Source organism: Sphaeramia orbicularis, chromosome 11 (genome assembly GCF_902148855.1).
Source record: "Sphaeramia orbicularis chromosome 11, fSphaOr1.1, whole genome shotgun sequence".
Taxonomy (NCBI): Eukaryota; Metazoa; Chordata; class Actinopteri; order Kurtiformes; family Apogonidae; genus Sphaeramia; species Sphaeramia orbicularis.
In genome coordinates this window covers 15,932,098-16,076,276 of record NC_043967.1, presented here as the reverse complement: position 1 = coordinate 16,076,276, position 144,179 = coordinate 15,932,098, and the positions used below count along the sequence as shown (strand labels likewise).

General features: G+C 37.6%; 6 protein-coding genes and 1 long non-coding RNA gene across 9 annotated transcripts; 5 read left to right on the top strand and 2 right to left on the bottom strand.

The window, feature by feature from the left end:
- The first annotated feature begins 54,576 nt into the window (after positions 1 to 54,576).
- LOC115428864 (acetylcholinesterase collagenic tail peptide-like) lies at positions 54,577 to 80,333 on the top strand. The gene is made up of 18 exons (XM_030148088.1): positions 54,577 to 54,589; positions 67,101 to 67,227; positions 67,368 to 67,477; positions 67,565 to 67,693; positions 67,947 to 67,991; positions 68,130 to 68,156; positions 69,103 to 69,174; positions 70,344 to 70,406; positions 70,514 to 70,540; positions 70,637 to 70,681; positions 70,969 to 71,004; positions 71,107 to 71,187; positions 71,554 to 71,650; positions 73,563 to 73,702; positions 73,802 to 73,921; positions 75,651 to 75,780; positions 77,445 to 77,547; positions 79,423 to 80,333. The coding sequence occupies exons 1-18, from the start codon at positions 54,587 to 54,589 to the stop codon at positions 79,490 to 79,492; spliced, it is 1,425 nt and encodes a 474-aa protein (XP_030003948.1). The 5' UTR covers positions 54,577 to 54,586; the 3' UTR covers positions 79,493 to 80,333.
- Positions 57,830 to 63,585, top strand: LOC115428865 (cytochrome c-like). Its single transcript, XM_030148089.1, has 3 exons — positions 57,830 to 58,147; positions 60,534 to 60,711; positions 62,782 to 63,585. Exons 2-3 carry the CDS (start codon positions 60,543 to 60,545, stop codon positions 62,925 to 62,927), a joined length of 315 nt encoding a protein of 104 aa, XP_030003949.1. The 5' UTR covers positions 57,830 to 58,147; positions 60,534 to 60,542; the 3' UTR covers positions 62,928 to 63,585.
- A 4,810-nt stretch (positions 80,334 to 85,143) lies between the features above and the next one.
- On the top strand, positions 85,144 to 90,653 carry LOC115428519 (peptidyl-prolyl cis-trans isomerase FKBP14-like). The gene is made up of 4 exons (XM_030147613.1): positions 85,144 to 85,471; positions 88,446 to 88,597; positions 89,855 to 89,982; positions 90,067 to 90,653. Exons 1-4 carry the CDS (start codon positions 85,278 to 85,280, stop codon positions 90,223 to 90,225), a joined length of 633 nt encoding a protein of 210 aa, XP_030003473.1. The 5' UTR covers positions 85,144 to 85,277; the 3' UTR covers positions 90,226 to 90,653.
- A 1,703-nt stretch (positions 90,654 to 92,356) lies between these two features.
- Positions 92,357 to 108,264, bottom strand: wipf3 (WAS/WASL interacting protein family member 3). Of its 2 annotated transcripts, none has more exons than XM_030146541.1 (8): positions 107,794 to 108,264; positions 106,058 to 106,155; positions 104,877 to 105,030; positions 100,366 to 100,527; positions 98,544 to 99,263; positions 96,266 to 96,403; positions 95,062 to 95,163; positions 92,357 to 93,293 (listed from the first exon to the last, which is right to left on the bottom strand). In XM_030146541.1, the coding sequence occupies exons 2-8, from the start codon at positions 106,136 to 106,138 to the stop codon at positions 93,253 to 93,255; spliced, it is 1,398 nt and encodes a 465-aa protein (XP_030002401.1). In that variant the 5' UTR covers positions 106,139 to 106,155; positions 107,794 to 108,264; the 3' UTR covers positions 92,357 to 93,252. The 2 variants fall into 2 exon arrangements, with proteins under 2 accessions (XP_030002401.1, XP_030002400.1); XM_030146540.1 differs by having other exon boundaries at positions 95,062 to 95,166; positions 107,794 to 108,262.
- Positions 108,265 to 110,957: 2,693 nt separating this feature from the next.
- Positions 110,958 to 113,189, bottom strand: LOC115427929 (proline-rich protein 15-like). Its single transcript, XM_030146664.1, has 2 exons — positions 112,847 to 113,189; positions 110,958 to 112,330 (listed from the first exon to the last, which is right to left on the bottom strand). The coding sequence occupies exon 2, from the start codon at positions 112,322 to 112,324 to the stop codon at positions 111,908 to 111,910; it is 417 nt and encodes a 138-aa protein (XP_030002524.1). The 5' UTR covers positions 112,325 to 112,330; positions 112,847 to 113,189; the 3' UTR covers positions 110,958 to 111,907.
- Positions 113,190 to 118,515: 5,326 nt separating this feature from the next.
- Positions 118,516 to 122,582, top strand: LOC115428039 (uncharacterized). The gene is made up of 3 exons (XR_003936579.1): positions 118,516 to 118,673; positions 120,830 to 120,936; positions 122,352 to 122,582. It is a non-coding gene; the product is annotated as an uncharacterized LOC115428039 (long non-coding RNA).
- Positions 122,583 to 125,622: 3,040 nt separating this feature from the next.
- oxnad1 (oxidoreductase NAD-binding domain containing 1) lies at positions 125,623 to 140,701 on the top strand. Of its 2 annotated transcripts, none has more exons than XM_030147781.1 (8): positions 125,623 to 125,778; positions 126,238 to 126,343; positions 127,320 to 127,383; positions 127,475 to 127,578; positions 133,416 to 133,557; positions 137,186 to 137,431; positions 139,104 to 139,209; positions 139,417 to 140,701. In XM_030147781.1, exons 2-8 carry the CDS (start codon positions 126,243 to 126,245, stop codon positions 139,572 to 139,574), a joined length of 921 nt encoding a protein of 306 aa, XP_030003641.1. In that variant the 5' UTR covers positions 125,623 to 125,778; positions 126,238 to 126,242; the 3' UTR covers positions 139,575 to 140,701. The 2 variants fall into 2 exon arrangements, with proteins under 2 accessions (XP_030003641.1, XP_030003640.1); XM_030147780.1 differs by having other exon boundaries at positions 126,230 to 126,343.
- Positions 140,702 to 144,179: the final 3,478 nt, after the last annotated feature.

The window sequence follows — 144,179 nt, the reverse complement described above, 5'->3', positions numbered from 1 at the left end:
GAGTTCCCTATACAGGCAGAACAATTTAACATCTGGCTAAGGTTCACTACTGCCTAAAGAAGGACAAGATCCAAGACAGTGACTTATTCAATCAATGTAAAACTAGAATCTCTAACGATTTGATCACTTTTGCACATCAGGCCATGTGCTGGAGGTTTTGGGCAATTTAACCTGACAGTGTTTTTGTTTTAAGCATACTGTGCTTTTGTGAAAGAATGACTCTATAACCAGAATGAAAGAAAACTCTACATCCAGTATGACTTCTGTATTAAATATTTAACCAAGCAAAAGTATCTTTGGTGTTAAAAGCAAAATAAAGAAAACCAAATGCTTGAGGGTGAACTCATATTAAATACTTTATGTACTGTTGGTAGTTTAATCCACAGCACTGCATCATATTCTATAAGACCATTCATTCATTATCTGAACCTGCTTTATCCTCACTAAGGTCATGGGGGTCGCTGGAGCCTATCCCAGCTACTTATGGGCGAAGGCGGGGCACACCCTGGACATGTCACCAGTTCATCACAGGGTTGGGTTCTATAAGATCATTGACAGGAAATGGACAAAAGTACCGGAACACACTGAATGGAAGTGTTTTATTGTTAACAGGCTGGGCTATAAAACGATAATGACAAACATAATAGGATTTTATATTGGAATAAATATTATTGTTGCTTCAGAGTTTACTGAATATTGATTTATGATTGTTGTTATTATTATTATTATTATTATTATTATTTTAAATGTTCTACCTCTACATTTCTGAAATACTTTTCATGTTCTGACCATAAACAATTTGACATGAATTTGACATTTATCATGATTTATTATTTACAACTGACATTGTGATATAAAATCATCAGAAAGGGGATATCCATATGAGTGATTTGTTTCAATATTTTGCCCATAGACTGTATGTTTCTAGTATTGCTTTCTTGTGAGAATCATGTTTCACCAAAAAGTCAACTTTTCTTTTCAAGAAATTTTCAACTTTGTGACTTTGAATCGAAAAGCATTTTACATTGCTTTGTAAGGATTGCAATATTCTCAACCTATAAATTTAAACCACTTCATCCTTAAATTTATTAAAACCAGTCAAAGACAACATATTTGGTGATTTTCAGCAAATAGGAAGGGCATGACACGTAATAACATAAAAAGTTACTATTGCAATCCAACATACAGTGGAGTGAAATGTACAGTCTTTGCCTCTGAGATGTAGTCGAGTAGAAGAATGAAGTTCCATAAAAATACTCATGTTAAATTCCTTAAATTTGTTCTAGTACATGAGTAAAAGTACTGAGTTACACTCCACCGCTGTCCTAATGACAGAAAAAAAAGGGCTCTTATTTTGTAGTAGAACAACTGTGGCATGTTTTTTTTTCTCAGGATGTATACACCAGTGGGTAGAAATGTTGCGGAACCAAATGTGTCACCAGTGACAATCATAAAAACCGACATTCGTGCTCTTTCCCTGCCCTGATCTGCTTTCTCTCCCAGACCCAAGGAGTCACTGCAGTCATCACAGTAAAACAACCATGATTTCACCCAATATTCCTGTCATGTTTCAACAGGCTGTTTATTAAAAACCCTCAGCCAGTCAGCAACCACACTGCACACTCTCATCCAAGGAACCCAGAAACACTCTCACACAACCGACACAACCGTCGCCTCCAATCTCTGTCTTTTCCACTCTTTTCATACTCTGGCTTATTTTCCTTCCCACTGTCCCAGTGGTGGTTTCCTAAGTATGACATCATCACTCAGCACCTGAGTGAAGGCTCGCTGACCCGTGGTGCTCTTCAGATGGAGCCCAAGTCTGACTGTTTTTTAAAAAGACATTCTTAGAAGATTTTACGCATGGGTGTTGAGTCAGGCACTGTAACTGGTGAGTATTTCTATCACATCTATCATCAACACGTCAATAACTGAACTCAAAACAAACATACAGAGAGCCACACCTCCTATTCAGGACAGGATTCCACAACTGGATTTGGGAATGGCTAAAGATGGGAATGGCAGTTTCCCTTTTCCTCAGATGAATGGATGTCCGATTGGCACTGAGGCACATTTCCTGGAACAGCATTTCCTTCCGGCCACGATGAGGGCCTCAACTCTGATTAAAGACCAGGAGGACGAGGGACACCTGAAAGAAAAGGCAGCTAATCAGACTGGAGACATGTGCACACACAACACACAAACGCACTGAAGCAAGCTCACACAGAGGAAAAGTTAACATGTCTATACATGCTGACAACACTGGGAAAGAAACATGTCATCAGCAAAAACATACATCACACAAGCATACAGCCTTTAATCAAGATGGGTACTTCTCTTGCCAAATGTGTGTGTTTGCTGCTCCGGATACCACAAAAACACCCTGCTGCTTCCATTGTCTGCCTCCCAAGGAATTCTCAACTTCTCCCAATGCTTGATTAGCAGCTCGCCCTCATCGTGTGATCAACACATGACTGTCAGAGTTTTCCCATGTCGACAAAAACACATGTTTCTAACAACACAACATCCAAATTACTACAGCACCTTGGAACAGCATGTACTCTGATTTTCTTTGTAGTTTATCACCAAAAGTTCACAAGAAAACTCTAGAATCAAAGAACATGTCGAAAATATATTCTGAATGTGTTTTCATTTACACATTTACAGAAACACATGAGGAGGCATGAACCCCTTAACAAATATACACATGCTCTAATTTAGGCGTAGACCACAGGTGTCAAACATGCGGCCCGGGGGCCAAAACCAGCCCGCCAAAGGTTCCAATCTGGCCCGCGGGATGAATTTTCAAAGTGCAAATTAGGATATCAAACTCAAAAATAATATTATAATAACCTATAAATACTGTCAACACCAATTTTTACTATTTGATTTAATGCAGAAAACATTAAATTACGAAAATGTTTACATTAACAAACTATCCTTTAACAATAAAATGTGAATAACCTGAACAAATATGAACAACCTGAGAAAATTAAGTGCAATTTTAACAATATTCTGCCTGTTACTAAATGTTTTGTGCCTTTGTAGATCTGAACTGTAATGCATATGTATGAATGAAAAGTCGAGGCCAAATATTGATAAGATTGTACTTATATTTTTTAACAAATTTTATTTTTTCAGGTTATTCACATCCTTTTTGTTTGGATAGTTTGTAAATCAAAATATTGGCATAATTGAATGTCATAGTTTTGCGCTAAAACAGTTTGGAGTTGTCATTATTTATTGGCTATCATGCTGTTATTTTACTGGTCCGGCTCACTTCAGATTAAATTGGGCTGAATGTGGCCCCCGGAAGAAAATGAGTTTGACACCCCTGGCGTAGACACTAGGGGTTTCTGTCTATTGATTACATGGCAACTGTCTATTTTGATATGAGCTGGCATGCCTCGGTGGCATATTACTGGATGGAATACCAGTCCAATCACTGGGAAGAAAAGTTCTTACAAACCAAGAATAAATAGAGCCTAAAAATCAGTGCACCACAAGCTTAATGTCAACATTTCTCTCAACTAAACAGTCCACTCCTATCTTAGTAATGTTTCAGTGTCTTGTTTGGTTTGTTTTTGTGTTATTAACTGATGTATGAACTCAGTATTGACTTTTCATTTATTGCTGGTTGTTGTCAGTAATGTTTTCATGTCCTGCTTATTGTATGGACACCAGGAAGAACAGTTGTTACTGCAGTAATAACTAATTGGGATCCTAAGTGAATTAATACATTCCGAAATGTATGTACACTTTGACTGTTTATGCCATGCTATCATTTAGCAATGTCACAATAAATGCCACACCATTTATTTCAATCCAGAGTTGCATACATTTTTCACCAAGATCTTGTATTGATTGTAGGAGTGTCAGACTCCTGCAGGGACACCGTTGCCAATTATGGGTCCCATAAAAGCATAATTGTTGTGGATCCGACAGAATTCATTATCTTCTTAATCTGTAGGACTGGGGGGTGTATGTACATGGGGGTGCGGTCCATAAACAACTCCACTTACAATACCGTGAAGACGAAACCGAAACTTAACATGCTTTCAACGTTCACCTCCCGACTTCTACACCTCTCTTATACAGCAGCTCTTACACAAAATTTTCACAACTTCTATATCCACTGGGCCCCCTCCACTGCCCTATGGGCCCCCCTGAAATACTGGGCCCCATGAATTTGTCATGTCCCCCCCCTTATCGGAGCCTCAGGACCCCTGTGTAAAGTCTTCTCTATCAAGTCCCAAAAATTCTCAATGGGGTTCAGGTCTGGACTCTGCGGTAGCCAATCCATATGTGAAAACGATGTCCACACTCCTTCACAATTTGACACTGACAAACCGATAGTCAGGGTGCGATTTGTTGGGGGGGATAGGGGAGATCACCCCCCCCCCCCTGGTTTTTACATCCCTAGTTCTGCTCAATGAATTTCATCCTTGGGGGGGACAACCAACCAATGTAAATAACAGGCAGTTTGTGACAGTTTTCTTCCACCTATATCCTACATTACTGACACTAACGTTTACCTGAATCCAACTGTCGGCAGTCTCAGAATTCGCGAATGTCCCCATGCACTGGGGCACCGTAAAGGGGGGTAAACGTGACAAATTCATGGGGCCCAGCATTTATGTGTCCAGGGGATACAGGTTAGAAGTTGTACAAATTTTGTGTAAGATCCATTGTATAATAGAGGAATAGAACCTGGGAGTTGGACGTTGAAACCGTTAGTTACGTTAGTTATGGACCCCCCCCGTTGACTATAGTCATATATACCTGTGACATTAGCAAAGAAAATAAATCCACTGATGTTCAGACCTGGTCATTCACTATATTCAGGCTGACCTCATTTTTTTTTAACACATAACGTTACTGAACCTAGACCTGACCAACTGAAGCAACCCCAGATCATACCACTGCCCCCACATGCTTGTACTGTAGGTACTAGGCATCATGTACCCTCAGCATTACCTGTTACATAGTTAAATCCAAGTAGCAATTTTTTTCTTGGCAAACTATTGCATTCAAACTGCTCCACTACCGTTTTGCCTTCTGTAATAAGCAGAAAGTCGATAGCATTGATCAGGGGTGGGCAATTAATTTTCTTATGGGGCCCCATGAGAAACTTTGACAGTTTTTAAGGGTCAGATCAATACACTTGCAACTCTGCTCAATATATATCTCTATAAAAACAGCATATGAAACAATACAATGAAAATGTGGAGCACAGAATACAACTATTTAATGAATATTCACAGAAGTATTTTCGAAAATGTGCAAAACCAGCTCCACATTAACTTTACATGAAAAACAATAGATCCATCCACCTTTGTTTGCATATCTCAGCTCCTTTTTTTTTCTTTTCCTCTGACTTCAGTGAAGAAATACTTAAAGTCTATGTCTTGCTAAAAACTCTGCATTCAGAATCAATCTTTCTTTTTTGCATAAGCCTTATGCTAAATATGGCAAGTATGTGCGAAAAAAATGTTAATTTATCAGATCCTTCAAAATAAAAGCCATGCCATTGTATTGGTTGCATGTATTACAATGATATATATTTGCGTTGACTTTTAAATTGCCAATGACCTCATGCGGGCCAGTCATGATTAGCTATTGATGCCCAGATATGGTATAGATGGTGGATACAGTCCTGCAGGCATTCAGGCCCAGGAAATGAAAACTGTTTTGGTTAAGGTTAGGAGGTGATTTCATTTAAATCTAACTGAATACATTCTGAGTATTTTTTTTCCAATTATGTCTGATCATAAAAATTGTTGAATGATTGCATATTAAACCAATATTTGAGACAACGTTAAAAAAAAACAAACAAAAAAAACATCACCATTAGTTAAGTCACCATAAATGTTAATATGCACAAACATGTTAATATGAAACATGCTTTTGGCTCCTTGGTAAACATACGTCACAGTTTTATTCTGCAGATTGGGTTGATGGAAAGGTTCAGTTTTGGTTAATGCCTGTGCTCCACTGTGATGTCTCTCCACCGATTCTAAAGATGTCTTTTCATGTTCTCTTGGTTGTGATGTACACCTCTCCCTTTCAACTCTCAGTGGTTGCATTTCACTGGCCATCTGGTGCACCTTCCCTACCGAGCTGGGTTTGCTAAGTAACAACCCACAGCTGGGCTCTCATACACAAACACACTTACACATACATCCATTTATCCTTAAGTTAGTAGAAATCACCAGCAGTAACTGATTGCCAATCCCTCTCTGAAATGCTTCATGTAGGAGACAGCATGGCCTGAGGCTTGGGGTGGCATTGGGCAATGTTGTCCAAATGTTACTTAGAGCTTGTCAGGGGTTGATCGCTGGCAGATGCTGTTTGTGTAATGGCAGAAGGTCACAGCGGGGTAAACCAGGGGCGACAGGAGTGCTGCAGATCTACAGAAAATAGAACAGACATTGTAGAGAAATCCAAGATGAATGGGAAACATATAGCAGGTCTCTTCGGCCGTGAGCTGAGATCCGAACCCTAGTTCCTTCTCCTGTCAGGACCTGAGGCCTGGACACTGTCAGCCACCGGAGGCAAACACACACACGCGCGCACACACACACACACACACACACACACACATAGATTTAGGGTATATTTTAGCTGACTGAGTCCTTGTTGAAGCCCTTTCACACCTCTTACACCCATTTCCCCAGATCCAAATCTAACATGTCATGGGGCCAGAGGATTAATTGTTAATCTTAACAGCCGTCATTATCTGGGATAATTCTAAATTCTTTCATTTTCACCTTGCCAGCACATGTGGCCTGTCCGTTTGACTGCTGAGGAGATCCAGAACACTTTTTTCCTCCCTAAACTTCACTCATTTTCTTTTCGCTCCCATTTTTTTTCTTTCTTTTTTGTCTCTCTTTAGGACTCTGTCTCCCTCCTCTCACTTCCTGGAGCTAATTTTCAGAATGATTTCATGGCCGCAGAATGTCCTAATTGCGGAGAGCTGGTCTCCTTCGCTGCGGGGCTACTTTTTAGGCCTGGTATTTCATTGTATGTGTATGTGTGTGCATGAGAGTGTGTCTGCAAAAAAGGAGGGAAACTAGGTTTTGGGGTGGGTCAGGGAGTTTTAAGGCTGGGGTACCTGTCATTTTGATGGACGTCTGAGGGACCTGACTGCCCTCGTGCCCCTGACCTCCTTCTCGAGCTCTCCACTGCGCCAACATCTCACTCTGTCAGACAGTTAAACCCAGGTGGGGGGGACAAGATGTGTGTTTCTGGATGTGTGTATGTGCCAAACAGCAACACAGAACAGGGGCTCCTTCATAGAGAGACCCCAAAAGGACAAAATAACACACTTAAACTCTGCTCAGAATGTTTCAGTCAGCGCTGCCGAACTCTGTTTGCATATTCTGTACAATAATCTGAATTTCGGTTTGGCTAAATTAAATAGTAAGAGGAAAAAGAAGAATTCTCGTCTTCAGTTTGTAATTGCGTTATTAAGAGTCGGTGCTTTTAGTTCACTTTTTCCCATCGCTCAGCTTGAATGTAATGAGTTTTGTCTCATGGCTTATGCAATAGCGTACGTGTGTTCATAACCATTTGTTCATGTGTGTGTTCTCTGTGTTACACGCCATTATTTACACACGCTCTTTCTAATTTCACACTTCACACGCTTTCTGTCATCAGCTGGAAATAGAAAAATGAAAAAACAGGCGGCAGCGGTTGATGAAAGTGAAATTGAAAAATGAAAAAGAAGTCGGGTTTCGGGGAAGGAGGGGAACACTGTCGATGGATCAGCCCTCGGACGCTTGATGGAAACCAATCACCGTGGAAACAGCACGAATCAGCAGACCGCATCGAGAACCCTGACAAACACACGCAGCCATTGAACATGCACACCCGCCAACACATACACATAAGCACAGTAACCTCAGTATTGCTTTTGCCTGAAATCTGTACTGTTAAATGAACATGATGGGTTTCCCCAGCTGCTCAGAGGTTCCATCAAACACACACAGTCAGTCTGACACACAAACATGAAACCAGCACACCACAATCCACTGTACACAGGCCCTCCATGTGTGTCCCAGTGCACTATTCTTTGGCTGTCTCTTCCATATTTTTCTCCCACTCTTTCTCAACGTCAAATCTTCTTGAATTAGTCTCTCATTTTTGCGTCTCCTCTGCCCCCCCCCCCCTCCTTCTTGCCCAACATTTCCTTGTCAGATGGTTGTGGCAGGGACTAGCGGCCTAGTGGTGGGGGTCCTGTGGTGAAATGAGAAGGGAGGGGGTGGCTGTCCATGTCTGTGCCTGACAGGAGCAAGACTGCCTTTACACTGTCCAAACGGGCCGAGCCGTCACTCCTGATTAGGCCTCGTGCTGCACAGAGCCATAGAGTCGGGGGTCTCTGGAAGCCATTACTCAGGCAGTGAGTGAGTACCCTGTCCCCTCCTCTCACCCTTCCATCCCTCTATCCCCCTCCCCCCTCCTCACCTCCACCACCAGCCCCTCAGGCTCAACTTAATCACTCACAGCTGAGGAGGACTGGAGGAGTTGTAGGAGGGAGAAGAAACAGAGGTGGGAGAGAAGGGGGCAGAGTCGTGGCTCAATCAGCAACAAGTGCGATTGATTCCTTTCCATGTACATGATTTTTCATTCCCATTATAAGTGAGTACACACTGACACATACTCTCAACAAGGGTGTGAAGTACAGGAGGACTCCCATGAAAACATGATTTGTAGAATTTTTTTTTTCATCTGAGGGGGGTATCTCAAAAAATCTACAAGTGTGTTATTTTTGTCATTTGTTTTTTTTCTGTATCTTCATCAACTCTTATTAATTTGTGATTAATGCTCATGGCTGCTTCATCAGTGGTCACTTTTCCATTGGACATCTGCACAAAACTTTACCGATCTTTACTAAATGTTGAAAAAACAGAAGTGCGTAATGTCGGTTTTTCCATTAAATCAGGAATGCAATGATTTGTTTATTTATAATCGCGCAATGACATGAGAAGTCATTCCATAAACATGGCAACGAAGGTAAATATGGTGTTGATTTACAGATATATTCAGTATTATTATATATTACCCCTCTGTCTCGAACTAAATTAAAAAATGATTGGGTTTCCTGGTGTGTCCACACATACCGCAACATGTTTCTTCTTCTTCTTCTTTGCTTGTTGTAACGTACATCAACATCCGATTTTTTAATTCACCTGACTCTAGTTGGGAAAAAAGGTCTTTCCATTGCAGTTTTGCATGATATACCATTTGCGCTGCGCCCAAAAAACCACCAGTTGCCAGCGCAAAAACTTTTAATGAAAAAATTACACTTTTGGCAAAATTGTCATTTTTCCATTAGGTAAATTTTTCTGCTCAAGTTATATTTGTGCAACTTGAGGGTCAATGGAAAAGCAATTACTAATTCACTCGGTTTATTAGTTTAGATTTAGCATGAAGTTTGTGATAAGGTTGTGTAAGCTAACAACTGTCTGATGCCTCTTTTCGACTGATGTTATCAGCTCAGCTGGCCTTAACCCTTTAAAGAGCACTCATAGAAATACTCTGAAATTTAAAAATTCTACCTTAGTGTGTTATTAGAGGGCATAACAAGACGTTATTACTTTTGTGAAATTTTTCAAAAATGTTTACTGCTATGTAGAAAATCAAGGTCAGTAAAGTTACCATATTTGGTTCTTTACCCATAAAAGGCTAAATAAATAAATAAATACATAAAATTTAAATCCAAGATGGAAATATAAAAAATACAAGAAAAACAAGGTGAAAGAAACATATTGTTTTAAGAACATTAGAAAATCACTTTTAAAACATTAGACCAACATAAGTGCTGATCCAGACACCTGTCCACATCCACATTCTCCCTTTGAACATCATTCCTTACATTAGTACCATTACTTCATGGTACCTAACAAAGCAGGTACACTGTTCATGCAGAGGTGGACCTTAAGGACCCTGTAGACCACACTGGACCTGAGATTTTTGCCTCACTGTACTCACTGTAACTGTTGCTGTCATTGTCTTGTAATGTATGCAGAAATGACCAAAAATAGTCACTTGCCCAATAAAGGGTTAATCTTACTCGACTTGGTTTTGGCACCAAAGCACTGCATTTCCATATAATAATCCTTCAGTGTCGCTGGTTGTCACTGACATTAAGTAAATGTATTGTGATGTTGTCTTCAACGTGACTGCAGCTGCAAGGAGGATGACTCTTAAATATCAAAGTCTTCATTTCAGAAGTGGAACATTTTCTTGACGATAGTTTTTTGTTGATGAATGTGACTGACCAATCAAAAAAAGGATTTTTCATCATGTTTATTATTGCTTAAACTCACTTGGAACCTCAGTGAAGGTGGTACTACAAATAGTATTCTATAGTACCTGTTGGTCCCTGTTCTCATGCAGTGGAAAAGGCAAAAAGCTGTGTCAAGCTGGTACCGTCTTTGGGTAGATGCCTCCATCCATGATAACATCCAGTACTTATTTCTATGTAGATGACTGTGTTTGGTTTTTCTATGATAACCCTTATCTGCCTCTAGTGGAAACTGTATGACGCTTCCAGAATCAGTCATTGTCAGATACACATCGAGCAGACTCCAACGGAAATTTCAAGTACATGTCAATCTTACAAATTGAACCTTTAACAAAGATTCTTGTTTATATTATTGCTAATAGGAATAATTATGAATAAGCAATAAATCAAGTGTTTTATGATTATGAGTGCATTTCTTTTCAGCTGTTTTTATTCCAATTTTCAATTTGTGCATCAAAAGACATTTATTGGAAAAAAAATCAAAATAACTTAAAAATTTGTTCATTCATTTTCTGAACCACTAAACTGATGAGGCTGAGCTGATGTTTTATGAAAAGATGTTGTACTGAGAAAGAGACAAATAAAAGATTTAATGCTTAACAAAAGTTTATTTCCGTGGACCAATAATGATATTGTAATGTTTACTGCAATGCTTACCAAAATAATGAATACAAGAAACAAAAATAAATTTTGCATTAGGAAATGGAAAAATAGGGGAAAATTTTGGAAAAAAAAAAAGTCATAAAACATTACTATGTATGAAGAGCTGTAGGAACAGCTGCTGAAGAAAGGCTTTGGCAATGGAAAAGTTGGAACTATGTCATGTAATTCAAAGCAGCAGTTTGGATCAGGTGACCAAAGCTAAAACCAACTTCATGTTTTCAATTCAGTACCCATGTGTAGCATCTCTTCAGTCTGATGATGATGATGATGATGATGATGTATCAGCTCTCATTAACCCATATGGACCCAGTGTGACTTTTGTGGCAGTTCCCAAATGATGTTTTCTCTCAATTTAACCTTTCCTAAGTGATTTATCACTATTTATTATACTATTATCCTCTGAATTTTGCATTTTTTCCCTGTGAAAATCCTCTGTTTTCCTTTGTTTAACAGATTGTTCATGTAGATGTTCATAAAAGCTCAGAGTAAATTCAAAGGTTATTTTATCAAAACAGAAAAAAACTGAAGAAAATGTGACTTTTTCAATGAAATATGTCATTAACTAAACATAAACTAAGTGTCTCCATCCACTGTCATTGATCCCACTCCATGGGTTTTACTGATGAATCAGTGTTGTAGAAGATGACGGCATTTCCACATTCACTATGGAGCCTCTGAACGTCCAAACGGGTCATATCTGATGACCATGAAAAGATGAAAAACTGTACTTTACACCAATTATTGACATGTATTGATAGGATTAGTTAATCAGTAGTTTAGATCAGTGGAAGGTTTTGGTCTTTATGGGTTATTCATTCATTCATTCATTATCTGAACCTGCTTTATCCTCACAAGGGTCACGGGGGTCGCTTGGAGCCTATCCCAGCTACATAGGGGCGAAGGCGGGGTACACCCTGGACAAGTTGCCAGTTCATCGCAGGGCTGAACATATAGAGACAAACAATCACTCTCACATTCACACCTATGGGCAATTTAGATTAACCAGTTAACCTATTAGTGCATGTCTTTGGATGGTGGGAGGAAGCCGGAGTACCTGGAGAGAACCCATGCAGACACGGGGAGAACATGCAAACTCCACACAGAAAGGTCCCACCCCCCCGTCGACTGGTGTTGGAATCGAACCCAGGACCTTCTTGCTGTGAGGCATGAGTGCTAACCACTGCACCACCGTGTCGCCCCCTTTATGGGCTAACGTGTTTTTTTTTTTTAATTATTAATTATTTTATAGGTAGCTGGGCAAGACTGCCACTGCTGTAACCCTCAAGAAGATTAAGCACTTTGGAACACGAATGAATAACTGAATTATTTTATAGATAGATAGAGTGTTCAATCATTGTGACTCAAGTACACAGCATTTCTCTCTCTCACTCCTCACACACTCTATTCCTCTGTGGTGCTGAAAGACTCACAGCTGTAGCTACTTTTCACCCATTTTTTTTATTCTCAGTATTCATATTTGTATTAAATGTGCAGTATGAAATTTCAGTTGGTGGTGATGGATTACTCTTGATAAAAAGAAACAGCTGGATGGAAGCAGACTCTACACAGACTACTGATTATATCTAGATTGAAGAGATTTAAAGATGCTGATGTGAATATTTAAACAGTATTATATATAATAAACTCAAATATGCAAATAAGTATCATTGTAAGTGTATTTAAAATGTTGTCTATTGGAGTTTATAAATGACAAACCATAGCTATGATATTATATGATATAACTTAAGCTCAAATACATGAATTGTACTATGGATGCTTCTATAAAACTGGGTGCATTTTGGTATCTGGCACTGTGCCAGCTTTTTGGACCCAATAATAAAAGAGAAATTTAGACATATTTCCCCCTAGGATGTACCTAATGATGACCTCAAATAAATACAACAAAATTATCCTCTTGCTCTGAGCCATCCAAAAATTAATGATTTTTTAAATATAATATTGATGCCAAAAATAGGACCAAAACTGGGACAGGTTGATCTGGAAAACATGGCTTGAAATGGTCTTATATAGCACTATAAATGAAGACAGTGTTAAATTTGTTGATCCTAGTGGTTTTTCTAATCCAGACATGGGTTCTTCATGAATCTCAGTCTCATTCCAGGTTTGTATGTAATCCATCGTGTCCACTTGTGTTACATGCAGAACCTGCCCAGTTAAACGCATATAAATTGCAAAATGATTTTGCAACATCGGTCATTTTTGTGAAACACTCTCTGCCTTGTATAATTAGTTCAATTCCCAAAATGTACCTGCGAGAGAATAAAAAGATATTAAAAAAAATAGTAGTCCATAATTTTTGTGTATCATTTTGACTGTGTTACATGCAGATTTTTGTATTAAATATAATGTAAAATACTATAAAAATGTGTTTTATCTGAAAAATAGTTTCTCTTTTATCTCAGTAAGTATTTATTTATAAAATAGACCCAAAGTGCTTCTAAACTTGGTTCATAACATTAATCTACATCTGGTTTGAATTTTTAGCCCGTGTCCTGTTTTTAGGGACCAGTTTCATAGAAGCACTCATATATAGATGACTTTAATCTTAATATAAAAGGATAAGAATGATAAAAGTGCATTGTACATGTTGTATCTGTCGTTCCTGAGCACCTCTGAAAGCCATGGCATAGTTCACACGCTGCTCACAACAGGCCCATTTGCCACCCAACGGTGAGCTGCCATGTTCTGTGAGAGGAAAGTCTGCCTCACAGGAACAGGAAATGAAGAAGCAGACACATACACAGGCTGCCTTGTGTCACTGTGGATACCAGCCTCGACACACATACACAGTGGCCTATGTCCACCCTCAGCTGGAGCTTGTTAAAATCGAGACTGCTGGGCCAGCTTGTCTTTGTCAGAACTCTGATGTCACATGCGAGTTGATGGCTGGGACATTTTCATAAGTGTGTGTGCGTGAGTGTGCATGTAGAATGGCATCAAGGCCAAAGGACACTGAGCGATGGTGACAATCCAACCCTAGGCCCCCGCTGTTTTCCCACAATCCCTACTTTCCGTTAGCAGCTTCCCAACATGCCTACTGGGTGGGCATTAGTCAGAAGCAGAAACCTTAGCCTTTTTGAAACACACACTAATCACACAAACAGATATAAGTACATTTATTGATATGGATCAACACAAAGAGAGAATGCTGTTGTCCAGGAAGATACAATTACAGAAGAAAATCAACTTAGGAGTTACTTTTTAGCCTTAAAGGTAGGTTAGGGGATCTTGGAAAAACAATTCAAGCAAGCTACATTTTGAAAATCCGCAATTCAAAAGTCCAAACCCCTTTCTTCAGATTTCCCCCCAAAGCCACGCCTCCATTGTATTGATTGTACTTGCGGGGGGGGGGCAAATGGCAGTTGAATTAGATAGACATATCACCGTTCAATCATTTCAATGGGCCAGTTAAAATGATTGGATGGTGTTTTTTCAGTTCTGTCCGTTCCACAGGTGACTACATTTTTTTTTACTTTTGTATAAGAGCACAGGTGTCAAACATGTGGCCTGGGGGCCAAATCTGGCCCGCCAAAGGTTCCATTCTGGCTCGTGGGATGAAAGTGCAAAAATTAACCTGAACAGTCAAGGTTGTCAAAATCATTTTGGTTCAGGTTCCACATACAGACCAATGTGATCTACAGTAAAAATAACAACACAATAACCCATAAATAATGACAATGACAAATTTTCTTTGTGAAAAATTATGAGGAAAAAATTTAAGTGAAAAAAACATTACACTGTGAAAATATTTACATTTACAAAACTATTCTTTCACAATAAAATGCAAATAAATACATAAATAAAAACAAAGATGAACAACCCGAAATGTGCAATTTTAACAATATTCTGCCTGTTACTAAATGTTTTGTGCATTTATGGATCCACTGTGATCTGTAGTTGTGTTAATAATAACAGATGGAATATTGTAGAAATTGTTCACATTTTAGTTCCAGACTCCAAAATTTTAACAATATTCTGCCTGTTACCAAATGTTTATGCAACATTGTGTGTAATGTACGTGTGTAAATAATAAGTCGAGGCATAGCATTATTAAAATTGCACAAATTTTTCAAATGAAATTTCTGATTTTTCAGGTTATTCACATCTTTGTTGTAAAATGTAAATATTTTTATAATTTAATTTGGGGTTTTTTGTACTGAAACAAAAAGAAAAACTTGGATTTGTCATTATTTATGGGTTATGAAGTCATTATTTTACTGGTCTGGTCCGGTTGAGATCAAATTGGGCTAAATATGGCCCCTGAAGCAAAATGACTTTGACACCCCTGTGTTAGAGCATTTAATTAGTTGGTTTCAATTGGAGTGTGAAGGGGATTTTAAGCAATAGAGTAAAAAATGCTCCAGGAAAACATCTCCTACCCTACTTTTAATCGTTTCATTTTGTGATTAAAGGTGATAGTGGTGTCAAAGGGGCCAGATGGAGGTGGATTAGATGAGAGGAACTAGTTCCATGGAAGAGTGTAACATAATGCTAGAATAAATAATAAATGTAATCTGTGTACTGTTCTTGCTCTGTGTTTTATACAACTAGTATGTTAACGTAATCAAACAGACAGCCAGACTTGGTTTTCATGAGCCAAGAAGCTCACGGAATAATTTCCAAGCAAGACAAGTGAAAATCCATGAGTGAAACTGGAAGAAAAGAGACAGAAAAGAGAGGGAAATCTGCAAGTTAGCAAGTTACTATTGATTTCAACACGATGAGGAGTAAATGCTTATGTTCACCTCCTTTCTTTCTGTCTTTCTTTCTTTCTTTCTTTCTTTCTTTCTTTCTTTTATTGAGCTGATGAAAAAAGTGAATTTCCCACTTAAATTCAACTGTATCTGTTCATTATCGACATACAAATATACAAATGTGTGCATAATTACACCAACTAATTTCAGCACAATGAGGAGTAAATGCTTACATTCATCTCCTTTCTTTCTTTCTTTCTTTCTTTCTTTCTTTCTTTCTTTCTTTCTTTCTTTTATTGAGCTGATGAAAAAAGTGAATTTCTCACTTAAAGTTCAACTGTATCTGTACATTATCGACACAAATAAATAAATGGGCACATAATTACACCAAATATTTCAAATGATCAATAAGCTAATATAGACATTAATTTATATAAACATATTCCTCCAATTATAAACACTGTCAATGTTAATGAATCACAATAAATATGTTCTGTGAACGACAAACAAAAACTATGCACAAAAACTAAACCAAAGTCAGTTTAACATGTCATCTTAAGCATTAACCAGCCAAAAACGTAAAGCCATTGCTTTTAAACGTGGAGGAAAGGTTTAAGACATGAAAGAAACTAAAGCCATGCACATCTGCACTTCATTCAGCATGTTTTTGTATCCCACAATGCAAAGCGTGCCTCACAAACATTTCAAAATAAAGTTCATGGTAATCTTTTAGCCTTAAACAAATCGCCCAATATCATTAACTATGATCACTTACTGCTAATTTATTAAATGAAATTAAATGAAAAACTTAACTCAAAGGTACAATTACCAAAAAAAAAAAAAAAAAGCAAAGGAGTTACAGGCTTATAGAATTTAGTGTTTAGTCTGCAGCTGGAAAAACATTTGAGACACATTATACAGCAACGTGATCAGAGTTAGGATGACTTACAAAGAGCAGCCTCCACATCAAGACAGGCCTCATTCATTTGGATCAAATTAGGAGGATTGTGTTTGTTTGAGTGTCTTTGTGTCTGAATCTGCATCCGCCATGTCTGACTGTGAACATTTGTTAGAAAAGTACCCAAAAACTAAACAGATGTAACAAATTTCATGACACTGAAGTGATTAAAGTAGATGCATTATTTATTAGATATTAACATAACTATTAAACCGTTACCTGCTACATTTCCAAAGTAACTTTCCTTACACTGGAAAAAAATCAAAATTTTACTAAGTGTATTGTTCTCATTTCTAGTCAAAATATCTCATTGCACTTAAGATAAGACATAATCACCTAAAGAGTAACTTTTCAGTGAGATAGAAGACCTTGTTTTTACCTCGGAGGTTATGTTTTCATCGGGGTTTGTCTGTTAGCAAGATAACTCAAAAACTTATGGAAGGATTTTGATGAAATTTTCAGGAAATGTTGATACTGGCACAAGGAACAAATTATTAAATTTTGGTGATAATCGGGGGGGACGGACTGATCTGCCTTGGTGGAGGTCTGCGCTCTCCAAGTGCTTTTCTAGTTAGACAATAGATCTTGAAAATCTTATTTCAAGAAATCTTACCAAGATAATTTTCACTTGTTCCATTGACAGATATTTACCTCCGCCAAGGAACGGCGGCGGTTATGTTTTCATCAGGGTTTGCCTGTTTGTCTGTTAGCAAGATAACTCAAAAAGTTCTGCATGGATTTTGATGAAATTTTCAGGAAATGTTGATACTGGCACAAGGAACAAATGATTACATTTTGGTGGTGATTGTAGGGGGACTGATCTGCCTTTGTGGAGGTCTCCGAGTGCTTTTCTAGTTTTTGTTTGAATTAAGCAAATAAATCTGCCAATGGAACAAGTGAAAATTATCTTGGTAAGAATATCTTGAAAATAAGATTTCCAAGATCTATTGTCTAAAAATAAGTGCTTATATCTCAGTGAAAAGTTACTCTTTAGGTGATTATGTCTTATTTTAAAAGTGATGAGATATTTTGAACAGAAATGAGAAAAATACTCTTGGTAAGATTTTGTTTTTTGCAGTGTACACTGATTCACAGATTCCCCACAGCATAGAGGAAGGATGAAGGCACAGAAGCTGAAAAAGACGAGTCGTCTGATGACAGATCACATTTCCACATCTCCTCCACCTCTCATCTTCTGTCCGCTGTCCATTTCCTTTTCATCTTTAAAGTGCTGAGCCCAGGTGCGGAGAAGATGCATTCAGCAGTGTGTGTGTGTGTGTGTGTAGGTGTGTGTGTGTGTATGCATGTGTGTGTGTGTGTTACAGAGTGAGACACCCACAGAGAGACAGAGAGGTGAATAAAAACATTCCTCACCTGTCGGCAGAGGAGCACGGTTCAGCTGACAGTTTATAAAGTGTGACCGTGGATCAGTTTGTTGCTCTTTGAGGTAACGGTTCAACAGTCAAAGAACCGCAAGCCATAACCCTCAGAAAGGGAGGCACCCAGGGGACAGGGGAAGAGGAGGAGGGGGACCGATGAGGGAGGGGTGCTTACAGAGATAAAAGGGCAGATAAGGGAAGATGGTTTATTTTTCAATTCCAGTTATTGAAAAACCACAGTTGCATCACCTACTTTTATGGTCTATACTTCATTTTCTTTAGTACCTGACCAATATGGAATCTATTCAGTTTCGAGATCCATCTGCAATATCCCTGAGAAGTCTGTACAAAACACACATCATCATTATTATGAACATGACAGGCCGGCAAATGTTCAGAGTCAGTGAGAGTTTTTTTTGTGTAGTAATGAACTTTTGCTGACTAGAAGCGTATGTTTCATGGAGATAGATTTTCAAATCAATGACTGCTTTTATACTTGGACCACGAAAATGAGAGGCTGATGTAGTTGCTACTTCCAAGGCTGCATTTCACATGATATATGCCTTTGAAGAAGCCAGGAAAATCAACATAACAGTTATATATTGTTACCAATTGGAAATAATAAAACTTCTCCTCGTCTTTCCCTCTGGGGTTACAGGGCAGACATGGGTCTCTGGTGGCCATGTGACTTGCTGGCCAATTAGTGCAGAATTTGAGCGTTACAACGAGCCTGGGAGGAATAGGGGGAATTTGATTACAACACCTAAACCTTCCTGTCGCCCCCAGCCAGCAGTCACTGACAGCCTAGTCACAGCTGGGGACACCGGCATAAAACACCAGAGCCCACACAGCCTCCTCTGTTCAGTTACAATTTGTGAATGAACAGTCAAACAGAAGTGATAAAAAACAGGGGGTTAAGTTTTTCTAAAATTTTAAGCGTTGTTTGCATTTAATACTGTACTACAGAGGAGACGGTGAATTTATCTTTCAGAACAAGAAGCTTATTGAGGCAACTACAGACAGAAAGTGGGAGAGAAAGAAATATACAGAACATAAGTGCCTGGTTTTTCCTACATGCCTGTTCGTGCTCAGGGCTTCATTTGGAATGCATGGCGTAAAAACCATAATAAACACTGAGATTGAATCATTCAACAGGACTGATTTGCTTGGCCAAACGTAGGCTTGGAGTTTATTTGTCTCTGTTGTAGTGAATCAGAGACTCGGAGAGGACTGGATTCAGTCATCTCTGTTAGAAACAGGATTCAGACTAACACAGGACTCCCACTATTTGGTGATCTTTGTAAACAACATTGTAAAATTTGAGTGGATTGGCACTTCATATGTGTGGGCTACGTGATTTTCTACCAACATGACATGTTATGTGAGGTCTGGATTTGATTCAGCTGCCTGACTGATCAGACCACAAAAATAAGTTGGTGCCTCAGTGGAAAAGAGTTAAATAGCACTTGTTTTCAAAGCGAGTTTCTGACAAGCAAGCTCAAAGTAGGGCGTCCCAGCTTTGTAAAGTTTGTGGTGTTAATAGCTCACACAGAGCAGCACCACGTGGACTTGTCCCCTGGATGCGGCCCAAACTTCTGCAAATCCAGAAAAAGATCCATCAGATCATTCGGGAAGGCAGTGCCCTCGAAAAGACTCGACCTGGCCACCTCAGATGTCATCATGTTCCACTGTAATCCCAATGCGAAAGCGGCACCAAAGGATTTTGTTGATGCCAATATTATCCTCAATGTCAGTTCAGATCTGCTGTCAGCCTTCTCGTAATGCACAGTGACAGGAGCCCCACTGTGAGGACCCCACTCTGTCTTCTGATCGGGCAGCCAGATGGACAGCTCAGCAGCAGGAGGGGACCTGATATCAGTGTCAGCAATCAGATCTCACCCTCTGAGAGCATGTGTGTGTGTGTGTGTGTGTGTGTGTGTGTGTGGGAGAGAGAGACTACACAGTGCCAAGTGATTGTTGAGAGCATATGTGCTGACGGCGGCCAGTGTGTGTTGAAATGAAGATTAATGAATAAGAGACCTGAATGCATGTGTGTGTACGAGATTGAAGGGTCAGCGGACGTGTGTCAAAGAGTGGACAAACTTGAGCTCGTTTTTTTTTTTTTTTTTTTTTTTTTTTTCTTTGGCGTCCATACACAGATTTGCGTGCATGTGTGTTGGTGCCAGGTTATACTGTATCTTTTTAGTTTTCATCACTTCTTGTCCCACAGCTGTGAGGTGCAGAGTGACATGAGAGAAACAGACAAAGCTTCACTGTAACCACATGATTCAACAGGTCTAAAGCCTCTCTCTCTTCTCTGGGCGTGGTGTGTGTGTTTGTATGTGTGTGTGTGTGTGCAAGAGAAAAGAAAAGAAGAAAAAGAAGGTGATTATTATTTGCATGTGCACATTTGTAACAATTTCGACATCAAACTTGCTGACTGACAAGTGAAAAAGTCTTGGCTGCTCTACATCTATCAACAACCAGAAAGGGAAAATATGTGTCAGTGTCTCTTTATTCAAAGGCATAGATGCAGCCAAAACAGTGATATATTCCTGACAATATTACCTTCATGAAGTGTCTTTGGCGAATGGAGCTCCAAACAACAAATAGTAAATCACAAATATGCCAAACAAACAACCCTTGATGAAAACAAAACTATACAACGCCAAAAACCATAAACTGTAACAGTGTTGTAAAATTTTATCTCTCCTACAAAAGTTTTGTTGGTACAAAAGAGAAAGTCATATTATTTAATGAAGCTCCATAACAAACAAAGTAATAATATTTCTGGACATGATACCAACAAGACTTATAGATGTTTCTTTACCTCTGACCTTTAAAATACAGCTGTTTGGATTTATCACACACATTGAATGGACTACATCCGCTGTATTGTAGCTGATGGATCCTCATACACCACATCACTGCTTCGTTGTGTAACAGCATGAACCACAACCAATGTAAGTTTTCACAAAGTTCTCAGGGCTCATTTCCTTTACAGAGGGCTTGGATTGATGTCACTTTTGCACCAGAATACACCCTCAATGTCAGAGGCAAAACTGTAGACTGTATTTAAAGATGAATGTCACATGGCTGCATAAATGAAGCCAAAATCTGGCTGTCGAAGGAGCTGCCATGTTGTCTGTGTGATGTAATTTATAGTCAGAGTGTGGGCAGTGGAGATGCTGGCTGCCCGTGTGATGTGTTCCCAGCCACATGTTGATGGATTTGAGACTGTGAATGGTCATTACAGCCCTCAGTCACCCGTCATACACTTCATAACACCAAATAACTAAGAAAGAAGATGATCATAATACAGGGGTGTCCAATCCCGGTCCTCGAGGGCCGGTGTCCTGCATGTTTTAGATGTTTCCAACACACCTGATTCAAATGATAAGTGTGTCATCAAGCTCTGCAGAAGCCTGATAATGACCATTAGATGTGCTGTAAGAGGGAAACATCAAAAACATGCAGGATACCGGTCCTCGAGGACCAGGAGTGGACACCCCTGCCATAATATAACCAAACAGAAATATACCTTCAACCTGTGTAATGTAGCAAGTCCATTACAGAATAAGAAGCCACACACATTATGTTTTAAAGTGTTTATTGTTTGTTGTGTCACTCTTGGTGCCGGTATGTTCTGTAAATGGACAAAAAAGAGTTGGTAAATTTGTAGATGGATGGGGTAATTGTGTAAATTGACTTATCTGTGTCTTTTGTGTCTGGTCCCAGGTGTTCCAGCCAAAAGAGTCCCCGGGGAGCTGGAGCACCTATAAGGTTCCAGGAGGGACCATGGGTTCTGGATTGACAGGAATGTTTAAATTGAAAGACTTCTTAAAATTATCTTACAGCTATTTTAAAATTGTTCATTGTTGATTTAATAAAGTATATATTTTTATATGTTGTTAGTGTTGTAAATGGGGGAACTGTTGGGGAATTTTTAATCCTTAAATAATTAATTGGGGGATGAGAAACCTACCTGTATTGTCGGGATAGGATAGGCTGGGGGATAGGGCAGCCTATAAAAGCTGCTCTTTTTCATTGTGTGAATAATACTGCCTGGACTGGACGTGGAAGACGTTGTACACTGACAGCATATTTTAACTTTTTACCAGTGTCTTTTTTTGTAAATATTTTTTCCCTGCACGTTAGGTAAAAAACAAATAAAAGAAACTTTAGTTTGCACCTGGATAAGTTGCCTCAGCTCTGCTCTGTCCCTCCATGCCACTAGCCAAAAGGCATACCTACGACAACCTGTAAAGCCTGAACCCTCAAATCATTGACAGAAAATTCCAGTTCTTTGAAACTGGAGCCTTTATCGGTCCTTCTGAACAACTAAAAAAAGATTTTTTCAAATATCAATTTCCATGTATGAGTTTCAATGATGTATCATATTTGATACATTGGGTCTCATTGCTAAAATATTATTTTTGAACAAACAAAAACATAATATAACACAAACAGGTCTAACAAATTGGTAATTCCTTTTCAAAATTGGCAAAGTTCTTCCTCCTTCCTCATTAATGACAATCTTGTAGTGTCACTGGAAAGGCCTCTGGTGAACGAATTTCTCCTCCCTGGTGGAATATTCATGTATTGCATGTATCCAATTGTTTACATCAGGTTGAAAAAAAAAAATCACACTGATCAAGAAGAGAGCTTCAAAACTCATGTATCAAATATGATATGTTTGGCATTATAGGGTTAAATACCTACATAAATATCATCTTTGGGAAACGTGATATGTGTTTATGTAGTTGTAAGTCCCATTTCATTAATAACATGTACATATCACCTATAGGCTACTGCAGCCAAACAGCAGGGGGAGATCAAGACATTTTGGTTTCAAATTTCAAACAACAGGGCATGGAGGCTGGTGCACACCTAAAAAGTCTTCAGGGGACAGGTGCATAGGAGCATGAGGTACAAGTGAAGAAGAAAAAAGGTATCCCGCACATTGTTTGTTCAACTTGCAAAAACTTTAATTAAAATTTCAAATGTCACCCATCATTATATACAGTCTATGGCAGAGGTCTCAAACATGCGGGCCAAAACTGGCCCGCCGAAAGATCCAATCTGGCCCACAGGAGGAATTTGCGAAGTGCAAAAATTACACTGAAGATATAAACAATCAATGGCGTCAAACTCATTTAAGTTCAGGTTCCACATTCAGACCAATATGATCTAAAGTAAAATAAAGCATAATAACCTATAAATAGTGACAACTCCATTTTTCTAGGTTCCAGGTTCAACTGGACTAGGATTGCTCTTTTGAAGCAAAACTAGCCCAGCTGAACCTCGAAGAACTACCAAGAAGAACAATGACCTGGGCAAATGAGAAACAGAATGAAAAACTGTTCTTATTTTAGTTCCAGACTCCAACTTTTTTAACAGTGTTATGCTTGTAGCCAAATAATATAATCATACAAAAGTAATTTAATGTTTTTTATTTCACTAAAACAAAGAGAAAAAGTTGTCATTATTTATAGGTTATGATGCTATTACTTTACTGGTCCAGCCCACTTGAGATCCAATAGGGTTGAATGCGGCCCCTGGAAGAAATGAGTCTGACACCCCTGGTCTATGGGCATGACCAAAGCCAGTGATGAAATATCTTAAGGTTGTAATACCCTGACTGCAAAAAGTCCTAGCATCCATATGTTTACTTTAAATGTCTCTCTAAAACTACTATCTCAGTAATTTCTTTCCAATACTCAGGCATGTCTCACCTGTTTTTTGTGGATCCTCTAATAAATAATGCGGTGGCCCATCTTTATTATGGCTCCATGAGCAAGATCTTTGAAGCTTTGATTTCTGCCATGTCAGGTTTTCAGAGTTTTTAGTTGTAGTTAATAGTTGTAGTTAATAGGCTCCAATATGAAGACTGTAAAATAACTTTGTTACACAGTGCTTGATGTAGTTTTACTGATTTGCCAAGTCAGTAATCTAGTATTTAGCATTAGCTCACCTTTGACCCCTTGCAGATGGTTCTGACACCTTGCTCCTGTAGTTGCGTCCTTTTTGTCCAAATATAGTCACTTCACACAGCAATGGCTAAATCACAAACAGCTGGCTTCAAAATAGCAATCTAAGGTTTCGACTAAAGGCTGTTGGATTCGATCAGTGGTTCATGTACACTAGCTGTGACCAGACTAGCTGATTTTTAAGCCGGGAAATACACTAAGCAAAATCTGACATCGTACAAGCCTTGGTACTTGGTCATCCAAGTGAGTGCCAGTTGATCTATGGGGGCACCGGTCTTTTTATTACTCTTATTCATGTAATTTTTCATTGTTTTTTACTTCGTACTGTCTTTTATGTACTTTTATGCTGAGCTCTTGCAACTCGTTTTCCAATGCACTTTTTCTGCAAATGGCAAATAAACTGATTCTGATTCTGATCCTTTTTACCACATCAACCAAAGTGACACATATTAAATATCTACAACATAACACCTAATTTTGAATTTTTTGATTTCTTTTTTAACAAACAGTGCTAAATTTAATCAGGGATAGTGTTGTTTTCTGCAAATATATGTGGCAAATACATGTTTGAAATTCTATATCATTAAAAACTAGTCTGTACTGGAAAAACAACAATGTAATAAAATGAAAACTAAAAGGGTCAGACTCATACTGTATGCGTTTGTCTGCTAGCTGTTAGCTTACCGGTACAAACCCAGTGTTATACTGAAATGAATATTTGCAAACTGATCTCATGAAATCACGTTGTATGCAATGCCAGTTCTTATGGCATTTGACATGCTATACGTACGCATTTTCATCCTTTCGCCGTTTGATCGCTTGTCAATTTACGCCAAGATCTCTGGTTTGCATATCTGTAAGCGCTAACCATTAACCCTAAACCTAACCCTAACCACTGATCACATGGTATTTGACGCAGCATGAACATACCCGTGGAAAGCTTATAATGCGTACAGATAACACACCAATTAAAAGTAGCGTGTATATTTATGCAATTTATGATGATCATGTTGATATTTGATGCTAAGTTTGGCTAAATGACAACCTGCACAACAAGGTGAGGAGGCATGTACAACCTCTACAGCTGAGCTTTTGGTTTTTCAACTTTTGTCTTTCTTTGCTACTAACTGTGTACATATTTATTTGGTGGTGATAATATCAGCTACATGACAGACCAACCAGGTGTTTGTCCATACAATCATATAGCAGTCTTCTTCGGGTTAAAATTGGACTTTGTGTTCTTATATCATTAACTTTGTTCAGACCTTGCAGTATCATCCATCCTGAGATATCAGATGTTTTCTGTTCAATTCAGTCCTGGTATTAGAAAGCATCACCAGAAATTTTGGAGTCTTTCAGACACTTTAATATGGTGTTGGCTACAGAGGGAATATCATCTGAGTAGGAAGTCCCTCAGGATGCATACCTGGGACACAGACTGATAAGGAAATGTAGAGATTTGTGTCCCAGACCATCTCGGAATATGTCCTGAGTGATGGGATGGGTGTGTGCTCTGATCCTTATCGGACCTTACATCAGTACTGTATATTTGTGATCGGATTTACAACGATGAATGTTAGTGTATGGTCTAAAGAAGCCCTCAGGGGATGGTCTTTCTGCCACAAAAGACTTTTGCCTTGTGACCTTTTATGGAATCAGCTGCACTGCAAATTATTTGGTTCTTACCAAGAAATAAAAAAAAATCAAAGTTAGATTTAGAAGTCTTAGATAAGTTATCTTGATTTAAGAGTTAATTTCTTATTTTAAGTGTTCATACATATGTAGACGTGCTTATTTCTAGATTTAACCATCTTAACCCATAAAGACCCAGTGCTACTTTTCTGGTAGTTTCCAAATATTTTTTTCTCTATATTTAACATTTCCTGGGAGATTTATTACCATTTATTATAAAATAATCCTCCATATTTTGCATTTTTCCAGTGAAAATCAGGTATTTTCCCATAAATTTTGTTCTACATTTTACATCTTCATTTCCATATATCGTGATTATTCTTTTATCTATTTGTTTATTTCTTTGTATTTTATGGATTGCCTGTTTTATCTTGTTGTACAGTGTCCTTGGGTGTCTTGAAAGGCACTTACAAATAAAATGTATTATTATCATTATTATTATTATTATTATCATTATTATTATTATTATTATTATTATTATTATTATTATTATTATTATTATTATATTTAATGTACTGATCATATAGATGTTCATAAAAGCTCAGGTTAAAGTTTAGGTTTTTATATCAGAAACAGAGAAAACTGAAGAAAAGTGACTTTTTCAGTTACATATGTCATTAACTGAAAATAAACCCAGTGTCTCCATCCGCTGTCATTTATCCAACTCCATGGGTTTTACTGGTGAATCAATGTTGTAGAAGATGATGGTGTTTCCATGGTAACTACGGAGCCTCTGAACATCCAAATGGGTCATATCTGATGACCATGAAAAGATGACAAACTGTATTTTATACCAGTTATTTACATAGATTGATAGGATTAATGGATCAACAGGTGTTAAACAGTTCAGATCAGTGGATGGTTTTGGTCGACGGTGGATGTTTTGGTTTTCATGGGTTAATTCAATGAATCTTGTCAAGTGAAATGATCTTGCTGCATGGACAGATTTTTCACTTGTTGTGAGTACCTTTTTCGTCAGATTTAGTGTTTTCATCTTGTTTTTAGACACCCCTGCAAATAGATCTGAATGAATGAATATACACAAATGTCAGACACTGTGTCATATTTTTAGAATGTCTGATCTCCAGTTTGTTACATATAAGCTGCTATAATACATCACATTCCTTGTTAAAAATAAACCTGACAACCAATTGTGAAACAAATCTGCAGTTATTATTACAATTGGTTGATAATTACATGCCTCAAGTGAAATGCTACTTGTTGTCTTTGTTTGGTGTGATCGTTGTGTGTGCTGTCTGCAATAAATATTCTCTACATCTGATAAATATTGCAGCCTTGACAAGACAGTTTGTCTCAAATGACAAAAGACAGTAAACCAAGACAACAGCAAAAACAAATGGGCAACACTGGGGACATAAATAGCAAGGCGTCAACACTCACAGCACGACACTGACAAAAGCCTTATGAGGGTTGGAGCCTCACTACATAATTATGAAGTACAGATGTATTAGTCAAACTTCCCCACCCCTTGTTTCCCCCGTGTGTGTGTGTTTGACATGAAGTGTGTGTTTCTACGTTTACTCTCGCGTCCTGCCTTTCAGCTGTAGCATTGATAGATGTGACAAGGCGAAGCCAGGAGAGAGAGGAATCTGCTCTTTTCAGCATCAGATGGCTCTATTCAGGGAAGGCAAGGGAATGCCAGCCCCCCCCCTCCAACCACCACCACCACCACCAACAACCCATCCCTCCTTTCTGCTGGTCAAGTCAAGCAGAAGAAATCGGAAGTCCACACTCAGAAAGCAGAGAGCTGGGGTTAGTTTAGATGCAGATTCTCATTTACTTTAAAAGCTGTCAACGCTCCAGCCTTCAGGTTGAGCCATGAAACATCATCGAGTCTGTAAAAATAAATCACTTTCAGCGCTATTAGTCAGATTTGGTGGCCACTGATTTCAACACTCATTGGCCAAATGCAACGTCTTCTTTCAGTCTCTTTTACTGTTGTCTGGGAAGTAATCTATCTGTGGCTTTCATTTTTCATTCATATCCTCCCTTTTTTGTCACTTTGTGTCTCTTTTCATCTGTCTGGCCTTCCATCTATCTGTCAATCTGTCCATTTATCCAGCAGCAACTGTCATTTCTCTTGTCTCTTAAATCATCAATCCATTAGACCATTCATCTTTCAAGCTATGCACTCGTCTTCTTTTCAGCACATGCCTTCTTCATTCATTGTGTCCATCCCATCTTTTGTGTTCTGTGATGTTGCTGTGATCTCAACTTCTTGCTTTTGACTTACGGTGACAGATGTGAAGTAGTAAATGGCTCAGCCGGCAGTACACTTGTGTGCCTTCTACGCAGATAAGGCCAAACACACCTGCGAGCAACTCAACACATAAATACACACAAAAGCATGCTGCTTCCCATGACCTTAGCTATCTGTTGTTTTCACCTCACATGCCAGGTGAGCTGCTGTTCTTGAACGTGCGTGGCTCTTTTTCATACAGACAAGAGTTTCGCTCTGATGTAAACAGGTTGTGTAACTGCTGTGAAGTGAATTGCTTGCTGGGTGAGCTAAATGAATAGGGAGGATGAATTTGCTATGTGTGTGTGAGAGAGTTTGTGTGTGTGTGTGTTGTGTGTATCCATGGGTTTGACAGGGGGTTAGAAGCCAGGGGCCTCTCTGGCTCTCTTTCTCTTTAGCGAGTGAGTGAAATACAGGCCCGGTTGTCAAGGTGACAGGCCCTGACAGCACACTCCGACCAAACCGTCAACAGGTTTTCACCAAGGAAATACACACATACAAAAACACACACAAGACCCCCTCGCCTTCTTATCCACTCTACATTTCTCCTTTTTACTTTCCTCAACTCACTTCCTCCTGCTTTCTTTTCCCCAACTGTGATTTCCTACTCTTGTCTTGAAACTCTTATGCCTCTACATAACCTCCTGTTGCTGCAAGTTCATACTTGGCAGCAGCTCTTTGTGCACATAAATCGACCTCTCTCATGCTCAGGCAAGTTCACAACACTCACAGCGCTTTGGGTGTATTTGGATTTGCCTGTGCGAAGCAACCGGGCGGTGCAATTTTGCCGTTCATCCAGGTGAGGACCAGGTGTTGAGAGATGAGAGAGCTAAGTGAAAAATCATACAGCAGAGGGAGCTTTAGACATGATGGTGAGATGAAACAGAGAGAGGAACTGCAAATCATTATTTGAATGCTTTGTCACTCAGTGGTTCGTATCCGTCGCTGTCTTCTCAGCTATCAGACAGCCCCTCTCCTTAGTGCAACAAGCTCTTTATCTCTGGTTTCTGTTTGTTTGACAGCTGGAAAGTCTGTCATCATGTTGTACCTGTCAAAGCCTGTCACACACCTCTTTCTGTCTGCTACACAAACAGTCACTCACATGCACACAAAATACAATAAGAAAGGATGAAGGTAGAGAAGCGACTTTTCAGATGTAGAAGACAACAGCTAACTGCTTATAGCCGTCTTTACCGTACTTAGAGCCTGGACCCAAAATGGATTGTGGAGGGGTTTTTACTAGGTTTCCAACTGACAAAGAAAAATGCACACCAATGTATGTGATATATGAATTCATTTTCCTAATTAACATAGTGAAAAAAATTATCTGGAAGACATTAAAAATGTTAACCTCACCAAAGTCATGTGGAATACAGAGGAGAGGCCTCAGTTAGGCTTCAAGACAAAACAAAGGAAAAGACAGAACAAAACCAAAATTTTGTACAAGCCACAACAAGAATAAAATGACATACAAAAAGCAATGAGACAAAAACAACATGAAAGACACAAATGATGAAAAAGTTAGGCTTTACTGACTTTAACCACCATTGGAGCTGCAGGGACTGTAATCAGGGGGAAAAGACAGTAGAATATGAAAATACACACTTTCCTTCGGCAGCTCTGGTCCAAAACAAAAAAACTAAATAACATATCATATCATATCATATCATATCATATCATATAGATGTTGTTTCATGTTGTCATGAAAAAGTGGATCCACATGTCCAAACATTTGTGTCACAACACCGAGTTGAGCAGATGAGTCACAGGCTGCATTTGATAGAATCTGATCAGCAGATGGTAATTACAGCTGTCATTCACTTATTGAACCCTCCCACCGGTCTGAAAACACCTGTGATTAGAGAAAAGCTGGACATCACAGGGGAGTATCTGTACAGCCTGAAAAAACAGGGACAGTAGATGTAAAGATTTAAGGTCCTCTCACACCGTCAAAATTTCGATATGCTCAAAGGTAATTATGAAAATTTACATTCTAACTCACTAAGGCTAGAAACACTGCAACTTTTAAATAAGAGAACGGGTTTATGAATACAAATATACCAAGTGAGTCTGTTCATATGTTAATAAAGGTCTGTACATATTTGCTCTGGAATTAAAATATGTATAGATATTTATGGCATGGCAGTAGAAATTTCAGACAGGGATCTAAAATTAGCATTGGCAGTAAATACATTCAAAGAAATCATGAAAGAAAGTGTGAAATCATCTTTTTCCTGCTGCACTCTACTTGAATAAAATCCATCTATCCATCCATCTCTTTGCTACTTGTGCCAAATGCGGGGTACACTAAAGATGTTTTATCAGTTCATCACAGGGCAAGCATTCACACCTATGGGCAGTTTAGATCGACCAGCTAACAAATTAGTTCAGTGTTTTTCAACCTTGGAGTCTCCTGGAATTCAAATGGGGTTGCCTGAAATTTCTAGTAATTGATAAAAAAAAAAAACCAAAAACATTGTAATAAAAAATATAAATGATGCGTCGAGCAAGATAATCCCAATACGTGTAAGACATGACAAATGCTGAAGCTGAAACTGAAGCACTGTGGTACTGTTTATCTTTCAAACATTTATTGTGGTCGGTTTCAGATGCTGCAGCTCTTTCATAATTCATAGTTTGAGTTAGTGTTTTTTTTTTTTCTTCCCAGTATTAATTTCCAGCCTTGTAAATACAGCTGGACTGACTGTACATATCCTGACCAAGGAAAATAAAATTCTCACTTTGTGCAGTAATCTCCACCTGGCTTTTCTGCCTTCGTCCATAATAATATACATTATATAGACTAAATGTCATCTATAATTAATGTTTATTTGCAGCATAGTATAGCAAACTATTACATGATCAAAAACAAATTAATTTTAGCAAAAAAAAAAAAAAAAAGTTGAATGTTTAGGGTTGCCAGAAATTTGTGATGTTAAAAAAGTGCTGTCACAAGCCCAAAAAGGTTGGGAACCACTGAGTTAGTGCATGTCTTTGGACGGTGGGAGGAGGCCAGAGTACCTGGAGAGAATTCACACAGACACAGGAAGAACATGCAAATTCCACACAGAAAAGCACACACCAACCAGTGCTGGAATCTAATCTTCTTGCTGTGAAGCTATAGTGCTCACCGCTGCACCACCGTGCCATGCACTTTAATTGAATCAAGAAATCAAATATAAACACGGGATCCTCTCAAGATGCTATAAACGTTCTGGAAATATACCAGCATGAGGGCTAATTCATAACATAACAAATATCATTGGCATAAAAACCAGTTAATATTATTTTTCAGTTCTGATATCAAACTATATCTGATCTGAGTTCATTTGAAACCTCTAACCACTTTAAGAGCTGCTCAACCCTGAGGCTGAACTATGGATCCTTAACAAATCAGCTAACAGAGAGAGTCCTCCATAAATCTGTTGCCTCTGACAATTGTCTGTCAGCAGCTGAAGGGGATTTCCAGATGCTCTGTTGCTGCCTATGTTTAAGAACAAAACTGTTAATTAGGATGAGGCATAAATTTTGACACTAGATCTCTCATCACTGACTTCTGACGTTGAGTATCTCCAAGCTAACTGTCTGCGTTTGTGTTTCAGACCTATAAATTAAAGGCAGACGTGTTTTGCAGTCATGCATTTATGCTCAGACACTTGAATATGCAGTACAACGTATATTTCGGCTATATGTGATTTAATTACATGTAACTTAGAATGTTTGCTAACCTGTCTGCAGAGTACAGTCAATCTAAGTGAAATGTGGATGCACAAAAGCATTGAGCAGATGTTAATGTCTAGAGTCTGCAAAGAGAAAATACTGACATGTTTACATTGTGTCATGCAGTTACAAAACAGCTGCTGACAGATAAGTAGTAGCTCATGGATTTGACTAGAACGTTGTGTCTTGTGAATTAAACAATATAAACCTTGAGGGACTATGACAGAAGATAAATATCCACTAGTCACAGGATGATATAAGAGGAACAAATAACTGTGAATATTAAAAAAAAAAAAAGTGGTTATAATGGAAGTTAATGAGGCATTTTTGTCCACAATGGTGACCAGAGGGAGTATCTGACACCACAGAAAAAATACTAATGCAATCAAATCAATTTTGTTGATAATCTTTGCCTTATCCAAGGCTCTAATAACCACCAATGTTTCATTCACCTACTATTTATTTTATTTATTCTTATATATATATATATATATATATATATATATATATATATATATATATATATATATATATATATATATATATATAGAGAGAGAGAGAGAGAGAGAGAGAGAGAGAGAGAGAGAGAGAGAGACAGAGAGAGAGAGAGAGAGAGAGAGAGAGATAGATAGATAGATAGATAGGTAGATAGATAGATAGATAGATAGATAGATAGATAGATAGATAGATAGATAGATAGAGATAGAGATAGAGATATAGAGATATAGATATATATATAGATATATATATATATAATATTTTTACTATTTATTTTTATGTGTTTTTTGTAATAAATCACTCATAATTGTAATTATTAAACTGGCACTAAAAGGGTTAAAATTCTGAAAAACTGTTGAATGTTTGGTAGTTTTGAGCAGGGGGGAAGTTGTTTAACAGATTTATTTAAAAAAAAAAAAAAAAAAAAAAGCAAGAAAAATATTGATGTATGATTATTTTAGAGCAGTTTTTTGTGCGTGTACATTTTTGTCCATGAGGGTGACCAGAGGGTGCAAAATGCATCATGGGAACATCATGGGAACACATCTAAGAGTAAAAGATGCTGGATTTCAAAAATATAACTAAAACTAAACATTTCTGCCAAATTCCATGACAAAAGCTGCAATATATGAAGGTAGATTTGTGTCTTTATTGCTTTGATAAAAAAAAAAAAAAAAAAAAAAAATTCAATCAAAAAAATATTTTCAATCAAAGTGAACTTTTCAGTCAAAGAAAAAAGTGTTCAAATACCATTTTTTGGGTCTCAAATATGTATTCTTTTGTGTTCAAACACTTTTTTTCTTTGATTGAAAATGTTTTTTTAGATTGAAGTGAAGTTTTTTTGATTGAACATTTTTTTTGGTTAAGACAACTTCCTTTTTGATTGAAGCAATAAAGACACAAATCTACCTTCATACAACACAGCCAAAATGATCAACAAATGAAAAAAAAGAGACTTTAAAACATATTTCAGAAAGTTGTCTCCAATCAGAGTGGTTCAGTGAGGGCATGGTAGGAGATAAGTCATGTGGAAATCCCCTGCTTTGATGTTCTAGAAAGGAGAGTGTGCATTCACAGATGCATAGATTACATGTTTGTAATGTGCATGTGTGGCATGTAACGTATATGTATCCATTTGCGTGTGCATCGTTGTGTGTGTGTGTGTGTGTTTCCATGTGGGTTCAGCTCTCTGGTTGCATATTCCAAACTTAGACTGTTGAGATGTTCTCTTTTTCTGGCTGCTTTACTGTGGCGTGACATGACTTCATTGCATGAATATTCATCATGCCATAGAATAGCCTGGTCATAACTCTAAGATCTTCATACATCTACTGCATTTTTGAAGTCGCACAAGATAAAACTTGCCAGATGATGACTTAGATAAAACAAAAGTGTCTCTTCACTATTTTCTGAACAGTTCCTTTCTTTCATCTTACATTGTGTGATAAATGGTTGCTGTTATGTTGTGTGACTCCATTCTGGTGTGAGAGCATCTGTGTTTGCGTGCCGTATGTATGGATGTTTGCATGCATCTACATTCCCTTTTTGCTGTCCTCTCCCCTGCTGTTGCAACAGTTGCTCGCTTTTCAACATAGCTGCTTAGAAAACACCACACGTGTTGTCATTCCCAACGCAAGAGCCTAATGCAAGCCTCTCACGCCTGCCTCAGTCACCACGTCTGTTGTTTTCGTCAACTAACTCATCTTCATTCATGTTTTCATAACCCTGCAGGACATATTTCTTGTATTATGCAGATTGCAAAAACAAGCTAAGCTCTTTTCTGGCTGTACTTTGGGATCTCTTGGGGTTCCTGGAGGTATGACGGTCCCCTCTCCCACTCACTTTCACCAAGAGCAGATGGCCCAGGCCGGGCTAGATGATGTGAATGAGCCCCTATTGTCTCTGGATGTAGCGTAGCCGCCTAGCCCAGATGGCTTTTGTACCTTTTGTGTCTACACTGACTTTCTGCAAAGTGAGACAACTGTGTGCTGTCTGCTCCAGTGGGTGGTAGCCCTCTGCTCGCTTTCATTAGCATCTCTCTCTGCTTCTTTGTCTGTCTCTCTGTTGTTTTTCTCAGTGTGTCAATTCAGTTCACTTCTAATGTGCTTCATTGTCACAACTGTTGAGAAACACTTTTGTCAAAGTTAAATAAACATATCTAAAAGTGGTTTATCACCCCCATGTAGCAATTAATTTATAGCTTCTCAAGGGAAAAAAAAAAATTTCTCTTTAACTCAACATATAATGTATTTCTTGTTCTACTGTTCCCAACCTAAAAAATATCAGGTCATGTAATTCATTACAAAATCCAAAGCTTTATTTCTTTTCAGTGTAAGCGTGTGCATGCATTTGTATTCATCACAGCCCAAACATGTTGTTTTGTTTAAGGGGCTTTGTGGGAAATTCAGTATTTGTGGTGGTGGTGTTTTGAAGCAGCACTTTTTTTCTCCATGCTCATGCTAAATACCTACAACCACACATGAACTCCCTCATGCACACATAGTCATAGACCTCTGTCTAGTTGGTTTGGCTGTACTTGAACCTGAACTGTGCAGGAGCGGGTGGTTTAAGGTGATGAAGACTCCGAATGATTATAATAATGATCTGACTGTGTAGGTATCTGTCAAGTGAGAGAGACAGAGCTGTCATTCAGATTGTGTTATGAGAGTGTGTATGTGTGTGTGTGTGTGTGTAGGTGTGTGCGTGTGTGTGTGTGTGTGTGTGTGTGTGTGTGTGTGTGTGTGTGTGTGTATGTGTGCTCCCTCGTGTCATCTTCACCGAACCGCAAAAAGTCACATCATGGCACCATCTCACCGTTCCGCTCATTTCCATGTAACAGCTAATTTACTGCTCAAATCAAGTCAGATGTCTAATGAATCTACACATCTCTGCTAACACAGACCTTGGGTGACCCCACTCTCACACACACACATACACCAATGTTAGCACGAGCTGATTTCATCATGGCAAGTCATCGTGTGTTCCTCCGTGCCCTCGAGGGGGGGTGAGGGGGTGGGTGGGCGCCGCTGCATGATACCAGGCTTTAGAGCACGGCTAAATCCCCGCCAGAGACAGTCAGCCTGTCTGCCAGGCAGGCTGGCACTTCAGCAGTCTGTATTTACAGCAACCTCTGGAAGAAAAGGATCTGATTACCTCGAGGAATATATACAGCACATCAATCAGCAGGGGAGGCAGAGGGGGGGGGTGGAGATGGAGAGAAAGAGGAGATTTTTGTCTTTTTGGTTCAATGTTGAGGTTTTTATTGGGGCTTTTAACACGCACTCATGCATGTTTGCAAGCACACACACGTACACACATTTTTTTTTTTTTTTTTTTCTGGCAGGATATGTGGGTCCATAGAGCAGTCTGGTGTTTCAGTTTCAATCTTCTCCTCTGCCCAGATCAAATGCACCAGCGGCAACTAAAGATGATGTCACTATCCCACAGCTGTCTGTACCACTCAGTGCTACACTACACTGTACGTCTATACAACACAGTATGTGTGTGTGTGTATGTGTGTGTAAAAAAGTGGTGCTGAGGTCAAATTGGACTCTCTCTGTCTCCCTCTGTTCAATTCTGTCTTCCTTCAAAACTCTAGGGATCGTACAGGCCCTGCTGAAAGCTATGGTACGGATCAGATTCCACCCTGTGTGTATATACCAAAGCACATACAAACACACACACGTGCACGAACACAGTCCAATTCTCACTGCCGGGAATGGCACCACACAGGAGGAGGGGAGGGGGGAGAGAGTGGGAAATGAGGGAAAAGTGGAGATGCTTTTACAGCAGGACCATCACAAACCATCAGAGGATAAAAGTGTTTTATTCACACATAACCCACCGCACACACAACCACATCCACAGCACAGCGCGTACAGTTACAATAGGAACCGAAAGAAACTCGATATAGACACTATCCTTCTTGAGTGCTGTTTTGAAGTACATGTGGCTCACTCATTCTGTTTTTGTCAAACTTAATACCTGTTCTCCTCTGTTTCAGACTGGTTTATCTGTCTTAGCTTTTTAAATAAAGCCAAGAGTTTAGTCCAAAATTAAAAAAAGGAGGAAAATAGGATAATGGTGCCAAACATGCAACATTTCAACATCCTAATTCTTACTTACAGTCATGCAACATCTGTGTGGATTAAATCATTCTGAGTAGATTTTGTAAAAAAAAATAAAATCAGATCACAAACAGATTCAGTTCTTGGTTTTTCTGGACATAGCTTCCGTGATTAAACTAATGAATAAAGCATGGTTGCTGGCGTGGTCTTTTTCAGTGGGCTGCTTTCCGGCAGCTAAAAAACACATGCAGCTCCCCTGGAAATGTAATATTATTTAAACTGAATCACAGGGTCTTGTGTGAGCTCTGAAAGGTTTTGGAATCAATCAGATTCACAAGAAATATGTTGAAAATAAGTCATTTTCTATCATCAGCTCAGATTATCCAAAATGGTGGAGTTCAATTAAAAAAATTTACTTTCTGCCAGTTAATATGTCAAGCCTGAGGTACAACATATTTAACCTGGAATTAAAATGACTTTGTGTAAATCCTGACCGTGAAACATTTTTACTGCATTAGTTCATTAGTTTAAAGCACAGAATAACAGCAATAATGATCAGAGCTGATAGCAATATTTATAAAAAATTAAACATATAAGGATCAATGGATAATGGGGAATTATATTATTATTATATTTGTAAGTGCAACATGTCAAGAGGTTATCCCTTTATCAGGCAAGTGACTGTTTTTGGTAATTTCCACATGCATTACAAGACAGTGGCAGCAACAGTTCCAGTGAGGACAGTGGGTCAAGTGCATGAGGTACCATGAAGTAATGGTACTAATGTAAGGAATGATGTTCAAAGGGAGAATGTGGATGTGGACAGGGGTCTGGATCAGCACTTACGTTGGTCTAATGTTTTAAAAAATAATGTTCTTTTCACCTTACATGTGTTTTTCTTGTATTTTTATATTTACTTCTTGTATTTTATTTTATTTTATTTATTTTTTACTTATTTATTTTTTGCCACTTACTGGTAAGGAACCACATATGGTAACTTCACTGACCTTGATTTTTTTTGTTCTTAATTTGCTTTTTATTGTTTTTTCTTTCCCTTCACCTATCAAACATCCCTCAGTGATACAACAGGATATGTTTACAAGAAAGTATTATAAAAATATGAAAATTAATTGTCACTAACCTTGATTTTTATACATAATAAAAAAAATATATAGAAAAATGTCAGAAAAAGGAATACATTCGTATTATGTCCTCCAATAACACACTAAGGTTGAAATTTAGAATTTCAGAATATTTCTATGAGTGCCCTATAAAGAGTTAAAGACAGTGAATTCTGTGTCTGCTTTGGTTGTTAAATATAGTTTAAATCACCTGTCATCACATTTCATCAAACTGTAATCCCTTTGGCATTGTATTTAAATAAAACAAACATTATGATAATTTTTTTCCTGAAAACTCTCAAACAAATAAGATCAAATAGATGGACATTTCATATAACTAGAAGCTAACATAACACTACACTTAATATAGTATAACTAGTGCATGCTCTTCATTTATGCAGGTTAACATTTGAGAGGTTGAAAGCTTCCTGGAAGTGAAACATAAGTGCTGATACTGTAAACGTAAGCAGTAAACGCAGCAAGCACTTCAATACTTACACTAAAGCCGATTTCTGAATGAAGGACTTTCAGAGGGCTATTGTATTATAGCTGCTTTAATTTCATCAACTGTTTTTTTTTTTCCTCACACATTTATTTCCTGCCACTGCAACAAACACACACACAGATAAAACACATGCACATAATGCAGACTACTTTTTCACATTTGGTATTACTTAACATGACAATGGTTTTATTGTGCCCTATTTTGCTGCAATACCAAGGGGATTTCTGGTAATTACAAAGTGCAAACGTGGTGTTTACTGTTTCGATGCTGAATGTTGGTTTTGTACAAATTTGGTAAAATATGCTGGAGGTTTTTCCTAATGGCACCCTGAGATAATCATGTAATACCAGAAATAAATGGTCTTATGATAAAGTGGCATATTTTTATAAAAGACTAATGTAAGGCAGTTGAAAAGTCTTACCCTGGGCTATGTGTCCTCATGTTAAGGTCATTTTTCTTCAACCAGCCTAGTCTGACCTCCACAAAAGGGTTTCTACTGACAGATTTCAAAGACACATTACGGAAAGAGCATAAACAGCTACTACTAAATGCAATGTTCTTGTGAAATAAACAGTCATTTTTTTATTCATGCTTTGGCTGAGTCTTCTATTCCGACATAAAGTGACTGGTAAATGGATCAAGGCAGCGCATGTTTCTGATTTGCAACTTCAAAGTCTCATGTATTTAATTATGTTGAACAGTCACAACTCCATCATTACAGCATCTGCAAAACTTCTTTTTTTTTTTTTTTTTTCTGGAAATGACAGCGATGAAACTATCAAGTGGCTTTGACATGACAAATAAATATGTTTTCTAATGGAACAAATGTGATGTTGTGTGATGCCCCTCCTTTCCCTCCTTTTTTTCCTCTTGGTTTCCTCTCTCTGTGCTTTGCTTTAGGCGCTGTGCATGGTTCAGCTACATAGTGGGAGGGGGGGCGAGGTCAGAGGTCACGGTGTAGCTCTCCGTGTGGGTGTCATGGCGGCCTCTGACCTGCTCTGACCCGCTGAACAGCAGCCAAACTAGCTGTCCAACTGGGAGCAGAGTGTGGGCCCAGAGGTCAGGAAAAAGCACTGAGGGAAGGGCGTTTTCTCAGCCTCTTTTCTCTTTTTCCCCTATTTCATCCATTTTTCCCCTTGTGCTCTTCCTCTTACTCCATCCTCCCAGCAGTGATCCTATTTATAAAAGCTTTATTCTGTAATGAAAATGATTGAAGGTACTTGTTTTCTTATTGACTTGAGTCTTCGGAATGTACGCAGCTAACTTTTAAGAGCCGTCCTGCACAGATCATGAAACTCACTCAGTTAAGAAACGACTACATAAACACTCAAACCACCTATAAGAGGAGAAAAAAGCAGAACGACATGGGCTCATTTACCCCAGCCTTCAAAGGTTTTTATTCTACGCTGTGTCCTGTTCTGCATTCATCTCTATCATCATACAAGTCATATCATACATTCTTTCATTGGTTTTCATTTATACAAGTCCCATCACAACAGATAAATATAGCTGATTCATAATGCCAACAAAACCAATTTTATTTTATTTTATTTTATTTTTCCTTTATTTAACCAGGAGGTCCCATTGAGATTAGGAATCTCTTTTGGATCACAACAGTACAGATCTCAGTGTATTATACTTACCATTTTTAATTTTAATATACTATTAATGGGTTCTAAGGCAGTGAATGGTTTAGGGCCAGTTTCTGATGCACTGGTTTGTTGTGAAATGTTGAAACAGCTCAGATTATGTGCCGTTCTACTCAGTGTCAGTAGAATGAAAGCTTTCAGACACAGCATTTAGATTTTAAGCTCAAGGTCTGCTTCATTTTCTGAGGTCCTTTATAGATTTAATACTGGTTTTTAAGAATTTCTTGTCATATCTTCCTCTGTAATTTGTGTTCAGATTTCCCCTAATTTTTTCAACGATATTTAATTCATTTTAAAAATGACTTTCCTTCACTCCAACTTTTTCTGTTCGGTATTTTAATGCATCATTTAAAGCACCTCCAAATGTGCTGCACAAATAAACTTGCCTCGCTTTATTTCTTTCACCACAGTCATTTTTTGATCTTTCTATACTTTATTGTTGGAACTTAATCGCTCATCTTCCCAAACCAACCGTAACTTACATTTTTTTCTTTGCTATTTATGTTTGGAAAAAGAAATATATCATGTTATAAAAACATTTGATAAAACACACGCTGTGGCAGATTTGGAGTGAACCCCACACTTCTTGCACATAGTCACCCCTCTTCCAGGGCCCCTCATCCTTCCCATCCTCCACCTCTTCTCTCTCATCAAGGGGTCATTTGCTCAGTTTCCTGCCTCCCTCTCTTGCCTTTTCCGTTCCAGCTCCTGATTGGCCAATTCCTACTGGTCTCTCATTGGCCAGTGATTCCAGCACCTCCTCCTTGGTTGACAGCTGAAGGGACAACCCCTTTTTTTGGGACACTCCTTCTTTCTTTAAGGACAGCCTCCTCCTCTGTTTCTCCTCCTCCTCTTAGATGCTCCTCCTCCACTAACAAGTAAAACAAATGTGTTGTGAGTGCCACCTGCTGGACAACATGGTTTGTGCCATGCACAATAGTGCTATGGGTGAAATCATATTCTATTCTGAATGTATAAATAGTATTTAAAAAAAACACTAAAAATCACTACAAAATATCTAAAGCTAATCTGAAAAAAGAATTCCTGTTTGCAAGTAAAAGAAGAAGACTAGACCCTGCTTCAGACCATTCTGTACAAATCAACTCTGGATTTGATCGACTGAACACTGAGTGCCATCTAGTGTTTCCACGATATTACCCTGCACTGGAGAAAGAAAATAAAGCAAAACACAGTATTTTTTAAATTTGCAAAAAGACAGCAAAACTTTAATTTTGTCATGTTGTTTCTACCTTTTGTAATTATATTAAAAACGAAGCTGTTTTAAACATGATTTTTCTCTGTCACATTAAGGGGCATTACACAGGTAAATTATTGTATCGTTAATTCGAGTATTTAAAAAACAACAACAAACAAACAAACTTTTGTTTACAGCTGCCAACAAATATTCTGTGACCATAAACTGTTCTAAAAGCTTTATTAAATGTGTTTATGTACTGGAAGAATATTTTCCAAAAGTACATTATGTTAAAAAAAATGTTTAGACAGGTGGTTTATTTGGGAAGGTTGAATGTAAGATATGAAATGTCTTTTTTTTTTTTTTTTTTTTTTTTTTTTTTTTTACTTCTGCTAAAGTAAAATTTACTATTTGAGTAAACCTGCCAATATATAATAAGTTGTAATTATATATATAGTTTATGTTTGTGATTTTGACTAGTTTTAGTGTGACTTTGTATTTATGTCTGTTTTGTGTTTGTATGTTGTATGTCCTATTTATGTTAATTTTCTTTAAGTTTATCTTCAAACAAGACTGGTAAGGTCCCAAAAGGTTATCACTAAAACAATATCCCAGTCAAATGGTTCAGTTAGAAGAGAAATCATAGTGTAGCACATGAATGGTTCAAATCATATATTTACCTCTATCTTTTACATTTTTGTCTCTATTGATCAAATATATATATATATATATATATATATATATATATATATATATATATATATATATATATATATATATATATATATATATATATATATATATATACATATATATATATACACATACACTAACTACCTACTAACCCTAACCCTACTACCCTACTACCTATAACCCCACCTACTACTACTATAACTAACAACTATAACTGTAACTATATAGTTTTAGTACAAATGTTGTTCTTACAGAAAGTCTGAGCAAATACATGCATCTGAAATGAACATTTGTGCAAACCAGCTCTAAGCTGGCGGCCTATCAAAGCATGAAAGGTCAATTAAATGAACATTCCTTAAATGATGATCAAGTATAAAGAAATCCGATAAAGTAACAATGACTCGATCATTAGTCCACAGTGAGGAACAGGAATTTAGATACATTCTGCATGAAGTCATCATAACCTGTGCATTAGTTGCACTTTTCATCCAAATGTTTCAAATGTTTCTTCAAAGCAAAGCAAAGTAAATAACAGCAATTGTCTCCTCAGTGGCTTCTGGAGATGACCACTGAAATTAGAACATTTTAAGAATTTGTGAAAGAAAAAGTCATAAATGACCTGGAAAACAAAAAAGACCCAAAATATGAGAATAAACACAACAAAAAAACTTAAAATCAACACCAAAGTCTTCAATCTTACCTCCTTCTAACCTACTCTTTTTTGCTATTACTAAAAACAGGGGAAAAAGTTGAAACACATAAATGTGATAAACATTTACACTGTCACTGGGTTATTATTAGATTGAAGTTGTCCACTGCAGATTATTTTGAATGATTCTCCCATAATACAACTGTGCTATGGCACTGTAAGTATTTACTAGTGAATCAAATCCGTTACTGAAAGTAGCTGCGGACAAATATAGTTCTGTCTGATGTTCTAAAAACTACAGTTCCAGTCATTTTGGGACAAAAATACCTTTCTTTACAAATTTAAGTATGTATTTGTGGTCCAAATTTAAAAAAAAAAAAAAAAAAAAAAAAGTATAGCATCTTCTTCAGGGTTGAAAGGTTTTAGAAAGACAGACTGTACTCTTCTGTTCTAATGTTCTCATGTGCTGATGCTTAAAGAATATGAACAATTTTTAATTCCAAGCAATTGTATACCTTATTCTGTTTTTACTTTATCCTGTGGTGCTTGTCCAATTCTGCACTGGCCTCCTCTGTCTTAAAAATAGATAAAATTATCTGTGGAAAGAAGTAAAGACACACCTTCCTGTCAGTCTTCCCCAGGATCAAAGTTTTTGACCTTTTTTTATTGGATGTGGTTGTGTGAGAGTCACAGTCATAACACCACAACACAGACGTATACTGCGGCCACACACTGTGTAGTATGAGCCTGCATGTCTGTCGGCCCGGTGTCGGTGCTGTTCCTCATACATCATAATGCAGTGATTCTGCAGAAATGGATTTGATCATTGATAAAACTATAACCTGTCACAACGCCTTGATGAATGTGTCTCTGTGCTGAATGTGTGGGCATGTAAAGCATTGTGATGATGACCTGGCTGATGTCTAAGTGAGGGGGAAGATAAAACTCTACATAAATCAGTTCAACATGAGGATAACAGCGCATTCCCACAAATCATCCTGGGAATCTGAAGCTGTCCCGGGCTTGGAAAGGAATTCTGGGAACAGTGCCAGAACCCCAGCAGAGAGGAAGACTCAAGCGGAGGTCAGTGGTCTCAATGTGTCCTATTACTATCCTTTTTTATCCTTTCTTTTAGGTCTACCTGTGTTTGTCTTTGCTTTTCTGCTGAGTCCACTGGGAATGAAATCACTCGTCAGACAGATTAACATTTGAGTAAGTTCTACATGTTTCGTATACAGTTACAACTAGAAAGAAAGATTTTATACATGGGAATAAAGTGCATTAAATCAAGCAGGGTTGTATTTCCATCAATTAGGTGCTGTCTGTTTTCAAACAAGTGGACAGCAGGGAGAGGCAGAAAGGAGGGGAGGGAGAGGAGGCCGAAAGCAGGAAAATGGAAAGATGAAAAGGCCGCCGGGGTGGCGAGGGATGTACATTAAAAACATTAAGAAGAGAGAATTACAGTGGCAGAGAACAAGGTCTCTGAGGGAGTGCTCGGGAAGCTTGATGAAAGAACAAAGGGAGAGCTCGGGGTATAGGGAAGCCCTGTGTGGATAAGACTCTGGATAAGTGTTGGAGACAGGATCGTAAATCCCAAGCCCCATAGTCTGCAAGCTGGGGCCGGGGTCAGACAGGGAAAGCACAAAGAGAAGGGCTGGGGAGAGGCGGGAGGTAAATGATAATACACAAAGATACCATAGCCATAAAAAACATCTTAAGGTTGATACTGAATCACTCAAACCAGATGTGATTCAGATACTTTTCCAGTGAGATACATCAAACTGCTGGTTAAAGGCTCCCTGTGCTTTAAAGGTGGGACGTAGCAACCTTTCAAAAGGCAACAATGTCAGGGTCATGACGCACGGACCAAATTAAAGTTCCCTGTAGGTTGTCATTACCACCCCGTGTCTCACAGCAAGCATTCCTCTCATTCTGTCTGTTGTACATGAAAAAACAGTCACAATGAGCCTAAATATACTATTAAGCATGTTCAGAAACGGGAACTGTGAGTGGCGTCATGCCCTCTACTGTACTGAAAATGCCCGTCATAGTTGGACTGTTTGATGGTTGCTACTCATTATTATGGAGAAGGATAAATATCTTCTCCTCCTCTTAAGCCTCTGAGCTGACACACATGAAGGGTCTAATTAAAATATTCTTTTAACGTTGAATTATGGAGGTGTGAATGTGGTGTTTTAGGAGATATTAAGGCAGTGTTTTTCAACCCCTCTTTAAAAAAAAAAAAAAAAAAAAAAGTTATTTTCATTTTTTTATGAAATGTGTACAGACAAAATATACCAATAATATAAAGACATAACAATAATAAGCGAGGCAAGAAGTATTACCTTCTTACAAGAAGGAAAAAAAAGGAGGGAAAAAACAGTTTGTGCACAGGGTCAATACAGAAAACTACATTAAGTACTTGGTGTAAGAGATGTACCAATATGGTCTAGATATGGCTGCCAAATTTTCAAAAAGGTGTTATATTGTTTTGCAACTGTTCATCTCAAAAGTCCACCTGTCAATAAGAAGAGGGCAGTCAGATTTCCATGGCACGGCAATGTACTTCAGGGCCACACAAAGAGCAATTTCCATAAATTTGAGTTGAGCATTCTTTTTTCAACCTTTTTTTTTTTTCAGCCTTTCAATTCAAATGGGATGGCCTGAAATTTCTAGTAACTGACAAAAAAACAAAACAAAAACATGCTAATAAAAATATATGGTGAGTTGAGAGACAATCCCAATACATAAAAGACATGACAAACTCTGAAGCTGAAATTGAAGCACTGTGGTACTGTTTATCTGCCAAATGTTCATTGTGGTCAGTTTCAGATGCTGCAGCTCTTTCATAATTCATAGTTTCAGTTCTTGTTTGTTCTGTATTAATTGTCAGCCTTGTAAATACAAGCTGGACTGACTGTACATATCCTGACCAAGGAAAATAAAATTCTCACTTTGTGCAGTAATCTACACCTGGCTTTTCTGCCTCTGTCCATAATTATATATTATATCATCTAAATGTTGTCTAAAATTAACGTTTATTTACAACATAGTATAGCAAACTATTACATGATCAAAAACAAATTAATTTTAGCAAAAAAAAAAAAAAGTCTCTGTTTTGAATGTCTGGGGTCGCCAGAAGTTTGTGATGATAAAATGGGGTCACAAGCCAAAAAAGGTTGGGAACCACTGTATTAAGAACTGAGAGTGAGCATCCCATTACTCTGATGCATTGGTTTTAATCATTATTTTATTCATCTATCTCTGGCACATCTATCGCAGCTTTATCAAAGTCAAATATTTATTACTGCATAAGTTGGTTGCAGGATTGAATCTGATCAAAGTACCTTTCTTGGAAACATGTCACTGCACCATTTAAGTAAATTAAAAAAGAAGTGCAAAATTTATTGTAGTTATAAAGAAAAAAGTGTTCACGTTCAGTGTATGTATATCTAGGTATAAATACAGTGGCTATTGCTCAATATTTTCTTGATAAAACCATGACATAAGCAGTGAATTATATTTATTTTCACCCAAGGTCTCATTCTCTACTCAAATATATTTGATCGTTTAAATGACTATGTTAGGACAGATTGTACGAGTACTGGACCCAGATGCAAGACCCTCAGACAGGAGTACAATTAAAATGGATTTATTAGAAATAATCAGAGTAACAGGTTCACACAGAATGGTAATGAATGAATCTTCAGCTGGACTGAGATGGGGAATCGTCTCGGCTTCGGATCTTAAGTGAACCTCGTTACGGCCCAGGTCGGGAGCACACGAGGGGAACCCGACTAGGAGAGAGCAAAGGAGAATCAGTGGACAGACCAGGTCATACACGGGCAGACTATCAGACAGGCAAACGTACATAGGGTCAGGCAGGCTCACGTACCAGTAGTCCAGGCAGGGGTCAAACCAGGAAAAGGCACCAGGGCGGAGGAACAGACAGGGGTCAGGCGTATACTCAGGTGTGATGACAAACCAGGTCGAAGACAGACGAGCAGGCAGACGAGGAACAGGCAGAGTCGGAGGTCGAGGGGCAAAACAGGTCACAACAGGCAGGCAGGATCAAAAAACGCTGGTAAGTTATCACACCAAGGGTTGAAAACGAACTGGCAACGAACAGGGGAAACACAGGGTTTAAATACACAAGAGGGCGGGAAGACAATTGGACACAGGTGGAGACAATCAGGGAGGAGGCAGGTAATCAGGGCAAAGGTGAACACAAAGAGGAAGTAAAGACACCAGACAAGACACATGAGGGAAACTAACAAAATAAAACAGGAAACACACAAAACAAGAAAAAGTCCAGGGACTGATATGACAGACTACGGCCAAATGTTCAGTCGTCGTCGGTATTCCTCAAACCATTCCACAACTAAATTTGCAAAAAGTTTTGAACAGAACAGAAATTCTGCTGGAACACATTTGAGCTGTTCAAGTCCAAGGGTTTGTTAGATGATTTAAGATAAAGAGGTGATTTCCCCAAACAGAAGACACAAAGAGGACTGAAGAGTAAACCATGAGGGATATGTGAGAAGGGTGGACCTACAAGGAAATTAATGCCTGAAAACTTATTATATTCTATTAACTATTATTATCTATTATCTATTTCAATTGCTGGTGCTGGAGTTTGTTTTTTTTGTGCAGAATTTTTCCATAGATTTATCATTGTCAGTGCATCAAATCAGTGCATAAACAACCGCAATGTCATTAAGTGTCATACTTCATGAATGTAACCCCAGACCCTGACTTAATCACCCATGCATTTATATGTACTGTACCTTTACACTAAAGGAAAACCTTATATAGAAGACGCTTAAGATTTGCTTTGGTGATTATGTTTTAAAATCCAAACATCACTAATATTAATTCAACTTATGTTGAGGGGTTTTAATACATGTAGTAATTTGATTGTGATTTACGCTGCCTAGTGGAAATGTTTATAAGACCTTGTAGCCTTACTGGACAGTTTATTTAAAAAAAAGTAATGAAATTATATTACAATTTACTTTTATTTTTTTATTACATTTGTAACAGGGTGATTAATAATCGGCCTGTATCAATTGTGTGCATTAGAAAAGAAACCTTCTGAAAAAATAAAATAAAATAAAATAAAATAAAATGAAAATTACAGAAAATGCTTATTTCATTGTTGTGGTCCAGAGCTTTAAAACCAAGTCTGCTGTGTTGTGTTGTTATATTTTGGAGTGTGACACAAAGATAAATATAAGAAATATTCATTCATTCTTTCATTCATGTTTTGCATCTTTGGAAAATGAATGACACAGATGCAGGCAGAACATACAAACCCTAATGTTCACAAGTTAATTCATCTAATGAAGCTTTTACACAATGTGTTTCAAATAAAACAGTTAAAAAGGAAATAAAAGGCTGGACATACAACCCCAATTCCAAAAAAGTTGTGACATTGTCTAAAATATAACTATAAAACCAGAATTCAAAGAATGTATCAAATGTTTAATCTGGGAAAATGTACCATTTTATGTAAAAATTAAAGTAGCAACACATTTCTAAAAAAAATTGTGACTGGACAATATTTATCACAGTGTGATGTTTCCTCTTCTTCTAACAACAGCCCATAAACACCTGGGAACAGAGCAGACCCGTTACTGGAGATTTGTGAGAAGAATGTTGTATCATTCTTGTCTGGATTCTGTTCATTTTGTGACATACCATCAGAGGTGTAGGTTTTTGAACTGAACAGACCAGAGGAAACAGAGGACATGGTTTACAAACTTTCTCTCAGCACATTGTAAATGAGCTTTGGTCCAGAGGAGATCCGTTTCTAGATCTTGTTGACATTAGGGGTTCTTCTTTGCATGATAGGGCTTTAACCTGCATTTGCAGACTTCACAGACAGTTTAGTTTAGTTTATTAGTTTATTTGGCAGGAACCATGAACAGAACACTTTAAACATTAAGAAGAGATGCTCTGTACCAGATTAGAGTGCTCTCACTAATTTTCATCTGTAGTCCCTGTAGCAGACAAGAAGAAAATTAAAGTGATTTCTGTGGAAGTAATTTTTCTGAAAGTGTTCCTGAAATGATACAGAGGTTACCATCACAGAACCAGGCCTGGTTTGAATGCAGTGCAGTCTGAGGGCTGAAGATCACTGGTATCCAATATTGACTTTCCCCCCTGTCCTTTACACACAGAGATTTCTGCAGATACTCTGAGGCTTCTGGTGATAGTGTTCTGTGTTCAGTAGAGGATGAGATATTCAAAGGTTTTGCAGTTTTATGTCGAAAAACACTTTTCCACAATTTGCATATGCAGTTTTTTTTTTTCATCTTTCTCTCTAAGAGGCTGTTTATACACCCAACCATAACATTAACATTAACATTAACATTAACATTAACATTAACATTAACCTCTGTAGTAGCAAAATGTCCCTTCAGATGTTTCTTCTTTTTTTTTTCTTGGTAAATTTCACTTTTTCAGCCTTTCTTTCTGCCATCAAATTCAAAAAAATATTTTTTTTCAGCTGGTAAATGTTCTCAGTTTGAACATTTCATGTGCTTTCCATGTTCTGTTGTGAATAAAATAGCTTTGAATTACAGTTTTATTTACATTTTACACAATGTCCCAATTTTCTAATATTCAGGATTGTATTAGAATTAAAGTCCCCAATAAACATACATTGAAAACACCAATTTTCTAATTTTTTTACCTTCAAATTGACATATTTATTGTGGATATACTTGGCAAAGGAAATCCAGTCTGTGTAGACTGGGATTACACTGGTTCAGATGTTGAATATAAATGATCCACCTTCTATGTAACACTGTTTTAGCGTCATTTTGTCTTGTGCCGACCTCCTCATAAGACTACTGTTCCTGTGTTAATAATAACTGGTCCATTCAGGAGCCTAATTAGGACAAATACACCTTTTTAACAGACCAAGATGGTCATTAAGGCAGGAATTTGTTAAGTCTTAATTAAGCTCAGGCTCAGTGTGTGTGTGTGTGTGTATGTGTGTATAGGTGTGAATGTGTGTAGGTGTGGATGTGACACTTGTTTCGATTACAAGCTACACATGGCATATATTAGTGGTTAGTCTTTAATAACAGGAGACCAGAAGGATTAGGGAAAATAAGGCATATGTAGCAGTGCTGTCCAAAGAGCAGCTGTTTACCGCTGGTAACATGTTGACCACAATGTTACTGTCAATGCTCCTGATGCTGGAGGGTCTTCAAGGGGGGGCAACAGCAGCATTTGATTTCCAGCATGATGGGAAATCAATTTATAGCAATAATATTTTGATGAGCAGTGATGGAGGCAGACAAACAGTGAGGAAACAGCCACACCACCAGGTAAGTGCAGATGATGACCCAGACCAGATCTGAATGTGATGGTGTTTGACCCTGTAGCAGCTAATACAACTACTGTTATACAACGGGGAAATTAAAGAAATGACAAACAACTGAGAGAGGAGAGGAGCTAAATGAAAATGTGACTGAGCAGTTGGACTATATCTGCTTTTACATGGTTTGAAGTCAACAAATGGTCTCTTAACCTTTAAATACCTTTTATTTGTCACAACTTCCAAATTACATTTTTCTCTACATTTAACATAACAGTTATTTATCACCATTTAATGTAAGGTTTTCCTCTGCATTTTAGTTTTTAGTGTTTTTGTTTATTTCATTTATTTATTTTATTTGTTTATTTATTTTGAACATGCAAAGAAACAAAAAAAAAAACAAAATAATATTTAAATGAACAGAATGCTTGGCTTGATTTTTGGGCATTGATGAGAAATTAATGTGAAAATTAAACAAATAAATAAGCAATATATCATTTTTTTCCTCATTGATATAGCCTCATTACATTTGCTATGTGGAACTATGGTGGTCGACCTTTATATCAGCTATAAAGTCAATAGTTTCAGGAGACATACGCATTATTAAAAGGGATAATTCCTATGATCATACTATTTCATTATTTGTATATTACCATTTCATAAAGTTCTAAATTACAGAATAATGTAAATAAAGGTTGGAGCTAAAACAATGTCACGCCCAGATTTTGTACAAGTGATTAAAAGGGGATATATTTGGTAAAACTGTGGAACTGTGGTCCTCTTTTATTTTTATTTTTTTTAGAATTATTTATGCATCTTGTGAAGTAGAAGTTATTAATTATTCTGTGGGATAGTTTATGCTTTTTTTTTTTTTTTTTTTAATAACAGCTTAAATTGAACTCAAGCACTCCTTCTTCTTCTTCTACTACTACTACAACTACTACTACAACTACAACTTTCTTGCATTTACAGTCATAATTAGAAGAAAAATAGTGAGAAAAATTATGTCTGGATTTTGTTTTTTGAAAATGACTAAAAAAAAATAGATTACCAAAATATATTAATTTTCTATCAAATGCTTTTTATGTACGAAAAGCAAATAAATACGTCCTTATTCCAATGGTTGAATGTGCATTTACTCCAGCACAGTACACATTTGTTATGTGCTTGTCCAAAATACTACTTCTTTCTTATCTATATTTTAGTCCATTACATTTCACGGAAATACTACACTTCTGACTCCACTACATTTAAATGATACCTGAAGTAACTTTTTTTTTCTTTTAACATAAAAATGTCATTCTGATATGATTCAATGCAGGACTGTGCTGCTGATCTACCCAGTATAAATACAAATGATGTATAATGTACCTCACATTGACATATCATTAAAATTCTCTCACATATATCTGTTAATAAGGAGCACAAGAATATTTTATTACGCATTAAAATAGTCCTTCTGTCTATGAGTGGGCCATACTGTTCAGTTGGACACTTAAAATTGTACTTTTACTGTATTTTAATTTAATTTCCTTGTAAGGAAGTATTTGTACTCTGATATTCCTGCTTTTAAAAGATCTAAATTCTCCACCTCAGCCTGATTCAAACAGAAGAAGGAGTTTAATTTTTGCTGTTGGTTTGTGCTAATTTTTTCAAGTGTTGATATGGCCGAGTAAGGGAGTGAGAAGGCACTGTGCAGCAATACTAATCATTCCATATCTGGTTTTAAAAATTAATTTAGCAGCAACCATAATAGCTCAAATTGTAGGTCAAAGCAAGTACTTTAACATGCCATTAAGGAATAATAATCAAATATTCAATGAAAACATGAATTTATCATCACCGACAAAGTAACAGAGTGAGGAAAAATATACAGAAGTTTTTCAAGGTTTGGAAAAAATACCAAAAGGGCTGTTCCTCAAGGAAAGTGCAAATATTTAACCAACCACAATTTTCTTAATATATGAGAGTAAATTATATCCAAAAATGAAACTGAAATCATTCTTATTTTAGCTTTAAAAAATATTAAGTCATGGTAATGGAGTGAGATTCCAAAAAAGTAATGGAGTGAGTTGTTAATAATCAAAGATTTTCATTAAGATACTGTTAAAATGATCAGTCTTTGGCCACATATGTTTCATTACTAAATTTAATACACATCTGTCTGCTGTTTTTTGTTTGTTTTTTTTTTATAATAAATAACATTCAAAATCATTATAGTATTTGATTATTATGAAATATAAGATTAGACACAGGCATTTATTTTGAACATATTTATTTACACATTGCTATTTACATTCTGAATTTATGCTGTATACATTCATTTACAGCCTTTGCTGTCCTTAATTTACACTGTATTCTCATATATTTTCTTATATATACAGTTGTAATTCAGGTACAAATTAACCCATAAAGACCCAGACAGCCACTGGTGACCAAAACCATCTACTGACCTAAACTGTTAAAAACCTGTCAATACATTTAAATAATTAATGTAAAATACAGTTTATCATCTTTTCATGATCATCAGATATGACACATTTGGACGTTCAGAGGCTCTGTAGTGAACACGGAAACATCGTCATCTTCTGCAACACTGATTCACCAGTAAAACCCATGGAGTTGGATCAATGACAGTGGATGGAGACACTGGGTTTATGTTCAGTTAATGATAGATTTTGTGGAAAAAGTCACTTTTTCTTCAGTTTTCTCTGTTCTTGATATGATAATCCTCAACTTTAATTTGAGCTTTTTACTGAAAAATCTATCTATCTATCTATCTATCTATCTATCTATCTATCTATCTATCTATCTATCTATCTATCTATCTATCTATCTATCTATCTATCTATCTATCTATCTATCTATCTATCTATGTAATATATATCTCATATATGTAGAATAAATGGTAATAAATTGCTTAAGAAAAGTTAAAATACAGAGAAAAATACATTCGGGAACTGACACAAAAGTAGCACTGGGTCTTTATGGGTTAAATCAGGGGTGTCAAACTCATTTTTGTTCAGGGGCCACACTCACCTAAATCATCTGAAGTGGGCCGAACCAGTAAAATAATAATAGAATAATATATAAATAATGTCAACTCCAAATTTTTCTCTATGTTTTAGAGCGAGAAAAGTAAATTTGCATTATGAAAAGGTTTACATTTACAAACTATCCTTTCAAAAGATGTGAATAACATGAACAAACTGAAAAAATAAGTGTAATTTTAATAATATTATGCCTCAGTTTATCATTCACAAATGTACATTATAACTTACAGCTCACAGTGCGTCTACAAATACACAAAACATTTAGTTATGGGTAGAATCTTGTTAATATTGTACTTATTTCTCTTTAGACATTTCAGGTTGTTCATATTTGTTCAGGTAATTCACTTTTTTTTTTTTTTTTGGCAAAATTATGCTTTGTTTAAGTGTAATTACGTGAAAATATTTACATTTACAAAGAGAAAAATTTGGGGTTGTCATTATTTATGTTATTATGATTGTATTTTACTGAATCCTGCCCACTTGAGATTGAATTGGTCTGAATATGGAACCTGAACTAAAAGAATTGTTAATATCTTAGTGTAATTTTTGCATTTCACAAATTCATCCCAAGGGCCAGACTGGACCCTTTAGCGGGCCGGATTTGGCCCCCGGGCCTCATGTTTGACACCTGTGGGTTAAATAAACACAGTTTTAGAAACTACAGATATACGTCTTTCATGCTGAGTAATCAAAGGTGTTGTTTTAGAGAAAAAAGGAATTGACCCTGATGTTCATTTTCACTTGGCAAGGCTCCTCAGTAAAAAAAAGATGCTGCAGTAGTTCAGGAAGGGTTTGAATAACTTAGGGTCTTAAGCCCCTGGACTAATCAATCACAATCTACTTATGTGTACTTGTTGTATACATGTTTTTGTTTCTAGATGAAAAGTGAAATCCACAGGAGTTTGGATCTGGAATCCCTCCTCAACATGCTTGTGACCCCAAGCCCCAGGAAAAGCAGCCTCCCGACCATCATGAGGCTCTTCCCGCCTACCGCCACACCTCTCCACCAGCACGCCAACATGCCCATGCGTTTTGGAAGGCAGAGCGATCAAGACAAGTCTCCAAAGTCCAGCCCCAACATGCCCATGCGTTTTGGAAGGCAGAGCGACCCATTCGAAGAAAAGTCTCCGAACTCCACCCCCAACATGCCCATGCGTTTTGGAAGGCAGAGCGACCCATTCGAAGAAAAGTCTCCGAACTCCACCCCCAACATGCCCATGCGTTTTGGAAGGCAGAGCGACCCATCCGAAGAAAAGTCTCCGAACTCCACCCCCAACATGCCCATGCGTTTTGGAAGGCAGAGCGACCCATCCGAAGAAAAGTCTCCGAACTCCACCCCCAACATGCCCATGCGTTTTGGAAGGCAGAGCGACCTTGCTGAAGACAAGGCTCCGAACGCCACCCCCAACATGCCCATGCGTTTTGGAAGGCAGAGCGACCTTGCTGAAGACAAAGCTCCGAACGCCACCCCCAACATGCCCATGCGTTTTGGAAGGCAGAGCGACCCTGCTGAAGACAAGGCTCCAAACGCCACCCCCAACATGCCCCAGAGGTTTGGAAGGTCTTGGAAGGTGATTCGAATGTGCGCCAGGTGCCTGAGTGTCAGAGAACCACCCCACCTGATGCCACCTCTCATATCTGAGAGTGACAGCCCCTTGTGGAGCATTTACAGGACTCTGGCCAGTTCACAGTTATTGAACGCTGGCTTACACTGGTAGGAAATGTTTTCACTGGTGACTGATGCATTTCCACAAATTATACCATTCAAGAAAACATTAAAGCAGATCCATTCATCAGTCTGTTGTTAATATGCACTTATACTGTATATACCTGTGTACAATCATGTGAGATCTTCCCATCATGCTTTAGGCCTGCACAGACTGCATGTCCATCATATCACATTTGCCTTAAATTCCCAGTTTCGGTTTGATTATGTATTTCACACGGTGTATTTGTCTCCTACAGGGATGACGTTTTCAACTTTAGAAAGAAGAAGTGAAGATGCACGAAAAACCCTTGAAACGATGTGAGATAATAATAATGTAAATATAAATATACAGCATTTATACTGTAAAGGTGTGTGCAGATACGATTAAATGTTTGGATCAATCAGTTCCTTAAAAATAAAGGTTTCAAGTGAATGGTTTATGTTCATGTTTTCTCACATCCCTCCTACTATATAACCAAATAGTCACTTTAACCCATTAAGACCCAGTGCTACTTTTGTGTCAGTTCCCAAATTAAATTTTCTCTATATTTAACCTTTCCTAAGTGATTTATCATCATTTATTCTAATATTATCCTCTTTAATTTTAGTTTGTTTTTTTTGTGTGTGTGTAAATCATGTATTTTCTTATATTTAAGTCACTGATCATGTAAATGTCTATAAAAGTTCAGAGTAAATTCAGTGGTTATTATATCAAATCAGAGAAAACTGAACAAAACGTGACTTACTCAGCAAAATATATCACTAATTGAACAGAAACCCAGTGTATTTATCCACTGTCACTGATCCAACTCCGTGGGTTTTACTGGTGAATCAATGTTGTAGAAGATGACGGTGTTTCCATGGTAACTACGGAGCCTCTGAACACCCAAATGGGTCATATCTGATGACCATGAAAAGATGACAAACTGCATTTTATACCAATTATTTGCATGTATTGATAGGATTAGCGGATCACCAGGTATTAAACATTTTACATCAGTTGATGTTTTTGGTCGGTGGTGGCTGTTTGGCTCTTTATGGGTTAATATGTACCGACCTTCCAATAAGACCTCTCAGTGGGTGGGATATATTAGGCCACAAGTGAACATTTAGCCTTCGAAGTTGATGTGATAGAAACAGCAAAACAGGCAAGAATAGGGATCTGAGCAACTTTGACAGTGCAGAATTCTTGAAGGACAAATCACTGGGTCAAAGCAACTCCAGATCTTCTAATTCACTTCCTGTGTAAAGTGGTTCGTATCTAACAAAAAAAAAAAAAAAAAAAACCTGAACTAATCAAGTATCTATGGAAGCAGAACATTAACCCTTTTAAGGGCACTCATTGAAATACTCTGAAATTCAAAATTTCAACCTTAGTGTGTTATTGGACATCGTCATCTACCTCCTCATCAGTTGGCATGACAACAGTCTCCCTCCTCTTGCCATAAAACACCCGAGCAGCACTTGCTAAAAAGTAAACACATGCAATAAAACAACCATTATATGGTCATAAACTCACAAAAAACACACATATTTACCATTTATAGCTTCAAAATGTCTATAAAATCTCTCTGAATGACTGTATGTTATAAAACCAACATGACCTCACTGAGGCATGGGATTGGCCCCACATTTAATGTTTTAATGAAAATACCAAAAAATAGTCACTTGCTCAATAAAGGGATATTACCACCTGTCTAAAATTGTGTAGGTCCACAGGTCTTTTCCCACAAAACCAGCTCTGACCCATGGCCTGGACTTTACCAGACCGCTGAAGGTGTACTATGGTGTCTGGACCAAGATGTTAGCAGCAGACCCCTGAAGAGTGGAGATTCCTGATGTTTCTCATTTTGCTGTTTCCAACACATCAACTTTTCAAGGACTGCGTGTTCACTTGCTGGTTAATATACCCAACACAGTGACAGGTCCCATTGTAATGACTTAATCAATATTATACCACTTTTCCTGTCAGTGGTCATAATGTTATGGCTGATCGATGTAATTATAGTTCTTTGTGTTTATGGACCACATACTGTATGATGGTTGAGATTCTTCTGAAAACACTAGAACCACATGACTGGGACATTGTGTTACGGATGACTTGATAAGGCTCAATTGCAGGGTAACAGACACGACAAACAAAAGGTAAAAAGGTACTTTTATTGTACAAGAACTATACAGGTTACAGACTACAACTGAAAACATAGGACCACAGCCGGAAGTGAGGTAGAAGTCACAAACTAAATACTCAATACAGGAACACAGGTTACAGGGGCCCAGTAGGGAGCAGGTGGAATCACTAACATTAGAATGTACCAAAATAACAAACCCACTATAGGGAAAATCTAGGCAAGAAAGCCGGGCAACTATAGCAGGAATAAGACTACTAAACTAAATGACTACACTGTTCAACGGTGCAGCATAGAGCGGTGTCCAGAGTCAGTCTTTAACTCTGTAAAGCCTGAACCATTAAATCACTGACAGAAAATTCCAATACCCTTCAAGATATATCACAAATAAGTCACCTAAAAAACCTAAGCTAAAATAATTAATAATTAAATAAAAGTAAATTAACTACTCTAGTTTCCTTTTAACACACATATGTATGAAATATGTACATAAATGATTTATAGTTTTGCTTCTTTCAAATAATACCAGTATACTTCCAACTAATAGAGTTAGTTTTAGCAGATGTTATGAAGTACACTGAAAAAATGGAGTCTGTGGTGAATTAGTAATTACAAAAGGTCAAGAAATTATTCCAATATTTACTTCATGTAGTTTTGACCAAATTCACAACAAAAACTAAACAGTAACGATTAGACTTTAAAGCAGAAAGAGTAAAAAAAAAAAAAAAAGTGTTTATTTTACTCACTTTAGAGTCACGATTTCAACCATTTAAAATTAATAACTGATAATTAAATGAAATTTAATGATATTTTGATGACTAAATTGTAGTTTCTGTTTTTAAAAAAAGTGTCCAAAATATAGTCTTTGTAAACAGTAATAGACATTGTATGGTAGCAAAATTATATTTTAATTTCTAATATTTATTTCTGTAGATCTGTAAATTCATTTTTGTGAAAAATTTTGTTAATCCAAACTTGTAAACTACATTTCTGACAACACAAGTGAAACATTTCTTGTGACAATAACATTATTACCTTAAATATTAAAGTGATAAATTTGATTACCTTAAAAATACCAATTAATATATTAATTCATTCATTAATATTTCAGTGCTTTAAACCTACTCTATAATTTGTTTTTTAGGCAGATGTTTACACTGTAGATCTGTAAACTGACCATTAGAGGGAGACAAACACCAAGTTAAAAAGACATTGTTTTGCTGGGGTTCCTAAACTAATGTACAGGATACAAACCAGTCAAACCAGTAGAGAACATAAACAGATTATTTTCTTAACTCAAAAGACAAGTTGGGAGATGTTCATTTATTTATTTTTTTTACACCAAAACCTAAACAGTGACAGGCAAAGTATCCAGGAAATAGAAAAAAAATGAAAGCTGACACAGAGCTCAGGTGTAATAGGGGGTGCATTCCATTCAGGTCAGTCACAGACAGGTTTTGGGTTCTGGGAGTCAGACATGGCCCCAGTGTCAGAGCCAGTATCAGATCTGCAGAAGAAACTTGTTGTGCAGTTGTGATCCCTGGTTCTTATTATTGGGATTGCGTAACCCAACCCACCGTGTGTCCTCAGATGCCTGCAGAATCCAGACCCACAGGCTGGGCTTCACTGCCGGGCTGGGGCTCTGGTTCTGGGTGGGTGTGGCTCACATAGCTGCGTCGTCATGGGGCGTTTTATCCGCCGTTCCCTCCTAAAAAACACGATCGGGACTCCTCAAACCACCAGGTTAAAGTTATTTAGACTAATAGACAGTGAAGGTTAACAAACATCAGCCTGGAACAGATCAGAAGTGTTGAAGACTTTAGTATTTTCCTCTGGAGGCAGATCTACAGACCCGTCAGGACAGGTAAGTTTACCTGGACAGTCTGTTTACTGAGTCCTGATGGATGAAAAAGAACACCTTCACACATCCACCAGGACCAGCACTTCCATTAACAGTGTTGTTTTGTGTTTTTCTAGTGGAGCAGTTTAAGTAGCTGATGGTTAATTATATAAATACTGTCTGTAAACACAGTTAGTTCATCCACATAAGTGAAGAAACAACAAACATCAGCTTCAGACAAGCTTCTAGACAGGGCTTCTTCTTATTCCTTCCTGCACCAGATAATTCAGGACAATTCAGGAGTTAATGCTGTGTGTTTACACAATCCGGAAGTTTCTGGGTGGATTATGTAAGTGTTAGGTCTGCAGCAAAAGAGTCAAAAATGCCCACACTGGGAAAAATCTAAATCTTACCAAGTGTATTTTTGTCATTTCTAGTCAAAATATCTCATCACACTTAATTAAAATGAGACATAATCACCTAAAGAGTAACTTTTCAGTGAGATACAATAATGTATTTTTAGACAATAGATCTTGAAAATCTTATTTCAAGAAATCTTACCAAGATAACTTTCACTTGTTCCATTGGCAGATTTTTTGGCTTGAATTAAGCAAAGATAAATCTTCAATTAACTGATTCTGGTAACACCTCTTTTCCCATCTTTTCCATCTTTCTTTCTTTTAAAGACCTTTATTTATTTCAAAACAAGTTTACATAGTATATAAAACACATTGTTAGCCTCATAGCATAACTGTCTAAGTCATATTTTTTTTCATGTCATAGCCAATGATGAAAAAGGAATTATCAGTGTTAGGAGAATAAAGTTACACAGATATCACAATTTGCCCAAAAATACGACTCCGGCAATTATGCAATGAGGCAAACGATATGTTACACAAATAGGCCCAACCCAGAATTAGCAGATTATAAAAACATACGTCACTATCTATCTGCATACTGACACACATGTACTTCCATGTACACACTTACCCAGAACACACACCCACACAAAATACATACATGTACATATATGTATCCATACACACTAATCCACATACGTACTTGTATGTATATACCGTATTTTTTCTTAACAATAGACAAATTTTAACCCATAAAGACCCAAACAGCCACTGCCGACCTAAAGCATATACTGATGTAAACTGTTGAATACCTGTTGATCCACTAATTCTATCAATATGTGAAAATAATAGGTGTAAAATGCAGTTGGTCATCTTTTCATGGTCATCAGATGTGACCTATTTGGACGTTGAGGGGCTTCATAGTTACCGTGGAAACACCGTCATCTTCTACAACATTGATTCACCAGTAAAATCCATGGAGTTGGATCAATGACAGTGGATGGAAATGCTTGGTTTATGTTCAGTTAATGATAGATTTTACTTCAAATGTCACTTTTTCTTCAATTTTCTCTATTTTTGATAATAATAACCCTCAACTTTAATCCAAGCTTTTATGAACTGTCTACATGATCAGTTAATTAAATATAGGAAAATACCCAATTTTTACTTGAAAATACAAAATACTGAATATAATATTAGAATAAATGGTGATAAATCACTTATGAAACGTAAAAATTATGGCTTTCAAAATTAACATGTTAATGCAGATTAATCCATCATCATGATTAATCTGATTTTAAAAATTTACGCAGTTAACCCAGCTGCAGCACAGAATGACTCTGAACGTCTCTGCCAACAGATTTCGGGCAGTTTGTCCAAGTAGCGTTAGCACCCCACTTGCGCAAATTGGCAGTTGATCCAGTAGTGCCAGGCAGCAGAACCAACCCATAAAGATGGAAGACACTAAACAGCACGTTGGCCCTTTGGATGGAAAATATGAGTACATTACAAAAAAGCCAAGATGGAGCAGTCGACTGACATAAAGTATTATACACACTCTGCAGGAAGGAGTTTTTTTTTTCACCGAAGCACTTCCAGTTTAAAATACCACATTAATGTGAAGCTTTGATTCTGCTAGCACTTCAGCTAATGCGTCGCCCAACTTGTGACAAACACATTAAGTGCATAGATATTCCCTTCATCTTGAGTCTGTTTGCTCATGTAAAATGAAACACGGTTAATGTAGATAAAAAAATGAATTGTATTTACTCATGATTAATCAAAATGAATCCACAGAAACCTTGTGATTAATCTGATTAAACATTTTAATCGTTTGACAGCACTAGTAAAAATAGAGAAAAAAATCATTTGGGAACTGAAACAAAAGTAGCACTGGGTCTTTATGGGTTAAACAATGAGAAAAAGTTCAGAAGTCTATTGTGTTCTGTGGGAGTGTCTGAAATCTGTCCAGTGTTTGACCACAGTGTCACTGTCCAGAAAAGTCTGATTAATAGTCATTACATTGTCCATGTTTCCATCTCTCCTCTTAGTTGCTGGTCATGGGGGACATCAAAAAAGGGAAAGCTACATTTGTAAAGAAATGTGCCCAGTGTCACACAGTGGAAGAAGGAGGGAGGCACAAGGTGGGACCCAACCTGTGGGGTCTGTTTGGGAGAAAGACCGGACAGGCCCCTGGATACTCCTACACAAAGGCTAACATCGAAAAGGGTAGGTATTAGAGGAAGTCCTGCATTTATATAAAAGTAACACAGAGGGGGGCTGTTACTGCACAGCACAAAGGTCCTGGGTTCGATCCCAGCTCTGGGCCTGTCTGTTTATGGGATGTGCATGTTTTTTCCATGTCTGTGTAGGTTCTCTCTAGGTGTTCCAAAGACACGCACCATAATAGGTTGACTGGTCAAGCTAAAGCATCTGTAGGTGTGAATGTGAGTGCATGGTTGTTCATTTCTATATGTAAATATAGGTGATGATACACCTGCTGGCAGCTGGGGTAAGCTCCAGCATCCCTGCAATCCTCTCAAGACTGAAGATTTTCAGAAATAGAATGAATGCATCAAGTGAAGGCAAGAAAAGCAGCAGCCACCTCTACTGCAGGGTGTCAAACTCATGTTAGTTCAGGGGCCAATTTCTACACAATATGATCTCAAGTGGGCCAGACCAGTAAAATAATAACATGTTAACTTTTAAATAATGACAACTCCAAAGTTTTCTCTATGTTTTCGTGAAAAAAATAAACTTATATTATGAAAATGTTTACATCCACATAGTATGAAAGAATCAGATAAGGTCTGCACAACCTGTGAGCTCCCAAAGAATTTTATTCACCATAAGTAGAGACGTTTGGGGCCACAGCCCTTCATCAGACATGGGACAGATCATGACACACAGCTGTTTATAAAGGGCACTAATTACAAAATCACGTGACAGGTGATACAAATCATTTCATGTTATCAGTAACTTTTAAATAATGATAAGTGTCTTTAAATACATAATAATTCACACAAGTACGATAATCAAATTTCTTTAAATTAATATAAATACAGTGAGTTAAAGAGGAATAAGTGCAATTTTAACCAAATTATGCCTCAGCTTCTCATTTAAGTATGTGCATTACAATTTACAGATCACAGTGGATCTATAAATACACATTTAGTAACAGGCAGAATATTGTTCAAATTAAGACATTTCAGGTTGCTCTTATTACCTCCGCCAAGGAAGTTATGTTTTTGCTGGCGTTGGTCTGTCTGTCTGTCTGTCCATGTGCATGATAACTCAAAAAGTTATGGACGGACTTGGATGAAAATTTCAGGAAATGTTGATACTGGCACAAGGAACAAATGATAAAATTTTGGTGGTGGTTGAGGGGGGGCACTGATCTGCCTTGGTGGAGGTCTGCGCTCTCAGAGTGCTTTTCTAGTTTATTCTTGTTATTACTATTTTTTTTTTTATGAAAAAATAGTTTGTAAATTTAAACATTTCCATGTAATTTGGTTCGACCCACTTGAGGTTGAATTGGGCTGTAGGTGGCCCCTGAACTAAAATGACGGTGACACTATTGATTGTTAATATCTTCAGTGTAGTTTTCATAAATTCATGCCAGGGGCCGGATTGGACTCTTTTGCGGTTCTGGACCATGGGCCGCATGTTTGACATCCTTGCTCTAATGGGTCTATCCCTCCAAAACAAAAAACCTAATGGGCTCTATGCACAGCCCCACTACTTCCTGAACTTCAGGTGGCTCCTTTATTTGAAATCCTGTCTTTCATTATTAGACACACTGATTAATCTAGGTGTGTCTAATTAATCAGCAGTCATAACAAGAAGTAGCAGACACACCTGGATTAATCAGTGTGTCCAATAATGAAAGATAGGAAATAAAGGAGCTGGTTTAACTTCAGGAAGTAGTGGGGCTTTGCATAGAGCCCATTCTACCTAAATTAAGACTTGTTTTATTGAAGTTTTTGTAGTGTACTTTGCATTATACTGTACTGCCTTGCTCCACCTAATAGCATAAAACACCTGACAAAATGTTTCACTCAGTCTCAGTGTTTTTAAAAAGGTAGAAGTACTCACAGTTTCAGAGCTGAGAATGAACCTGTATCTTTTGCATTCTTGTTTCCAACAAGTCAGTACAGCTCCAAGTCTGAGCTCTGCACCTAAAATATGACAATAAAACCTACAGAGGGGCTGCCATCTGAACATATTTTTGACAAATTAGTTAGGTCAATAAAATAACACGTTAAACCCTAAGACATCTCTTTGTTTTCATTTTTTTAGGTATTATATGGAACGAGGAGACCTTGATGGTCTACCTTACAAACCCCAAGAAATACATCCCTGGAACCAAGATGGTATTCTCTGGAATCAAAAAGAAAAAGGAAAAGCAGGATCTTATAGCCTATTTGAAGGACTCCACCTCCTAATGTACACACCACACATACTGTAGCCGTGGATAAAAAGGTGATACTGTCATAGAAAATCACCGGAATATGTTCTCTCTTGTTTTGAGCTCATATCAGATGTTATTTATATGAACGGGTGCATTTTGTTGCAGTACACCCCTGCTGCCACATGGTTTTTTTTATGTGTGGGAAACTGCTTTTAATTATCCTATGAGTCAACTTGTGGGCTTTCCAGGTATTTTTTATATTATTTCTAAGGCCTCTTAAAGTGGCCGAGTTTTGTGGGGATTTTCTAAAAAGTTCCAAACTTTGAGCTTTGCACATTATTTTGACTTATTGCGCACAAAGTTGCTGTTTCCTTTCAGCTAAATAATTGAACCTTATTTCAATGTGGGGATTGGGAACATTGTTCATTTTTCTGCTGTTTCTGATTCTATGTTATATATTTTATTATTTCTTACCGTGTTTAAGTTGTACCTTAAAATGATTGCTTTGAATCCATTCTTTTTTTATATTACCTTTTTTTTTAGACACAGAACAGTGTAACTTTCCACTCAGTTACACAGCCATTCTTGTGTAATGTACTTGAAATACTCACTAACCTGTTTGGATATGACATGTTTAAGTGAATTCCTTAAGTGAAACTATGCACAAATAAATATCTGTCCATTTCTTCTCACTGTGTGGTTTTATTGTTTCCTGTCAGTCTGAAAAGACTCATTCATTTAACGTATAAAAGCTGTTCCCCTGTTCTGCTTTGTTAGTTGGGTGTGGACTTTCTCTTTCCTCAACAGAAGACAGATACAAGAAAATATCCTCTCCCCAGTCATGGGGGGAAAACTACAAGAGGATAGTTTTTGTGGTGTTTTTATGTTTCAGATACATGGGCCAGATGTGGCCGGGGGGATCTGGCATCATGCAGTTCCTGGAGCACCTCCACTTTTTACATTCTTTTTCACTTTTATACTTAGAAACCCTATGAGTGTAAAAGATATTGGTACAGATTTCACTGGCAGAAGCAGACTGATTAAGGCAGCGTTTTTCAAGCTTGGGACCCCACGTGGGGTCACCTGGAATTCAAATGGGGTTGCCTGAAATTTTTAGTAATTGATAAAAATAAAAACAAAAACTTACTAATAAAAATACATGGTGAGTTGACAGAGACAATCACAATACATAAAAGACATGACAAACTGAAGCTGAAACTGAAGCACTGTGGTTCTGTTTATCTTTCAAATGTTCATTGTGGTCAGTTTCAGATGCTGCAGCTCTTTCATAATTCATAGTTTGAGTTCTTGTTTGTTCAGTATTAATTGTCAGCCTTGTAAATCCAAGCTGGACTGACTGTACATATCCTGACCAAGGAAAATCAAATTCTCACTTTGTGCAGTAATCTACACCTGGCTTTTCTGCCTCCGTCCATAATGATATCCATTATATAGATTAAATGTCATCAATAATGTTTATTTGCAACATATAGCAAACTATTACATGATCAAAAACTAATTAATTTTAGCAAAAAAAAAAAAGTCTCAATTTTGAATGTCTGGGGTTGCCAGAAATTTGTGATATTAAAATGGGGTCACAAGCCAAAAAAGGTAGGGAACCACTGGTTTAAGGAAAGCAGAATGTTTGTGTCTGATTCATAATTAAAGACAACATTAATATCATAACTATATTGAATTAATGCACCTTGCTGAGATGTCAGGGCTAAAACGACAATGTCAAAGACACGTGGGCCTGTCCTTGTTTACAATCATTTTGGAAAGCTGTATTTTCATCACTTAGGGAAGCTTGAATTGTCCATATAAAGCATTTGCTTTGTATAGTTTATTTGTGAAAATACAGTGATGCAACTGATTAATCCTTAAAGTTAAGTGCTCTTAATGAACACACGCAAACTCATATCAACTGAATGGAAGTAGCAAAGGTCTTGATAGCTAGTAGTGCTTAACCCTTTCATGCATGAATTATGAGAACCTTAATCATGATTTTTTTTCCTGAGTGTTTTTATCCCTCTTTAGGCATAAAAATAATAATTCTATTGATTTTTGTTTGCCTATTTTTATGGAATTACAAAAATGTCCACTCAGCTGGACACCATGCATTTAGTTTTAGAACCAAAGAAACATGTATTTACTGATATACTGTGTGAAAACTATGAAATAAAAACATTTTTAATGCTGCTAATCTGATGTTTTCTCACATTTTAACATACCTGCATGGAGATAATATGAAAAAAAAAAAAAAAAAAAAAAAACCTGTTAATTACAGTCTAATAACAATTAGCAGTTTTTTTTACTCTCAAACATCTTACTGCAGATCAGGTTTATCTAGAACAACAAAGTTACAGAAATGGTATGAATTGCAGTGTATGGGATGATGCATAAGCGTCCACTGTGTTTGCTGATATGGAACTAAAACAACAAAATCCATGAATATACAAGAGAACACTTTTGAACAACTGTCCACTGTAGTGACCAGTGTGCATGAAAGGGTTAAACACATAATAAGAATTAACTAGTGTCATTGTGGCATAAATCACCTAGTACACAGCTGGAGCTAAGAAAATCACAGTAAAAGTATCATAATGTATTTCTAATGCAGGAACACCAAATTAGCATAGTCCTTTTACAAAAGTACACGATTCGGTGTGTTAATAAATAAATAAATAAATAAATACATACATACATACATATATACATACATACATACATACATACATACATAGGCGGAGAGATAACCCCCACCCCCATGTTCAACCCAAAGTTACGCCCTTGGTCCTGACTCTAAATTTGGAAAAAGCAGGATTAATGTATTTCTTCTACTAGTAGGTATATTGGTTCCACTCACCATCATGTCATCTTTAAACTAGAAAAGCACTCGGAGAGCGCAGACCTCCGCCAAGGCAGATCTGCCCCCCCCCCCCCCCCATCACCACCAAAATTTATTCATTTGTTCCTTGTGCCAGTATCAACATTTTCTGAAATTTTCATCCAAATCCGTCCATAACTTTTTTGAGTTATCTTGCACACGGACACAAACAAACAGACAGACAGACAAACCAACACCGGCAACAACATAACCTCCTTGGCGGAGGTAATAATACATCAATAATGGAAGAGGAAGTTATGTAAGTTTATGCCATATTGATTAATCGCATTATTTCTGTCAGTGTCGGTGAAGTCTCCAGCAGATAGCGCCATTGCACAGTTGAGGAGTCAGTCCACACCAGTATGAAACGTGCCAAACCAGCGCATGCACCCTGCAGGTGTCAGAGCTGTGTGGTCATTCAGCAGACGGAACTGAAGTGGACTGAGCCATCAGTGGTGTGTGATCTGGACCCAGACCGGCCTGGACTGAGCCTCTTACCTCTGCCTCAGCTCCATTCAGCTGCCTCCATCCACCGGTAGAAGGGAAGCCCCCCCCCCCACATACACACACACACACACACACACACACACACACACACACACCACCACCTCTTACCACAATTGTGTTGTTATTGACCCGGACGGAGGGGGGGGTAAAAAAAAAGCAGCGGGTCGATAAGTGGATCAGATTTATTAGTGGTCCACATTGGCTGGAGTCCGACCAAATGTCAAAGGAGCCCCAGAGTGTGCGCACCGCGGATTAAAGAGGACGCACCGGAGCACACTGCGCGTCTACAAGTGAAAGGTAAGGAGATCTTCTGCGTCTAAACCCTAAATGACATTCCTAGTATCTAACGCATATCAGACAGACCCTGCAAACAGCCTGTATGTTGGATCAGACTCAACCGAGCAGCCTGTTTTTTGGGCAAAATTACACGTGGTGCCGTTTATTTTCGATTATTTTTACGCTTTCCAAGTCTGATTTTTACTACTACTACTACCAGTCACCTCCATTGCATGTGTGTTTGTTATTATTGTTATGAGTCCTGTCAACGAGTGGCCTCCCTCTGGTCTAATTCTGGCTCACTGAGGGGGTTTGGTGCACGGCTGGTCTGGAATTACAGCGGTGGTTGTGCATCTGCTGCAGTGTTGAGCTACTATAAGTTTATCATCCTATGAGGAGAGAGGACTGAAGTGAGGGGGTGATTGGATTGTGACACCCTCAAGAAAGGCAGAGTGACAGCTGGCAGTGGTGCATTTTAGTCCAGGCAGCAGCAGCAGCAGCAGCAGCAGTGATACAGTGTCTGTGTTTGTGTGTCAGTGTTGTGTGAGTAAAACCAGCAGGATGGGCCTCCTTCACATCGCAGTGTCCTTCCATATCCTCATGTGTCCTGCATGGGCTCTATCCCACCACTCTTACTTGGACAGCATCCTCACACCCCACTCAGGTAAGATGAAAAAACTGGGTTAGATGTTCCAAAATCTGTGCATACCCTCATTAGGGCTGTTACATAACTCTGGGGGTACATTCTGCACATATCCTGCACCTGTGTGGTTGTTGTATGCATTACTTCTGTCCTCCTTGCAGCTCTCAGGATGCTGAATGAGCCTTTGAGGTTTGACCCCTGCTGTCTCATGTCTCCACCTCCGCCGCCGCTCTTTCCTCCGCCGCCTCAGCTCTGGAAGCGGGGCAGTCCTGTAGGTGTTCATCATCATGTTTTAATGCACAAAAACACTCTCATTCGCAGAAAAACACACTTGGATTTTGTATGTCTGTGTTCGTAGGAGGACAGTGGATTGTTAGAGCCGAGTGTTTACCCTGCAGTAGAAGAGGAAGAGCAGGAAAAAGAAAAACCTGAGGTCCCAGGGTGTCCAGCTGGACCTCCAGGACCTCAAGGGCCACCCGGTCCAGAGGTAAGGCTCTCCTTTGTAACGAAATGAAATCACTGGCATAGAGATCTCACATTAGACAAAAGCAGCTTTAAATGACATCACAGAACATCCATCATTATTCTGCCATTTAGGACAGTGGATGGAAATATAGTTAAACAAGCATGAAATCTAAAAAAAAAAAAAAAAAAAAACCTTTTTAGTATTGATTTTCTCATTAATGTGTCATGTTCAATTGGGATGTGTAAGCTATATATAACTTTGGTGCCATTTCCAGGGCCACAGTGGGTTACCGGGCATAAGAGGACCAAAGGGGGAGAAGGTTTGTATTTTTCATGGTTTGTAGTTTTGAGATGCGTCTATAATATAGTTTTCTACAGATGTATTTGTCCATGTCCTTGTGTTCCTCTCTGCTCTAATGAACGCTCCATCTTCTCTCCCCTCATTTGTCCTCCTCCAGGGAGAAATTGGACGTCCTGGGTCAAAGGTGAGCCACTCCACCCATCCTGCATTCCCTCGCTCATCTCTCCCTCTCACTGGTCCATCTCACATGTCCTTGGAATAATGGGATCTGGATTTGTCCATCTCTCTCTGCCTCCGTTGTCGTCCCCTCTACGTGTCCTCAATCTCTGTGATGTGATTTGCCTATTGATGTGCTCAGAATATCCTCTGCAGTTGCTAAATGGGTCATGCCACATTAGGTTCGGTGGACATTCTAACCATGTAACAAAGCTTGATCACATCTCTGGACGTCTCCCGTTACCCTCCCACTCCTCAGCCCTCTATCGGTCCCTCGTCTTTCCTTCTCCTCTGTTTCTTCGTCTCTTCTCTCTTTCTCCCCACCTTTCCTTGGCTTGGCTCCATTAGCCTTCGCACTGGACTCCAGTCCTGCTGATCCAGGCTTTCCAGCATCCACTTCTGCACTTTAATCTCCCTAAGTGCTTTTGCTCTCTGTGATAAATTACTCTACATAGCAGCAGGTCCACGGTGTCTCTACAGGCTGCTGTTTTAATGACAGCCAGCTAAATGAGAGCACACCGCTAGCATGGCATCAGCTCTGGGATACTCGTCAAGGTGTCACAGACATGCTAAGCTGTTGTGTAATATATTTGGCTCTCCGGCTTCCGGGGAACTGGCACCAGACCAAGGCTTGTTAAGGCTTTACTTCTCTTCACTAACAAATCTCTGTGGCATTCTTAAAACTTTGCACACTAGCTTTTATCCTCTTTCTTTGTCTTGATTGTCTCTGGTTCTTATTGGGTTTGCACATTTAGTTGTTCTCCTTTTTAACTTCCTCTACAGTTATATGTTACATATACTGTATAATTAGAGCTTAAGATTTCTTTCAAAGTTTGTTCATGATGAAAAAGTAGCTAATGCATGAAAGAATTTCAGGTTCCATGAGGTTATACAAAAACATTGTGCTGCTGCAGGGTCGGACAGGAGCCCCAGGACTTCCAGGGAAACAAGGACTTCCAGGTTGGCCTGGTTCTGAGGGACCCAAGGTAAATGCCATGTTTTTTCACTATGTACGAACAGAAACAGAATAACTGCTAAATACTGTGGCATTCTATAAAACAGGAGTGGAAATTCCAAAGTACTAGAGGTAAACTTTTTTTTCAATATTGGCCATCAGCCTTCATTTTTTTTTCTTTTTTTTTTTTTTGAAAGCCAATATTTGATCAGTTGTAAAAATGTTATAAGATATTTGATCAGGCACCTGTGTGGGCAGTACTTGAAGTTCAATAAATGTTAAAAGAGTACTATGTGTATGTGTATTAATAATTTCATGTGTATTGCTGTATAAAAATCTTAATTTTCTGAGTGTTTCAACTGTATTTTACGGTTACAAAAAAAAACAAAAAAAAAAAATCAGCCTCAGATATCGGCCTCAAAAATTGCCTGTAGATATCGGCCATCGCCTGACCAAATTTTAAAAAATCGCCATAGGCATCAGCCTTAGACAAACCCATATCGGTCGACCTCTACAAAGTATCCCCCAATATGATACTATCATAATATGTTACCCATCATAAGAAACATAGACTCTCACATGTAATACATTACAGTTAGGGTCAGGGGATGCACGATAATGAATAAAAATAAATAATAATAAAAATCCTGATAAATGTGAAGTCATTATTTCTTTCACGTTTAAAGGCAGTTTTTTGGTCCTGTCTAAACAGTGAAGAAACCAGACAGTTATTCGTGGCTTTCAACTGTTCATTATGATCAGAACAAAAACAACAGAACATTTCCAAAATCTAGAGGCAGAATATTGAAGACAATTATAGTGATAGAATGATGTCTCATCGTCAAAATAGGCTTGAGTAAAACCACAAACCACTGAAGCCACAAAAAAATTCATGATGATATGCATGATCTTGCATACTGCAGTATAAACAAAAAGGAAAAATGTTAAACAGTAACAAAAATATTGCCATAAATGTAATTATCAGAATATTAAATTGTATTGTGATAGTTGTTTGTTACTTATTGTAATGTCTGTATACGTGAAGAAGAAAAAATATTGCAGAATTTGATCAAACAATGAACAAATAGTGCACAGTGTAGTGCATCTTTAACACAGCTTCATAATGAATGCAGCTCTCATGCCTGTGTGTGTCAGTAAATGTGTATGGCAACATCGTATAACAGCTTTGGTTCTTGTCAGGGTGACAAAGGTGATCCAGGATTAATGGGACTACCAGGACTCAGGGGACCACCTGGAACAAAAGTTAGTCCCACATTCACCAAACCATCAGAATGCAGAGTATTTGTAGTTCTTATTCCCACTACTTGGTTGTTTCCTGTCTAACCTGCTGGGACATTCTTTTCTGGTAGGGTTTGCCTGGCTATAAAGGAGAGAAGGTAAGTGCTAATCACATCCATAGTATCTGTTTACCTTTGTTAACCTTTAATATTTTTATCACTTCAATTTCTTCATTTTTTCATCTTTGTTGGCAGGGCTTTCATGGCGACCCGGGTACAGCAGGAACAAAAGGTGACAAGGTTGGTTGACAGATGTATTTTCTCATTGATAAGAGCTCTGTGGTGGAACAGAGCCCAAATATGCTTGGCTTTGAATATAAGTGCTTCAGCTTATACTGCGTTATAGAGGCTTAATCATTTAACTGGGCCGTGACAAGCACTTTCCTCAAGTAATGGTTGCAGTCCATTGTACTTAATGTGCCATTTCTTTTTAGGATTTAGTATTTAAAGCTCTCTATCTAAGGACCTAATTCTGGTCTTGTTTGCTATAAAACATGAACTACATGGGTGGTTTTGTCTCTCTTCAGGGCTCCATTGGTTTGCCTGGAATGCTTGGACAGAAGGTAAGAATTATTAGGAAAATTATTAAATGTAGGCGACTTTGAAAAAAGACTTTTGAAATAAAAATTTTCACTGATGACTCCACATCTGTCGTCCACTAACAGGGGGAGCAAGGACCAAAAGGGGGGCCCGGAGTCCCAGGGAAGAGAGGACCTACTGGACGGCCAGGAAAGAGAGGCAAACAGGTGTGGAAAAAAAGGAAGGCTATACATCCGATTTGAAGCCACATCCTGACATGGCTTCCACACACCTATATTAATTCCGGCGTAAAGTAGTGACACTTCTCTCCTCCTTCTGTGAAGTCTGAGCTATGTCCGTTCTCTGTCTAATTCAGTTACTCGAGTTTTACTTCCAGCTAAGTATAGATATCCACAAGGGCTGTGGCATCTTACACTAGATCTTCTCACTCTACACATTTATATGCAAACACACACACACACACACACACACACGGTAGATTATCACAGCTATGCACAAGTGGCAGTGGCGTATAGGTCACCTCTGGTGTGTCAGTGTATTTTCTAACACACAGTACTGCTTCATTTGTGCAGGGGATGAAAGGTCAGACTGGAGCTGCAGGAGTCATGGGTCCCCCAGGACCTCCGGGTCCAAATGGCCACCCTGGGCCACCTGGTCCTCCAGCCTCAGGTAGCTCACACAAGCATTAAGCCTGTAACATAATCATACACAATCAACATTGAGTTAAAATGTATTTACTATGTGAAAGTGTAATAGTTTTAGTAATATTCTGTTAATTTGTGCTTCTGAAAATATTCTATTTGAGAGAAATCTGTTATTATATTCAATGTAATCGTCTGTTTCATTACGTCGCTTGTCAATCATATCATGGGTAAAAAGTACAACAGAATTAGGGTTAATCTCACCCACACTATATTTTTCTGCTGTTGTTGTTTTTGCATGGTCATTTTGAGTAATCGAGTGGAGAAGAAATTTATTGGTATATTTCAATATTGATGTGTGACCACTGACTCAGTTAGTGAGCTAATGTGATCAGTTGCACTAATTGTAATTTGAAGATAAACTGAATTATCTAAAGACGTCATTGAATTATATCGACTAATGTTGGCTAACATGCTACATAGAATGAATACAGATCGTTGAATGTCGAGTTTAATAGATTACCTCTTCTGTAAATAGACAGAATAGAATTTGTGGACAGAGGAACCCTGACATCATGGACTGGTTTCTGAATTGCTATTTTTGAGTCAGAAGTGACCATATTTAGACTAAATGGGCAGACCTATGGGAGCCTGAGGAGTCATGTGTGAACTAATGGTAAATGCTAGCTTACTCTCTTGGTTAAATGGTAAATTTCATCAACCACTGCATAATAACCAGTCAGTTTATGGTCATAGAAGACCATAGAACCTATTAAGTGCAACAGCGGTGGAGCTGTCTGTGCGACCAAAATGTCAGTCAGTCATCTTCTGAACCACTTTATCCTCGAGAGGGTCATGGGGGTGCTGGAGCCTATCTCAGCTACCAATGGGCAAAGGTGGGGTACACCCTGGACGTGTCGCCACTTCATCGCAGAGCTGACATATAGAGACGAACAATCAGTCAATCTCATATTCACACCTTTGGGCAATCCAGATTAACCAACTAACCTATCAGTGCATGTTTTTGGATGGTGGGAGGAAGCACCTGGAGAGAACCCACACAAACATGGGGAGAACATGTAAATTCCACACAGAAAGGTCCCTGGAGTTGGAATCGAACCAAGGACCTTCTTGCTGAGACAAAAATGTGTTTATTTTAATTTGTTGGAAAAAATACCAACTGTGTAGTTTTAGCTGTCTGACCGACAGGCCGTAAGCTATTGTCGTCATGCGTCGTCGCCTGTTGTCATCCGTTACAAAAATTTCAATCGTCTTCTTCTCTGAAACTACAATTCCGATTGACTTCAAACTTGGTATACAGCTTCTTTATAATGATGTCAACAAAAGTTAGTAAAATTATTTCGATCCGGATCTGATTCTGGATTTGGTGCGACTTTGAAAAATGTTCTCATTATAACAGATAGGAAGTGGATTGATACAATAAATCAGAAAGTATCAATGATATCAAGTTGGAATTTGAATTTTTTACAAATCTGATTGGAATATGACCAAAACATGGGCTATTTCTGTAATATAATAAATACACACAACTGGGTGATAATAAATGGCATCTGGATACATTTCCCAAAGCTTTTAATTTGGCCGGTAAGCTACAGGGCCATTGGTCCTATTTTTTAAATAAAGTTCAATGTAATTGTATGGGAACCAACCCCAGTGGCCATCAGTGGTATTACAACTGTCACATGCTAATGCTCTGGCTTAATTTTAGAGCTGAGGTCTTTTTCTCGTGTAACAGATTCTCGTTGGTAATAGTAGTAAAAACAATAACTCCCATCATCCCACACTACTGCATGATGACATCAAACTACGTCGTTTTTGTTTTTTTGACTGTTAGACTCCCGGTGGTCTATCTGTAACTGTACACTTAAAGAGTATAGTATGTGTATATAGTGTTAATCAGGTGCTTGTCTTTGTTACAGGTCTCTATTTAGTGGGTGAAAAGGGGGAAAAAGGTCTTCCAGGTCCACCAGGCCGCTGTGAGTGTGACACCACTACTGGAGTAAACAATGCCCCTTATGGAAGCTACACCCAACGGGATAATCTCAACAGAGTCCCTGCTGTAAGATCCATTGATATTAATTGGCTTGAGTTGCAACATTGAATATTTATCTAATGTGAATCAGTTATTATTCACTATCCTCTATGTGAACATGTGCAGATATTTGTGGTAAACAGTGAAGAAGAGATGGGCCGTCTAAAAGTAGACAACGCAATAGCCTTCAGGAAGGATCAGAGGATGCTCTACTTCAAAGATAAAGATGGATGGAAGCCCATACAGGTAAACACAGATAAGCTGGAAGGAAATGCAGAACTGAACCTGAATGTAACATACACATTATACACCATGTTATCAGTGACAGGAGCTGTAATTTATCAACGAGATTTTAAACCAGTGCATTTAATATAAGAGCAACAATATGGCAAATTCCTAGTTCTAATTTCAGACATGAATGTACAAGAGGTGCATTTAAAGGTTTCATGTGTAATATTCACGAGCATTTAGGTGGATGTCATTGAAGAAATTGAATATAAGTTTGATAAATGTATTTCTATTAGTTTGAAAACAGCATAATAGTTGTTGACCTTAGAATGAACTGTCTTGGTCACCACTCGGTACCACATAAAACCAGTCACCAAACCAATGATGTTGATTATCGATACTTCCTTTCATGGGGTGAGTGGTGTAACAGACAGTGGAGTCAGACCTAAAGCTGCATTAGGACCAAATGGCATACATTTTCTACTGTGTGACACTGTGCTTTTTTGATTAATGGTTCATAATAAATTGGATTACATCTCTTGTTATTTGCATCAGATGGAGGCTACTGTACCTACTGCACATGTGCGGCTTGCTTTGACAATCAGATGGAATGACATTACATTTAGTAGAAAAATTGCAGGTGAAAAAAGTAACCTTTTAACCAAATAAAGCTCAGTATTAGTAAATTGGTTCATGGATTGTACTTACTCCAGTAACCCCACAATTTAGCACTCTTCCCCCGGTCCACTGTCTGTGTTAGTGTTTTCAAAGTCCTCCTTACAACATAAAGATCTAACTCTGAGCTGCAAGTAAACAACATAAAATGTTTTTTTCCCCTTATCCTTGGCCATAAAATAGTGTTTACATGGTGTTTTATTTGTGGAATTTTAACAAGTGGTGCCAGCTACAGTGTAGACCAGTTCTACAGAGTATGGCACCCATTTTTGGACTATATTGGACTGGACCTCTCTTCTATTCTATTGAAAGGACTGTTATGCGCTTAAATGATGCTCTTAAATGGGACTCCCATACATTGTAAGTCTGACCTATCACCTTCTGTATTAAGCTATGTTTTTGTGTTTTTATTTTGTTTTATTTATTCATTTATTTCTCATGCAAGAGCTGTTGTGTATGTTTTGTTTTGTGTCTAGTCTTTTGAAGACACTGTTTTGTTGAATGAAAAACAAAAAATTGCAATAAAAACAATGGAAAATTAAAAAAACAAGTGGTACCAGGCACAACAAACCCCGCCCCCCGCACGTATTTCACCCGCTATAAGTAAATGGGAAGATTTTTTTTTTAAATCATAAATAAACCTACCTTTCCTAAAATGTAATGATATCTATTCTGAGTCACTGGCAATCTTTAAACCCAATTTAGTATGAACTGAACCAACAGTTTTGCTGCTAAAGTGTTAACAAACAAACAAACTGAACCAAAAACATAAAATATGTCATTTTATTACTATGGTTTGCTTCTAGAATTATCAGGTGCAAATGTCCCATCAAAAGAACTTTTCACTATTTTGCAAATGCACTACAAGTGTGACCTGCACTGAACACTGCCCAAGACAAGTGTTATTCAGTTAAAAAAATACCAACTGGTCAAACATGCTTGACTTTATTTTCCTCTGTTCCAGACCTATCTTTACCACTAACAAAGTGTGGAAATAGGTCTGGTTCTGTGAGACCATTCTCAGAATATCTGAAAAGTTATGCTAATACTTGGTCTCTTACATTTTTTCTAGCCCTTCCAGCCCTTCCAGTCCACAGAGAAAGTCCCGGACAGAGTCGGTGTGTGTGGGGATGGCAAAGTGCAGGCCCAACATGGAGAGGAGTGTGACGATGGAAACCAAATTGTCAGTGATGCTTGTCTCAGTAAGTTATATGCCTCTTATATTCACTTGTTCACAAGCACAAATGAGGAACACATTTTCATCATATACAAAAGAAATTAAATATTGTTTTAAGATATGCCTATCCCTCCCTGTGGTAAGAGCCCTTATGTAAGAACCTTTCTGTAGAAGTCTCACAGATGTAAAATATTAAAAAAAAAAAAACAGTTAAAAGCAGTCCAAGGCACTCTAATTATCAAAATAAAAATCCTTTATTACCTCCTGGATAAACCAAAGAGTTTCAGCACTGAACATTTTTCATCAGATTATGAAACCACAAGAGACATGTGTTTGATTTCTGTATTTGTATCCGGACCTTTTCTTATTAGAGTTAGTACCATAGGTTTGTGTGAGCATGCCATGTCGCATTCAGCAAACACTTGTAACTTCATAAACCCTTGTAAATGACCTGCACAAACAAAATAAATGTGTGTCAAACAGATTGTCAGCATGTTATGAAGTGTGTAAGGTTTTCAAAGTCAAAATTGTTTCACTAGTCGCTTTTCCATTGGACATCTGCACAAAACTTTACCAGTATTTACTAAATGTTGAAAAAACAGAAGTGCGAAATGTCGGTTTTTCCATTACATCACAAATGTGATGATTTGTTTATTTATTATCGTGAGATGACATGAGAAGTCATTCCATAAACATGGTGACGAACATAAATACGGTGTTGATTTACAGATATATTCATTATGATTATATATTACCCCTCTATCTCACACTAAATTAAAAAAATGATTGTGTTTCCTGGTGTGTCCACGCATACCACGACATGTTTCTTCTTCTTCGCTTGCTGTAATGCACATCAGCAACCGTTTTTTAAATTCACCTGACTCTAGTTGCGAAAAAGGTCTTTCCATTGCAGTTTTGCATGATATACTATTTGCACTATGCCTGAAAAAACACCTCCTCCCAGCGCAAAAACTTTTATTGAAAAATGAGACTTCTGGCGAAATTGTCATTTTTCCATTAGGTAAATTTTTATGCGCAAGTTACATTTGAGCAATTTGAGGGTCAATGGAAAAGTGACTACTGACCGCTTGTAAACTGTGTGTTCATACTTTAGAGAATATCAAAATATAACAAAGGTGAATGCTAAACCACTTGTATGTGTATGTGAATGAACATTATGTGCTCATACAGTCCTTAGATGTGTTCCGATGTGTATTTAGAATTGCCAGAAGATCAAAATGAATGCAATTTCTTGATTTAAAGAACAAATCCATTCTCCATATACATAGTCAGTTAGCCATTTTGCCTCACAGTCCCCACACCAGCCAGGCTGTTTTCTATCCAGCTGCTCATGAGATGCCCCACAGAGTCTAACTACACTACACCGCTGAGTCTGAGCTCACATGGCAGAGGATGAAAGCAGCGAGCACTGTGTAACCTTTCCTTGATCTTTCATTAATCTCATCCTCTCTCTTTCAGCCATCCTTTCATTCTCTGTTCCTCTGTTCAATTAAATTAGCAGGAAAACGCTGTATTGGCATCAGTGAAACACGCAGTGCCAAAGCAATTAGTAACGTCTTCTCTCTCCCTTCCCTCTCTCTCTCTCTCTCTCCTTCCCTCTCTCTCTCTCTCGCTCTCCGTCGCCTTTGCCACGACTGTGTTTACCTCATCGTTCCCTTCATCGCTCAGACTGTAAGTGGGCCTACTGTGGAGATGGCTACCGGCATGAAGGCATGGAGGAGTGTGACGGAAAAGACTTTGGTTATCAGACCTGCAAATCATATCTTCCTGGGTATGACAGTTTCCACAGTGGATGCACACACTATACGAGCCAACATTTTACAGAGATGCTCTGCCAAGTTAGCTCAATGCAGCAACATATTTGTGCTGCAGATATCCCTCATCTGCTGATTGCATGGGGCACTCAAATTAAAGCTTCAGCAAGCAATATTTTTTCAGCGTCATCTGGCAAAAATTCCATAATGACCTTTCAGCATCTTGTAATTCAAGAGGTTTGAGAGGAAGTGAGACCTCTGCACCTCCCACTGATTTTAGGCTTTAGAAAATGATACAAGATGTTAGCACACAGCCTCTTCAGAGGGGATAAAAATGGGTGACTGACAACTGTAATGAGCAAGTGTTACCAAGGCTGTCTGTCAGATGTAGCTTCCTTACCTGAGATTTTGGCTTCACTTTCCGTAGTGATGTGAACTAGTGCTGCATCAGTTATCTTTATATTCAATCTGTGCTTATGGCAGAGGGGAGCGAGCTGCATGTCATACTATATATGTTATACTATATACTGTAGCATAGTATAGTATTGCATAGCATACTATAGTATACTATTGTACAGTACAGCATAGCATTGCATAACATAACATAGTATAGTATAGTATAGTATAGTATAGTATAGTATAGTATAGTATAGTATAGTATAGTATTGCATAGCATAGCATAGTATAGTATAGTATAGTATAGTATAGCTTCTTCTGGTTGTAGCTTCATATTTTTCACACACTAATGTCAATCTTCATAAGGCTGTTTATTATGTTTTTATATAATATGTTTTTTTCCCAAATGTCACACTATTTCTGGTATAGTTCCCTATAGTATAACATACTGTGTACTATACTATACTATGCTATGCAATACTATACTATACTATGCTATGCTATGCTATGCTATACAATGCATACTATGCATACTACACTATACTATACTATAAATACTGACATTTTTGGGAAGAACATTTGTCTTATTATATGGCAGTGGTGGAATGTGGAAGTGCTTTATACCAAGTATTAAATTTTACTTTATTTATACTACAACATCATGTACCACATACAACACTTCACCAGTATAAAGTACATTTTTGAGGTAGTTTGAACTTTGAGTATTTTCGTTATATGCAACTTCTACTCCACTAGATCTCAGAGGCAAATTATATATGTACTCCATTTTATTTGTTTGACATTACTCTATTCAAAAAAAACATTGCGCCCAGTGACAATTACATTTCCACCAAATATGTTGATTTCAAATGTTTGAATGATAAACAAAGGATTAACCATCACTAAGATAAATAGTTTTTAGAAAAACACATTTTTAGATTTTTATTAGATTCTGTCAGACAGTATGACAAACATATGTTGATGTTGTGGAACATGATGCATTGCTGTAAATTAAACAGCACATACTGTGCACTATGTGGATGTAAATACCTGGACACATCACATCTTCAGCATGTAGGACCTGCTATTCCCATTAATTTTAAATATTGTCTTGATAAAAATGTTCATCCCATGAATTCTATATATATTAATGGAACATTGCTGAGTCATTTTCACAATAATTCAGTTAAATTCAATTTTATTTGTAGAGCCCTATATCACAACAAGGCTGCCTCACAGGGCTTTACAGAATTAGTTGGATATGAAAACAAACAAAAGTCAAATAAATAACTACTTTTACCTTTCATACTTTAAGGACATTGTGCTTTTACTTGTATTGGAGTATTTTTACAGTGTAGTGTTTTGTACGTTTAATTCTAAATATGTGTGTAACTACTGATTTATCCTGTAACAAAAAGTAGTAAAATCTGCTCTCTTTCTTACTCTTTGGAGTTTGTTGCACAGATAATAATAAAACACATATTTGTCCTCTGCAGATCCTTTGGGCACCTCAAATGCACCGACTCTTGCCTCATCGATTCCACTGGGTGCAAGTATTTCACCTGAACTGAAGAAATGGGTAAAAAATGGCTGCATTGCAACTTTGCACTTCCTCCTTCTGATCATGGGGCTTCACTTCCAGTTTGTCCTGAAGTCTCCAAAAAATAACTGGTGGACTCAGAGAGAACAAAACAGGTGCATATTTTTGCGCTGAGAGCCATGAAATGTCATTGGATCCAGCTTTGAATCAACTGTCCAGTGTGGAGGTTGCATTCTTTTACTGACCCCAGGGAGCAGCTTCTCGCTACTCCCACATGGCTGCAGCACTGTTATGGACACTGGTCGAAGTGGGAAACATTTTAATAATGACTGTGTCTTATTATATAGTGAAAATATGTATGACTTGCTGACTGTTAATGCAGAAATAAGCTGTGTAAACATCTTTTATAATAACAAGAAAAGAAATGCCTTTAAGAGAGGCAGCAATACTATATGTACAGTAGTATGCAAATCAGAGGTGTATAAATGTGTTTATTTCCATTTACTGTATTACAACTCATATATTTATGAAGTGCAATGTTCTGTAATAGCATGTCAATGTGTCCCAGTGCACAACAGACTTTCAGTTATGTGCCATATCTTTACCAAGTGCTGTTTTGTGCTAGAAAAAGTGTGGCCCTCTTTTAGTGAATGTCCAATTACCCGACAGGAGGAAAATGAATGTCATACTGCAGCATCAGCAGAGTAAAATACATGAGATTATTGCAGCAGCATGAAGAAACTGCTCATTTACATGTAAATGACACCAAATGTTAACTGAGAAAAGACAATGATTTGTGGATATTCTGCCTGTATGAATGTCAACTTCACAATCCACTGGAGACTAATAAAAATATGTGCTTAGGTTCTCTGTCCTGGTTTATTTATATTCACAGCAAATTCTGGTCTTTGGAATAAACTCCATGGGAGTTAAAATCAACTCAATTTAAGTGTACATGTGAGACCATGGAATACACTCTAGAAAAGGGTTAAAGTAACTCTTTTCAGAGAGTTGATCTTTTAACTCTTTTCAGGAGTTAAAATTTAACTCTTCTGGGAGTTACAAAAACTAATCTCATGTAGAGTAAAACATAACTCTTGCCTGGAATTCATTTTATGTGAATTCTGGCATGGAGTTAATATGTTAACACTTAATGGGGGTTAATATTCAACACTTAATGGAGTTAATATTTCGATTTAATTTTTTGGGGGAGTGAAAATGATTACAAAAACAAAAAACACCATGTAATGACTAGTTGTTTTGTTTGTTTTTTGAAAAGTGTGCTCAAACACATGCTATATAGATGCTTATAAAGTGCTCTTGCATGAAGTGCTTTCTTTCAACCATATAAATAGCCCAGGAGACAATCTATGAATTTGTTTGAGGTGCCTGAACAAAGTAAAACAAAGGAAACAACTCAACATTGTTGCTGTTTTAGCCAGTTACTGTCACGACTGAGTGAAAGACTGAACTCATACGCACTGTGCTGAAGGGAGAAAATGGGTTTAATAACATAAAACAATCCATGAGAACAAGACTAAATCGGGGTTTGAAAACATCAGAGTCCACGGGAAGACAAGATCAGGTCGGTGAGAGTCCGGGTTATGGCTCTGAAGTGAAATGGGATGAACGTCTATGGAGGTCTGAAGCAGTGACAGCAGCAGCAATGATCTGGCACCGTACCAGAGCAGAGGAGGTGCTTCTATGGGCTCCTAATGCAGATCTGCTCCAGGTGTGACAGGTGCCAGCAGGTGAAGGTGATAATGAGTCTGAGGGAGGGGTCTGTGGCAACGCAGGACTGCACCATGACATGCACTCTTTGTTCAATGGGCTCTATGCACAGCCTCACTACCTCCTGAACTTCAGGTAGGTCCTTTATTTCCTGTCCTTCAATATTGGACACACTGATTAATCCAGGTGTGTCTGCTACTTCTTGTTGTGACCACTGAGTAATTAGACACACCTGGATTAATCAGTGTGTCCAATAGTGAAAAACAGGAAATAAAGGACCTACCTGAAGTTCAGGAAGTAGTGGGGCTGTGTATATAGTCCATAGCTTTGCTCTCAACTCTTGTATGAATTGTATGAATTACCTAAGACTACAATGCAAGAAGCCATCAAGCTAAAATTAGCATGTTCGACGTTCTAAATTTGCAGCAAGAGCTAATTTTAGCAGCTGGTTAGCAAGTTGGTCTGAACTGAAATATACACATTATGATACTGACAGAGCTGACAGAAAAGTTATTTCCAGCCTAATAAATAGTCTTGTTTCAGAAGAAAAATGGTAGTTATACGACGCCTCATATGACGTCCATGAGCACACTGGTCTTCTCTGTTGCTCTGTCCAGAAATCAACACCCATTATGGTGTTCAATCATCCTCCTCAACACCTGGTAAATGTACCCTGAAAAATGACACCATCAAAGACACAAGCTGGAGTTAAAGTTGCAGAATAAACTCCAGAAATTTAACTCTTTCACTCTTTTTTTTTTACCTAACTCCAGATTATTTTACTCCACAAATTTGCTGTGTTTGCCTGTGTCAGATGGTTTTCTTTAGTGTGAATTCAGTTCCATCCAAATATTGAAGAGGTTGTCAATGTAAGAATTTCACATGTAATCAAAATATCAGAAGTAGAAAACCAGGGGGAAAAAATATTCATTATTTTCCAAACTACTTAGTCCTTGAGAGGGATGGGGGGGGGCGGACATGTTGCCAGTTCATCACTGGGCTGACATATACAGATGAACAACCATTCACTGTCACATTTACACCTTTGGGTGATTTAGATTGACCAGTTAACCTATTGCATGTCTTTGGATGGTGGGAGGAAGCTGGAGTACCCAGAGAGAAACCATGCAGACACAGGGAGAACTCAAACTCCACACATACTAATTATATAATTCTGGACAAGTGTTACGTCCCCCATGATTTTCTAAAACTAATAATAATGTGTACAAGGTGTATATTTTCATAAATTAGATGGTTTTGTTTTTTTGATGATAGTATTTTACTAGTTCCTTGTTTATCATTTCACACCTCAGTTGCAGCATTTATTTATTATATTTTTTTCTGTTTTATTGTTATTAGTGCTTTAAGAACTTTCCAAATAAGACTAGAAGTTTTTCATTTGGCTTTTGACTTTTTATTTACAAGAATTCTTGACAAATAAAAATCTTGAATCAGAAACTGGACCCAAGTGTTGGAATAGAACCCAGCACCTTCTTGCTGTGAGGAGACAGTGCTAACCACCACACCACCCAAATATCTGATATGGAAAAATAAATACCCAGCAATGTATTTTTGTCCTCTGTTGGGGACACACAAAAAGAAAAAACAAAAATCATCCACTGCTACAAAAAAAGTTGCACCATGCTGTTTCTAATCAAGGCAAATATTCAACAATGTATGATATACAGGTACATCTCAAAAAATTTGAATATCATGAAAAAGTTCAATATTTTTTGTCACTCATTTCAGAAAGGGAAACCCATATATTATATAGACTCATTAGACGTAGAGTGAAATATTTCAAGCCTTATTTCTTGAAATTTTGATTATTATGACTTACAGATAATGAAAACCCAAAAATCTGTGTCTTAGAATTTTGCATAAAATCAATGAAAAAAGGACATTTTAAACAGAAATGTCTGGTTTCTGAAAAATGTTCATCTGTATGAACTCAATACTTGGTTGGACCTCCTTTTGCATGAAATACTGCATCAATGCGGCATAGCATGGAGGTGATCAGCCTGTGGCACTGCTCAGGTGGAATGGAAGCCCAGGTTGCTTTGATAGTGTCCTTCAGGTCATCTGCATTTGTTGGATCTGGTGTCTCTGATCTTCCTCTGGACAATATTCCATAGATTCTCTATGGGGTTCAGGTCAGGTGAGTTTTCTGGCCAATCAAGCACAGTAACACCATGGTCATTGAACCGGTTTTTGGTACCTTTGGCAGTGTGGGCAGGTACCATGTCCTGCTGGAAAATGAAATCAGCATCTCCATAAAGTTTGTCAGCAGAAGGAAGCATGAAGTGTTCTCAGATGTCCTGGTAGATGGGTGTGTTGACTGTGGACTTCAGAAAACAAAGTGAACCAACACCAGCAGATGCCATGGCAGACCAAATCAACACTGACTGTGGAAAGTCCAAAGTCCTCTTTTCAGATGAAAGTCCATTTTGCATGTAATTTGGAAATCAAGATCCAAGAGTCTGGAGGAAGAGTGGAGAGGCACAAAATCCACACTGCTTGAAGTCCAGTGTGAAGTTTCCACAGTCAGTGTTGATTTGGTCCATTTAACCTTTCTTAAGTGATTTATCACCATTTATTATAACATTATCCTCTCCATTTTGCTTTTTTTTCTCAGTGAAAATCAGGTCTTTTCCGATATTTATTGTATCGATCATTACTTTAATCATCATGCTGAGACATTTGAGGGTTATCATACCAAAAACAGAGAAAACTTGAGAAAATTTGACTTTTTCAGTAAAATCTATCATTAACTGAACATAAACCAAATGTCTCCATCCACTGTCATTGATCCAACTCCATGGGTTTTACTGGTGAATCAGTCTTGTAGAAGATGATGGTGTTTCCATGTTCACTACGGAGCCTATGAACGTCCAAATGGGTCATATCTGATGACCATGAAAAGATGACAAACTGCATTTTACACTAATTATTGACATGTATTGATAGGATTAGTGGCTCTAAAGTTATTAAATATTTTAGATCAGTGGGTGCATTTGGTCACTGGTGTATATTTGGGTCTTTATGGGTTAAATATGATAAGTGTTCTAATAATTTTGACCACCACTGTATTGAAAATAAAGTTTGAGTTACCAAATTAGCATTTGTGAATATGAGATTTTGTTAAAATTATAATTAAAAGTTGATTATCTAGTATTCTTTAGTTTTGCTGTTGTCTTTGCTGAAACTAAAGAAGACATCCTCATCAACACAAAGTGAAAATCAGAGTCAATATTATTATCATCATCAAATTCTTTCAGAACTGTTTGGGGCTGAATAAAATAAAAACAAGGAGTTTATGACCAGATGAGTAGTTTATATTATCCATTTTCAACTTGGCAAGACAAGGGTTTGCTAGGTAGCATCTGTGTAACTTTTTTTTTTTTTTTTAAACTTTTTTTTTTTCTTAATTAAGCTTTGTACATAACAAACATGGCAATTTCACAGTATGGCATACATTGCCCGAGGGAACAGAACATCAACAACAAAGTAGAATACAAACGCAAATCAGGAAAAAGACGTCTTGAAATAAAAATTAATAACAATAAAATGCTATAAAATAATATAAAAAAAAAAAAAAAGAATAAATATTGTAAACCATTGCACAAGGGGGGAATTCAAGTATTGATTTCTATGGGAAATTTGTTCAACATTTTGTATAAGTTTGTGGCTTTGAGGTTTTCAGTTAATTTCAGGGACTTAAAGTAGAGTTTGAATTCATTTATAAAAACAATAAACTTGGGGGATGACTTCATAATTCTATTTTTGTATCTGTGTAACATCTTAAAGTATGTCTCATGTTGTTAGTGAGTAGTTGTCCCAGTAGAAACAGGGTGTGTTAGGTGGGCGGGGTTTGGGTGAAGACCAGCCAATCAGAGGATAACTTCCGGCAACAGCGTACAGAACGGAGCGTCACTGCCACGTAGAGGAGCATCTGCACGCGACTACAGTTCTTGTACACTCACCTACAAAGTTTTCTGCGGTTTGTCTGTTTGTGCTCCTGTCTGTCTGTCTGTCTGTCTGTTTGTGCTCCTGTTTCTGCTGAAGTCTGACTCTAACGGTATGCTGCTGGCGGTGCTGAGCTGGTTCTGCTCCTCCGTACTGGTGTGTGTCATCGGGGGGAAGCTGCCTGAGGCTGAGGTGAAGATAGAGGTCCTCCACAGACCCTTCCTCTGCCACCGTAAATCCAAGTATGGAGACATCCTACTGGTGCATCATGACGGATACTTGGAGAATGGGACCATGTTTCACTCCACGTAGGTTCCCACGTGTACTCTGTCACAAAGTTGTTGTTTTTTCATTCGTTTGTTTTTAATTTTTTTTTTTTTTTTAACTTTATTGAAAATAAATACACTACCGGTCAAAAGTTTTAGAACACCCCAATGTTTCCAGAATTTCATTGAAAATGATGCAGTTTAATGTCTCAGTGTACTCTGGAATTAAAGCATAGAACAAATAAACAATTGAAGTTAAAAAAGAAATCATGAAATCAATTTAGAAACCAAACTGTATTCTAAACTTTTGACTCATCAAAGTAGCCACCTTTGGCAGATAGAACAGTTGAACACACTCGTGGCATTCTTTCTACACTGGACATCAAATATTCTTCAGAAAGTTCTTCCCATCTCTGTTGCAGAAGTTCCCATAAATGTGGAGCACTTGTAGGTGTCTTTGCTTTCACTCTTCTGTCTAGTTCATCCCAAACCAGCTCCATGGGGTTTCAGTCTGGAGACTGTGCTGGCCACTCCATGTTTTCCAGCGGACCATCTTGTTCTTTTTTCTTAAGGTAGTTCTGGCATAGCTTGGACTTCTGTTTTGGGTCATTATCTTGCTGTAGGATGAACCCCTGACCAGCTAGGTGCATCCCAGAGGGTACTGCATGGCATAGCTGCAGAATGTTGTGGTAGCCGTTTGGGTTCAGGGTGCCTTTCACTCTGTACAAGTCACCGACCCTGGATCCAGCAAAACAGCCCCAGACCATCACACTTCCTCCTGTATGTTTGACAGTTGATGTCACACACTGAGGAACCATCCTTTCACCTACTCGACGGCGTACATAAGTCCTGCGGGATGAACTGAAGATTTCAAATTTGGATTCATCAGTCCATAACACCTTCTTCCAGTTTTCAGTAGTCTACTGGTGGTGTCTCATGGCCCAGGCAAGCCTCTTTTTCTTATTTTGAAGTCTCAGCAATGGCTTTCTTGCTGCAACTCGACCCATCAAACCTGCAACTGGAAGTCTTCTCTTCACAGTTGAAACTGAGACTTGCTTACTACGTCCACTATTGAGCTGTGCTTGAAGCTGTTGTCCTGTGAGTCTCCTATCATGCAAGCTGTTGACTGTCATAAACTTGTCTTCTGATTCTGTTGTGGCTTTGGGTCTGCCAGACCTCTTCCTGTCAGCATTTCCCAGTCCAGTTTCTGAGTGCCTTTGGATGCAGCTGTCTCTCTTTGGATTGTGAAGGAAACTGGACTTACTGACACCTGGACTTTCTTGGACATTTCTCTGTAGGAAAGACCTACATTTTTAAGTGTTATGATGGTCTGTCTCTTCTATCGTTAATTGCCTTTTCCTCTTTTCCATTTTTATAGTAACTCACTACTTTCTGCAGTACAGTACTGTTCAAATAATGCTCACAACGGTATGGTACCAAAGTGTGTTCCAACACTACTTTTATGCAGACACAGGGGGTTAGAAGGAATTAAGAAACGTTGGGACACCTGTAGGAATTGGTAGCACCAACTTTGGGCTTGATCAACCTCCATTGCTGCAGAACTGCTTTAAGTTGTTAACTCATTTCTTGTTCGCTGAAAAAGGCCTTTTTGTTTAATTCTGAAATGTACAGTATTTTTCAGTTTTGTTTAACCTTACCTTTTTTTTTTTTTTTTTTCCTCTGGCAGGTCACTGCTTACCTTTGTTCCATTTCAAGCTGTTCATTGGACTTGAACTGCTTGAATTTAAATACAAAACTGGGTTGATCTAAAACTTTTGACCGGTAGTGTGTGTAAGCAAAACATACAGAAATTTTGTACAAACATCAAGAAGTCAAAAAGAAAAATCGTCCAAACAAATAAATTAACCTAATGCAAAGGCTTACAGACACAAAGAAAAGACAAATAATAACAATTTAAAATATAAAGAGCTTAAAAAAAAAAAAATACAGCAGAGAGTAAATTCAATCCATTTTAAATAATTCTTTATAAATTGTCAGAGTGTTTGTGCTTTTTTTTGTTAAAGATAAATTCCAGTGATTTAATATATTTTTCGAATTCAATCTTAAAGACTTTAAAATTTGGGTGTGTTTTGGCATGTTTACTTTTGTGTATGTAAAATTTTCCAAATAAAATGATCATATTAACAATAAATTCAAAATTACGTATGTCATGTTCAAAATATGTAAGTACATTTTGAGATATTATAGCTATATTTTCACTGTCACAAAGTCTGTTTGGTTTTAGTCATTTGTTGCCATTATTTGTGTTGAATTTGTTGTGTTAGTGTTAAGAAGTACTTAAATTAGGCTTATTTATTTTAATTATATCTAATTAGCTTTATATCTGATTTTATCTAATTAGCTAAAACAGTAAAGAGTTGTCTTCTTTTGTTAAAGTTGTTTCATGTCTGTTTCATTTCATTCAACAATGGATTTATTATTCAACCATAGAACATACAAAAAATAGAATATAACAGGAATATACAAAACATCAGACATTCCAAGCCATAGTAACCATAAACTAATAATAAGAAGACATAAAAACTACAAGAATAAATAAAGTAAACATCTATAGACAAAATATAAATAAATAATAAGTAAATTAAAGAGAATAAAAATAAAGATTCAACAATAAGTAAAAGTGCAGTTAGGATAGGAAAGAAAAATTATATTACAATATAAAGTGGCAGACCAATTTATACAAGGTAATTGTAGTAAAACTGAAGCACTGATAAACATTTTTTTTTAAAAATTCAATTTAAAGGTTTAGAGATTCAAAATAGATTTTCAGTTCTGTTAAAAATAATTGAAATGATGGGAATGCACATACACATTTTTACGCACATCTATTAAAATATGTTTGTATGCTAATCTTAGAAAATGCTCACCTTTCAAACAAGTTTTATATATAGCTTGTTGGTGAATGAATGACTTTTCAGTATTATTTTTGTTCCATACTGAAACTTGACTTGACTTTTTCTCAAATCTCTAACACTTCATCCTATCTGTCCTCCAGTCGATCCCATGGTGACAAGCAGCCAGTTTGGTTCACACTGGGTATCAGGGAAGTGATCAGAGGTTGGGATAAAGGCCTGCAGGACATGTGCACTGGAGAAAAGAGGAAACTTGTCATACCTCCAGCCTTGGCCTATGGGAAGGAAGGAAAAGGTACTGTTCTGTTCTCTATGTGCATGCAAGCTTCACTGCATGATGCTGTGCAGGCACTAACTTCTCAGGAGAACAACAACTTAAGGTATTGCATCATGCATGTTTGTTGTTAAACTGTTTGTTGCAGGACTGCCACACTGAATTCAGTAACAGTCTGCCTCTATCAACCTGGAGCATGTGAACAATACTATAGTTTGTTCTGGGCAGAGTACATCATCATAACCAATAACCTCTATCCCTTATGTCTTTAACTAACCTTCACATATGATATAACTAATGCAGCTGAACTTTGCTTCTCATTAACAATGTTTTCTGACATATTGCATATAACCGAGTGCTTCTATGGAACTGGTCCCTAAAAACATGACATGGAGGCTAAAAATTCAAACTACATGTAGACTAATGTTAGGAAGCAAGTTTGAAATTTTGGGTCTATTTTGAAAATAAATACTTACTGAGATAAAAGAGAAACAGTTTTTCAGATAAAACACGTTTTTATATTATTTTACATTATACTTAACACAAAAATCTCCATGTAACACAGTCAAAAGGACATGAAAATTATGAGCCACTATTTTTTTTTTTTTTTTTTTTTTTTAACATCTCTTTATTCTCTCACAGGTACATTTTGGGAATTTAACTAATGATGCAAGGCAGAGTGTTTCACAAAAAATCATTCGCAATTTATATACGTTTAACTGGGCAGTTCTGCACGTAACACAAGTGGACACGATGGGTTACATACAGAACCTGGAATGAGACTGAGATTCGTGAAAAACCTGCATGTCTGGATTAGAAAAACCACTAGGATCATCAAATTTAACACTGTCTTTATTTATAGCGGTATATAAGACCATTTCAAGCCATGTATTCCAGATAAAATGCACTGACACCTAGGTAGCTTTTCCTGTCCCAATTTTGGTCCTATTTTTGGCCCCAGTATTTTATTAAAGATTCATTAATTTTGGGATGGCTCAGAGCAAGAGTGTAATTTTTTGCTGTTATCTGAGGTCATCATTAGGTACATCCTGGGGGGAAATATGTCTAAATTTCTCTGTATTATTAGGTCTAAAAAGCTGGCCAGGTACCAAAATGTACCCAGTTTCATAGAAGCACCTAACTACAAAATATTCAATTCTGTATGTGTCCCTGCATTCACTCAAACTGAAACTCCTCAAGTAACCTATAACATTATTTTAGAACATGATCACAGAGCCCTCAGCTGACCTCTTGCCCTGTCCTGTTGTCTGTGGACAGGTAAGATCCCACCTGAGAACACCTTGACCTTCATTATCGAAGTTCTTGAAATCAGAAATGGACCAAGGTCACATGAATCCTTCCAAGAGATGGACCTCAATGATGACTGGAAACTGTCAAAACATGAGGTAAATACAACCAAAGAAAATGGTGACATGATAAGTAGAAGTGTCTTATTTGTCATTCTCATGTCCTCTGTTTGTGTCTTCCAGGTGAAACTGTACCTGAGGAAGGAGTTTGAGCGTCATGGCTACCCCCCGAATGACACTCTACATGAAAACATGGTGGAGGACATTTTTGCCAACGAGGATGAGAACAAAGATGGTTTCATATCCTCCAGAGAGTTTACTTACAAACATGATGAACTGTGAACTCACTTCTTTGCTTTGCCTCTTCAAAACTGAGAGGTACTAGGGTTTTACTGCAAAGACTCTCAGGTTACATCTATGCATTTTGTTTTTGTGGTTTAACCCTTAAATGCCTCATGGAAAGACATATGTGGTGGCCAAAGACTTATATGTCAGTTTGTTCATTTTTTTTGTTTCTTTCTTGTCCCTGTGAATCCTAAACCACCGAATTAAAGATTCTCTTTTTGGGACCAGAACAGTTCAGCTTTTCTATTTGAGCACCATTTAATCTTTGTGGCATAATGACACTGAAACGTACTAGACCAGCGTAAACACTGCAAGAATCAAAATCTTACCAAGTGTATTTTTCTCATTTCTAGTCAAAATATCTCATCACACTTAAAATAAGACATAATCACCTAAAGAGTAACTTGTAAGTGAGATACAAGAACGTATTTTTAGATAATAGATCTTGAAAATCTTATTTCAAGAAATCTTACCAAGATAATTTTCACTTGTTCCATTGGCAGATTTTTTTAATCTTGAATTAAGCAACCAAATCTTGAATTAAGCCAAAAAAAAAAATGAGGCTAACAACAGGAATTAATAACAAAATAATAATGGTTACCAAAAAACTTTGATTTCAATGTAAACCACACATGACATAGGTGAGTTTTTGTTTTTTTTGTTTTTTTTCTGTAGTAGTCTTTCAGCCTTCATCTGACACTGCATTTTTAGGACAAAGGTGACAGTTCCAAATAGACGGAGCCACCACTGGCACTGTTTTCATCTTAATTCGATTTAATTATTATTTTTTGCTTATTTCAAGATTTTGTTGCTTAATTCAAGCAAAAAAAAATCTGCCAATGGAACAAGTGAAAATTATCTTGGTAAGATTTCTTGAAATATGATATTCAAGATCTATTGTCTAAAAATAAGTTCTTGTATGTCACTTACAAGTTACTCTTTAGGGGATTATGTCTTATTTTAAGTGTGATGAGTTATTTTGACTAGAAATGAGAAAAAAACACTTGGTAAGATTTAGATTTTTGCAGTCAAATGATTTCACCCCATTGTGAATGAATATAGAATATAACAGTAATGAATTCATGTGATGTACCTTGAATAACTGTTTCTAAATGTATGTCAACTTCTTCTGTTCTATTTTATCTGAGCTTGGTGTGTTACATTTTGTTATGATTACATGAGCTTTGGAAAACAAAGATGAGTTGAAAGTAATGACGTGACAGTTTTGTTTCATTGAAGTGTTTCCAGTTAGCCTACATACAGAGTACAGGTGTCTTGGCACTGCTGCAGCTAATGACATCTGTGTTTGACAGGTTAAATTATCTGTGCTAAAGGGTGTATCACACATGCCTACACTGAAGTGTCAGTGCTGCCATTCAACATCAAACACAAACTGATTATTATTATAGAAATACACAACATAACATAAGCAATTTTGTACACTCTGTTCATAGAGAATAGAGGTTTTTTTTTTCCTAGATGACAATGATTGGAATAGAGAAGAGACATTAACTACCTTTTTTTGTAACGATGTGCTACACTGCAAAAATCAAAATCTTACCCAGTGTATTTTTCTCATTTCTAGTCAAAATATCTCATCACACTTAAAATAAGGCATAATCACCTAAAGTGTAACTTTTCAGTGAGATATAAGAACTTATTTTTAGACGATAGATTTTGAAAATCTTATTTCGAGAAATCTTACCAAGATAATTTTCACTTGTTCCATTGACAGATTTTTTTTTTTTTTAAATTCAGTCTTTTTTTTTTTCTTTTTTTTTGCTTAATTGGTAAGATCATTGGTAAGATTTCTTGAAATAAGATTTCTAAGATGTATCATCTAAAAATAAGTTCTTATATCTCACTGAAAAGTAACACTTTAGGTGATTATGTCTTATTTTAAGTGTGATGAGATATTTTGACAATAAATGAGAAAAATACACTTGGTAAGATTTTGATTTTTGCAGTGTGAAGGCTATTTAATGACATGTTACATATTTGTGAGCTTGTACTTGTGTAGATCATCCTGTTTTTAACCTTGAACACCCTTAGAAATTAGCTAACTACTTCTCTGTTCACTGAATTCCTTTCTCCTAAAATAAATGTTATCCATAAATGTTTTTTTTTAAACAAACTCAAAATATTGTGCTTTATTGGGTGGTCACATCTTAGTAATACTTCAGACATTACACCAGCAGGTGGCACTCTCTTCACAAGTGTTAGTCTGGTTAATGCACGTGGAAAAAGAAAACCCACTTTAAGAGACGAGTCAGTGTAACTTAACTCACAATGTTAGTAATCTTCACGTTACACTTAATCTTTCATGAAGTCTTTTGCAACTTATAAAAATGAACAAAGCACATAAGCTCCCCAGTTTGAGTAAAACATGTTGTGTACACCTGCAGTGTTTTTTCACTTTCAGTTCTAACTGAAGACGAGGTTTACTTGTAGCATAGCAGCCAAACAACAACCTGTTGCTGGCCATGAACATGACGGAAATTCCCAAAGTTATCTAAGCACTGGAGCATCTGTTTATAAAGGGTGTTGAGTAAAAAACTTAAGACAGTACACTTTGTGTGTCTGCAAATGAAACGTAACAAAGCTCACATTGTGCTACTTTACAGGCTGCACGATGAAAAGACAAAACCACTGTGCTCCAGGATTGGAAACTGAGACCGTGGTAAGAGTCATGTTAAGATTAGTTACTCGAAGACACTGTGCCTTGACTGTAAATGTGTGTACAATCAGTATGTAGCTTATGAGTAGGGAGAGCCCTCCTCTCACACACATTCAAAACATTCCACACTGGAAAAAGGTCAGAGGTCACATAGTCAGCGTTTGACACACAGATACACACACACACACACCGAATCTGCATTCACACTCAACATAAACAATAAAAACAGTCCATGGCAGTAACATGACTGAAACGAGCTTCCCATCTCTATATCCAGAGAGGAGGAGGAGGCTTGAAGTGTTCGCTGTATGTGTGTGTTGTGAAGAACAGCATGATGAGGCTTTGGATCATCTGAGATGGGTCCTAATCCCAGGCGGTTTAGGGTTCACTGTTGAGAAAAAAAAAAAAAAATATGATGAATGTCATTATAAATCATGGGTAAATCTGAATATCAGAATCAGAATACTTTATTGATCCCAGGGGGAAATTATTGGGTGTTAGAGTTGCTCCATTCAAGTATAATAAAAAAGTAGCCGGAAAGAAATTATCAATACAACAGAAAAAGAAAAATGTATAAATATAAATAAAGCTCTAAACAAACAAACATATATACAGGGTGTCCCAAAAACGTTTACGTCATTTGACATGTCCATATCTGAGTGACTACATGGTCAGGAGAAATGATACTTCATAGGATTTATTTTAGACATAAAAAGTTTTATTCTACAAATTTCAAACGCAAAATGCTGGGGGATGGTAATTTTATAATGCTCCAACGTTATTACAAATGTTCAATGTGTGTGTGTGTGTGTGTGTGTGTGTGTGTGTGTGTGTGTGTGTGTGTGTGTGACGTGGCACACATTAAGTCAGTAGTGGAGTTCCTGTCACACTCGCTGCAGTATGTGGTGTGTGACATTCTCCAGAGCCACGGTGATTCTCCTCTTGAGTTCCTGTACACGTGTGGGAAGTGGTGGGATGTAGACCAGTCCTTTCACATAACCACACATAAAGAAACTACACGGTGTTGGGTTAGGTGAGCGTGGGGGTCATTTCAATAGCACGTTGTCTCGTTGCCTGGCAGATTCTCCTTAAGGTAAGCTAACTTTTAAACAAATTATTAGGTGATGAAATTATGTCAAATTTTTTTTTGGGACACCCTGTATATATCTCTGAATACATACATATATATATATATATATATATATATATATATATATATATATATATATATATATATATATACCAAATATACATATTAAAACACTTTATTAAAACAAAAACAATAATTTGTATAATGAGTACTAGACAATATATTATCAATATGATAATATATCCTCCCCTCCTCTGTGCCTCTGTGTGCTGGGCTCCAACCCCACCACCACCACCACCCCCAATGGCTATATTAATTTAAATTAATTCATATAAACTCAAAACAGATAGTAACTGATACACATACATTATTACAAATATTATTTAACTCGTATTGTGGCTGCCTCCGCTGCTACCGCCACCACAATAATACTAGCGAACAGGCTAGGCTATTGGTATTATTATACAGGGTGTCCCATAAGTCTCCATACATAGGAGACATAATACATTCCATACATATATGGTTCTAACATGTATTTCTTTATATTTCTTCTTTATAGTTCTTCAGCAGTGGAGGACATGCATTGAAATGTGTTCCCGACAAAATGGCAGTCATATAGAGCATATTATATAAATAAAAATGGTTTATGTCAAGAAACGTTTATTTTTCCTATGTATGGAGACTTATGGGACACCCTGTATATTTTTGCATTATTACAACAATTTTTTATTTTTCCCTCACTCCCCCCTCTCTCTTTCTCACTTTCATTCATACTCTGCTCTTCCCCTTTTCCCTATCGCCCCTAACCAAGCTATATTGTTTAGTTGCTCTTTACATTTATGATCTTCTTCATTGTAATTGTAATATGATGTTGTCCTTGTGGTTTGTCAATACTCTGTCATTGTTTTTGGTTTTTTTATCTGTTTGATTTTCTCTTTGTTTATGTGTTGTTGTTTTTCTGTCCACAATGTCTTGTTAACTATCACTAACAAAAAAAAAATCAACATGATACTTAAAAAAATATACATAATAAGTATGAATACTGGTGGGTGTGTTCAAGTGCTACCTCTGTTTTCTTTGCTGGGGTAGATCCGAGGGAAGGGCTTGAATTCATCAGGAGGAGGTAAGTCTTCTACTGGGTGGAACTGAAACTTGGATTCAAAATCATCTGCTGGAGTAGTGGATACATGCAATTAGAAGTTTCCATTTGCAAACTTAATAATATGGTTTTCTTTAGCACAGCTTAAGGAAGTTCCTGTCATCTTCCTCCCACTATGTGACAACTACTGTGTTTTGCGTTTTTCTCTAGTTTCTCATAAATACTTTTTGTCACATCCTTCTTATTGAGCGCCAATGTGGTTAACAGTTGGTTCAATAGTTAATATCCTCTATAATCCTTATTAATTGTCATTTTCTTTTACTTCCATCCTAGAGTCACTAAATAAAGACACTGAACCTTAGTTTAACTTCAGCTGTAGCTTTTTACTCAAAATGTCCACTAAATGCTTTTAGAGTGCTGTAAAATATGCTGCCTAATATGTTATTTCAGCATGATCATTGCAATGTGCTCATGGATAACAGTCACATGCCCCCCCCCCCCCCCCCCATTTTCTGAAAATGTCATCAAAATCCATCCTTAACTTTTTGAGTTATCTTGCTAACAGACAAACACAGACAGACAAACAAACAGACAAACCCCGATGAAAACATAACCTCATTGGTGGGAATAATTAACATGACATGATCATGAACATAATTTAGGAAACTATTTAAGTGTTCTCGGATGCCCCAAATTTTGCAGAATCCACCTGTGTTGGTTATTGTTTGGTCAGTTTATCAGTTTATCAGACGACCAAAGCCACAGTCATTTACCATAAGCTGAATAAAATGAGAAAAGAAAAAAGAAGAGCACTGACCCTTGAAATTATTCCTGTTCCAGAAGTGACAGTATTGACCGAACACAACAGGACCTTTATTGACAGTGTCTCTTTAAGTTACTTGAATTTACTGAGTACTGAGGGCTAGCCTCATACAATTTCCTGGATTATGATGATGAAGTAGTTATTTCTATGATTACTGGTTAGATCTTCATTTTCAGCTGTTTTTCTACAATTTACACAGATCCACACCACTTTAAAATTTCCCAAATCATTCTACAGTGAGTGTTTGTTTCCAGATTTGAGGCAAATTCCTATATTTCATTAAGTATCTCAATTGCAGAATAATTTTTTTTTCCAATATTTCAATATTGCACAGACTCATGTTCTCACCCAGACTATGCAGGTGTCCGTTCCTGAGACTGGAGGGCGGTAGGGGAGGAGGAGGTGGAGGGGGAGGAATGCGGCTGGACAGCTCCGTACTCGGGGAACGGGCTGGAGGGGCGGGGGGAGGAGCCAACCGTCCCGCACCTGTTATCAGGGGCGACAAGACCAGAGAAGTCGGAGGGGTCAAACATCACATCGACAGCGTGAAAGATTTATTTCTTCTCTGGTGTCGACTGAGATGGCAAAGCTGTGTTTACACTATCTTTTGCTAAAAAACAAAAATTCAAAACATTGTCACAATAGCTTTTAAATGACTAGTTACAAGAGCTACAGCAGTCTGAGACCAACATTTAAGTTCTTGTGTTTTCACAGTTATTACTTGTGCCTATCTTTTCATTAATCATAGGTTGTAGCATCATCTTACTCTTTCATTTTTTAAAAAAATTTCAGTTAAACATTCGCTGACTCTTTCTAAACTAATAGAAGCTGCTGTTGCACACAGTTACAGAAGAAGAGAAGCACTGAAGAACTTCACAGCAAATTGCAGCAACTGACCCAATTCCTCTAAATAGAAAAGAGCACATTGTGGTTGGGAACAGTAATTGTGTTAGCTAATGTCAAAATATGACCAACTCCTGCATAAAACAGACTCTGTGGTAATACATGAGATACACGAACATGGGTAATCTCCCATACAGAGCATTACTTAAATGTTGATTTATTTGTCATTAAAATTCCTTTTTAACCTATAAAATGCTTGTAACTGTTCTTCAGGGTAATTAAGAAATATGTGGATCTTAAAACAAAAAACTTTGGCAGCAAAAAGCATTTGTCATTCCTAACAATTTTGGTCACGAATGTAAGATTGTCTATTATAGTTTAGTGTTATTTTTTGAGTTATTATGAGAAAATGCTTGATATATGAAAGATGTAAGATGAATCAATGTACAGCATCACAAAGATTACAAAACCACTGTTTATAGAGAGGCAAAGTGGACCATGGGACTTTTATTTGGAAAAATATATGGCAGTCAATAAAGAGAAATAAGTTTCTGATCCAGTTTGAATTATGTCAGTTGCAGTTTTATTCTAAATCATTTAAGTCTAACTGTGATAAAATGCATTTATAAAGACTACACACCCAAAAGTCACAGAACTAATGTCATCCTTTGTCTCCACCAGCTGCTCAGATACCTCTGCAGCTCTCAACATGACCAGACCTGCAGAAGTTTTCATCTTTTAATAGTTTTTCACTCCTCAGAGAATGGTGTGGAACATGCCGATCTAACAGCCCTTTTGGCCGTTGATGACATGTTTCACCTATGATGACAGATGCAGTCCACTCAACCATTTCACACAAAACTACATGGTACTTTACTGTCTGTGACTGTGGCATTTTTAGCAAGTTATACAAAATTATCTCTTAAATTAACATCTACATTATAAAAGGGAAGTGGACTCTGTGTGTGTGTGTGTGTGTGTGTGTGTGTGTGTGTGTGTGTGTGTGTGTGCGTGTGCGTGCGTGCGTGTGTGTGTGTGTGTGTCGGGCATCACACAAAATCTGGGAAGAGCTGACTACTGCAGTTTGGCATACTTATATATTTTTGGTCAAGGAACAGACTAGCAAAAGTGGCAAGTTGATAGGACCAATATTTTGGGAGATATTAGTAATTTTGGAATATAATCACATTGCTATGCCCATGACGGTTGACGGGAAGCGCAGCATGTTGGGAAATGAAGTTAAAAACAGGAACGATGCATTTCCTACCTTCAGTCCCTAGATATTGGCATTAATATATTAATTGTTGTTTAAAGAATTATTTACCAAACAATTTTTATGTCAACACTTATAAAATATAGACTAACATCTTTTCCCAAAAGTCAGCTCTCCCATGCATAAAAGTACCACATCAAGAACCCCTGGTTCCCCACAGGTCAACGCACTAGTTATATGTATAACTGATAGTATGTTTCAGTCAGGATCAGTTGCTTTTTTTCTCCACTGAGTACCATACATGTGTTGTGGAAGGGATTGGACTTTGCGTCTCCTTCATTCTAGATATGCTTTTTTAGGATAAAGTGGCGTAGCAAACACAGTACAAACTGAAGCTGATATTCCATGTAGTTCCATTTGGCTTTAGTTTGTATTGGTGTGTTATTCTTTTATATTGTTAAAACCCTCAGTTTAGAGCTTAAGCCTACTATATGTTTTTCTTGTATTATTACACAGTTGAGTACGTAGCTTAAACACTTTTGGCAGAAAGTTGAGCCATGTTGGTCCTACCTGCACTTCTGGGCACAGCAGGCGGCCGTCGAGTTGGAGCATTGCAAGGATATGAAGGTGGCAGAGAGCGCATCGCTGCGGAGGGGACTGGGGGTACTTTTGGAGGTGGTGGTGGGAGATTGGACGGGCAAGTGGGGGTGAAAGAAACAGGTAGAGGGGGTGGGGGAGGAGGTCCCAGTGGGCTGTCCCGCAGGATGGGGAACCTAGAAGGTTCAGAATGGACTGGGGAGGGGGGCAGAGGGTAGAAGGACCCTGAGGAGCGGTCACCTGGAACAGAGGAGGGAGATGTGTATGCAGGTGGAGGAGGAGGAGGCGGAGGAGGTGGAGGAGGGGTGGAGCACTGAGGAGCAGAGTTGTGATAGGATTGCTGGATGGGGAGCCAGGTGGGTTTAGTGACCTGGGTTGGAGGTGGGGGTGGAGGGCAGGTGGGGAGAGGAGGGGGCTTGATAACTGGCCTGTCCTGGAAAGCTAGAGGTGGGGGAGGTGGGGGAGGAGCTGAGGGAGGGGGAGGTGGAGGAGGGGGTGGGGGTGGAGAAGCAGGCATCGGAGGCGGGTGCTTGCTGCTGTGAGATGGGGAGGGAGGGGCGGAGGAAGAGGGAGCGAGGGGACGGTGGATGGAGCTGGCTCGCTCTACCGTCCTGTGAGGCTCAGGAATGCTGTCACATGACATGGGCGGGTTCCACATGGGCTTCAGGGAAACTGATGAGCTGGAGCGAAACACTGCGACACAAACACACACAGAGGATGTCACTAACACAGGCAATATGTTCTGAGAAGATCACACAGACACACAACTGACCCTGTAAATGTGAACCACATGTGTTCACTCAAGTACTGAAATATTTAAAGTGTGATATTTAGTTGCAGATCAAAACCAGCTCAACACCTTCCCCACACAAACGACATGGAAGTCCCTCATTCTGTAGTGTTGGTCCACACTCATAGATCACAGTAACGCACCTTAACATTAGATACAACCTACTGTAAAAACAGAGGAAGTATAGATATAAATGCGTAATTTATTATTTTTTTTACCTGTTCTGTTCAGCAATTTGGCCTCCAATATAAGGATACTGGGTGAATGGCTAATTCTAAGGCAGGGGTCTCAAACTCCGGTCCTCGAGGGCCACTATCCTGCATGTTTTAGATGTATCCCTCTTCCAACACACCTGATTCAAATGATAAGCCTACCATCAAGCTCTGCAGAAGCCTGATAATGACCGTCAGGTGTGCTGGAAGAGGGAAACAACTAAAACATGCAGGATACCAGCCCTCGAGGATCTGAGTTTGAGACCCCTGTTCTAAGGTAATGAAAACACAATAGCTTTAATTCTTGTGGGATAATACAAATATAATTAAAATGTAATTCGGAATACTATATCCAATTTCTGCAATTTAATATCCCTAAATCCCCCCAAAATAATCCACTCAGGAATCTCCAATATAAATGTCCATTTTTCATAGTATTACACCCATAAACTACTATCTTACAGAGGTAAATACTGTACTTTTTACTCTAGTATGTGACTGCTTTAATTGCTAGTTACTAAAAATTGAGTTTTCATCCCATTCCAGTGAAAACCTATCTCCAATTATATTTTAGAAAAATTAAGTGACAAAATCAGTCTACATCTTAAGGTGGACACAGACAAGAAACAGACCTTTTTTTCATTCTTTAAGTATAGTTTCATTGGTAATACTTGCATACTTTGCTTAAGTAAGATTTTGAATGCAGAACTTTTACTAGTAGTGAAGTATTTTCACTGTTGCGAAAAAAACCTCAAATGTGCATAAGATCTAGTTCAAGGTGTTTTCTACCAACCTGGGGTCTTGCCTCCTAAGTCTCTTTGCCCCACAGGCCTGAGAATAGGGAACCCTCCGGCAAAGAGCCCACCCAACGAGGGCCCCATAGGTGCCATCCCTCCAGATGAGGTTTGAGAAGCTCCATCACTGCTGGATACATCACCAGAACTGGACTTGGGCTCTGGGGAAGGACATTTATAGTATCTTATACATAGACTCACTTTACAGAATGGTACTTTTTGCACAGTATGGGTTGTGACAATTTTTTTTTTTGTAACATGGAAAACAAAACATGAAGATGTTTTTGCACCACCCAATAACCTGAACCTCCCTCGGGCCAACTACACACCTTTTCCCACAAACTGGTCTGGCTCCATACATGCAGCTGCTGAATGAAGGTTAAGATGATTTAATTCTGTTCGACCAGCGTTTGTGCTGTGTGATATGACAATGTTTATCTTAGTGAGCTGTAAATTGGATGATGCTTTCACATAAACCTGAAGTGTTTTGTTTTTTTTTACTTATTAAATGGGTGCGTCTATGAAACTGGGTTCATTTTGGTACCTGGCACTTTGCCAGCTTTTTAGACCCAATAATAAAAGAGTATGTACCTTATGATGACCTCAGGTAAATGCAAAAAAAATTCTACTCTTGCGCTGAGCCATCCCAAAATTAATGAATTTTATTCAGATTTTGGGGGCAAAATAGGACTAAACTGGGACAGGAAAAGCTACCTAGGTGTCAGTGCATTTGATCTGGAAAACATGGTTTGAAAAGATCTTATATACCTCTATAAATAAAGACATTGAGTTAAATGTGACGATCCTAGTGTTTTTTCTAATCCAGACATGCAGGTTTTTCATGAATTGGCAGTCTCATTCCAGGTTTTGTGTGTAACCCATTGTGTCCACTTGTGTTACATGCAGAACCTGCCCAGTTAAATGCATATAAATCGCGAATGATTTTGCAACAGCGGTCATTTTTGTGAAACACTCTGCCTTGCATAATTAGTTCAATTCCCAAAATGTTCCTGTGAGAGAATAAAGAGTTATTAAAAAAATAGTAGCCTATCATTTTTATGTCCTTTGACGGTGTTACATGCCGATTTTTGTATTAAATATAATGTAAAATGTTCTAAAAATGTGTTTTATCTGAAAAATAGTTTCTCTTTTTTCTCATTAAGTGTTTATTTTTACAATAGACCCAAAGTGCTTCCAAACCTGTTTCATAACATTAGTTTACATCTGGTTTGAATTTTTAGCCCCCGTGTCCTGTTTTGAGGTACCAGTGTCATAGAAGCACCCAAATACTTCAGTAACAGAAAAAGGTAACATTCAGCATCCATTTGAGAAATCAAGCTTTAAAATCATGACTTCACACGCAAGATAAGATAAAATAAGCTAAGCTAAGCTAAGCTAAGACAAGATAAGATAAAATAAGATAAGATAAGATAAGATAAAATAAGATAAGCTAAGATAAGCTAAGATAAGATAAGATAAGATAAAATAAAATAAGATAATATAAGACAAGATAACATAAAATAAGATAAGCTAAGATAAAATAAGATAAGCTAAGATAAGACAAGATAAGATAAAATAAGATAAGCTAAGATAAAATAAGATAAGATAAGATAAGATAAAATAAAATAAGATAATATAAGACAAGATAACATAAAATAAGATAAGCTAAGATAAAATAAGATAAGCTAAGATAAGACAAGATAAGATAAAATAAGATAAGCTAAGATAAAATAAGATAAGATAAGATAAGATAAGATAAGATATTCCTTTATTAGTCCTACAAGGGGAAATTGTAAATTTACAGCAGCAAGAGTGGAGCATAACAAAGTACACAAGAGCAAACGAGCACTGAGTCAGCACAACCAACAGATACACAATTGGAAATATAGAAATGTAACCAACAAATTAAAAAAAAAGAAGCTATAAGTACTATTTACAGCTGTTGTGCACATGCTGAACATACCACAGGTTGGATAGATACTTATATGTACATGTAGGAAGGAAAGACCTGCGATACCTCGCCTTCTCTCACTTCGGGTGTATCATCCTGACAAGTACAAGTGTTCTAAATAATCTGGAGTTTGTGTGAGTTGAGCCTATAAAATCAGGTTACAGTATGCTCATTACATTCTCAACATGCCATTGCTAAGAGTCGACCTCTGTCATCAAATCACTGCTATTTTGCACACATATTATTAGTATTTAAACAAGCGCAGGTGACACCACTACTCAAAAAACCTTCCCTCACCCCCACTCAAGTGGAGAATTATCGACCAGTCTCACTCCTCCCATACCTTTCTAAGATCATCGAAAGGGCTGTTTTCAAACAGGTCACAGAATTCCTCTCCCAAAATAACCTCCTGGACATCAACCAATCTGGCTTCAAAATCGGCCACTCCACTGAAACGGCTCTGTTGTCTGTGACAGAAGCCTTGAAAGAGGCTAGAGCAGCAGCCAAGTCTTCAGTACTCATTCTACTGGACTTATCAGCAGCATTTGACACTGTCAATCATGATATCCTGTTATCCATACTCTGGAACATGGGCATCACAGGCCACGCACACTCCTGGTTTCAATCTTACCTTACTGGTCGGTCCTTCAGTGTGTCCTGGCTAGGGCACACATCAGCAGTTCACCGCCTCACCACGGGGGTCCCCCAAGGCTCTGTGTTGGGCCCCCTCCTTTTTGCCATATACACCACCTCACTCGGTCAGATCATCCACTCACACGGCTTCTCATATCATTGCTATGCTGATGATACCCAGCTCTATCTGTCATTCCCACCTGATGACTCCACAGTCTCAGTGCGGATCTCAGATTGTCTCTCTGACATATCTGCATGGATGAAAGCCCATCACCTTCAGCTGAACCTGTCCAAAACTGAACTGCTGGTCTTCCCAGCTAAGCCAACCATACAGCTGGACATCTCCATCACTATTGACTCCATACCTCTGGCTCCTACCAGTGTAGTACGTAACTTGGGAGTCATGATTGATAATCAGTTGACCTTCACGGATCACGTTGCCTCTGTCACCCGATCATGCCGTTTCACTCTGTTCAACCTAAGAAAGATCAGGCCATACCTAACCGAACAGGCCACCCAGCTCCTGGTGCAGACTATGGTTATCTCCCGTCTTGACTACTGCAATGCTCTTCTAACGGGCCTCCCAGCTTGTGTTGTCAAACCACTACAGATGGTCCAGAATGCAGCAGCGCGTCTGGTCTTCAATCAGCCTAAAAGGGCACATGTCACCCCCTTACTCATTGAGTTACACTGGCTACCCATAGCTGCCCGCATCAAATTCAAATCTTTAATCCTAGCCTACAAAATTCTCCGTGGGTCTGCTCCTGTCTACTTAGGTGCACTAATAAAAGCTTATGTCGCCCCACGACCACTCCGCTCGTCTGGGGAACGTAGTCTGGTGGTCCCCAGACCTTGTACAAGACAATCCAGGCTCTTTTCATGGGTCGTTCCACGTTGGTGGAACGCTCTACCAAGTGCTACAAGAACAGAGTCATCCCTGCCTATCTTCAAGAAGCTCCTGAAGACCCAGCTCTTCCGAGAGCACCTCCTGTCCTAGCACTTTCAAACATTCCATTTTAAATATTCTAATAAGGTTTTTCCCAGGACAACCACAGATTCTTTCACGATTATCTCTGGACCTGCTGCGGTGGTCCGGCCTCTTCCCTGCCCTCATCATCACCACTCACTTATCCTCAACCGCCTCCATGTGTCTCCCCCTACTCCCCCCTTCTCCCCCTCTCCCCCAGTCCCTATCTCTATCGCTCTCTCTTTTTCCCCTTCTCTACTCTCTCTCTTTAACCCCAACTGGTCAAGGCAGACGGCCATCCTCCAGGAGTCTGGGTCTGCTCGAGGTTTCTGCCTGTTAAAGGGAAGTTTTTCCTCGCCACTGTCACCAGTCACAAGTGTTTGCTCCTGGAGGATTCTGTTGGGTTTCTGTAAATTGGCTTAGAGTCTGGTTTTGACCAACTCTATATATAAAATGTCAAGAGATAACTTTCTTGTGATCTGGCGCTATATAAATAAAATTTGATTGATTGAGTGATTTAATTGGTTTTCCCCTGTAAGTCGCTTTGGAAAAAAGCGTCTGCCAAATGCGTAAACATAAACATAAACATAAACATATTAAACACTATACAGTAGACATTATGTTGCTGTTTTAGTTTAAACATGTGATCATCTCATGAACTATTCATTCATGATTTGTATCGTAATATAAAAAGACCTGTAATGGAATCTGAGACCTCTGGCATATCGTACAGCCACAACCTGCATCCTTATCTGCTTCAGGACATTCCTTACTTAAGTGTGCGCTGAGCTCTGTATGTGTCTGTACTCAGATAAAACCCAGAGAACCATCAACAGTTAACACCAACACTACTATAAAGTTTTCTCACTTCTGTTATCCCTTCTTTTGCTAATTCATACTCTTAACGTACAGGTCGACATTATTAAATAAACCAGCAGAATGATGGGAGATGTTCTTACTGTCGACAACAGGGGAGCTGCGGTCGTTGACCTGTGTGACTTTCCTTAGTCTGGCTCCTTTCTGGATGTCAGCCAACAGGGCATTCCTCCCTCCTCCTCCTCCTCCTCCTCCTCCTCCTCCTCCAGACTGGAGCTTAGGAGGCTCAGGTGGACACTGCCACACAAAGACAGAAAAACATTTCATATTATTTTGACTAATATTGTTGTCTACTATTCCAGCTTTTTTTTGTTGTTGTTATTTTTTTTATATCATTTCCACTTTGACAGCATCTGGAGTGGAAAGCAAAGAATTTCTTTGTCCTATTCTAACCTTCTGCCAAACCAGTACCACTGCAACAAATCAGTGAAAAGTCAGTATCTGTCATAAATGTGATTTGTGAAGCCATCAGTGTTTTCCTCTTGATATGTAAGATAAATACCACACAAAACAGTTGGGAAAGAATAAAATAAGCTGTGACAATAGGAGCAAAAATCACACTTTGTCATCAACATGTAACTTGTAAATTAAGAACCTATAGTTTTTAACATAGAAATAATTATTCTCATGAAAATAGATTATCAAATGATTATATTCAGGGGCTGACACATTGGTGGTTTCATAATTATTCCTAAAGCTGTATATCTATTACATCTTGATGGCCCACTCTGATCATTGGTACAGAAACTGTGTATCAACGGAGTTAAAGAAAATGTAATCTCATTTCAGTAATCAGTAGTCCAATTATACAATATAGTATTTAAAAAATGCTAAATATTTGCTCGGTCTGACTTGTGAAACAAAAAAAAAATGCTGCTATTCTTTGTTTAATGTAAGACATACAGTACATGGGAGAGCTGATAAAATACAAAAATAGAAAAGAAAAAAGGATTTTTTTTCACTGAATACAGTTCAGATTTCCCCTTAGACGGCTGATTAATGTGTCCAGGAGCTGCTTAACTGTGTTATTGCACTGTGTCCCTGTTTGCTGGTGGAGGCAACTCATTTAACATGAGGACACTGTGCGCCTGCTGTGGAAACATAACACTTGTACCGCTACTGAGAGTCTGCTGTCTGCCCTACTCTGTGTGTGTCTGTGTATTACCTCGATCAATAATGCAAGTAACCTGCAGGTGGTGGCTGATGGTCACTGAGAAGGATACAGAGTTAGAGAAAGACGGAGGAAAAAAGTGCACATTCTCACCTGTGGCAGGGCAGCGGTGGGTGGTGGTGGAGGGGGCGGGGGCGCCGGTGGAGGTGGAGGTGGAGGGGGGGGTGCAGGCATGCCTGATGCTCAGATACCTGCAGGAGACAATGCACACCCTGTAAATGGAAGCAAACACTGTCGCTGTCACATTCATACTGTTTCCAACCAGCCTTGAGGAGTTTTTTTTCCCTCCGTGTCAGAAGCTGCTACTGTGTGAAGGGGCACATCAGTGACCTCCTGCCCCCTTCCCTGAACAGGAAGAGCTTTCACCACCGTACGACGCAAAAACAGGAAACAGAAAGCGCTCCATCCTCTGTGGAGAAACCCGACACATCCCCGGCCTCTGTCCCCCTCTTCTTCCCACAATGCCCTGTGGCCAAACTTTGGAGTCGAACAATGGAAAGTGTTGTGAAAAGTGATCAACCCCTACTCTTCGGTCCCTCGGTGACGAAAGGCCTTCCTTGCAGTTACTGTGTCTTTTAACTGAATGGAAAATAGACTGAGGAAACTCCACAGGAAAACACCACAGCATGCACATGCAGAGTGGAGAAAACAGACTGTACTTTTAACTATGTGCAGGATGCCTTGTGTTTATGTCATTAATCAGAGGAGGAAAACTGAAAGACAGAGTCATAATAAGCAGTGTAATCAGCTCAAATCTGTCTAGAAACAACTCACTAAGACCTGACATCCCAGATTCTAGAGGAGCTGTCTATCATAGCAGCCAAACACTGAAACAGCCTGAGGTTTGTACCCATTCAGTGTGGAATTTGCACATGCTCCTCCTTAGAAACTTAATAAAACACAGCAGAGAACTTGTTTTTGTACAGCCTCTGTTTACGTCTACTTCTTGTATTTGTCTGTGTATATGTGGGAACACAGTTTATGCTGTCTGTCCATGCAACTGGCAAACTGTCCTCGGTTACTATTTTTATATCTGTGTCGAGCAGCCTGTGTGACACTGCCAGCGGAGATCTGTTAAAGGGCCAAAGCTCAACACGAACACACTGGGCTCTGGTAAAGAACAGGTGGAACAAGCACGTCTTACAACAGTTGCTGTTTTCCTTTGACCTGCGGTGTTTATCCTGAAGCGGAGAAGGGCTGATGTGACACAAAGAAGCAGCTGCAGCTTAGACAAGGAGGTGAAAACAGTTGATATCAAATGAGTTGAAGATTCCCATAATAATAATAATAATAATAATAATAATAATAATAATAATAATAATAATAATGAGAAGAAGAAGAATTTGTTTATCTTTATGGATTAATATGATCACTATAAGAATTTAAACATCTTTTAAAACCTTGTAGATGCCTATTCTTGCATATATGTAGGTTATATATGTATAAGAGATGGATTTACAAGTGAAAAACCTCAAAGTAAACAACGTTTCCTAAAGCTACAATTTTTTTTTTTTTTTTACCTCTTCTCATGAAATGATTGTGTTAATGTGGTTTATTCTTGATAAATGAAGTGTAACTGGGACTCAGTATGTAGTCATTACACCTAGTCAAAGCTGATTAGTGATGTGAATAAATAGGAATAAAAAGAGGAATGTGTCTGAAAATAAAATTATTCCAACTTTACGTGTAACAGTGTAGACTATTTATTTTATCAATGCAGAACAAGAAATAAAGCAGCCAAGAGTTTATACAAACATAATACTGTATATGTAGTAGGAATTAAGGGGGAAAAAGTTTTTCTACTCATTGCATGCATGCAGGTGACTTACCAACTGAAAAAGGCTGAAATCCACCTGTTTTCTTGGAGATCTTTCAGTCAGTGAGATGCAGAGCAGTGACCTGGACTCAGTGGACTCGTCATAGCGGACCAGTCAGAAAGTTTCAGTTCTATTTAGTCAAAGGAGAACACCTTTTATCCAGCTGTCAGTGAGTAAACTTTCAATCTTTAAGAGGCTCGTGTGAAAAAGATGAGAAAAAGTCGTTTATGTTGTCATTTGACTGCATCTATGCGTCCATAGAAGAGGAGCTGGAAAGACGCAGATGTGATCCTGTACAATGGTCCCTTTATAGCTCCGGCTGTTTACGGTTTATTCCCTTGAGTGAATGCACTGCAGGAGGCGCACCGCACCAAGGCCACACCTTACCGCCCCACGCGCAGCCCGGGACCAATGGAGACGCAGAGGCAGGACACCCAACTTTGGCTGCGCGTCATCCCATCCACACCACCCAGAGCGGTGGAGTTGCCAAGAGACTTTCCCCTCACCTTGAATTACAGTTGACATTATGAGCGTTATGTATGCATGAGAACTGGTTCTGAACGAGGGGGGGTTGGGGGGGTGGAGCACAAGTAGTTTTCTGTAACCAGATCCTCCTCTGTAGGGGGGGTTTATTCTCATCCAGTAACATTATTGCATATTACCTCCCCCTTGTGTTCAGAATATGACATTACAAGCCACATTAATATAGAATAGAATAGAATAGAATAGAATAGAATAGAATAGAATAGAATAGAATAGAATAGAATAGAATAGAATGTCTTTATTGTCATTGTACAGGTACAACGAAATTAAAAAGTGCAATCGTCCTAGGTGCCATAAAAAAAGTATAAATAATGTAAATAAAAGAGTATAAAAACTAAAATATAAAAAGAAAACCCTGATGGCATAAATATCTAAAAAGCAGCATTAAAAAAAATGAAATATGAAATGAAATATCTGCATTTAGCATCTAAGGCTAATCCTATTATTCACATTTTCTCAAAATTATACTTTGAGTCCAAATACATGAAAATATTTGCATTTACAAACAGAAAAATTTGGAGTTGTCATTATTTATATGTTATTATGATAGCATTTTACTGGTCCGGCCCACTTTATATCAAATTAGGCCGTATGTGGCCCCTGAACTAAACTGAGTTTGACACCCCTGATCTAAGGCATAGGTGTCAAACATGCAGCCCAGGGGCCAATCCGGCCCGTCAAAGGGTCCATTTCGGCCCCTGGGATGAATTTGTGAAATGCAAAAATTATGCTGAAGATAATATAACAATCAAGGATGTTCAATCTAAAGTGGGTCAGACCAGTAAAATACTACCATAATAACCTATAAATAATGAAAAAAAAGGTAATTTTTTCTTTATTTTTTAGTGTCAAAAAAGTAAAATTACACAAAAATGTTTGCATTTACAGACTGGCTTTTCACAAAAAATATGAACAATCTGAAATGTCTTAAGAGAAATATGTAGTAATTTACCAATATTCTACCTATTATCAAATGTTTTGTGTATTTGTAGATCCGCTGTGATCTGTAAGTTGTGATGCACATGTATAAATGATAAACTGAGGTTTAATATTGTTAAAATTACACTTATTTTTCTAGAGAATTTTCAGGTTATTCATATTTGTTCATGTTATGTTCAAGGATGGTTTGCAGATGCAAACATTTTAATTATGGAATTTGACTTTTTTCTCTCAAATACATAGAGAAAACTTTGGAGTTGATATTATTTCTAAGTTCTTATCCTATTATTCACATTATTTTTTCAAAATTATACTTTGAGTCTAAATACATGAAAATATTTACATTTACAAACAGAAAAATTTGGAGTTGTCATTATTTATATGTTATTATGATAGTATTTTACTGGTCCGGCCCACTTTATGTCATATTAGGCTGTATGTGGCTTCTGAACTAAAATGAGTTTGACACCCCTGATCTAAGGCATAGGTGTCAAACATGCAGCCCGGGGGCCAAATCCGGCCTGCCAAATGGTCAGATCTGGCCCGTGGGATGAATTTGTGAAATGCAAAAACTACACTGAAGATATTAACAATCAATGATGTCAGAATCATTTTAATTCAGGTTCCACATACAGACGAATATAATCTCAAGAGGGTCAATCCAGTAAAATACTATCGGTGTAACCTATAAATAATGACAACTGTAAATTTTCTGGTTTTAATATAAAAAAAGGAAATTTACATGAAAATGTTTACGTTGACAAACTTTCCTTTTTCAAAAATGTGAATAACCTGAATACATATGAACAATCTGAAGTGTCTCAAGAGAAGTAAGTGAAATTTTACCAATGTTCTGCCTGTTAGTAAATATTTTGTGTTTTTGTAATTGTAAAGTAAGTTGTAATGCACATGTAAATGATAAACTGAGGCAGAATACTGTTACAATTGCACCTGTTTTTCTTAAGACATTTCAAGTTGTTCATGTTATTCAGATTTTTAAGGAAACTTTATAGATGTAAACATTGACGTTATTTAATTTTACTTTTGTCACTGTTATTTTATTGATCCAGCCCACCTTATTGGGGTGAATGTGGCCCCTGAACTAAAATGAGTTTGACAGCCCTGATCTAAGGTTTAATATCTGTTTTCTTACCACACCTTTACTAAAAGAATTGCTAATTAGTTTTTATAGCTGTGTCATTTTATTGCCAAAAAGCCTTCCCTGCTATTGTAAAGGTACAAGTTATACACACACACACACACACCTCAAAACTTTAACAGTGACAAAGGAATGCAGTGACACAAGCACACTCCTCCCTTTAAATGTCAAAACAGTACAATTTAAACCTGACTTACACCTCAGATACTTTGTAAATGCCATTTATTTAGTGTAATTGCCTTTTTCAGACAATGTTATAATTATATACAAGGTCCACTTGCTCTTCATACCTTAATAGTTGGTTAAATAATGATCAGATGCCAAACTAAAAGCACAATATATGACTCTGATGCTCACTGTCTGATGATTGTTTGATTTATTGCAAGTGTAAAATGTATTTATTTTTGGTGTTTACTGTGCAGTAGCATGCATTTATAAGACAATTTACTCCTGAAAGAGAAACCAAACAAAGATCTCTCCTTAAACTTCCTTGTACATGTGCTTGTATGTGCGATTAGACAGGATTCACACAATAAAAGACAGCAGTAATCAGATTTATTTCACATGTTTTGCCTTCATTATATTCACAGATGATCTAAAATACAGTAGTCCTGTACTGTATTAAGCAAACTACATCAGTTCTTTGGCTGCTTGGCCGTACATCATCCATTTGAACACTTCATTTTAACTTCAATGTCGGTATAGCTTTGTTTGGGACCCATTACTGTTAGAAAACGTTCTAGATTATTTCCTTCATTAAAAATACATAAGGCTTGAGCTGGCGGGGGTTAACTCCTTCATATCCTAAACACATTTGTGCATTGCATTTAAAGCTGTTTGTAAGCATTTTGTAATTTCTTCCACTAAGTGATTTTCTACACACAATAAACCTGAACACCTTCATACACATCCTTCTCACCACATAGAATCAACATTCTTGTTATAAAAGCATTGTAAATAATGTAAACATCATATAGACAGTCATCTCCTGAAGCAGATCTCACTTTGTCTTAACAGAAAACGGCATTCATGGTACGTGTCTTACACTGAAATTTGACTAACTGTCCAATCATAATGACACTGTCCACAGCTAATAATGGACACTGTGGGACATTAATTATACTGGGCACCTGAGCGCTCACTACATGACTTCTTTGTCTTCTCTTTTGAGCTGTGGGTTGTTGTTGTTGATGACAAATGGTTGATTAACCATCATTAAAAAAAGGTTATCTTTCTGCAGCAGTCTGGCACAAGCCCTTCAGCGAATATCCAAAACTATATTCTTGTCTAATTTCATCAGCTGCATGTGAAATATATGTAAATGTAATCCTGCTGCGTTGGGCTAACAGTTGAATGCTCCTCCTCATCACAACCAAAATGCATGCCTCAAAAGACTGAGGCATCTTCATGAATTCTGTCTCCTTCTCTTTCTGTTCAAGCATGTTTAGAAAGCAGTCTTTGATCAGCTCCTCGTCCTCCTCACCATCATCGCATGTCCTCTTTCCCTGATGCCACATTCTCTGTGTCATTCTCCTGAATGGGAAGGCTCTGGCGTTGCCTCCTCCTCTCTTTAAAGCGACCCGAGCGTGAAACCCTCATGTTTCTACGACACGTCTGCTCGTTGAAGACCGAATCCAGGCGGGAATCGTCGAAGGTTTCATCACTGAGCAGGTTGGTGTTCTTGCTGGGAGCGGATGGAGACACAGACTGATCAGCGGTGGTCTTGGAGGCTGCAGGGGTGGGCTCTTTGGGCCTCTCCTGCACTGCAAAAGGATCAAAGTCTGGCTCAAAAACGTAGGGGCTTGCATCCATAGAGCCTGTGTCCTTGGAACCTGCATCCTTGGAGCCTCCACTCTTCCTCTTTGGCAGGAAAGCCCTCCACCATGGAATCCTCTCTGTCATCTTTGACTAGAGGAGACAAGAACAGGAATGCTATTAGTCTATCAGCTGTTCCAGAGTAATGTTTTGGTTGTGAGATCATTCATCTCATTTACCTCCTTCTCTTTGCTCATCTGCCCCCACTCGTCTAATCTTACATTTCCAGTAAAACATCAAACACTGTTCATGTGTAACATTATGCTGTCATGTCACAAATCTTAGCATCTTTAATAAAATATTTCCTCAAAACATGGTTATTATGAGTGTTCTGGCACTCATTCTGCTCCACACCTTCATCCTCACTCTGATGATCATCCATCAAACATCTGTTAAAATGCCTCACCCTTCCTGTGAATATATCTGAAATGAAAAGGCCATTTTCAAAAGGTGAAGCAACTTCTCACCAACTAATCCTAAGAATAACCAGTGTAACCATGCTCACCTTCTCTGTAAAACTGGTTTAATGAGTCGTGAGAACAGATGAGTAAAACTAAGCCGTGATTCATAGGTGAACAATGCGCAAAAAAAGCCCTAATGGACACTTACCTGAGCTCGAACAGGTGGAGTGGAAACTTAAAACGACCCAAAGCACAATGTAAAGACTTCTGATGGTGCTGGGAAATGAATCCACAGGACCGTCCAGTGTCCTCCTCTTCTTCTTCTCCTTCTGTGCTGAAGTACTGAAGTAGTTGAACTGAGACAACAATCCTTCAGAGAAGCGCCACCGTATCCATTTTACGCACGGACGCAGACTCCTCACATCTCCTCCTACAGTCACTTGAACATCTTCCTCAGGTTGCTCTTGTCAGTCTCTTTACTCTTCTTCAGCAGGTCGTCAGAAAACCACGAATGAATTGACACATTTATAAGGAGCGGCTTTCGTCTACTGGATCTGCAGGTTTCCGCCTCCGAAACTCTCCAAGTAGAGGCACCTGTCCTCACTCCCGATTGGATGAAATCTCAGAGTCGGTCACATGAGCATTTCTCAGGTGAACTGACTGAAAACGTAGGTGGGGCTACCTGTTGCGTGGCAACATACCCCATGGGAGCGTGCGCCTCTTCAGTAACAGATTAAAAAAGGAGCCTTTGTACCAGGAGAACCCAACCCAACACAGAGAGGTAAATCAATTTTGGACGCCCAGTTATTTGGTCTATTATACCGTGATGCAAAGGAATGGAATGGGATAGTCAGACGTTTATTCAGCTCATGCACGACTGCAATAATAACTGACCAAAGAACAGGATGCGCTCAGCAGTGCGCAGTTTGGCATCATGGTCTGAAGTTGGAACCCACGCTGAAATATCTCATTATTCGAGTGTGCGTGCGACAGGAAGAAGACAGGACTGCCCTTAGACGGTGTTACCACACTAAACGTGCAATTGTATGTGTTGTAAGTTCATATTAGGTGAGGGGAAGCAGTTTGGCCTGGCGCCAGTTTCAGCTGCTGAGGTAAGTTACTTGGCCCATGTGATGCATGCTTTTGTCCTCAAAGATTCAAGTCCACTGCTGGTGTCACTTTTTGTTTTTTTCCTCTCATTTAATGTAATTTGTGTGTTTAACAATACAATAGAATGACAGTGATGCCCAAAATATGTTCACACTAACACAGCCCATAATGTACCTGTAATGCAGTGTTTTCCATAAAGTTGGAATAAAATGTTTTGGCCTCTTCTTATGAAATGATCTGATTTATTATTGATAATTAGAGTGTACACTGCAAAAAATCTAAATCTTACCAAGTATATATTTCTCATTTCTAGTCAAAATATCTCATCACACTTAAAATAAGACATAATCACCTAAAGAGTAACTTGTGAGATATAAAGTTATTTTTAGACAATAGATCTTGAAAATCTTATTTCAAAAAATCTTACCGAGATAATTTTCACTTGTTCCATTGGCAGATTTTTTTGCTTAAATTAAGCAACTAAATCTTGAATTAAGCAAAAAAAAAAATCTGCCAATGGAACAAAGGAAAATTATCTCGGTAAGATTTCTTGAAATAAGATTTCCAAGATCTATTGTCTAAAAATAAGTTCTTATATCTCACTGCAAAGTTACTCTTTAGGTGACTATGTCTTATTTTAAGTGTGATGAGATATTTTTAAGATTTAGTTTTTTTCCAGTGTATCATTTAACCTGGTCAAAGGTGATTTCTGATGTGTATGAATAGGAATAAATAGAGGACTGCATCTGAAAACAAATTTATTCCATTTTTATGGTGAATAGACATAGAGATTGCTTACATGTATGTACTCTTGAATTGAAAGTATTGTGATTATAATAAAACACTGGGACTGTTTAGGTTTAACTTAAGGTTTTTAATAAATGCTCTGCAAAAAACCCTGAAAGAAGCATAATACTTATTTTAGTGGGGGTCGCTATACTGTTACTCACTGACATGATAATATCTAAAAGCAGCAGACAATGCCTTGAAGCCTTGTTGTGTTATATTTTACTTGAACTGCCTGAATTTTGGGTTTTCCATAAATTTTTGCCCTTTGCTTAAATTTCCACCATAGACTCATACACAGAAACTCCAATTATGTACATAAAAAAAATCACTGAAATGCAGAAAATGCAAAGTGTTTGTCACCAAAAATTGCTAATAAAGTATCCCCACCAGCATTCTATGATAAATATAGACTTTTTTACTTGCAGTTGGAAGAGCCCTGTTTACGTTAATGATGGCCCTGCTCATGTCAGAGGCCTCCTACGTCATACTAAACCATTAAGCTCAATAACAGGATGCTGAAGTGATGCACCACAGTGGTATTCACCTATTTACTTACTGTTTGCATGTTTCTTTCTCCTCTGAATTTTAGTTTTTATTCACAAAATCAACCTAAATTATGTATAGTGCTCTAGTTTTCACACTTTGAGTCAACATTGAGTAAAACTATGATGGAATAGTTTTAGAAATGTTTTGTATGGCACAATGAACACAGCCAGAGCACATAATGGTTTAATTTAGCTTTTGTTCACATACGTCATGTTAACGTTCTGTATATATTTACTGTGTTAAACTCATTAACACAATAAGAAACATCCCAAATCCAACCCACTGATCTGTAAAAATGTAGCATGGTTTGTGTTTTAACACATCTTGGAATGACAGACAGTCAGTGAGTGACATTTAAAAGAATATTATGCATTTGCAAAATATAATATTACATGACACAAAACATACCTGCATTATCCAAAGACTTTTTCTCCACATTTGTTGTGCACATAAATATGTGATACTCAGTATTATCATTGTGTCATTGCATAGAATGTCTACATGTCTACAGCAGTGGTTCCCAACCTTTTCTGGCTCATGACCCCATTTTATCATCACAAATTTCTGGCAACCCCAGACATTCAAAACAGAGACTTTCTTTTTTTTTTTTTTTTTTTTTTTTTTTTTTTTTGGCTAAAACTGATTTATTTTTGATCATGTGATAGTTTGCTGTACTATGGTGCAAAGAAACTTTAATTTTAGATGACATTTAGGAAAAATAATGTATAATATTGTGGACGGAGGCAGAAAAGCCAGGTGTAGATTACTGCACAAAGTGAGAATCTTATTTTCCTTGGTCAGGATATGTAGTCAGTCCAGCTTGGATTTACAAGGCTGACAATTAATACTGAACAAACAAGAACTCAAACTATGAATTATGAAAGAGCTGCAGCATCTGAAACCGACCACAATGAACATTTGAAAGATAAACAGTACCACAGTGCTTCAGGTTCAGTTTTTTATTGTGATTGGGATTGTCTCTCTCAACTCACCATATGTATTTTTATTAGTAAGCTGTTTTGTGTGTTGTTTTTTTTTTAACAATTACTAGAAATTTCAGGTGACTCCATGTGGGGTCCCAAACCCAAGGTTGAAAAACACTGGTCTGCAGATTTACAGTGTTCCTAAAATGAGATTAAATACTTCCAGTGTTGGGTGCAAGTGTGCAGAAAAAGATGCTGCACAACAGAAGTGAAATGCCATACTTTGCATTATCATATTTATACTAGTGCGTTAACCCGTGGGGGTAGATGTGATAGTTTTTATGCCGTTATGTTATTGTTCAGTTGAATATTCTCTTAGCTGGCATGTCCATTTCTGCACATGAAATTTGACACCATGGCAATGTTATCTGTTGCTAGGTAACCCACTTCAGTTCTATGACTGTATTATTCTGGGCATAGCAATATGATTGTAAGGCTATTGCATTACAAAATTACTAATATCTCCCAAAATATTGGTCCTATCAACTTGCTGTTTTCGCTATTCTCTTTGTTAACCAAAAATACATAAATATGCCAAACTGCAAAAGTCAGCTCCTTCCAAATTTTGTGATGCCTGAGACACACAAACATAGTCCACTCCTGTTTTACAATACAGAATATTATATTATTAATTATTTAATCCTTTATTGGGCAAGTGACAATTTTTGGTATTTTCTACAAACATTAACGTATAAAGACCCAAACATCCATCACCAATCAAAAGCATCTACTGATCTAAAATATTTAAAACCTGTTGATCCACTAATTCTGTCAATCCATGTAAATAATTGGAGTAATTACAGTTTGTCATCTTTTCATGGTCATCAGATATGACCCATTTGAACGTTCAGAGGCTCCATAGTGAATGTGGAAACCATCATCTTCTACAACATTGATTCACAAGTAAAACCCATGGAGTTGGATCAATGACAGTGGATGGAAATGTTTGGTTTATGTTCAGTTAATGATATATTTTTACTGAAAAAGTCACTTTTTCTTCAGTTTTCTCTGTTTTTGATATAATCCTCAACTTTAATCTAAGCTTTTATGAACATCTACATGATCAATAAATTAAATCAAGAAAATACCGGATTTATATTGATAAAATGCAAAATAAGGAAGATTATATTGTAATAAATGATGATAAATCACAGAAAGGGTAGATATAGAGAAAATTTCATTTGGGAACTGACACAAAAGTAGCACTGGGTCTTTATGGGTTAAATATGGGGCCAATCCCATGCCTCAGAGAGGTCAAGAAACATGTTAGTTTTTATAACACTATACAGTCATTCAGAAAGATTTTATAGACATTGTGAAGCTGTAAATAGTGAATATGAGTGTTTTTTTTGTCAGTTTATGACCTTATACCTGTTGTTTTATTGCATGTGTTTACTTTTTAGCCAGTGTCTGCACAAATGTTTTATGGCAAGAGGAGGGAGACTGTTGTCACACCAACTGATGAGGAGGTAGATGACAATGTCCAATAACACACTAAGGTTGAAATGTTGAATATCAGAGAATTTCAATGAGTTCCCTATAAAGGGTTAAGGATCATGAAGTATATTATCAATATCAACAGATCATGTGTTTAACTCATAAAGACCCAAACATTCAACCAAAACCATCTACTAATCTAAATTGTTTAATGTCACGGTTGATCCACTAATCCTATCAATACATGTAAATAATTGGTGTAAAATACAGTTTGTCATGTTTTCATGGTCATCAGATATGACCCATTTGGACGCACTCAACTAAACTAGTTGAGTTTAGTTGAGTTTATTTATTTGTCACTGTAAAAAAACAAATTACAACGAAATTAAGGGTTGCTCTCCTTCAGTGTAACCATGGAAACACCGTCATCTTCTACAACACTGATTCACCAGTACAATCCATGGAGTTGGATTAATGACAATGGATGGACACACTTGTTTTATGTTCAGTTAATGATATATTTTACTGAAAAAGTCACTTTTTCTTAATTTTTTCTGTTTCTCATATAATAATCGTCAAGTTTAATCTGAGCTTTTATGAACATTTACATGACTAGCAAATTAAATAATGGAAAATACTTGATTTTGACTGAATACAGAGGATAAATCACTTAAAAAAGGTTAAATAGAAAGAAAAAATCATTTGGGAACTGACACAAAAGTCACGGCTGGGTCTTTATGGGCTAAAATCCATGCTATAAAGACGCTATTGGATCATTACTGAATGAATGAGAACTGAGGGGCATGACGCAATGCTGTCAAAAACAGTTTCTCTCACCTTTGGAATCCCTGGGTGGATGGTTTCTGTGTGGAACGGTGCCAGCGGGGAAGACCCATTCATATCGTTCATAGCAGTCGTTCACAGACTGACTGAAACAGAGAGAGGAGGAAGGATCCGGGAATGCCTTTCGCTCCTCCAAAGTTACAGTGAAAGTTGATGTGGCGGCAGGAATGTGTGTCATTTCTGTCTCAGTCTTTGTCCGCGGTGGCCTGCATACCTAAGGGACTCCCTCTCCGGTTATCTCCTGTCCCAGTTGAAGTCGAAACTCCGCACTCATTCTCTCATTTCACTACATGGAATGCACTGGACTTTATCCGACCTCATGCACGGGTAAGTATCAACTCAACAGACACATTCTTAAACAAAGAAATAACAGATAAATGCACATATACATAAACTCATGTCACTTTGCATATGCCAGCAGATATGTTCACCTGAGAATGGATTGTTATGACATTAGATCTTGATTTGTTGCATGTCTGTGAGGAAGACTATTATTATCTATTGGAAAGTGAGGAAGCTCAGTTGTTTCAGACTGGAAAACAGGCTCAAGGAGGTCTAAATGGAGAGGCAGTTGCAACTTTATAAAAGCTGGACAGTAGACCCAAAGACCCATGGTCACCATTGACCCATGAGGACCCAGTGTGACTTTTGTGGCAGTTACCAAATGAATTTTTCTCTCTATTTAACCTTTCCTAAGTGATTTATCACCATTTGTTATAATATTATCCTCTGAATTTTGCATTTTTTCCATTGCAAATCATGTGTTTTCCTATATTTAATTGAATGATCATGTATATTTTCATAAAAGCTCAGAGTAAAGTCAAAGTTTATTATATCAAAACAGAAAAAAAAACTAAAGAAATAATGACTTTTTCAGTAAAACATATCATTAACTGAACATAAACCCAATGTATCCATCCACTATCACTGATCCAACTCCATGGGTTTTACTGGTGAATCAATGTTGTAGAAGATGACAGTGTTTCCACAGTAACTATAGGGCCTCTGAACGTCCAAATGGGTCATATCTGATGACCATGAAAAGATGACAAACTGTATTTTACACCAATTATTTACATGTATTAATAGAATTAGTGGATCAACAGTTTAGAGCAATAGATGCTTTTGGGTGACAGTGGATTTTTGGGTCTTATGGGTTAAAATCATCACAGCCTTATTAACAATGGGAACACCCAGGATGCAATGGGCTATTGTTAATCTAAGATGATGGCCTGAAGGAATCAAATGAAGAGTTGTTGTTGGATTATATAAAGATGGTACTGGTGAGAGATGGTAAATGGGTCTGCTCTGCTCCCCATGCACCCCATTGTTTTTCTTTTACTCTTAGTCTGTACTTTTATCATATATTTGGTTTTTATTGCATTTATTCTTAATTTATATCAACTAATCAGATGTTGATTTGTGTAGTCTGCAAAATGTGTTTTACACACCCCAAAATATTCATCCAGACCTACACCTTCAGATTTAACAGCATGTTTTATCCAAGTGCAATACAGGTACTGAACACAGTATAGTGACAATACCTTAAATAAGGATATGCATTTAACATATATCCTCAGTGTTCAGCCAGGGACGAAGTGCAATATATTTATCTCTTCTGTTTCTTGGTTGGCTGACATGCTTGTTTTTTATTCTCTCTCTCTCTCTCTCTCTCTCTCTCTCTCTCTCTCTATATATATATATATATATATATATATATATATATATATATATATATATATATATATTTATTTATTTATTTATTTATTTATTTATTTACAGTTTTCTTTTTAACTGTTTTGCATATGCACCACTAGAAAGTTGTCTCTTAATTGCATTGTACATATGTATAATGACAATAAAGGCATTCTATTCTATTCTATTCTATTCTATTCTATTCTATTCTGTTCTATTCTATTCTAAATAATACCTCAGTCCTAATTAGCCTGTTTCCAGCCCTCTCTCCAAAACTCACTCAAAATAAAACATTTCACAAGATAAACGATCTGAATTTTTGGTGAATTCTTTAGATGTTCAACTAAGTGACAACATGTTATCTTTTGTATCAACTCTCAGTTTTGCTGTACCTCTTCAACTCTCTGAACTTTATCTCTCAGTCAGCGTTCCTCTCCATAAACCACAGGTAGTCTCGTTGCATTTTTTGCTGAAAGTTGATTATTAACGTCGCCCAAACCAGATAAAGAAAGCATCCAGAGGGGGATTTCTTTTTAGATAGACATGTACTATGAGTTTAAGCATGTCTCTGTCTGATTTAAAGTGTCACACTTTTGACTGAAGGATTTCCTCAGGGTAGAGATTTATTTGGCAAAAAATTAAATGATACTGGCAAGGGATATTGAAACAGTAACTGGAGTTGCATGTTTCCTCCATTACTTTCTGTTATATTACAAAACAGTTCATTTCCTGAGGATACAGATGAACTGCTCTGAACTGCTACAGCTGTTTGTATTGTCTTTTTTCAGCATGCAAGTGACGACAACAATCATTTGTAAACTTCAGACAAGGCCTATATTTACACACCTTGTGCCGTGTCAGAGGGTTAGACTTGCTCTGGAGGACAGACACTGAAGTGAGTCATTCTCTTGTGTATAAACAGTTGCTCATGGTTCAGACTATACACACCAATCCATACACTGCAAAAAAAAAACCTTAGATTTAGAAGTGTTAGATAATTTGTCTTGTTTTAAGAGTTAATTTCTTATTTTCTTGTTATTTCTTATTTTAAGTGTTCATATACTCCATTTGTGGTATTGTAGTTTTATTCTTACCATTGTTGGTATGTAATTATTATAATGTAAGTTGATGGTTAACTGTTACCTGTGGTAATACCACCAGGGATGTACTTTGTTTCGATTTTTCATACACATTTTGGTTATATTCTCCACGAAAGTGAAAATTTTTAGCTTTTTGCATTAAACAATTGGAAACTGCAGAATGCAACAGTTTTTTTTAGATACTTTAAAAAAAAAAAAAATTATAAATAAACCTGTAAAACTTTTGTCCCCTACAGAGGACAAAAATGCATTGCTGTGTCCCAGGAGGATATAATGTAAATACTGTTGAATGACTTTATTCCAATTTGCTAGGGGCCTGTTTTGTTCATTGCTTTGGCTTGCAGTGCAAGGACAGGAGTGCACTGCAAAAATCTAAATCTTAATAAATGTATTTTTCTCATTTCTAGTCAAAATATCTCATCACACTTAAAATAAGACATAATCACCAAGATAATTTTCACTTGTTCCATTGGCAGATTTATTTATTTATTTTTATAATTCAAGATTTTTTTTGCTTGATTCAAGCAAAACATAATCTGCCAATGGAACAAGTGAAAATTATCTTGGTAAGATTTCTTGAAATAAGATTTTCAAGATCTATTGTCTAAAAATAAGTTCTTATATTTCACTGAAAAGTTACTCTTTAGGTGATTATGTCTTATTTTAAGTGTGATGAGATATTTTGACTAGAAATGAGAAAAATACACTTGGTAAAATTTAGATTTTTGCAGTATGAGTATTTAAAACGTTATCATGTTGTTATTTATGATGAGAATGGGGGTAGGATTAAATAAGTTTTCTTCTTCCCACTCCTTTTACAAGTGTAAATGAATGATTTTGGAATTTTGAGCTTGCATGCATTCTGTAAATGCTCAAAATAAACAAATAAATGATTGAATGAATGAATGAATGAATGAATGAATACATTTGTACACATGCTTATTTCTAGATTGAACAATCTTAATTCCAAAAATCTTGTCAAGTGAAATTATCTTGCTGCATGGACAGATATTTCATTTGTTTTTAGTAGCTTTTTAATCAGATTTTGTGTTTTTATCTTGTTTTTACACACCCATTTTTTGCAGTGTGCTTGTGTTTTTTGCATGTGATGGCGGTGATCTGTTTGCCTCACGCGTGTGCCATGTGCGTATGAGTCCAGTAAGTCCTTGTGAGATGATGAACCTGAAATTCTCTTTCTGTCATTGTGTAGTATTGAACAACTGGTTGAACCAAGGCGTGATAACCATGGGAAAAGGAGCAGGAAGGCAGCCCGTTGGACTGGTAGAGTCAGCTCACACAAAGCTGTCAGAGGAAGTGAGCAGCTACTGTACCCAATGAGACTAACAACGCACCAGCACAGACCTGGTGGACTGGACATGTCAGACTGTGTGGGTAACAGATATGATGTTTTAGGCATCAGAGTGGGAATTGTACTAATAAAGCATCAAACTGCTGTGTGTTTGTTTTGGTGTTTGGGTGGAGCGGGTCAGGTTCTGTTCCTGTGAATGGAATGAGTTTCGATGCAGGTCATTGTGCGCATGTGTTTGATTTGAGGATTGTACTGTTTGGCTGGTTTTTCTTCCATGCTTTTTGTGTATTAAATAGTAAAGCTTCAGCTGAAACTTGTGCTGCACGTCACCTGTGATTAGCGCTGTTGAGATGAAACCCTGTGGAATGCAGAAAGGAATCTAAACGTAACTGACCATTTTCTCTGTATTTGTTTTTTTCACTGAGGATTATTTTCCAGACGAACACAAAAACAACCAACACTTACAGGTTACATTTGAGGAATTATAATTACGAGGCCCTTTTGTGTGTGACTTAACCAATAATCATAATATTACTTTTAAAGACAAACACAGAATAGGAAATATGTCCGAATGTTTTATTTGACTGAAAGCCAGGGAAGAACTGAGGCGTGATCCAGTAATGTTTTTTCTGCAGCTCTGGCCCTAAACTGGTCCCAAATTATTTAATAACAGAGTGAACATCAACACTACAAAAAAATCCAAATCTTGCCAAGTGAATTTTTCTCATTTCTAGTCAAAATATCTCATCACACTTAAAATAAGACATAATCACCTAAAGAGTAACTTTTCAGTGAGATATAAGAACTTAGTTTTAGACAATAGATCTTGAAAATCTCATTTCAAGAAATCTTACCAAGATAATTTTCACTTGTTCCACTGGCAGATTTTTTTTTTTTTTTTTTTTTTTTTTTTTTTTGCTTGAATTAAGCAACAAAACCTTGAATTAAGCAAAAAAAAAAAAAAAATCTGCCAATGGAACAAGTGAAAACTATCTTGGTAAGATTTCTTGAGATGGGATTTTCAAGATCTATTGTCTAAAAATAAGTTCTTATATCTCACTGAAAAGTTACTCTTTAGGTGATTATGTCTTATTTTAAGTGTGATGAGATATTTTGACTGGAAATGAGAAAAATACACTTGGTAAAATTTAGATGTTTTTAGTGAACACTGCATAAATGCACACACACACTTTCAATACAAAATAAGTAATGTTTACAAAATAGTCTGTTTCACATATTTGTGTAAAACTGTTTCAGGTGGCATTTCAGATTTGCGTCATCAGAGACACTGGGGCTTCAGTTATGTTTTTATTGTCACTTAGTAAATCTAGGGTCATATCTTTTGGCTCTAAATGATTCTATAAAGTCAGGCTGTCACTTTTCAATCAGGAGTCTTTTTTTTTTTTTTTTACAATGAAAACAACTTACTGTGTGTCTTTAAAGCATATCCAAACAAATCAGATTGGAAAACATTTAAAATTTACTACTGTATTTATTTTTTGACAACACACTTCATGACCCTTTCACAATAAGTCACTGGCCCACTTTTGGGTCAGGATCCACCTGTTGAGAAATGAGATACAATGACATGCTGAAAGTTTTATTCCAACACTTCTCTCTGCTATTCTAAACAATATAGACTAAAAATAACAAATATAGTGCAAAATTTAAATATTTTCCAAGAAATGAGTGAATAAAATCTATTCCGCTGTGTAAACTGACAGTTTCTTTTCACTACAGTACTTGTCTTTTCCAACTTCAAAAAGTCCAACTATCTAACATCTGTTTTGCATGTGTGAGATTAGACACCTTTCCTCTTTCCAACTGCTGGCATGATTAAATCAATGATTGTCCCACGTTTCATGTGAAAGGTGTGTCAGTAAACAATTGAGACAGGAATTCACTTTGAGTTAAAATTCCACATGGACAGCTGCTGTTTACACATCTTTCACTCTTAAAGCTGGTCGGTACACTAACTGTGTGAGACTAGGTAATGTAGAGGACACTTCTATTATTTCACCTATAGATAGGCCCACATTTATTCCTCATTGTTGCCACTTCAGGCAAAATAGCAATCACTGAACCAACAAAATTGAGTCATAAGTCGTCAGTTTTCACACACTGAATTTCTCATTGACCATATGTCCTAGAACCACATAAACACTGAAGGTTCTTGCAATAACTGCAATATTTTCTGATCTATTTTTCTTTTAAAATGGTTTTAATAGTACAGAAATGTGAATAAGCAAAAAATAACGCTAATAAACATTAATATACATTGGTAAATAAATATTTAAGAAGATAGAAGAAAACACAGTTTCGCAATTATGAATATGAAACTTTGCAAATCATAACTTTCCATTTATAATTTCAATCTTTGAAAAACAAGTATACATCAACCAAAGCTCAGACCTACATGATAACGTTATCCACAAAACCCATACAAAGGTGGCCATGGTTTACAGTAATTTCCAGTGAGGAAAAATTACAGAATTACAGTCTCAGCATGTTAATCACTACTCAGTAAATGGAATTTTTTGAAAAAATAAAGAAAGCGTGAATTCAAATCCTAGTTTAGCCTATTCCAAATCTTTTTTTTTTTTTTTTTTTTTTAAAGAAAGAATATCTAGACTCTTTAGAATATGAAACACCTGTTAAAACTTTTTTTTTACAAGTGAGGATAGAGAGCATTTAAGAAACAACTACATAAAACTTAAACAATGTTATTAATGTACCTTTCCTTAAAATATATATGTTTTTTTTTTAATCTGTTTATTTTTATTCTATGAAGGTACTAAGGGCAAAGCCACATGTTTACAAACCACCCAGCAGAGAGCTCTGAGCCAACACATTGCTTACAAGCTGCAGTTAAAAAAAACAAAAAACAACGAAGTAGACAAAGCCATCACTTGAAAAGGAAAACAGGACTAATAAATAAGATATAAAACCTAATGTACATAGTTTTATGTTGATACTGATGTTATTTACAGCTTTACCAATATATTATTATTATTATTATTATTATTATTATTATTATTATTATTATTATTATTATTATTATGTAGATTGTAACCTGAAGTAATAAACCCTGATTTGCACTCTCCGGTACAGTAGGTGGCGGTATGCACTTTATAATGTTGGTTGTAATCCGCCATTAAAATAAGAGAAGAAGAAGGCGAACGCATCACTTGTGTAATGTAATGTTTAAATAAGCAAGGTTATCATCGCAGAAGCGCAAGAGGACAGAATGAATAGGATTTGACTAGAATAAGTTGTCATCTCATTTCGGCGTGAAAACGACACCGGCTGCCTGTTGTCTTCTTCGGTGGTATGTGTTTGTTACCGATTAACCGGCATTTAGCTTAAGCCGAGCTAGTATGCTAACGTATGCTACTGGAGCCGCATGACAGAGGAGGTCAAACCGAACTCCATCCGAAAAGTTCACTTTAATAATTTAAACTCTAGTATCAGACCAGACAGTCATTTAAACCGGTGAGGCTGTTTATATTTTATTTTATTATCTTAAAAATGTCAAAACGGGGCGTTGAAAGTAGAAATACCACGTAAGCTGAGGTCTTGGGGCACATTTTTTGATGTAGTTGCAGAATAGTTTTCTACGTTGATGTTGAACTAAACCAGGTGATTATGTGGACGGACTTTGGTGGATACTTCACTGTACTGAGGCGTCCATACGAATACATGTTTAAATAACGTGGACATAAAGGTGTAAAACATTAACCGACATGTGACAGATAAAGCGAGGCTTTCTCTGTTGTTTGGCCCAAGGTCGCGATGAGGGTCCCGGGTATCCTCATATCAACCCTCCGAAGCTTCAGCCTGCCGACCCCCGGAGCTGGTCTGGTCCGAACCCGGATGCTGGGCTCCTTCACCAGGTAGGTTCAGTCCAGCATGTCCCGGCTTCTGTTGGAACTATAAATGTGTCCAGGATAGTCCAACAGGATGCTTTTACCCATAAGTGATAAACTGATCAAGAACTAGTGTATTTTCACTCTTTTTATTTTTTTCATTTCAGGCTCTTTCAAACTTGTTACTTATCTGAAATAGAAATTTGAAGAAGTTACACCTTCAGTAAATACTTTCAAACTTAATTTTCACTAACTCTAATATTTAATTTTAATATATGATCTCTTTATCAGTTTGGACTGTTATTGGACAACATGACTTTTTTTTTTTGTTTTGTTATTTCAGCTTTTATATTTGTTATTGCAAGTATATGTCTCCTTTTGATATATTAAGTAAAAGGAAAAAATGTACATTTATTTTCACTATTATTATTATTATGGCATTTCACATCAACAGCCTTCTAACAACTAGAAACATAACCCCACTTCATCTTCATAGAGAGATGATCACCCAAAAGCTCCACAAACTAATCCTAAATATAAATTTTGATGGTAATAAAACCTTTCTTGACATAGAGAACTGGTTGCGGACCCCACCAAACCACTCCTCAGAGTTCATAACCTAACTAGAATGCAGTGGACACAGGCAAACAGACTATTACTGGGAGTCCCAGTCCCAGGGGGTTACATCACAATCCTTTAAGCAGGAGAAGCTTTCACTGGCAGGAGCAATGGCAAGAACTTGGAGGTGTGAAAATGACCATGTAGTAGTTGGACTGACTGAAATGTTAAGAAGTGTGAAAACTCAGCTGTAATGCTTTTGTGCCAAGGTGTTTGTCAGCTCGGTGCAAAGTAGGTTGGAAGTCATATTTGTGCAAACTGGTTAGTTTTTACAGTCTGCTGACAGCTGTCAGGTCAAAGTCCACCTCCCCACATTAGACCGTCTCAACTCTGCAAGAGGATATTATAAGGTAATAAACAGAAAACATCTCCCTTTTTTAAACAGGTGTATGTCCTCAAAAAGAAAAATGGACCATCTTGAGAGGACAGCAAGTAACTACAGACAAAATGTAAGTTGATAGTTTTGCTGCATAATCTGTTACCTGCTTTACTTTTTAACCCTATTAAACACAAGTTCATTCCATTTGTTTGGTGACACAGGCTCTGTATCCAGCTGAAGTATGTGGCATGATAAATGAGTCAGAGACAGTGAAACGACTGAGAATAGCCGTACACCCAGACTTCAGCTTTAAAGCAGGACAGTGGTGAGTAGATGATCACATTTACACCTAATAACTAATGCAGCGTGGCTGTGGGTCGCAGGGTTGGCTTCAATGTGTTAATATAATCATAGCAATACAAAAACAATAGTGGGAAATAATTGAAGTAAATGTGTAACATCTGCTCCTTTTGTCACTTAGCCTGTCAACATGACCAAAAAAATCAGATAATTGTAATAATGAAATCTAACGCATTTACATGCACATAAGAAATGTGATAATTGAAAAACACTGGTTTAGACGTTCCAGTCCATTACTGGATTTCTTTTGGAGTACGTACATACGTAGTGATGGTAGACTTAAACTTCCTGTTATTGTCTTCCGCTCACTTTTGACTACATATCTTCCATTTCTCTGTGATTTTAATTGTGTTTACACAAATGCAGACGTAAAAGAATGAAATAAGTCAGATTAACCTGTATATATGTGGGAAGACATCGGAGGATTGGGGAGAAATCTAGGTGTGTTAATCCAAGTTCTCATAATCAGAAGTGCTGTTATCTGAGGAAACATGTCAGATTATCCTGTTTACATGATCACTTGAATAATCTGACAACTCCAGAAATCGGATAATGATCAGAGTATTGGTGTACATGTAAACAGGCTCATTGACTACATCTATTTGTACAAAATTGTATTGGTCTACTCTTATTCTGAAAGAGACTAAATTCCTAACAAGGTGTTTCTATGGCCAATGAAAATGAATATTCCACTTGCATTCCTTTTACACATGCATATAGGTTTTTTTCAGAGTTCTCTGCTGGTGGCAGAGGTTCCACTGTGTACCACTTTTATTCCTTCAAACAGTTTCTTGATATAGCCACTTTTTAATATTTATTTATATCCACAAACTTGATACCTTCTCTCTTAATATTTAAAAGTAGGTGTTTTGTTTTGGGGGGGTTTTCCGGCATTTTCTGCTGACCTGGAATGTGTGCTTTTCCTTGGAGCATCCATTTGTACCTGAGAGGATTCTGGTCTCTTCACAGCACAAAGTAACCAGTGGCCATGTGTCACAATCTGCAGTAAAAAAAAATGCTAATTTTTAATGAATTGTAAGACTCATCATAATAGTAGAATAATATTGACATATCCTTGGTCTTAAATACTCCATTTGTAAAAGAACGAAATAAGAATATACAAACAGAATATGTTGTTTACATGTCATCTGTCAAATTCACTACATAGTCATTTCAGACCAATGACCTGAGTCGCTGCCCTATTATTATTATTATTATTATTATTATTATTATTATTATTATTATTATTATTATTATTATGTTGAAGCATAGATGTCTGCCGTCTCATGCTTTTCATGATAAAAAGTTTAACTTCACTCACCAGAGGATTCTGAAAATGACTACAAAGTTGGAAACAGGATGAGCTTGTGGGGATCAGAGTCTGTGATCCTCTATCACACAGATGTCTCTGAACTACTCCTGTCTCACATCTAGACCTACGTATTCAATTATCCAGAACCATATGAGTCTGTGAAAGGATTAGTTTGAGTTTTTGTACTAGTTTTACCACCTGAGAAAGTCTTGCCTGAAATCAGTATTCCTCTAAGAGTGTGTTGCGTTATTCTTACCATCACTCAGTCTTTTCTCACGGGACAATGATGCCCTGAAGCCTCTTAAGTCTACCAGGGTTGACTGAGAAAAAGAGGAATTGTGGTGTTTTGTCACTGTGGTGTTTGAAAATGTGATTTCAGATTCAAACGGACAAACAAATGAACTAACTGAACTGAGACAAAGGTCTTACAAGGGTAGATCTCTGCACCTGTGAGTATGGGTACTACAGAATAGAGGGATTAAAAAGGCTTTAGGTCTGATTGAAGGATGGGTAGACTGAACACCTCTGATTAGAGCTGGTGAATTTAATGACAGAGTTGTATTAAAAGAATGCTAAAAATATGATGACATCATTCTCACAATGGGAAAGCAAAACAACACCTATCGCCTATAAATGCTTTTTTTTTTTTTTTTTTTTTTTTTTTACTACATGTTTTTCAGCTTTTTTATGTCACACTCAGCATTGACTCACACTCAGCATTGATGTGTTTCACCACAATTGCGTCATCATTCCATTTACAAGTAATTAGCTCCCAGGCTTTAGCTCAGTCATCACCCCTTACACTCCCTATGCTCTGTCTTTGTCCAAACACGATCACCTCTTCCTCCAAAGAGCCAGTCTTCAAACAGTAGTTCACAAACCACTGGAAGACCCTCACACTGGCTCAGTTCACATACACTCTATGTTACAGTAACATGAGTTCTAGTTGTGTCTAACCAGTTTACTTCAAATCATAGGAGTACATCGTCACTTAATAGGTATGCAAACAGAAAAGGAAAAGTACTCAAAGCAACTTTTCAGTCCTCTCATAATGGCTGCAGTAAATATAGTTTCCACAGGGAGGCATCATTGTCATAATAATTGCTTTGCTGTTGTTATTTTGTTTCTGTAAAGTAAAAAAAATACTTTCGACTTGACAAGGGGTGTATTATTGATTTAAAGGTATTTGGTAAATAAAAATGATCCAGATAGTTTGTAAGCTCCTCTCCTTGTAGATATGGGTGTGTATACTTTTAGTAAGGTATCTGTTAGTATTGAAACAGCTCAACAATTCTGACTCGTACACAACAGTAATAAATGTTAAACTTCATCTGACTCTGCTTTAACCATAATAAAAAGTAAAGCCCTTCACAAAATATCCTTTAGTGCTTCTGTCAGTCTGCACTGCCAACAGTAATTAGTGTACCGTGCACTTGCAGTATACGTACACAAGCCCATACTGTGGGTGGGCGGTGGTGTGATATAAAACCGGCAGCCAGTTGCCCTGCAGCGCGGGTAATGAATGTAAATGGATGGAAATCTTTCAGTTTCAGTGTTTCTGAGAAAAAAGGACTGTTAAGTTGTTCATCTCCAGGTGGGAGAGGAGGTGGAGAAGAAGAAGAAGAGGTGGGTGGAACATATGTGTGCGCCTTCACAGCGGTTCCATATTTATGATGCTTCAGAGGGCTGTGGAGTCAGTGTTTCTCTCTCTGGTGTAACAGTGGGTCATTGTTTTAGTGGAGCATCGGCCCAATAGTGGAGAATTTCTGTTTTCTACTGCGCCTGCTCTGCTGTGCTGGTGATAGACAGATGGAGCCATGTCAAGTATAAAACTCAAACACAACATTTAAGAAAAAAAACAACTTTACATCTGGTTTGGTTTTGTTTCCCTCTGGTTTCTAGAACTAGCGGCTGTGTTCACTGAGGTTAAAGGGCACCACACTACCTTTATTCACGATATAACCTTTAGATCTGCATGTTCTTTTCTCTTGAATTAGATGTTTAGAAATCAGAAGTGTCAGCCCTGTTTCATGCTCGAATAACACGATGCATGTGTGAATCACATGGATCTCTGTGGTCGTGGCTTTTAACAGTGTTCCTGTTGTTGTATAATACAATATAGAGCTCCATCCTGAGACCGTTTAATCACATTTTGTGAGAGCTGAACAAAATTTTACAGGCAGGAGCAGCAGTGCATCTTATGTTTGGTCAGCCTCTCTTTGGTGTCAATGAAATCAGCTCTGAATAAATTTTTCTAGACAGGTTCATTCAGACATTCCTTCCGTGCCACTACAGTTCATATACAGTACTTAGTCTTAGGCACCTTTAGCTTTGAAATGAGCAGACATTAATCACTCATTCTCTTTTCTTCAGATACAAGAAAATATAGGAAATATGTGCACAACCTTAAAAGATGCACAAACAACTGAACTAAATGTGTTCTAAAGGTTAAAGTGACTATTTATGTGACCTCTGACGCCATGACAAGAAGCACCACAAACAGTTAGAAACATCTGACGTGTGTTGAATGAAACCTTGTATAAAACATCAGAAAATCAATGCAGTGAATCTCATATTGTCTGAATAAAAGGGTTAAAGACATGTTAAGTACAAAGGGAGGTCCCACTAAATACAACCACTTTGGTTTATAGAAGCTGTTTTTCACTGAACCTTTAGTTTTTACTGCTGTACATACTTCACATATATCGGATTGTATCTTAAAGGGGTCATATTGTGCTAAACCCACTTTTATTAGTCTTTGGTTCATTTGTTTGTGTATTTGGACCCTAATAGTTCCAAAAGTTTGAATTTGAACCTTTCAGGTGCTGCAAAGCTATCTTTATATTTATTCCAGCAAAAACCGAGTGGATTTCTACAACCTGTTTTAATTCCTGTTTAATTTGTTACATCTATAACTAGTTACGTCACGACATTTGCACATATAAGGTGAAGACTGCCGATGAACATTTCTCAGAGTACGACATAGTTGTTTATCAGCAGCAGCGGTTGTAGTAAAAACTGAAAATATGTCCAAACTTCAGCCCGATTACCTAAAATGTCCAGTTTTTGGTTGAACGGTCAGAGCAGCACAACCAACAACCTGGAGGGGGTGGGGCATGAAGTGGCTCATTTGCATTTAAAGGGCCAGCGCTCAAAATGACCTTTCTGATGTCGTTACTCAGAAATAGGGTTGAAGTCCTTGGCCATACCATCTCCAAAAACAAAAGTCAAATAATGTATATTGTAGAAATCTTGAAAATTGGAGTGATGATAATGGTACTGATAATAAGAAAAAAGGAGGAGAAAGGGGGGAGGAAAGTAGGGAAGGGGGAGGAGAGGTGGAAAAAGAAAGAAAAGGCAGTCACTATTATTGTATTTGGGATTAATGATTTTGCTTTTTTTCATCTCTCCTTTCCCCTCTCCCTTCTTTCTATCCTCTCTTTTCCCTTAAGCTTCTTTCTATACCATTATTTAAAACCCTTTACTGATTTCTTGCTTTTGTATTCTTTCATCCTTAGACCCTTGCACTTACGAGACAGTCAATTTTGTTTTCATTTCCTCTTCTATCTCCACCTGAATATACCCAACTCGCACAAAATAACCATAAATAATCACACATATATATACACACACATGCACACGCACAAACACACTTGTAAATAGCCCTCTGTTTGCACCCGTCTTTGTTTTGCCTAATGTCTATGCCTTATGAACTTTTATTTTCTTTGTCTGTTTGTTTTCATTACCCCGTCACAATATTTGTGTAGCACTAAAAACTAAAAGAAAAAAAAAATAGGGTTGAAGATGGGTCTTTGGAGTTGAATTAATGAAGAATTAATGAAGAATTCAGATCCAGAAATAGCATTTACAGTTTATGTAGATCACAGGGAAGTGTTTTAAAATGCATAATTCCATTTAAAAAAAAAAAAAAAAGCAAAATATCACTCCTTTAATACAGATAGAGACTGTATGCATAAGTGTGGTCATCAGAACTTTACTAAACCAACCAAGCTAATGTTGGCCTGGACTTTTACTCAGTACTGTACATCAGGTTTAGGACTTTTCAGGCACAAAAAATGACTTTCATCATTGGACTATTGAACTCTTCTCTGAAAAAGTAGTTTCATAAGGATGATATGCATTACACAGTGCAACGATGAGGCTCAGTGATGTCTTTTTTTAATGGACAGCAGTGGAGCTGGACAGCAGAATAAGCTAAATCATGACTCACATCCACAGACAATACAAATGTAGGATGAATTCATTGCTTTTATTGTCAATACCTCAGACAGGAAAATATGAATATGTTGCCAGATTTTGTGCTGTTGCTCCAAAAATTTTTAGCATGGAGCTTCAGTGCTTCTATGGAAAAAAGTTGGTCTGGTGCCTTGGGGTGCAGGGATATTTCTAAACAACAGATGCATGTGCAGAAACGTCATTGCATTATGTGTAATTTAATCATCATGTGGCCCTCTGCGTTCTGTGTGCAGGGTGGATTTCTTCATTCCTGGGATGGAGACAGTGGGGGGTTTCTCCATGTGCTCCAACCCGGGTTTACTGCAGAGAGAGGGCGTCATTGAATTGGCTGTCAAATACACCACACACCCCCCAGCACACTGGATTCACACCATGGTGAGTGGAGCAGCGAGTATCGGAGCAACATTTATTTATTTATTTATGGCTGGCTTGATGGCGATACAGTGCACATAGATAAACTGATGGGAGAGGGAAGAGTTGCAAATATAAAGAAGGAGTACAGCAAAGAATAGAAAAGAAGCTATGGCATAGTTATATTCAAATCACATCTCAGTCTACCTCACTTAGTTTAAGTTTAGGCTTAGGACATATCTGATTCAACAAATTTAAATATTTCTCATACACGCACTCTCCCACCGTTACACACTCTTACACATACTCTTTTTCTTGTATTCTCTGTTTATATTCTTGTTGTATTGTTTTATTCCTATTGTCTTTCTTTGTTTCTTTGAGCTAATGCTGTAATGAGGTGAGATTAATTTTCTAAGCCTCTCAGGGTTTTCTGATCTCACCTGCACAAATTGTTTCTTTGTTTGTCCTAATGTTTGATTTGTTGTTGTGCAAAATAAGTAAGTAAGTAAATTAGTTAAAAAAAAAAAAAAAACTGAAGCATTTAGGAAGTAGACACAGGTACAGGTTTGATGCTGAATTACATTCTTTCCACATTAATAAAGTTATCTTTCTTCAGCTGTATTGTAAAAAAAATAATAAAATCTGTTCATATGGCTTTTATTTTATAAAATACAGTATATCTGTCCACACTAGAACACAGAAACACACACATATACACACACTGGTATAAATGGTACAAATGGGTTCACAGACTTCAGACATAGCAGACAAAGAGGCTTTTAACGTGTCAAAAAGTTGACAGCATGTTACAGATTTACAGCTAATTTACATTTGTAAGTGTCGGTTCAGGTTTTTGAAGTAGATTTGCCAAAGCATCAGTATATCTACAGCTGGCAATGCACCAACTTACACTATTGGGCCAGATCAAGCCAAAGTGTACATCAGTGACAAAAATTTAAGTTTCACCTCTCATTTCTAAGGCTCATTTTATAGCGTAAGAACTGTTGACAAAATTTCAGCATCACTTGTTGGAAAAAAAGGTTTAAAGATATAATCAATATAAAATGAAACCTTAAAAGGACTAAAACATGTAAATGCACTATTAACTTTAATAATGTTTTTTCTTGTTTGTGTAAGTGATATTTTAAGTCTGTGAATCTGTAGGAAGTAATTATTCAACAGAGGTTATGTACACTCAAATTATTTGTAAAACATGCTCTGCTTTGAGCTGTATACATCACTTCACTTGTAATATGTATGTCAAATAAAAGTTTATTAGCATATTTGTAGTGTTTTAGTTCCAGCACAGTGTTTTTTATTCTGACTACTGAACAAAGTGACAAACTGCTGTCCCCGTGTCACAGCATATTTGTGTTCATAAAAACTGATCATTTAAATATTTTTATCCAATATTAATCACAATTGTAGTTAAACATATGTTTCATTTATTATCAACTTCTCATGAGAACAGCCTGTTTGGTACATTTGCATAAAGAGAAAAAATAAGTGATGTTCATTTTGAGTCCCTGTGTCACGCAGCAGTAATTTAAGTATTTGTACACTAGCATTTTCTTTCTGTAAATTGTAACGTGTCATGTGAAAGCACTTACTGAGGCCTATTCATACATGTATTAAACATGTAGATAAGTTATTTAGTTTTCAACACAGCTTATTGAACATGAAATGTGTCCCCTGTTGATCTGGCCCATTATGATTTGCATGTTTCATCTGTATAGGTTTATTATACAAGTAAAACAATATGTGGGAATCAGGGAGTGACCCCATCATTTTCTAATTTTAAAGTTTAAAGTATGTGAAGTTTCACTTTTGTTTCACGCTAGCGTTGGTTATGTTAGTTATAGACCGTACCCCCAGGTATATAACTGCTGCCCCCACCCCCCACCCCCAAAAAAAACAACCCCCCCCCCAGTGTTTTTTTGACAAATCACACCCTGGTTACAGATACCAATATAGTTACTATTGAGCACTAATAGAAAGTCATATATGGACTTTCATTTAATTAGTCGAGGTCTCCTCCAGTGAAAGTACCCCCCACTTCTACTGGGAGATTGATCCCCTGCATCAAGACCACAGGACTCTAACATAGCAGCAGAACCTGACAACCTTACAAATTCAAGTTGTTATTGATCCATGATAGAACATGCTAGGTACGACAGAGCCTTTGGTCCTTTTTGTATATTTGGCTACGTTCAGACTGCAGGCAAATGAGGCACAAATCAGATTTCTTTGCCCATATGTGACCTGTATCCGATCTGTTAAAGACAGTTTGAGCAGCACAAATCCGAATTTTTTTTTTTTTTCTTTCAAATCTATCCCAGTCCGCTTTTATATGTGGTCCTAAATCTGATACGTATCCAATATTTTACGATGTGACTTCAGTCTGAACGGCCAGGTCACATTTATCCAACCTTTACTTCATTGAAATTCAACAAACATCACAATTCTGCGTCCCTGGAGTGTTACTTGCATGGTCACGTATTATGTCAGGACCTCTTTTGCACATACAGGTCACTTCAGGGTCGCATTCAGTTCATACTCAAAACTGATAGAAGCCCCATTTAATGTGTAATATGAACGAACACACAAAAAAATTGGATTTCACCAAAAAATCTGATTTGTGCATTAAGACCTGCTGTGTGAACGTTGTCTAAGTCACAGTGAAATGTCTCAGATCAATTACCAAATTGCAGTAGACAAAGATAACTTAAAGAAATACAAAATGCAGTTTTAAAAGATGATTATATTCATTAAGGGAAAACAGCTACCCGAACCTACACAGCCCTGTTCGAAAAAGTAATTTAATTAATTCTTTTAATGAAGTGTACAAAGCTGAAACCTTTCTGCTGTTTATCCACTTCAGCTAACAAGAAGTTGTAACTAAAGTACACTGTACATCTGTAACATTTAATTAAACCTTCCTCTTTTCCTTTACATGACTTGATTGTATTTTGTACATTTTTCTACATTCTTTCTACTTTTTACCAACTCATGAGTGAAGTGTTTAGTGTCCCTGGGCCGTGCTCATACATATTTGTACCTTATGTTTGTGAGTAGCACTGTGAATGCGAACAGTGTTTCCTTATAGTTTCTCTCTCTGCGCTCTGCATGTTTGTTTGCAGCGTCTGTGTTTGAAGAAGGGCCTTAATACCCAGCTCTGAGCGACGACACTGTGTAAATACGTAGCAGAGAGCACTATGATGTGGTTGAGTGTTCTGAGACTCGCAGCTTTCAGCTCTGGGATCGTTTGATGATCCTTTTATCTGATACAGTGCTCTGACTTCTCTCTCTGAGCAGGAATAGTGTCGGGGCTGTGATTGCAGATTAAGGGTGTGTGCGTTATCATGTGTACATGTACTCACTCATCATGCCTACAAAAGCAGATGAAGGCATATTTGCTGATACTTTCCACTTCAAAAGACCTTCTCTCTGCAACTTGTGAAGTTGTTTTCACCCACCCTGTTGTGTAGGTTTGTTCTGCATTTAGACTTTTTTTTATATTGTTTCCAGGGATACAGAATTTTTAAATTTCAGCTCCTCTGCAGATACAGAAGGCAGAGGGGTGTCTGTGTGAGACTGTAACCCACCCCTTCCAACGTCTCCACTCTCTCATTCCATTTGTGTGTGTCCTCAGTGTGCACTGGGCTCCCGTGTGGACTTGCGCGTCGGTGGAAACTTCTTCTTTGACCCCTCACCTGCTGAGCCCTCGGTGGATTTGCTGCTCGTGGCCGGTGGCGTAGGGATCAACCCTCTGTACTCCATTCTGTTGCACTCCAGTGATCTGCTGCGCCTTAACCGGACCGCCGGTGGGCAGGGCTACAACATCGGATCTGTCCATATATGTTACAGCGCCAAAAACATCCAGGAGCTGCTTTTCAAGGTGTGTTTTTGAGCGTTTCAGAGATCATTGTGAAAGATTTGCAGCCTTTTTTGGTGTTTGTTTTTTTAGCTTCTAACTTTTCCTCTGTGTGTTCAGTAGTGGAGGAAATACTCAGAGGACAGGGGTATATAGATAAACCAGGAATTCCATCTGAGATTTTTGTCCAACTGATTTCTCAGACACAATTCACCCGATTCATGTCAAATTTCACACACATGGTCTTTTCTTGTGCCTTTTTCCTCAATTTTTGCATTTTTTTTTTTTTACACATTTTTGAAAAGATTTAAAGTTCAGACTCACTTGTTCAGTTAAGTTTCACTTGTTCACATTAATACTGTGCAATAAAGTAAAATACTAGACCATAAGTGAAAGTCCTGACTAAAAAATCCTGCAGCAAAACACAGAAAAAGTGTTCAATACGTTGAGTAGCTGACTGATATTACTATCTATTAGATGATTAATACTAGAGTCATGTTAGAGGTGCTGGAGATGGACTTTTATCCAGTTTTATATCCAGGGATACCAGACAAATCCGAGGATTCAATCTGTGATTAATGGCAGAAGAAAGAAGAAAAAATAAAGTTCTGACACAAACATAAATCTTTTTTCACTTTTTGGACTTTGATTTTTGGTGACATATTGGATGACTTGAAATGGAGCCATGTGAAAAGCGTAGGGGGACAAAATTGCTATTTGGTGGAGCTGTCAGCCCACAGACATCAGTCAGCATTTTATTTTGCATTCTGGAAGGCCATGGTTCAAAGATGTCCATGATAAAATCTGAAAAATAATCTTTGTTAAAATGTGCTGAGAAAATCTACTGACTTGTTTTTAAGATGGTACTACATCTTGACGCTACACATGTAAATTGGAATCAGATCAGATTAGATTTGGCAGCGATAACTTTTTTCCATTCTTTTTTTAAACGTTGCCTTGTTGGAAATTTTGGAAATGTTTTCAGATCCTGACTTAGAACGGTCAAAATGTAATGATGTGTAGTCACTGTAATCAGGATTTCACATAAAAAAATTGGACTCCCAGACATCTGTAAAAACATTACTTTCTCTCTTATCCCTTGTGTCACGCATTCATCCAAAAGACACTTGTAATTATGGCCATGGCTCAGGAGGTAGAACGGGTTGTCCAATAACTGAAGGGGTGGCAGTTGAAATCCCGCTTTGTCCTAGTCATGTGCCGCTGTGTCCTTGAGCAAGACACTTCATCCACCTTGCCTCCATTGTCACTCACAGTGATGTATGAATGCATATGAATGTTCGGTGGTGGTTGGAGGGGCCGTATGGCGTGAATTGGCAGCCACACTTCCGTCCCCAGGGCAGCTGTGGATACAAACATAGGTTACCACCACCAGAGTGAGAATGAATGAATAATGGATCAATAATGTAAAGCAATTTGGGTGCTTTGAAAAGCGCTGTAGAAATCTAATCCATTATTATTATAAACCTCTTAGATAAATGTATCGGAGTAGAAAGTACCAAATTTGTCTGAGTTACATAATAATAGTAGAGTAGTAGTATATGGAATTCAAGTACAAACTACTTGTACTAGAGTAAAAGTAACTCTGATCACTACTGTGGTGTTCAGGTGCTGCATATGACAGACGTGGAGTTGTATAAAATAAATTAAAAATCCATTCATTTTTCCTCATCTTCAGCACTCCATCATAGAGGTGTGTCAGGAGTTCCCTGACAAGTTCTCCTGTGGTTTCCATGTCACGCAGAGCACAGATGTTGACCAACACCTCCAGCCATTTGTCAACTGTGAGTAATGCCCACAGACACACTCGCACACACTTTCACTTTTCTTTGTTGAGTGCGGATGATTGAGTGACTGTCACATCATACCACACTCTGTCTGAGTTGATTTATCAGTGTCATCATGTAGAACAGACAATCAAAGCTCTACAGTCGACAGTCAGAAGGCCGACCCCCGCCTCCATTAATGTTTTTTTCTCTTTGTCTCTCCAGGTGGGAGAATAACACCAGCTGAGCTGCAGGCTCATGTAGATCCAAAGAGGACTTTGTGTTACCTATGTGGGCCCCCACCCATGATTGAAGCCTTTTCCCAAACCCTCATGGACCTGGGGCTCCCAAAAGACAGAATCCTCTTTGAGAAGTGGTGGTAAAGCCCAGAATTCAGCGTGGTTGTCTGTTCCCAGCCCATGCTCCTTTTTGTGGTCCTCAGGGGGAGGATGTATGGGGTGTGGCAAGAATGGAAAGCAACTGAAATATTCCAACCATGTGGATATTAGTGTCAGGGCTCAAATAGATGAGGAGAATTCCACCTCCAGTCCCTCCTGCTGCAACCTGTGCCTGATCTGCAATGCACCGCTGGGACCGCCCACTCTTCAGCGAGCAGCCGACTCACAAAGACAACAGAGATGATTTTTATCATCGAAAAACAAAGACCAAGCAGACTGTAAAATCACTGACTTTAGGCAACCTCATCCTCAGATTAGTCTCACAGCAAATGTGCAACTCCGGTGTTCCCTACATGTGTTACTGACGCGTTTTGGCACAAATGTTACACATCGTCAAGTCCAATTCCATTTCCAACTTCAACATGCTCGACTGAGGTGCTTCATTAAGCATAGTGACAAGCAATGTTTTCTTTTAAGTGCAGATTTTTAGTTTTAGTCTCATCTAACATCTGTTTACACACTTACTCACCAGTGCAAATGTGTCTTAAAGGCTTTAGGACATGCTGCTGTTCGTGGATCAGTGCAAACAGTATCTGTTATTTTATACCATACAGACTTTTAATGAACTCATTTTTTTCCCAAATTCTTACAAGTATGTTATTTATACTTAATAACTCTGAACTATTTATTTACAGAATTTAAGGTTTTAAAGTTGAGCTCATGTGGGTTACATTGCAGTGATTGCTTTTCTCCTTTTACTGATATGCAAACTTCACTGAGTGTATTTTCACACATATTGGAGTGTGTTCCTGCCTGTTTTACTCCTCGACTCATGCATACAATCTGCCTCTCACATGCACATGCTACATAAACGGTTTCTCATCCCAGGGTGGAGAGAGTATCCCATGGTGCACTGTAATGGAACCTCCAGGTGGTCTCTGATTGGCTTGGATCGTTGAATATCCCTCAGAGATAGATGCAAGTTTCTTGTCGTCGTCTCTCAGTGGGGGTTATACTCATTTTTGAGTTGTTTCTCTGCTTTTTCCTGTTATGAGGAAAAGTGTTTATGCCAGTAACAGGAGATTTGAAGGAAATAAAGGAAATTGAGTCAATCTGTTTTAAACACTTTTATTGACCTCTGCTTTTATATAAAGACTTACATGTCACATTACTTACACAACACAGGTGGCCCAGGAAATAGGTAATAAATAACTGAATTCTTGTCACATTTTCTAAAGAGGACCCCCTTAAGCGGTTGGGTTTGTTCATATTAAAAGAAGGAATGTTTTCTTTTCCTTTGAGTGCTATCTACCCATGCAAATACCTTTGGGTCTATATGCAAGGAATTTAATATATCTATGTCTGACGTTTCTAGGACCCGACCAATTAAATGGAGATAAAACAAGAGTTTGCCTGTGGTGCTTACAACTTATGAAAAAAAAAAAAAATACTGATGGTAGAGTTTTCAGATGATATGACATCTGACTGCAAAGATAGATGTTTCTTAGATGAATAAATACTTTCAAATTCTAACTGATAAAAGTACATGTTACATTCTGAGTATTTGTTATTTGTGAAATAACTGAGTCGCTGGGCACTGCAGCTCATATCTGTTGACATCGACAGCTGAACAATGTTGTAGGTGTAAAGGCAGCCCCATGGATGTACAAGAAGAACATGCATGAGCAGCTGTGTGTAGGAGTGTTCATTTACACACCAGACTTCTACTACTGATATTAAAGACACTGAGCGCCCTTTGACCCGTACCCTTACACTGCAAAAAATGCCTGCTCAAAATACCATGACTTTTTTTTTTTTTTTCAGGAAACCACAAAGGGGTCATAGTCTGGAAATCCAAATGTTTCTCCTAGGGATGCACCGATACCAATATCGGGCATCGGCTCCGATACTCAGTGTGTGTACTCGTATTCGTACTCGTAAAAGTAATCTGATACAAATGCTCCGATACCACTTACAGCCGTGTGACATTCCCAGCTCAGTGTAGCAGGTATGTGACGGTGAAATAATGTGTGGGGAGTGTGAAGAGTGGAGATTTTTCAAAATAAATGATGGTGATAAAAGTAAAGCTGACTGCAAGTAACGTTACAGACAGATATAGACGCAGCGTTCTGTCTCTGCGTACATTCCATCTGTTTTCCAGGTGCTGGTGGATGCGTACCCAGACAGAGAATACCACCGGGAGTACGGAGCAGTGTGGACCGCTGCCAGCGGAAGTGAAAACAAAACTTATCACTCATTTCTCTTTTCTCTACCTGCTGAAGCTAAGCTTTTAAACTTTACTAGTGAAAACGCTGCAACATTAGTATCACATTAGTGTTGCCTCTGTCGTCTCCATGTTTATTATTACTGACTTTCTTCTTCTTTTTCTTCTCAAAAAACTTACTCTTCTTCGTGGTATTTGTCCAGTATGGTTAATTAAGAGTGGCACCCCCGGTGGATTAATTGAGAAATGTTCATTCCAACACATTAAATGTCAGTAGCAGCACTTTTTTTCCAGTCAGACTAATAACAACGACAATAAAGCACATTTACAAAAGGAACTAAGAACTGGAATGGGATTATTAAGTACTCATCGGTATTGGTACTCAGTATCAGCAAGTACTCAAATGTAAGTACTTGTGCTCGGTCTGCAAAAAAGTGGTATCTGTGCATCCCTAGTTTCTCCATATTGTATTTGATCTCCATTCTCAACAGGAAAAGGGAGGAGGACCAAAGGAAGCCAATACATTGATGGATAATACCACTGACAGCCACTGGGGGGGGGGGGGGGGGGGGGGGGGGGGGGGTGGCGGCTCCCACTGGGCATCTCTCTAAAATTTTTAAGTTTTTTTTTCCCAGAGGTCGGTATGGTTTCATTTGTTTTTATTTTTGTCTGGACTCTCCATTACCATCTTTAAATTATTGCTCCATTAATAAGATTGTAATATGGATAAAAGGCTGTAATTGTATTTATGATAGCTCACTCACTGACCATAATAGACATTTGGAGGTGCTCTTCAGTTCATAAAATGTATTTTTTCATGACTGGCCAATGAGTTACATTAAAAATGCCGTCAAATGAACAAGGTTCTGCAGATGTTGGATTATGTTTACCATCAGTAAGCTAGCATTTAGCATTATCTTAACCATCAGCCTTCTCACTCCATTGACTCCGCCCCTTTATCACATGAAGTCCCTTCTCTTCTGGACGTGCAACATGAGCGAGGCACTGTTTTGGTCCATTTTCAATTATGCCACCAGTTATATACATGATATCTGTAAATTAAAAAGATCATTTTAAAAGTCACAGGTTGTTGTAAAACTATTATAAAGGCTACACATCCAAATGTAGCATATGTGGCTTCATAATGTTATCTTACTATAGTCTGTTCAGTGCATGGACCAAAACAGTAGAGGCAATAGTTTGGAAACACATCTTGTCTTTTTTCAATTCTTATCTAGACCTGGAAATGACTAAAAATTGAACTCTGTTCTTTCCTATAATACATCTGAACCCTGATGCTTTTTCTTGGTCTTCATCATACTGGTAAATAGAGGTAAACATCTCCAAATCTAAGTGTGTAATGCTCAAAACCACAGCACATGACTAGTTTCAACCTGAAAAAAGTGAGTTAACCTTTAAACATTAAGGTAGTACATCAGTGCATGGTCCCCGATACCTTCCCCCTCTTACTCCTTATTCTTTTGTTAAATTATATAGTTTACATATAAAAATACAGTCAAACCAGAACTCCTTTTTTGTAACAGTCCAGGTATCAGAAAGCAGTAAAATACAACAGACAAAAATAATACTTAAGGCTTGGACTGGAGACTTGCTCTATTGTTGTCTTGTATAGTCCCAGTTTATACACTGCTCAAAAATTAGAGGAACACTTTGAAAACACATCAGATCAAAATGGGGGAAAAAAATCTTGGATATCTGTCATGGCATTGACTGGGTGATGTATTGGGAACAAAAAGATGCCACACACTGCAAAAATCTAAATCTTACTAAGAGTATTTTTCTCATTTCTAGTCAAAATATGTCATCACATTTAAAATAAGACATAATCACCTAAAGAGTAACTTTTCAATGAGACATAAGAACTTATTTTTAGACAATAGATCTTGACAATCTTATTTCAAGAAATCTTACCAAGATAATTTTCACTTGTTCCATTGGCAGATTTTTTTTTTGTTTTTGCTTGAAATTAGTAAAATTTAATTGAATTAAGAAAAAATAATCTGCCACTGGAACAAGTGAAAATGATCTTAGTAAGATTTCTTGAAATAAGATTTCCAAGATCTATTGTCTAAAAATAAGTTCTTATATCTTGCTGAAAAGTTACTCTTTAGGTTATGTCTCATTTTAAGGGTGATAAGATATTTTGTCTAGAAATGAAAAAAATACACTTAGTAAGATTTTGATTCTTGCAGTGTATATAGGGATGAAGTCAAAGACACCCTGAAAATGAAAGTGGAAAAAATGATACATCACACCAGTCCACTTCGCCAAAATGTCATTGCAGCAACTCAAAATAATCCTCAGTAGTTTGTGTTTCCTCCATGTACTTGTATTCATGCCTGACA

What these genes read in the sequence shown, in the direction of transcription:
- LOC115428864 (XM_030148088.1), top strand. An exon ending in TTGGACGTCCTGGGTCAAAG is followed by an intron (nt 68,157 to 69,102) that starts GTGAGCCACTCC and finishes GTGCTGCTGCAG; the next exon opens with GGTCGGACAGGAGCCCCAGG. An exon ending in CTGGAATGCTTGGACAGAAG is followed by an intron (nt 71,005 to 71,106) that starts GTAAGAATTATT and finishes GTCCACTAACAG; the next exon opens with GGGGAGCAAGGACCAAAAGG.
- LOC115428865 (XM_030148089.1), top strand. Translation starts at nt 60,543, where the DNA reads ATGGGGGACATCAAAAAAGGGAAAGCTACATTTGTAAAGAAATGTGCC. An exon ending in AAAGGCTAACATCGAAAAGG is followed by an intron (nt 60,712 to 62,781) that starts GTAGGTATTAGA and finishes TCATTTTTTTAG; the next exon opens with GTATTATATGGAACGAGGAG.
- LOC115428519 (XM_030147613.1), top strand. Translation starts at nt 85,278, where the DNA reads ATGCTGCTGGCGGTGCTGAGCTGGTTCTGCTCCTCCGTACTGGTGTGT. An exon ending in GGGACCATGTTTCACTCCAC is followed by an intron (nt 85,472 to 88,445) that starts GTAGGTTCCCAC and finishes TCTGTCCTCCAG; the next exon opens with TCGATCCCATGGTGACAAGC. An exon ending in CTATGGGAAGGAAGGAAAAG is followed by an intron (nt 88,598 to 89,854) that starts GTACTGTTCTGT and finishes GTCTGTGGACAG; the next exon opens with GTAAGATCCCACCTGAGAAC.
- wipf3 (XM_030146540.1), bottom strand. Translation starts at nt 106,138, where the DNA reads ATGCCTGCACCCCCCCCTCCACCTCCACCTCCACCGGCGCCCCCGCCC. An exon ending in CAGCTCCCCTGTTGTCGACA is followed by an intron (nt 100,528 to 104,876) that starts GTAAGAACATCT and finishes GTCCTTCCCCAG; the next exon opens with AGCCCAAGTCCAGTTCTGGT. An exon ending in TGCTGTGCCCAGAAGTGCAG is followed by an intron (nt 96,404 to 98,543) that starts GTAGGACCAACA and finishes CCCTGATAACAG; the next exon opens with GTGCGGGACGGTTGGCTCCT.
- LOC115427929 (XM_030146664.1), bottom strand. Translation starts at nt 112,324, where the DNA reads ATGACAGAGAGGATTCCATGGTGGAGGGCTTTCCTGCCAAAGAGGAAG.
- oxnad1 (XM_030147781.1), top strand. Translation starts at nt 126,243, where the DNA reads ATGAGGGTCCCGGGTATCCTCATATCAACCCTCCGAAGCTTCAGCCTG. An exon ending in CAAGTAACTACAGACAAAAT is followed by an intron (nt 127,384 to 127,474) that starts GTAAGTTGATAG and finishes TTGGTGACACAG; the next exon opens with GCTCTGTATCCAGCTGAAGT. An exon ending in TCCAGGAGCTGCTTTTCAAG is followed by an intron (nt 137,432 to 139,103) that starts GTGTGTTTTTGA and finishes CCTCATCTTCAG; the next exon opens with CACTCCATCATAGAGGTGTG.